The 100,970-nt window shown below is 41.9% G+C and overlaps 3 protein-coding genes and 4 non-coding genes across 17 annotated transcripts; 1 reads left to right on the forward strand and 6 right to left on the reverse strand.

The window, feature by feature from the left end:
- Positions 1–14,244: 14,244 nt before the first annotated feature.
- Positions 14,245–49,585, reverse strand: LOC137347288 (heterogeneous nuclear ribonucleoprotein R). 11 transcript variants are annotated; one of them, XM_068011667.1, is made up of 16 exons: positions 49,429–49,585; positions 43,816–43,987; positions 42,467–42,585; positions 42,023–42,130; positions 40,700–40,813; positions 35,362–35,538; positions 34,992–35,127; positions 32,660–32,865; positions 31,729–31,878; positions 30,088–30,209; positions 29,454–29,998; positions 21,337–21,427; positions 18,193–18,230; positions 16,881–16,936; positions 16,174–16,243; positions 14,245–14,761 (listed from the first exon to the last, which is right to left on the reverse strand). In XM_068011667.1, the coding sequence occupies exons 2-12, from the start codon at positions 43,973–43,975 to the stop codon at positions 21,414–21,416; spliced, it is 1,851 nt and encodes a 616-aa protein (XP_067867768.1). In that variant the 5' UTR covers positions 43,976–43,987; positions 49,429–49,585; the 3' UTR covers positions 14,245–14,761; positions 16,174–16,243; positions 16,881–16,936; positions 18,193–18,230; positions 21,337–21,413. The 11 variants fall into 11 exon arrangements, with proteins under 11 accessions (XP_067867768.1, XP_067867767.1, XP_067867769.1 ...); XM_068011666.1 differs by having other exon boundaries at positions 18,219–18,234; XM_068011668.1 differs by having other exon boundaries at positions 18,193–18,234.
- Positions 49,586–64,416: 14,831 nt separating this feature from the next.
- rpl13a (ribosomal protein L13a) lies at positions 64,417–70,011 on the reverse strand. The gene is made up of 8 exons (XM_068011673.1): positions 69,932–70,011; positions 69,341–69,413; positions 69,068–69,133; positions 68,512–68,613; positions 67,380–67,465; positions 67,140–67,199; positions 65,003–65,125; positions 64,417–64,550 (listed from the first exon to the last, which is right to left on the reverse strand). Exons 1-8 carry the CDS (start codon positions 69,950–69,952, stop codon positions 64,464–64,466), a joined length of 618 nt encoding a protein of 205 aa, XP_067867774.1. The 5' UTR covers positions 69,953–70,011; the 3' UTR covers positions 64,417–64,463.
- On the reverse strand, positions 67,265–67,339 carry LOC137347362 (small nucleolar RNA SNORD34). The gene has a single exon (XR_010968943.1). It is a non-coding gene; the product is annotated as a small nucleolar RNA SNORD34 (small nucleolar RNA).
- LOC137347360 (small nucleolar RNA Z195/SNORD33/SNORD32 family) lies at positions 68,865–68,939 on the reverse strand. The gene has a single exon (XR_010968941.1). It is a non-coding gene; the product is annotated as a small nucleolar RNA Z195/SNORD33/SNORD32 family (small nucleolar RNA).
- LOC137347361 (small nucleolar RNA Z195/SNORD33/SNORD32 family) lies at positions 69,203–69,275 on the reverse strand. Its single transcript, XR_010968942.1, has one exon. It is a non-coding gene; the product is annotated as a small nucleolar RNA Z195/SNORD33/SNORD32 family (small nucleolar RNA).
- Positions 70,012–70,152: 141 nt separating the features above from the next.
- trnaw-cca (transfer RNA tryptophan (anticodon CCA)) lies at positions 70,153–70,224 on the forward strand. The gene has a single exon. It is a non-coding gene; the product is annotated as a tRNA-Trp (tRNA).
- A 9,923-nt stretch (positions 70,225–80,147) lies between these two features.
- atp5if1b (ATP synthase inhibitory factor subunit 1b) lies at positions 80,148–87,255 on the reverse strand. Its single transcript, XM_068011675.1, has 3 exons — positions 87,093–87,255; positions 84,742–84,854; positions 80,148–80,426 (listed from the first exon to the last, which is right to left on the reverse strand). Exons 1-3 carry the CDS (start codon positions 87,162–87,164, stop codon positions 80,267–80,269), a joined length of 345 nt encoding a protein of 114 aa, XP_067867776.1. The 5' UTR covers positions 87,165–87,255; the 3' UTR covers positions 80,148–80,266.
- Between the last annotated feature and the right edge of the window lie 13,715 nt (positions 87,256–100,970).

The raw sequence follows: 100,970 nt of genomic DNA on the forward strand, positions 1-100,970 counted from the left end.
TTCACTCTCTCTGCATCTCTTGAAAAGGAATCCTGCATTTGAAAGGTGGCAGATTCCTGATGTCTCCAGAATTTCTGTATCCATTGAGATTCCTGCTGCCTCCTGTGTTCTAAGAAATACTGAAATCTGAAGAATTTTTCTACTGCTAGACTGCTGCTTCAAAACCCAAGCAGACCTGTTGCGACACTCCTGTTGGAAGACCTATATGATGCCTGCTGCAGTTAAATTGCTGTGAACCCCGACCCATCACAGACTGTTCATCAACCTCCCCTGGAGAGACTTTGCCTGGCATCTGACTATTCAACTCGGGGACACCTCACCGTACCAAACACATCCTACCAGAACGTGAACCTCAATTATTTTTTATTATTCCTTCTATTCCTAAGAAACAGTTATAATCCAAAAACCCCTTTTGAAACCGGTTAACTGTTACTTTTTGAATGTATGTGTGTGTGCATGAGGGTTAAGGGAATAATGGTTTTTTCATATATATATATATAGATTTATCTCATTAGAAAAGAAATAATCGGTCTTAACTACTAATAATGAATTAATGTTGTTGTTTAAAGAACCCTGGTTTGGTGTGCTTTATTTTGGGGGAAAATACAGTGTTTAATTTGGCTAGTCTTCGGTAGGTGGGAAACTTTGTTTGATATGCTATGACCTGTGGAGTAGTGGGACTGAATTAACAGTGCATTACTCCCACCTTGGTCGTAACAGTGTGCAGAACACTTTTTGACATTGGAAAAATGATGAGCAGTGTGAGAGGGGCATTGTCCACAAACAGAATGACTATGCGTTTTTTTTTTGGTGGGGCATTGACTGTTGAAGTCCTTAGCCTAGAAAGTGAAGATCACCCTGGCTATCCAGCCTTTCTTGTGCTCCTGTGCTTAGTAGCACAGCTGATGGCAAGATCCTTGGTGAACTCCCAACAACATTGCAACAGGTGGCAAGGACTTTTTCTCATCTTTTGACTGCTTACCCAGCTGCATTGGTACCAGAAATAAAAATAGAAAGTGCTGGAAATACTCAGCAGATCTGACAGCATCTGTGGAGACAGAAACAGAGATAATGTTTCAGGTCGATGACCTTTCATCAGAACTGGCAAAGGTTAGAAATGTAATAGGCTTTGAGCAAGTAAAAGCGGGGAGAGGGGGGAGAAGAACAAAAGGGAAGGTCTGTAATAGGGTAGAGGGCTGGAGAGATTAAATGACAAAGATGTCATGGAACAAAAGGCAAAGAGAGTGGTAATAGTTGTAGTAAAAGACAAAGCATTTGTCCAGACAGAGTGTTAATGATGAACAGCTCTGTTGAAAGCAAAAACATGAAAAACAGGTTTAAGACTAGGTCATGGTCTGAAATTGTTGAACTCAATGCTGAGTTCAGAAGGCTGTAGAGTGCCTAATTGAAAGATGAGGTGTTGTTCCTCGAGCTTGCATTGAGCTTCACTGGAACATTGTAGCAGGCCGAGGACAGAAATGTGGGCGTGAGAACAAGATGTTGAATTAAAATGGTAAGCAACCGGAAGCTCGGAGTCAGCTTGCGGGCTGAGCGGAGACGTTGCGCAAAGCGGTCACCCAACCTGCGTTTGGTCTTCCCGAAGTAGAGGAGACTACATTGCTTGACCTGAAAGGAGTGTTTGGGGCCTTGGATGGAGAGGAGAGAGGAGGTAAAAAGGCAGGTATTATACCTCCTGCGATTGCATGGGAAGGGGACAAGGTGTCTTGATGATGGAAATGTGGGCCAGGGTCATAAAGTCATATCTGGCACAGAAGGAGGCCATTCAGCCCATCGAGTCCATGCAAGCCCTTCTCAGAGCTATGCTGTCAGTCCTACTCCCTGGTTCAATCTCCATATCCCTGCAAGTCTATTTCTCTCAGGTGGCAATGCACTTTCCTCTTGAAGTCATTGATCATCTCCACTTCCACCACTCTTGTGGGCAGCAAGCTCCAGGTCATTACCACCCACTGCATAAAAAAGGTTCTTCCTCATATTTCCCCCTGCATCTTTTGCCCAAAACTTGCAATTTATGTCCCTTAGTCCTTGTACCATTTGTTAATGGGAACAATTTTTCCTTGTCTAACTACTCTAGGCCTGTGATAATCATGTGTGCTTCTATTAAATCTCCCCTCAATTTCTTTTGTTCAAAGGAGAACAAACCCAGCTTTTCCAACCTATCCTTGTAACTAAAATTCTCCATCCCTGGAATCATTGTGGTAAATTAACATTCACGCCACACAAGTGCCAGGCAATGACCATCTCCAACAAGAGAGAATCTAACCATCTCCCCTTGACATTCAATGGCATTACCATCGCTGAATCCCCCACTATCAACATCCTAGGGGCTACCATTGATCAGAAACTGAACTGGAGTAGTCATATAAATACATGGCTACAAGAGCAGGTCAGAGGCTAGGAATCCTAGGCGAGGCGAGTAACTCACCTCCTGACTCCCCAAAGCCTATCCACCATCTACAAGGCACACGTCAGGAGTGTAATAGAATATTCTACACTTGCCTGGATGGGTGCAGCTCCAACAACACTCAAGAAGCCCGACACCATCCAGGACAAAGCAGCATGCTTGATTGGCACCCCATCTACAAACATTCACTTCCTCCACCATTGACGCACAGTGGCAGCAGTGTGTACCATCTACAAGATGCACTGCAGCAACGCACCAAGGCTCCTTAGACAGCACCTTCCAAATCCATGACCTCTACCAACTAGAAGGACAAGGGCAGCAAATGCATGGGAACACCACCACCTGCAAGTTCCCCTCCAAGTCACACATCATCCTGACTTGGAACTATATCGCCGTTCCTTCACTGTCGCTGGGTCAAAATCCTGGAACTCCCTTCCTAACAGCACTGTGGGTGTACCTACCCCACATGGACTGCAGCGGTTCAAGAAGGCAGCTCACCACCACCTTCTCAAGGGCAATTAGGGATGGGCAATAAATGCTGGCCTGGCCAGCGACGCCCACATCCCATGAATGAATTTTTAAAAAATCTCCTCTGCACCTTCTCAATGATCCTCACATCCATCCTGAAATGTGGTGACCAGAACTGCACACAATACTCCAGTTGGGGCCTAACCAGAGCTTTATAAAGGTTCAGCATAACGTCCCTGCTTTTGTACGCAATGCCTATATTTATGAAGCCTAAGATCCCATAAAGTTTACTAACCACTCTCTCAATATGTCCTGCCACCTTCAAAGATCTATGCAGATGCATCCCCAGGTCCCTCTGTTCCTGCACACTATTTGGAACTGTGCCATTAAGTATATATTTCCTCTCCCTATTCCTTCTGCCAAAATGCATCACCTCACACTTGTCAGTATTAAATTCCATTTTCCACCTACCTGCCCATTCTGCTAGCCTATCTATGTCCTGTTCCAGGTGGTTCATATCCTCACTCTTTGCCAAACCTCTAGGTTTGGTGTCGTCAGCAAATTTTGAAATTCTACTCTGTATTCCAAGATCAAAGCCATTTATATATAATAAAAAAGCAGTGGTCCCAGCATTGACCCATGGGGAACACCACTGTCTACCATCCTCCAGTCTGAAAAGCAACCATTTACTACGACTCGCTGTTTTCTGTCATTAAGCCAATTTTTTAATCCAATTGGACACTGACCCTCCTATTCCACGAGCCTCAATTTTGTTAACCCGCCTTTTATGTGGTACCTTATCAAATGCTTTTTAAAATCCATGTAAACAACATCCACCGCATTCCCTTTATCAACCTTCTCTGTTACTTCATCAAAAAATTCAATTAGATTAGTCAGACATGATCTGCCTGTTACAAATCCATGCTGGCTATCCTTATTAAACCTCACTAAATGTCTGTTGATATTTTCCCTGATTATTGTTTCTAAGGCCTTACCCATCACTGATGTTAAACTAACTGGCCTGTAGTTGCTAGGACTGTCCTTACACCCTTTCTTGAATAATGATGTCACATTTGCCAGTCTCCATCCTCTGGGAACCCCCCCCCCCCCCATCCCCCCAACCCCCCATATCCAGGGAAGATTATGACAAGCCCTTCCGCTATCTCCATCCCCACTTCCTTTAGCAACCTGGGATGCAAGCCATCTGGACCAGGTGACTTATCTAGCCTAAGCATAGCCAGCCTTTTTAGTACCTTCCCCCCTCAATTTTTATCTGATCCATTGCCTCTACTCTCTCTGCTTCTACTGATATTTTGTCAGCCTCCATTATCTTAATGAGTACTTTGTATCAGTGTTCACTAAGTATATTCGCCTTCCCCTGCACCTCTAAGCATCTATTACCCTCTTTGATCCTTATAGGCCCCACTCCACCTCTTACTACCCGCTTACTATTTACATGCCGGTGGAAGATTTTTGGGTTCCCTTTTATGTTAACTGCCATTCCATTTTCATATTCTCTCTTTGTCAGTCTTATTTTCCTCTTCATCTCCCCTCTCAAATTATTGTACAGGGCCTGGTTCTCACCTGACATGCATCATACACCCTCTTTTTTTGTTTCATCATAATCTCTATCTCCCTCATCCAAGGAGCCCTGTTTTTGGTTCCCTTAACTTTCACCCTTGTTGGTAAGTTCTTAGCCTGTACCTGAAGCATCTCTTCCTTAAAGATAACCCATTGTTCTAATACAGCTCTTCCTGCCAGTCTTTGGTTCTATTCTCCTTTGCTCCATGACCTTCTGTTCAGTTATTCTCTGTGACCCTGTCCTATCAACACCTTCCCTTTTGTTATCTTTTGCCCCACCCCCATTTTATTTGCTTAAAACCTATTACATTTCTAACCTTTTCCAGTTCTGATGAAAGGTCACTGACCTGAAACATTAACTCTGCTTCTCTCTCCACACCTGCTGAGCATTTGTCTTTATTTCAGATTTCCAGCAACTGCAGTATTTTGCTTTTATTTGGTTCCATTCTATCCTGGCTAGATTCCTTCTCATCGCATTGAAATTAGCCCTCTTCCAATCTAGACATTCTACCTTATTTTGTTCGTTACTTTTCTGCATTATTAGTCTAAACCTTATGATACGATGATCACTCTTACCCACTTGCTCTCCTACAGACACCTGGTCCACTTGGCCCACCTCATTTCCCAGCACCAGATCCAGCAATGCCTCTTTTTGAATACAAAAGCAGGGAGGTTATGCTTCAGCTGTACAGGGCATTGGGGAGACCACATCTGGAGTACTGTGTACAGTACAGTTCCTTATTTAAGGAAGGATGTAAATCTGTTGGAGGCAGTACAGTTTACTAGACTAATACCTGAAATGGGCCGGTTGTTTTACGAGGAAGGATTGGACAGGCTAGGCTTGTATCCACTGGAATTTAGAAGAGTAAGGGGTGACTTGATTGAAACATACAAGATCCTGAGGGGTCTTGACAGGGTGGATGTGGAAAGGATATTTCCCTTCGTGGGAGAATCTAGAACTAGGGGTCACTGTTTAAAAATAAGGGGTCATTTATTTAAGACAGAGATGAGGAGAATTTTTTTTTTCTGAGGGTCGTGAGTCTTTGGAACTCTCTTCCTCAAAAAGCAGTGGAAGCAGAGTCTTTGAATATTTTTAAGGCAGAGGTAGATAGATTCTTGATAAACAAGGGGATGGAAGGTTATCGGGGGTAGGTGGAAATGTGGAGTAATCAGTTCAGCCATGAACTTATTGAATGGCAGAGCAGGCTCGAAGGGCCGGGTGACCTACTCCTGCTCCTAATTCGTATGTTCTTTTCTAGTTGGGCTGAGAACATACTGATCATGGAAATTCTCCTGAACATATATTAGAAATTCCTCCCCCTCCTTACCCTTTACTCTAAAATTATCCTAATCGATATTTGGGTAATTAAAGTCTGCCAAAATTGCTACTCGATACTTTTTACATATCTCTGCGATTTCCCTGCAGATGTGCTCCTACATCTCACTATTTGGAGGCCTATAGAATATCCCTAATAGGGTGATCAGACCCTTTTTCCTTCTCAACTCTAACCAAATGGATTCTGTCCTTACCCCTTCAAGGACATTCTCCCTTTCCAGCACTCCAATGCCTTCCTTAATCAGGACTGCCACCCCATCTCTTTTTTTTTCTCTATCATTTATGAACACTTTATATCCTTATATATTAAGCGCCCAGTCCTTGCCATTTAAAAGCCATGTTTCTGTTATTGCCACTATATCATATTCCTGGAGGGAACCATCCCTTCAGAATGCTGACAGGGGAGGGGAGGGGAAGAGGTGTTTGGTGGTGGCATCACGCTGGAGGTGGCTGAATTGGTGGAGGATGATCCTTTGGGATGTGAAGGTTGGTGGGGTGGAAAATGAGGACAAAGGGAACCCTATTGCGGTACTGGGAGGGAGGGGAAGGGGTGAGGGCAGATGTGCAGCAAATGGGTTAGAAACAGTTGAGGCCCTGTCAGGCCGTAGTGGGGAGTTGGGTTGGGGGGTGGGATTCTTCGGTTGAGGAAAAAGGCAGATATATCACAAGTGCTGTTGTTGGTACCAGATACTGTCAGCCTTTTGTTACTCAGCCCTGTGCTCTTCTCCAGTGTCTCTTGCTTTTGCCACCCTCCTTGGGATGGTTCTTGCAATCTCCATCTGGTTCTCATGTCCAGCTCCAATCTCCTGCTCTTTGTTTTTCCACCATTACTCCAGCTGCTCCGCTCCTCTGGCTGCACCACTCAGTCTTCCTGCTCCTTTTCCTGAATCCTCAACCCTCCAGGAGTTTCTCTCTTCAATACACATAGTGGGCTGTGCTTCTCCTGGACCCACATTGGCTCTCTGCCCTGCAACATTATCTGATCTGTTCAGACTCTGCAGTTAAAACAGTGCAGGTCGGGAAAGCTTTACTTTAAAAAGTGGATCACGTCCAAGACAATAGTAGCAGCCCTTAACCTACTTATGGTGCAATATCCAGAAATATTGAACTGCTTCATTGTCTCAAACTTCAAACTGCAAGGCAGCAACCGCCACCACCCTCCCCAATCTGGAAACAACACCTTCACATAACAGGTTCCATCTGCTACTTTGCATTCCTGGGTGTATTCTCCTCCTTATTGCTGAACAGATTTGAAGGACCCACACCTCCAGTTTTTTTTTAATGTGTGCTTTATCCTCAATTATAAACCAGTAGGCTTAAAAATTACATCGGCATCTCCTTGGGATGCAGCAGCAACACCTCCAGAATCTGATCTTGAACTTTTAAACCCAATGGCAATCATTCCACCTCCTCTCGGCCACTGACCGTCACCTCAAACCTGATGATCAACTTCAGAAAGCCGGCAAAGCAGTTTCCTTTCCCGCAGTCTGACAGAGCCTGGGTTATATACCAGGCTTTTACATCCCTATCAGCACAGCATAATACCAGTGTCCCTCTGCTCAGGATCAGCTAAAATGCTGAGATGATGGAACTGTAACTATATCAACAACTGATCTGTGATTAATTATATTGACAATGAATGACCAAAACTAATATTGGGAGGATCCATATATGGCAAGATACACATCAACCTACTGGAGAGTATAAGAGGAAACTGCAAGAAGAGAAGGAAAGGGCATTGCAGTGCAGTAGCTGAACAGCCAGTGCTGAGAACTACTGACTGACAATACAATAGGCATAGATGCAAAATGGTCACTCTGGTCCTTTCAGATTGGTTTGATCACCCTGCATTCTGGACTGCACTCTGCTGTTGTAAACATCACTTTTAACTGTTTTAATTATCAAATGACTGTCAATAAACTGGCTTAATTAATATGTGTTTAATTGCCATCAGCCTCTTATTGTCTCATCCCCAGTGTTCAACATTACCTTAGGGGTCGCCCATTTAAGACGGAGATGAGGAGAAATTTTATCGCTGAGGGTCATGAGTCTTTGGCACGTGCTTCCCCAGAGCGGTGGAGGCAGGGCTATTGAATATTTTTAAGGCAAATTCTTGACTAACAAGAGAGTCACAGGGTATCTAGGGTAGGCACGAAAGTAGAGTTGAGGCCACAATCAGATCATCCATGATCTTATTAAATGGTAGAGCAGGCTTGAAGGGGCCGAATGGCCTACTCCTGCTCTTAATAGGTATGTTTGTACATGGAGAGCAGCCTTTTCTCCTCTCCTGCGCCCTGCTGCTTATTTAAAAACTCAATACCACTCCCGCATTCAAATCACAATGTCTGCCTTTCCGCACATCTATAAAAGCAGACCACAGCCACGATTTGACCAGCAGGACAGCCCTGCCTGGCAGGAGAATATTCTACAAGGAAATGAGCTGAGGAAAGCCGGCCAGCCAGCAGGCGAGACAGAGTATGTGAATGCAGGAACAAGCAGCAAAAAGGCTGTTGGTTGATTGGCAGTGTGAATGCACGGACCCAAGAGCAGCCTCTGCTGGCAAAAAAATTTGACTACACCTGCTATTCTCAGGTGGTCTTCCATCCATGTACTAACCAGGCCCGTCTCTGCTTAGTTTCCAAGATCAGACGAGAACAGGCACGCTTTTTTAAAATTGTATTTATTCAACATTAGCCAGTTATAACATTATGATCATTCCTTTGCACCATACAATCATTCTTTTACCAGTTTTTAGCTTTAGGAATTAAAGTTGATATTAAAAAACATTATTGTTATGCTGTAGTCTGTGTAGCACCTGTGGAAGAGCCTGTTACTCCAGAATTGGCCTTTATAGCCACTCCAGGCGCTGCTTCACAAACCACTGACCACCTCCAGGCGCGTATCCATTGTCTCTCGAGATAAGGAGGCCCAAAAGAAAGTCTTTCATTTGCCATTTATTAGTTTTGTTACCCATAACATTAATCTATTGAACTTCAAAAATTGGTCAATAATACCATCCCCATTCTCGGGTGCTCAGAATACTGCGGCCTTGGGCATCAGTTGACTCTCTTTCCATTTTACTTAAAGGCTTACAGTTCTATCGTGTTTCCTCGACTGCTTTGCATTTCTTTTCTGCCATCTTGCCCACACTCACTTCCTCTCCCAAGTGCTCAACCTCCCACACTCAAACTACAAGCTCTGCTCTTCATTACCTCCCCCTTGCCTCAACCTTCAAGACTTCATTAGTTTCACCCTTCCTAATCTCACTCACACACTGCTCCACAAACCATGTTCCCTCATATCTCAAAAATAGTCACCAAACAGCATTCTCTCCTCTTGCACTGCTAATTCTGTTACACTGTTACGAAGTTAATAAATGGCAAAGTTCAATTTGTCACCCATGATGTATCAATCTATTCAACTTCAAAAACTGGTCAGAAAATGCCATTTAATAACCCAGCTGCTTATTACAAGCTCTAGCCCACATCCTAATTCAAGCTCCCTTTGCCCAATTCATAGCACAAGATGTTAGCCTTCCCACGCATAAAAGCCAAGAGTTGGCTGACAGGCTAGCCCTAACTGGCAAGAGAACGTGCTGCAAGGAATTGAGTGAGTGAGCAGCACGAGACGGGGAGCGCGCACAGGAGCAAGCAGCAAAAAGGTAGTTTTGTTAGCTGATCAATGGTAGTATGACAGAGCTGAGAGCAGCCTCTGCTGGCAAGAAAAACCTAGAGCACCAGGCATTCTCACATCCACGTACTAGTCCTCTTCACCAACCAGCCAGCAAGGAAGAAAGCAAGTAATGACTGGTGTCACTACTCCCAAAAGCTAGCTGGTGTAAAAGGTAGAAACTGTCAGCAATCTTAATTTCTCTCACACACACACAGGTTGCCCCGCACAGCACCACCCCCCACCCCCCTCAACCTTTCTTCAGGAGTAGAGTTGTGCACAGTGCAATTAAATGTACACCTCGCAACCCAACAACCAGTTTCAGTCTGCTCCAATATACCTCTTTTGAACAACCAATCAAAATAAAGGGGACTAGATAACCCTAATGAAGGGGCACTAGTAGTATACAGTAACAAAAAACGTACTATAATGGAAACTTAACTAAATCGAACTAAAATATAACTCCCAATGGCGATGATGCACTCCAGTCCCTCTGGTGCCCACCGGTCGCAGAAGGTCTCAAACGTACCAGTGAACACCGTGTGCTCCCTCTCCAGGGACATCCAGGTGCGGATGTAGCTGCGGAAGAGGCAGACAATCAGGTTAGACGACCCCCTCGGCTGCCCACTTGCCTAGGTTTCCAATTGGTTGTGTGGCAGAGTGAGTGTGAAGAGCTGGAATGTGAGCAGCCTCTGCTGGCAGCACCTGGTATTCCCAGGCATTTTCACATCCAAGTACTGAGCAGATGAGATCGGGTGCAATTTAATTGGATTTATTCAATGTTCAACACAGTTACAAATATCATGATTATTCATTTGTACCATACAATCACTCCTTTACCAGTTTTTAGCTGCAGTTATGAAAATCATTAAAGGACATTACTGTTATATGGTGGGGTCCTTTCTTTACCATTAGCTTCAGAAATTAAGACCAAGTGTGCTCAGAGTAAATGGATTCTGATGAAAGGTCAGACCTGAAACATTAACTCTAATTCTCTCTCTACAGATGCTGCCAGACCTGATTATTTCCAGCACTTTTTGTTTTTATTTGCTCAGAGTGATGTGGCCATAGGCAATGGTCAACTGGCTTTCACTTCACTTGAAGGCGTACAGTGCTACCATGTACATTCTCCCTCACTCTCTTTCATTTCTTCCCTTTTCCCACCACACACACACACTCTCTCTCCATGTGCTCAACCTCCCATACACACGAACTACAAGCCCTCCCCTTCACAGTCTTCTATTTGACTGAACCTTCAAAACCCCATTAGCTTTACCCTTCATAAACCTACTGCTACAAAATGCCTCAAAATAGTCATCCAGCAGTCTTCTCTACTCTCCCACATCCAGCTGCTTATTAAAAGCTCAAGCCCACACTCCAATGCAAGCCCCCTTTGCCCAAATCTGCCTTTCCGCAATACCCGTTAAAGCAGACGAGTCTTGCCTGGGAAGATAAAGTGATACAAGGAAATGAGCCTGGGATAGGAATGAGAGGGAGTATGTCAGTGCAGAAATGATCAAAAAGGTTGTTAGTTAACAGCAGTGGACATGTAGAGCTAACAGCAGCATCTCCTAGCAAACTAAGCCTATTACACCTGGTATTCCAGCTCCTATTTCACTGCTTAGCTTCTGAGATCAGGCACATTGAGTCATTTGACCACAGGCATCAGCCAACTTACTTTCCCTTCACTTTAAAGGCTTACAGTTCTATCCTTACTCGCTGCTCATATTTAAAAAGGATTTAAGACTCCAGAGAAACTGATTACAAAATTGGAAGTTGATAAGGTGGTGAAATAGGAAAAACTTAGGAGGCTGCAAGGGATTATCAGGACTTATTTAAAGACTTTAAGTTCAGTAATGGAGGTGGTGTGTTGTATTTGGGAGGGATTAAGCCAGGAAGACAAATATTTTGAGAATGTAGAAGAGCATGAAACAACGGCAATAAGAATGATTGTTTCCTTGAAAATACTCTTGCTATGCTATCCTTATTAGATCCTCACCTCCCACCTCTTACTTCAGCGAAACCTATACACACTGACACCCCCAAAAAACAGACACTTGATAGTACCAAATAACTTGTATTGTAGCATGTATAGCTTCACCTTGAAACCAGACTCGCAAATTACAAACAACCGACACACTGGAGAGAAATGGGTAATAGGGGCTCATGATTAAGTGTCATGTGGTTAGACCATCATGTGATCAAACTTCCAGGAAAGCCTCCAGCCAGAATTGACAACACCAGCCATCTCAATACAGCAGTACATTAGGTACTCAAGAGCTGCAAACAGCCTTCTACCAACCCGCAGCACAAACATTAGCAGCTGCAGCACATGAACAGAGGGAGTCCGGGACATTAATTCCACCTCCCCCTAATTTGGTTGGGATCTTCCACGCACTCCAGCCCAGTGCATGCTGGCAGTGTAACAGAACCCAAAATCAGGACCTCCCTCCATCAATGAAGGACTCTAGGATAGCTATGAACTGGGAAATACTGGCAGGGCTCCAGAATTGGGCATGATCCCAGATGAGGGCAAGAGAAAGAAAAACACTACACATGATGCAGCCAATCCCAGGATATTTGGCTCATTCGGTTTACTGTACAGGCAATGATCATTTAGAAAAATAAGGACACATCCAAATAAAGGACACTATGCAAATCCCTAACTTTCAGGTTTCATTGTGCTACAACCAGCAGGCAGGCCACTTTTTTTTTAAGCTAGTCTTCTTCCACTCGCGGTCCTCACTGCCTCAATACTTCTCTCCACTCCACCAATGTTGCTAAATTATCAGACCGATTATCTGACATCCAGTACTGGATGAGCAGAAATTTCCTCTAATTAAATGCATCCATTATTTTCGATCCCCCCCTCCGAACTCCATTCCCTAGCTACCAACTCCATCCCACTCCCTGACAACAGCCTGAGATTGTCAGTCTGTTTGCAACCTTGGTGTCACATTTGACCCCAAGAGGAGCTTCTGACCTCTTACTGGGGCAATTACTAAGACCGCCTATTTCCACCTCCGTAACATCGTCCAACTGTTCCTCTCAGATCATGTATTCCTTACCTCTAAACTTGATTATTCCAATGCACTTTTAGCTGGTCTCCCACATTCTACTGTAGACTTGAGGTCAATCAAAACTCTGCTGCCCATATACTTGTGTGCTTGCTAACCTACAATGGCTTGAGTTACACATCTTTAAAATTCTCAGTTTTCAAATCCCTCCATGGCCTCGCTGTAATCTCCTCCAGCCCAACCCTCCAAGGTTTCTGCACTCTAATTCTGGCCTTTTAATTATCTCCAATTTTAATTGCTCCACCATTGGTGGCACTGCCTTCAACTGCCACACCCTAAATTCAACCCCCCCCCCCCCCTTTTAAAACTCCTTAAAACCAACCTACCTCTCTAACCAAGCTTTTGGTCATCTGACCCAAGATGTTCTCTTTCGGCTGTCATACTTTGTTTTATAATGCGCCTGTGAAGCATCTTGGGACATTTTATGTTAATGACACTATATAAATGTTGTGTATTGTCCTTTGCCACCACATTAAAACTTCCTCAGAATGGCATTCCCCAACCTTCTGCACATCATCCAGACCCCCTTCCCCCTCTTTATATGGTGCTAAGTGCACCATCCTCCACCGCAATCTTGATCCGAGGCTCCATCTGCTGCTGGAACTTGGCACCAGTTCCACTCTTTGGGGTGTCCCAAGCCTCCTCTTCAACCCCAAGCTCCATGGGCTTGACTGCATTCTCTGCCACCTTCCCCCTTGCTCCTGAATCCTAACTCCCAGTTCCCACTACCCTTACGCTCACTAAACTGCAAGGGTGCCTGGGAATACCAGGTGCAATAAGCATTTTTCTGCTACCTTTGAGCACAAATCTATGGTATAAATTGGTGTGGGGGAGGGTGAAGTTTTCCATATGGTTACACACCAAACAGCTCATGTAACATACTGTTGAAATGGTTTTAAGTCTGGTTTTGATAAAGGAACTAGTTTGGTGCTTAACAGCATCTTTTCAGTTGGGCAGTTGCCAATTAACATGATTCCTTTTTTATTAAAAAGTGCAATATTTCAATTTTCTGTTCTGTTCTGCTTGCAGCAAATCTACAACCTTTCAGGAAACATTCTCACTGATGGGAAAATTAAATGTGTTGCTGCAATGATTATGGTCATTTGCCATCAGCAGAGAAAACATTGCCAATTATGAGATGCAAAAAATAGTGCAAATCTGAAAAAAGACAGGTGAATGTTAACGTCTTTTGAGATGCTGGCAATCTACTGTTATTCCTTTATTTCTTCAATAGTAATTCAACCTGTTTTCCCCTCCATCTTTATAAAGTTGCCTTTGAGTGTAACTTGAAGATCAAGTTCTCCTTGGCTTCCTTCACTTCGAATAACCCCATCACATGGAAACAAGCTGCTACTACCATCAAGATTTCTCATTTCCCCAGCCAGTAATAATCTTGAGTATTAATGCCAGAAGGAGAAAAATCACTGGCACAAAGATCCAAAAATTGCAGTGGTACAGGAAAAGCAAGGACAGACTAAATCGTTCTTGCAGAGTACCAGCATGAACTTAATGGGCCAAATGGCCTCCTTCTGTGTTGTAACCTATGATTCTATGATCCACTGCTCCTGTCTAGGTGTCACAGAAATATATAACCAATAGCAGAACTCAAAGCCAGAGCCAACAGAAAAAAAAACACTCACCCATAATGTTACTGATCACATTGTACAAAATGAAACACAGTAAAACTGTAGCAGCATATTAAAATTTTATTGAGAACAGTACAAAGAGTAAGTGCTTAAAGGCACTGGCACTAAACATTAGGCACTGGCAAATATTCTGATTCATTCTCACACATATGCTGTGAATTTTCTACAAGTAATTTTCTGTATCCAGCAAGACTGATCTCAGCTGTCTAACCCTGAAAATGAGTATGCTCTTTTGCCTACACCAAGACAAAAAAGGAGAAATTCTTCAATTAATCAGATGATTGTCAACTTGGATTGTAGTAAACATCTCAACAATAAAGTATACCTAACATATATAAAAGGGAACTTCTGTTGGAATGAGATTGCATCTTCAGAGCTACCCACCAAGCTCTTAAATTTTAAAAGCCACTCACATAAACCCCTATCTAAACAGAACATTTATAATGGTCCACTTCTTTTAAGACGACAGAGCTGATGAATGCAGACTGCCATCCTGTGGTGAAAATGGTTTACTTCTTGGGTCAGATTTCCACTCAGCAAGATGGGAGCAGTACAGCAGAGCCTAGTTTAGATGCAACAGATCAGGCATGAGAATAATTTTATATATAACTTTCCAGTGCTGCAAAAACAACAGGATATGGGAAATACTTGCATTAAAGTTGGTTGTACATATGATAGATCAGCAAAATTCATCAAGTCCTCAAGAAAAACATTGAAACTTTTTAAATGAAGGGTCACTGGCAGTCGATCTTCATTCCTCGACTTAACAGCATATCTGTCCACCATCCTTGGCCTTTTCCAACTATGTGGAACTCTATTCTTTGCTTGGATCTCATCTTTCTCACAGAAAAGGCTGCCGCATAATTCCAGTCATTTGACACCACTGACCTCTGGGACTACAGCTAAGTAATGCTGAATTTAAGTTTTCAATCAGAAAATATGCTGCTCAACACATTAGAAATAACTGAACGGAATCATGAGCTGCAAACCATTCATTATTATGGGTCAGTTGATGTGAAAGCCACTCAAACCCTACAGTGATAATTTAAGAAGTTAATCACCTTCATTGTGTTACAGCTCTGCAACAGTCCAAGCCAGCTATTTTTCATTAGAAAATGGTATTTGAGAATCATAACCAAGGGGATTGACATTGGATTATTCAGATATATCAATATGGTATAAGGAGCCATATGGCTGTCAAATAAGGCTATCCTATTGGACTATCAAATCATGTTGTACAAGCCTAGAGGCTAAAAAAAGGAGAAATATTTTTATGCAGAAAATTATGATGATCTGGAATGCAGAGTTTGAAAAGACTGTGGAAGCAGATTCAATGGTAACTTTCAAAAAGGAACTGGATATATACTTGAAAAGGGCTTTGAAGAAACAAGCGAGTAGGACTAACTGAATAGCTCAATGGGCCAAATGATCACCTTCTGTGCTATAAGATTCTATAATTCTAGTGGGTACAGCACTATACACTGTAAGCCAAAACAGTTCCATGTTCAATTCCTAGTTTATAGCCGATCTCAACCGAGGAAGCAGCTGGGTGACAGAAACTGGTGTCAACATCCTTGGGGTAGGCTGTGCTGCCAGTTTCAGGATTACGGACATTCGTTTAGAAAAGGTAGGATAGGATGGTGCAAACAGATTCAATAGTAGCCTTCAAAAGGGAACTGGATAAATAGTTGAAGGAGAAAAAAAATTGCAGGGATACAGGGAGGGAAAGAGCAGGACAATGTTAATTGGATTGCTCTTCGAAAGACTTGATGAGCTGAGTGGTCTCCTTCTGTGATATACTGTTCTATGATTCCACCTGACTTTTCAAGCCCAGTGACTGCAATCTTAAGCTGAGCATACCAAATCTAACCAGAAACAGGAGGAAAGAAAATGACTTTTAGAAATCTACAGCTAAAAGTACCATCAAGGTGGATGAGAATTTCCAGCCAAACAACAAGTACACTATGTACTTACACAGGTATCTACTGCAGTGGTAAACAATGCTCATGTATGTATCTAGTCACCTTGTTCACACTGTTTGGTGCTGTGAGAGAGAAACAGTACATTTTTGTCAATATAAACGCACACAATCCAGTTCATCTGCAATGCAAACGACCAACCATTTAAACTTAATTTCAAATGAGTACAATTATCAAAAAGTGACCTGTAGGTTCCCTGATGTAGGTAAATGTAGTGCATAGTGCATGCAGAAAGGTAATTCACAGGTCTGAATGCCAATCGGTGCAGAGTTTGCTGATGTTAGTCAGAGTAATGATGGGAATGCCATCACTGACTTCAGCATTTTCAGCTACTAGAGAAAGAAAATAAATTGACTGGATAACTATCTGGAAACCTTTGTTGGATACCACAGGAGAGAGAAGAACAAACTTGGCCTGGATATCCTGCCTCAATCCTGCAGCCTGCCAATATTGTCTACGCTCACATATTAAGAATGATCACGTAGATGAGGTAGCAACAGGGGTGCCAGCAATTTTCCCCAAAATAAATCACCATCTTTAGCAGAGTGAACAAATACGGAATTAAAATTTGTCAGGGGGAGGAAAATTAAATTTGTTTATTGGTCCCAACAGCAACATGTCCTCGAAGAGTCCATAATTTATGTAATTAATTACCAGTGACCAATACATTCACAAAAGGTAACCAGAGGGTGTAAAACTTACCCATTAAGCTCCAAAGAACTGCATCCACTCTATGGCAACAGGAGGCAATGCAGAATCTGCTTAAACATGCCAGATATAACCAGTTTATTGAAACAAAATCTGATCAATTGCTACAGTAATAGAGCTTTATAAGCATAGTAGAGCATGGTTTTATGTATGCAATTACAACACTGGCTGGGAAGTTTTGCTACAAATAAAGCAGCTAGCTCTGTGGATTTCACACATTTTTCAGAGTAGCACAAAAAATGGAACACAAAGATCCCTCAGATTTTCAGTTTTTACTCTAAACCCTAATTAGAAAAGGAAAAGTTTATTTTTAAAACCAAGGATTCAACATTATGTTTTTTTGAACGTGAGCATTTTGAGCCAGCCACGAGATGAATGATTTTTCGTATGGAGGAGAGGTATTCTTCAGTAAGTGATTCTAGACAGAGAATTCAACTACTTGACTGATTTTTAACATTAAAATTTTAAGTAGAGTATTTGGAGAAAATGTTTTGATCACAAGGCATTTTCATGAACACTGCGTCTATTACGATCAAAACAAATACACCTGAATAGTAAAAAAAAATCAATGTCAAAGTATAGCTGGTCAATGACTGATTTCATCCATTTCATTCCACTTTTAGCAATATTTTGTTTCTTAGAAGTCTTTCCACTGAACTTTACAAAACTGCACAAAATATATATCCCCAACTCAAAAAACAATGTTCTGTTGAAGCTTCTTTGTTCCATATAAACTCCAAATTAATATTTGTTCCACAATTAAGTTTTCACTTTTGTCTTCCTTCAATTTCAGGAGATTATTCTGCAATGAACAGAACTAATTCATTTGTTAATCTTGGCCATAATGCCTAACATAATGACACCAAAACAGCGAGGCTCCAAAGTATGGCCTGATCTTACTCGTAATGCAGATTGAGAAAGAAAATGAAAATTTGACTCGGCATGCTGTTAATTCTCTCTGGTCCTTGACCAAAAAAAATTGAACTGTTAGAAGCACTTGCGGGCACACACCACTTTTCATTTCGAATCAATGCTATTATCATTTGATGATCCCCTCATGAAGTTACAGGAACTGAATGTGTCATATGGTAGGAAGTAGAAAAAATTGAATTTCTTTACTTTAGCAGATACGTAGCTCCACAGCTTTACAAAAAAATGTCAGCAAAATATACAGACCAACTCTGTATATGACATGCATAGTCTGCTGTGTATCTTGTCATGTAATTGTTTGCTTGTGAACTGCAAATGGTAAAAACAAAGGGGCATTCATTGCAGCCTGACTGTAGCTTCCAAGTGCAGCAATTACCTTAATATTACACAAATAATCCTCACCTGAGTGGCCTTCTATCTTCCACATTTGTGCATGTTAAACAAAACAAAAATATTAATTATAATCCACAAATATACCCCCTGCAGTCACTGCCATTTACCCAGAAACACCACAGCCACTATTTACAACCAATTGTTCATCTTTGTTTTTGGCAAACCAGGAAATTCAGTTCAGAAGGACTTTCACCTTCATTGTATTACTGCTGTGGTTACATTTTGAATCAAATGCAATTTATCTCTGGAGGATTGGCTGTCAGGGATGCAGAATACATATAATTTCACAAGTCAAATGTAGGCAGATCATTTGTCACTTGGTCTATGACCTCCATAAAACTGTTTAATGGAAGGTTTGTGATTCTTACACTTCTCATTTTCAACACAATCATGAAATTGTAAAACTTGAATGCGAAAGGCAGGAAAGTTCTCACAATCAATTGTTTGTAGCGATGTTACTTCTGGGAAGGACATGCCTGTTCAAGTTTGAGTGTTTTATTTCGGGGAAACGGCATGGAACTGATTATGCAACACAGCAATTGTACTTTATTTTTAAAAAAACAAATCAAATCATAGCTACAAACTATGGTTTTGTATGCTGATCATTTCCTTAGCACAATCTCTATATACAGTGCAAGATTATGGATTAGGCTTAACAAAATACACATGCCTTATTTTACATTAAACTGGAATGGGAATATTCACTTAATTGGGAGCTAGCTTTAAGAATTCAAATTACAAGTCAAATTAAAGACAATTACATGGTGCACAATGAGTATAGTAGATATCCACTGAATAGACTTTATAATGCAAGTTTTGTTTTTGAAAACTCCATTTTAAAACAAATATTCTGTAGTGGCTGGTCATGTGATCTAACTTTGAACATTCGCACCAACTTTGAAGTTCCCTACATGGTGATTTAGGTGTATATATACTTTCTTTTTAAAAAGTCAAAACTATTAAGGAAATTTTTTTATGCAAGTACAAAAAATGAGCTCTCAAGCATGGTTCAGAAAATTTCTTGTGTGTATTTCCCCTCCCAATCCCTTTCTCATTAAATAATTGAGTATTGCTGAAAATAGAGACATGCCGAAGCGTTTTGTCTTGCACTCATCAGGACAATCCGCAAGAATACGAATGTAAGGGAAAACAACAACTTTACATTATATGAGAAGAGAATGCTGATTGGTTGGCAAGTGAACTCTGGTAGAGGCATTGCCATGGAGAATGCAACAGTTTACGGTGATTGACAGTTAACTACCAAGCTTTGATGGAAATTTAAACCAGGCAGCTTGAGTCTCGTCAAAGCACTGCCCTGAGAAATGAAGCAGCGAATGGCTGTCACTTATTTTATTGAGCTGAAACAAGCGCGATGTGTGTACTTGTTCTGTCTGCAAAAAACCTGTGTATTAATATATGTAACTTCAGATTGCCAGTAGGGTACATTTGCGTGTACTGGAAGCTACATATATTAATACATAGAGCCCTGTTCTTTGCAAACAGAAAGAACATGAACAAACATTGCGCCTTTTTTGAGCTAAAAAAAAATAAGTGACAGCCATTTGCTGGCTCATTCCTCAGGAAAGTGCCTGGACCAGTCAAGCTGCCTGGTTTAAATTTCAAACAAAGCTTGGCAGTTAACTGTCATTCACCGTAAACTGGTGCATTCTCCATGGTAACACCTTTACCACAGTTCACTTGCCAACCAATCAGCACTCTCTTCTCATACAGTATAAAGTTGTTGTTTCCCCTTACATTGGTATTCTTGCGGATTGTCCTGATGAGTGCAAGCCGAAAAATTTCAACATGTCTCTATTTTCAGCAATATTCAAGTTCTGTACCACCAAAATAATTTTGTTGCAGATTATGCACAGGATAAAGCCATAATTTAACAGTTATTGAACAATGCACTGTAATTGTACAAATGGAATGCTGTTGTCCAACTTTTAGGGAAAGTGAAACTCAATATTGCGATATATATGGAACCTTCCCACTTCAAATATCTGGTTTATCTAGTTTGTTGGATATATATTTTAAGGAAAATTCAAAAACTGCTCATCAACCTGGCAAATCTTTGTACTTTTAAAATGTTAAATCAACAGATCTGTTTAAATTTAATCTTTTTCTCCAGGTTAATATATTGTCCACATTTTATTTTAATGTGGTTACACAAATGAGCTAAAAATAGTCTGCATAAACGGACTAAATATAGCCTGCAGAAATAAGCTTTAAGATTCTCAGCATGTTAGGTGGTAGAGATTGGCAAGTCTGTGCATTTTTTGTAGTTGAGAATTGCTTAAGAATCATTTTAAAACATTGGAATTTATCAGCAAAACTTGGTAAAAACCAAACAAGAGAACCTTCAGTCAAAACATGCTACATTTGGGCAAAGATATACATAAAAAAACATTAACTTCAGGCGACTGATCTGTAAAACTCCAGCAATTAGATCAAATCTTCCAATATGAATGAACTACACCATGTGTTACTGATTTCCACTGAAATCTGCACAGTACATCAACCAGATATATGATTACTTAATGATAAACAGGAATGCCTAGGATATATGATAGAAAAGAATGATTTCAAAGTTCTAATCCCAAGTCAAAACTCCAGGTACATGGATAATATTCAGCCCCTAAATGATATTTTAGTCTTTTAATCACTCACATGGTCCATAACTATGTGAAGGCTGTGTTCAGTTTTTGGAATTAAGGTTCTGGATTTCGCCAATCCTTATCTTGGACCACAAATATTTGTCTTGAGGAACAGATGCACAAAATCCATCCATAATCGAAAGTACTCCACAAACAGAAATACAGTTCACATGTAGTTCCAATCTTGTTTCAAAAGACCATTTAAAAAGGGTCCAAATCAAAATTCAATCTTTAGAATAATTTTCCATATTATTCAGTGAAGTAAGCTTCCTTAATTAAATAGTGTAGTGTTCCAGGAAACTACAGAAAATGAGGGCCACGTTATTTTTAAAATAGTTATGACTTTTTAAAAAAAATTTGAAATGCTCACTATGTTAATTCAGACTCTAATTCCCAGGTCTATTTCCAGATGAGATGCCAAAACATACTACTATGTAGGTTGGGAAAACTTGGCACAGAAATTGTCTTACCATATAACTCCAACAGCAGCTTCCTGTATAGCCCCCACCTAGGATGTTGGTGTCATGACAACAGGTCAGGGCCAGCCTCAACCACGCTTCCCTGATAGTCAGGTGACAAAAGGATATTTGTTAAAACAAAAGAGACTAGAACAGAAATACTAAATATTCTGGTAAATAGCCACAAATTGTAACAGCAATACAAAGAAATTTCTCATCGTCTACACCCTATTGATTACCTTGCAAACAACTCTCCAACTTAAATTTTTTCTGGGTTTTTTTTTAAGCTAAAAAGGGAAAAATAAGTGGTTAGAACTAATCAGTAGCCAATGACAATGTGCTAGTGTCACATTGGACAAGTGACAGCACAGGTGTGCCATATGCTGCATTTATTAATAAATATTAGTTGAGGTAGATAGATCGGCATCAGGTATATTTTATCTTTTTTTTGGCTTATTTTCAATTTTTTTTTAAATTCGAGAAGAAAACTGCCAGTCATGCCATTTTGTTCCAATCGATGAATGTACAGAAATTATACTGTAGTAGCCAACCTTTTAATAGGGATGTCACAGATATAACCGCATCACAGAATCTTTGTTTATAGCACAATTTACCACAAAAAATAACTGTTATTAATTCTGCATACCAGGTTATACAATGAGGAATTGTTTTCAATAATCAGCATTCAGCGCTTATCCCAGATATGTAAATTTTAAAACGGATGACAGTGAAATAACCAATTATTACCATCACAAAGGCTTTTGTTTGTAATGCCCTGTTTAGGAATGCAACCTGGACCATTACAGCAAAATGTATCTAGCAAAAGATTTTTATTTGCATTAGGAAGTTGTCAAAAAATTTGCCATCCCTATTTGGCCATTTTATTATCGCCAGTATATTTTCAGTAAGACAGTGTTTGAGACTGGTAGATTCAGAAATGGCACGAATCAGGACAAAAAGACCTTCAAACTTATGCAGTTAAGAGATTTAAATTCTCTTTGCATGCTGTTATTCTCAAAAGTACATATTTCAGTTGATCAAAATCAAATAGTATTTGGTAAACTTAGCACATGTATGAGATCTGAAAACAAAGTCAGAGGATTGAAGGTATCAGATTTGTTATCTTGACATGTTTGATTCAACTAATGTTATTTTTGGACCAAGATTAGATGTAGCTAATGAAACCAAATGAGAGGTTTCTTCCAATTACATGTATTCTAAAAAAAAAATTAGTCAATTCAAGGATAGCCTTCATTCCCATTACCAACAAGCTGGACAAAGAAGTAAAACTGCTGCAAGTGAGTGATCAAACAAGGCATCTAACTGTTCTAAATCTGAAGTTGCAGAAAAAAATGTAACAAAGGTTCTAATGCCAGTTAGGAGCCAGCAATGAATACATTTTGCCCATTCTTCCTTATGCACACTAACATTTTGGGGAATAATCTGTCTTTTTTAGACTGAATTGAAAATAACTCTACTAATGTAATTAACTGGATTAACTTTTGGCTTCATGAGGCTGCAAGTGCAACCAGCATTGGGAAAACTTGCTACACTACTCAAAACACACTCAGTAGGTCACCCAGAGCAGCAAGCAAACAGTCAGAATCAAGACAATCCCACAACCTCAGGACAAAAAGAGTAGAAGTAAAGCTAGATATACAAATCACCAATGCATGCGGTAAACAGTCACAAAAGGCAAATGTATAGTCAACCTTATCAAAATAGTCACTAGTGCATGTAACTAGATAGCTAATGCATGAAACTTTGCTATCTAAATAAAGGTTTAAAATTCCTTTTAACAAGTTTACTTGAATCATAAGTGGCATCCCTTTTGTTACAGTTCCTACATTGGGCAACAGAACAATAAAACCAGTTTTGGATATTGATATTGTATGCCATTTCCCCAAGAATTAAGTCATCTCATACAGGTCTGCTCACAACACTGCCAACGCGGTGGGGGAGAAAACAAATGAACTAAAAAAATGGCACAAGTCCACAGAAACATCTGTCTCTCAGGCCAGGCAGTTCTCTAAGTATTTGGCTAATCCCTGAAGTCATCACACAAGATAAATTTGTTCTAATTTTTTTCCTCAACTTAGCTTGCTTACCATGAAATATTAGATAATGTAAGACTGTTCAGCTTCAAAGTAATTAAGCAGAAAGAACAAACTTTCTCTACAATCAGACTAACAATTAAACAGTCCGAGCTTGGCTTACTTTGTAAATCAACTGACTCGTCAGAATAATATTGGAAGCTGATTATTTTTTTAAACTCTCAAATCATATCAATGCCAGCTTCCAAATATTTTTAGTTGAAAAATTTTGGATGCGAAATGCCAAACTGTTCTTTTTGGGGGATGGAAGAACAGATAATGAAAGAGGAGTCATTCCAGTATATTAGTTTCACAGATTTATGACATGTAAATTCAGTAAAAATTTTAAATGATTCATTAAGTCTAAATAATTAATTCCACTCTTGTATTTCATGTACAGCTACATTGACAACTGCTTGTTTGTACCTTATTTATAGCCACCTATATTTAACATACCAAACATACGTAGTGAGATGAGCACATGAAGCACAGTTCAAAAATCCAATTAAGTTATTCCGAATAGAAGATCAAGTAAAGAACAGACAGTATGCCAACACTACTCCCCCTGCCTCACTTCTCTCCTGAAGATGGTGACTAATGCTGGGATATGACTCCACAGGTGCTCCAAACCCTGCAGCATTTTACCAAGTGGTCATTCTTTACGAGTTAGCTTGCTATACTCAATGCCAGGCTATTATGGAGCACAGCGAAGTTCCTCTCCTTAACCTACTCCTTGAGTTTTCCAGCAGGGGTTACTGGGTAGCAATTAGAAATGTAGATCAAACCTCTTATCCCTCAGTAAGAAATGTTGAGACAGTTTTCAATTTTAGATTCCGCAGCAGCCTTCTTGGTAGTGATTGTTAATTTAGCACAGATCTCTAACAAATCCATCGGCCACGGAATGTTAACAGCCCTCTACAGAACTCACTCCGGAACCAGGCAATAGGTGTATTTCAGGACTATTGGCACTTTGACTGTCCCTCTTTCTTGTGAGGAACCATTCTGTACCTCTCAAGTGCACGACAAGGATAAATAAATCATGGTGAACTCTTGGGTCTGCGCGTACAGAGTCAATGGGAAAGGGAAAGTCCATTTGTGACAAACCTAGAGAGAAACGATGGTTCCTTCTCAGAGCTGAGCAACAGCAACAATACCCTAACGGCACTGTTGGTATACCTACACCCCGAAGACTGCAGCAGTTCAAGAAGGGATCTCACGACCACCTTCTCAAGGACTATTAGAGATGGGCAATAAATGCAGGCCTAGCCAGTGACGCCCACATCCCACAAACAAATAAAAAAATTATTCCTGTTGTTTGCTGCAAGGGTGGCAGAGTTTAATGTTTAATACTAAATGTATGACCTATAGAAAGGTTATACTTTCACTTATAGCATTGTTCCAGAGGTAAAAAAAATAAAGACTGCTTAAAGAGTTGCCATCTGCTAAATTGTAGATAGGTACCAACACCCCAACATCCAATTTATAGCAAACAAAAAGCAACATACTGTCTCACTTTATTGCCTAATGTTCATTTAACTTGAATTACATAATTGTAATTTTGCATCCGAGACAAAATGCCCTTCAATCAAGCCTTATAATTCTGCACAGGAATTTTAAGTTTGAAAGAAAGTCACTGTTCAATTTCTGACCAAGGCATCTGCAGATGTCATGGGGCTCCGGTGACACAAAAAATGACAACTTTTGCACTTGCTTGGTGGTATCATGTGTACCAATTATTATCCTGTGCATTTATTCATTACTGCGTTATTATAGTCAACAGGCGACCAGACAGTAGATGTTCAACAGGGGAACCGAAACTGTTCTCCAAATAGAAACAATATTTTTACTTATCTTTCATTAAAATCTAAAGCACAAAAATTAGGCAAATATCAAAAGATTTCATGTTAGTGCTGTAAATTATTTATAGGGATTAGAAAATTAAAATCAATGCCACTGACATTATTTTTAGTAGTTTGCTCTTGCAGAAAAGCAGCAAAATCACTGATACTCAATGGCTTTCTTGGGAGGTATTAAAGGCTAACTAAATGGAAAATTTTTCTGAAATGTTAAGTGTCAACATATTTTAGTGAAGGAACGATCCTGTGGCAAATGCATCACACAAAGCAGGAGTTTATTCAGCTCCTAGCTTGGTAACCTTGTTGCAAATATTTGCCACAGGCACCTTTTTAGTGGTGCCAATTTTCAGCTTTATATTCATCACGGACACTTTTGAAAAAAAAAATTAATCTGTGGTAATTCCTCTTAAGGAACACCAATTACCTTGTTTATACTGTAGTTAAGATTTTAGGAAGCAATGTCACCAAAACAGGTGCAAAAACCTAAGTTCGCCTAGTTTTGAGGGCAAGTGTTTGTCAGTGTTTAAGTACATAGGAAAACCAGAAAAAAGTTATAGGATTTACCACTTTTTGATAGAACAACCTCAGCCACCAACTACTTCATATACAGATTTATAAACTTCAATACTGGTTCCCTGGTAACTTATTCCATATCCAAATAAGGTTCTGTCCAACTTTCCACCTTAAATTTTCAATTCTGAACTTGTATCTGTTGGTAATTAAACCCTTCGATTCAACAAATAATTTAATTTTTCATGAATCTTGAGGTTATTATAAGCATCAAATGCCCTTAATATCCACAATGAATGTAAGTTGACTGTTTCTCTGTTGAGACTTGACCAACATCTTGAAAACTGATTAAATAGAAATGGATTATATTATTCATGTGGTCATCTGTGCCTCAAACATATGAAACAGTGACGATGTCGCTTGGATAATCTAGCTCAAAATGTGATCAAACCTAATTCCTGGTTTCTAACAAATTCAGTTTGAAACAGCCACAAATTCTGGTCAAAGTCAAATCTAGAACTTGGAAAGCCAAGATTTTAGCATCAGAAATACATAGGTTTACTTCTGTAAACAGTAACACCACTGAAGCAAGATCTTCAGGACAGGCCAACAACAACCACAAGGTGAGCTATTTAGAAATAGTCCAATGTATTATACCAATTTATAAGTTACAACCTCGACAACGAGTCAAAATCCCTGGGTAAATATGAAGCTGGTGTTAAATAGTGTACTACTTCTACACACAATGCAAACAATAGCAATGCTGGAATGAGACTTGATTATAGCATGCAGGCTGAGCTTTAATCAGGGCTCCTGGGATTCTACACCAAAGGGGACAAAATCATAGCATTTGAAACCTAGATTTAATAAACTTCAACCGAATAGATTCTTCACAAATCTACACTTTATTAATGAAAGAAACTATAATTCCACTGTGACAATTGAATCATTATCAGCTTCACTGTATCCTTTTAAAAAGAACTGTGTTGAAGGATGACCCCGAAAGGCTCAGTGTGTTTATCAAACATGTGGTCAAACCATACAGACCATGATCCAGATTTGGTTGTGGGCCGTGCTGCATTTAGTTGATCTCAGCCAGGGCATTTCTGCCAGCACAAGCAAAACCAGGATAATTTTCCTGTGTTTTTAAAATTAACTCCCAACAAAATGGCTTCAGTCTGAAACAAACAACACTGAATTCATTTAACCATTGCCTTCAACAAACAGCCATGAACTTAAAAAAAAAACTTGTTACTGGAAGGTATTGGGTTAGATTTTAAAATCAATAGCTATACTAATCCTTTCTCAAGTGTTAGCTCTCAGATAAAACTGGCAACCCGCAAAAATATCGACTAGACCACAAACTGTATAATTTTGCTCAGAATCGGAGTGGTAATTAAAATTATTAACCCTCCCCCCACTGAAAATAAACTACTATATATAGTCACATACATGGTGACCAATACAGAGGACCCCCACCACCCCCACTTCCTTCTGCCACTCCCCAACCAAAAGCTAACAATACAGCTTCCAGCTACACAGAATCTCTTGGATGTCAGTGATATCCATAAATAATTTTTTTTTGTTTTCTCTTTGACTCACTACTTAAAATTTCTAGCCTCAGAGGAATATATGCATCAATAACCTTTCTTTTGCAATCAAAATGGTTGTCTAGTTAATGACTAAAATCAGAAATGGTTGTATGATTTTATGCCGTGGATTTGTACTTTGGAAGAGTGATTAAATCAAATCAGTTTAGATTGTTCTCAAGGAACAATTCCTTTTATCTCAGAAAAAACGATGATTTGAAGACCTTGGATTAATTTTTTGGATATTTGATTAAGTCAAAATAGGTGGAAAATTAGCATACTAAGCAAAATTGTATAACTGTGTTGAAATGACCACCATGGGCGGTCACTTTAGGTTGGTGACTTTTCTTTTACCCTGCCAGTTTCCACTCCACTCCTACTAGCATTCCCCCTCCCCCACTACTCCCTCCTCTTCTGAAAGCATCAACTTTTTCCTGGGATACAGCATTTGGATGCCTTACAGTCCTTCACCAAAGCAGCCATTCTTCTTGTGGGAGCCTAGCTGGAGAGTTTTGGGAAGCAATTCAATAGCAAGGGATATAATGGCCAAATCTGATCCTGTCTGTTCTGGACTGGCTTGCAGAAATATGCTCCATAACAGTCAAGAGCAGGATCTCTGACCAATCTCCCTAACCCAGGGGCGCAGAGGCCAACTGTAGGACCTCTACTGCCTCAGTGGCCACACTCAGCTACCACCAAACTGGATGGCGAAGCTTGTGGTTCAACTATTCACTCTTAAGTTAACCAGCGGGGAAGGCAGTAATCATTATTCCACCTCCATGTTAATTAAACTCAGCTAGTATAGTCAGGTACAGCAATTTTAGGGGTATCCCCATTGATGTCATCAGCTCTTAACAGGTTTTTTAAAATACACTTTTTTGTTTGCTATCAGAGAAAAATATGTTCATCACAATGAAGAGTACCAGAGATGGTGATCCACCCATCCATGAGACACACCCCCACCATGAGATCATTAACATGCATCAAGTGACTAAGTACATCGTAAATTCTGCAATTGTAAAGTGTGGCAACAATAGTTTACATCACTATTTTCAAACTAAGTGCACCAAACTTTAAAAACATGCTTTATAATCGTGTTGAAAACCATTAAGAAAACTTATTCCAAGCTGCACAACTAACGGATAGATTTCATCTTCCACAAACTCTACACTTTCAATCCCTCTTTCTGTTTAACCTTGTTTTTCACTGAAGAAAGTCAAACTATTAATTTGATCACTCACATAAGCAGTTTTTTTGGGGAAAGCTGTTGGTTTGAAGGTAACCACATTTCTAATCAAATTTTCAGGACACAATTGAATTTGAATCATGAATTTTTGGATAATATAGTTTTAAGTTTTATTGAAATTTGACATGAACAATAAATTGTAAATACAATCACAATGAACAAAACGCCACGTGTTTACGATTAAGCCAAACCAAATTTTGTAGGGCAGATTCTTAAAGGTGTGAAGCTAACATTTTTTTTAAAACACAATTTACCTACTCTACAAATGCAAAACACACAGTTAAATGTTACTTTCAGTACAAGAAAACTTAAAAATGGTTTTAAACTGCAAGCTCATCTTAAAACTACTAAGACAAAACACTAGCATTTACTTATATACAGCGTACTCCAATGGCAGTCTAATCCCAAAGCCACAAACCAGTGAAACTGTCCAATACCAGTCAATTCTGCAAAACCATGATTGAAAATTGTGCCCAACATCTGAAAGCAAAGTCCAAAGTTTCCTTTCAAACTGCTAAAAAGTAGCTTAAAAACAAAATAAAAAGCATCTTTCCCCCAAATAATTGTTAAGGGAAAATGTAAGCCAGAAATGTCCAAGTGCATTTATGAAAAAAAAATCTCGTATATACAATAGTGATTCTTGATGTCAGCAAAATGCATGTGGCAGCCAATCTGTACTGAAGGATGTAGAGTTAAGCCAATCAGATTTGAAGGTTGCAGAGTTTAGCCAATCGGGTCTCAACAATCTCACTGAAACACCCATTTGTTTACTTCCATTGCTGCCCATAAGTATCCTGATAAAACTCCTGGTTGTCATTATTGTAACCATAGTTACCAGAATAATCACCACCTTGCTGCAGAGGTTGCTGAGCGATGGGTTGGGAGCCCCAATTCTGTTGGTTGTTGGTCTGGCGTCGCTTGGAATCTGGTTGGTTGTACCCATCGGCTTTTCGCTTTCCTCCAACGTTGCCACCACGGTTACCCCTGCCACCACGGGCTCCACGTCCTCTTTGCGGTGGCTGTGGCCCTCCTCTGCCACCCCGAGCACCTCTTGGAGGTCCCATTGGTGCTCCACGTTGAGGATATCCTGCCCTTCCTCGGGGTGGGGGTACACCACGACCTCTGGGAGGGGGAACTGCACCTCTACCGCCCCTTCCACCTCTTCCTCTTTGGACTGGATATCCATCATCATAACCATAGTATGGATCTTCATATCCACCACGATAATCATGATAATCATAACCATAGTAATCATCATAGTAATCTTCATAGCCATAATAATCTGGGGGATAGCCATAACTACCACCTCTACTTCCACGGACTCTGCCTCTCATTGGAGGTGGCATACGGGGTGGGGGGTAATAATAATAGTCTTCATATCTATAACAGAAAGTATTGTTAGATATATTTAAAAAAATTAAAAAGAACCATAGAGTAGTTGCATAGTTTCTCAATATGAAGCAACTTACACTTGGGTTCTTGTTGCCTGCCTTTGAGCCTGACGTTCCTTCTTTTTCTTGTCTGGTGGTTTTGCAAGAACTATTTCAATGTCTTCACCTTCAATTTCTCTTCCATTCATTTGATCCATCGCCTATACAAGACAAAAAAAAGCCATAATTACACGATACACAAGATGAACACCATTTAGCCCATCTGAGTGCATCTACTCAGACACTACATATCTCTCCAGCTTCAGTCACCAATATCCTTTGATTCTAAATGGGTCTAAAGAATCAATTGAAAATATTTATTTTAAAAAAGTAATGTAAAAATCCCAAAGATTAGGAAAAAAAGTTAGAGTGTGGAGAAAGGAAGAAAGGCTAATGTTAATTTTATGTAACAAATGCATGTTTTTCCTTAAACAGACTTTACATGGGTTTAGAGCAAGCAGGGAGAAATTGTCCCTTCTGGCAAGGGGGTTGGTAGTCACAGCTCAGATTTAAAATAATTGACAAAATGGAGAAGGGGGGAAATCAGGAGAAATATTTTCTCAAAGAGTTAAGATCTGGAACACACTATAAGAAAAAGAGTATAGGAATCTGATTCCATGGTCATTGAAGAGGACAGATTTATTAAACATTTCTTTCCAAGAGCCAGGACTGCCATGATCTTATTGAATGGCAGGGCTGGCTCGAGAGGCCGAATGGCCTACTCCTGCTCCTATTTCTTATGTTATGTTCTTATAAAAGCCTGAATGGCCTTTTGTGCTGTAACAGTCTATGACATTACTATCTCCACCACCATAAGAGGGCAATATACCCATGCAATGATTAAGCCATCTTCCTGAATTCAAGTTGAAATCGTTACATGATGTTTCAATCACTAAATGTACATTAGAAACTGCAAAAATAATCCTATAGAGCAGGGCTTTCCAACATACAGCCCACGGGCAAGGATCCAGCCTGCCAAAGGTTTCCATCTGACCCATGGTTGTAAACTGTACCAAGGGCCGTTCCTCATCCTCACCGGCGGTCCGTGACTGGAGGTGAGAAATTCCGCATCATCAGACTGGCTTTTGAAAAAGATTGCAAGTCATTTTCACAGCTGACAGATCCCGACATCAGGAACAGTTGTTTCTGAACATAGGACAGATTCAGAGCTTTTCTTTTTTAAAAAAAAAAAGGCCACCAGAAAACTCTAATCTGTTCGAAGTTCAGATACTGCTGGTCCAGACGTCGGGATCTGTCAGCTGTGAAAATGACTTACGATTTATTTTAAAAACTGATCAACCATCTGCTGAGCTCTCCCACTCTCCGCAACGGGGCGGGTGGGGAGGAGAGAGAGAGGGATCAAGATCACTCTTGACAGAATGACATCTATCCAGAATACTCCACATTACTACAAGTGTGCAGGCAAACTGTGTCGACTACTTGTGGAAGCAAATAAAAAGTCCAGGCATCTCACTAAATCAGTGTCCAGCATAGTGACCATAAAGTCAATAAATTAGTCTTCCTTTAAAACTTCTTCATAAAAAATACAGTTTTGTTATTTTGATTAAGATAAAATTTTAATGTTTTTAATCTTTCCAAAATTGTGGTGGTACTTTGTTATATGAAGTATGTAGTTATGCTGTCAACCAAAATAGATTATACAGCTCAGCTTGCACAAACCTTCACTGCTGCATCTCTGTCCTCAAAATGAACAAAAGCATAGTCTTTCAGCTTTTTCACCCGTTCCAGTTTTCCAAACTGACTAAAAGTCTTTTCTAGTATTTCTTCTGTTACAGAGCTGGCCAGGTTTCTTACAAACAGCACTTTGACCTGAGAGGGAGAGGAAACAAACAAACATTCAACACCAAATGCTAGAACATAATACTGCACTAGTAACATATTGGTAAATCCCGAGGACTCAATAGAAAATCACAGGTAAATATAGTTAAATAAATCAATGCATCATTAACAACAATGCTGGGACATTAGCAATGGCGAAGAATAAGACATTGGAAAAAAGTTGATAAGTGATAGAACTACAACTTCAATCCAATCTCAAGCTTTGTAAAGCTTTAGTGCCGTCCGCAAGATGAAAAACTAAGTATGACATTTGCAACTTACTTTGCACAGTAGTAGGAAGTTTGACTTGTTTAAAAAGACTTAAATTGATAAACCATGCAAGCAAGCATCTTAATAGATTTCAGTGCAACTGTTACAATGCTGAATGGTTATGGACTGCAAATCGCACATAACCTCCATTGGTTTTATAGACTTTATATCCAAATTAAACAGCATACAGGGCCAAATTGAACCATATCAAACCAAGCCATCTTCATTGTCATTTTATGTAGTTTTTTAAAAAAAACACAAGCTATGTTATTTCCAGATTTTATCTGCAACAAAACAAAATCCTGGGGCATTTGGCAAAGTGGAGTTGAGACCACACCCAGATCAGCCATGATCTTATTGAATGGTGGAGAAGACTCGAAGGGCTGAATGGCCTACTCCTACATCCTATGTTCCTGTGTTTATAAAAATAGGCAAAGATGTCTAATGCAGCATAATTCTGTTGCATCTAGTATCAGAAAGAAAATTAATTTTTCAGCATTACCTTTGCCATCACCTCCGGATCTGGTTCTTCTACAGGGTCTGCCCATTCCACAGTGACTACATTTCCCCAGACTTTGACTTTGCCACTCATTAATCTTCGTCTGGCCTGAGCAGCAGATTTGTGATCCTCAAATTCTAGAAAGCAGAAGCCTCTGTTTTTCTTCTTATCATCAGGCTGATGATAGAGGATAACATCAGTGAGACCCTCTGCACAAGAGGAAAAGCAGAATGAATGACAGAACAAATTTGTGCTAACCAACAGAAGGACATGTAGAATCCATCATCCAAACAGTTAATTAAACTTCATTTGCAATGCATCTCAACGTACCATGAAGTTCAAGTGGGCACAACACATAAAACAAATCATAAAAGTAAAGATTATAAGGCAATTAACACCATTTATCATAATAAACAAAGATAAATAATAACTCTGAAAGTCTTACTTTGGTAAAAATATTTTGTTCATCCAACCAGTAATGCAGAACGTGACTGCATAAAAAAGCTGACACTGATCTTTCAACAGTACTTAGAATATACAGGAGGCAATTTTTTGTGGGTCCTAAAGGCAGCAGAGCAGAAAACATATATCTTATCCTTTTATTCTGCCTCTGATCTCAACAAGGAAGGAGAGCACATGGAAAGCAACATTTGGAGGTCTCTACATCAGAATGCTCTTCAAATTCAATGATGAACTGGTCTGGCTGGATGATACGAAATGGAGGAAGTAACCCAAATCATTCATTAATTCAAACATTACAAGCTATTAAAAAAGGTATAAGCAGAGTTTGTCAGAGATGCAACTAGAAAACTACGTGTGTATATATATATTATGTGATGTAATTACAGTCTTACTAAATTGTTAAACTGTGTACATCCTCAGTCTGATAAGTTTTCACACGTTTATACACTTGGCATAATACTGACATTTGAATTTTATTTCCTTAAGGTCAAAAGTGAAATAAAAAAAAAAGGTACAGCAGCCTCCAAACCAGTTTTTTTTTTAAAGAGATACAGCACTGAAACAGGCCCTTCGGCCCACCGAGTCTATGCCGACCATCAACCACCCATTTATACTAATCCTACATTCCTACCACATCCCCACCTGTCCCGATATTTCCCTACCACCTATCTATACTAGGGGCAATTGCTAATGGCCAATTTACCTATCAACCTGCAAGTCTTTGGCATGTGGGAGGAAACCGGAGCACCCGGAGGAAACCCACGCAGACACAGGGAGAACTTGCAAACTCCACACAGGCAGTACCCAGAATTGAACCCAGGTCGCTGGAGCTGTGAGGCTGCGGTGCTAACCACTGCGCCGCCCAGTTATTTTATATTTGTGGGGATTGGGCAGTGCAGATTAGAGAAAGACCTTTCACCTCCGGACCCAGTGATGTTCGTCTTTGTTAGTCACAGGAACCTTGTAGTGAAATCAATTTGGCCAGTCGCAATCCAGAACACAAAAGTGAACTAAATTTACCTGGCACAGGATAGCTGGGATAGAAAATTTTAATAGTTACATGATTCAGCATGGTTTAGTTGCCCAGGATTTTTGGCCGATACGCTTTGTGGGAGAGAAGCAGCAACTATACTTGACCAGCTGGCCATGTTTCATGTTCACATTAGGTGTCCAAAATGCTTAATCTTTCATCCCCCACTACAAACATCCCTCGACTTGATGTGTACAAAACAAAACTTTTTTTTAATTCCATTCAAAACCAATTTGTTCAAAATAAGCACACACCCCACTCTCAATTCCTCAAACAATGATGTTGTCCTCTAATTAGAGGCACAATGGTTAAGGAATATATTAAGAAATGAAATCTGTAAAAAAAAAACTCGCATTTATATAGCACCTTTTGCAATCTTAGAACATCCGAAAACACTTTGCAGCCAATGTAAGTGCAGTCATTGTTGTAAAGTAGGAAGTGCGGCATCAAATATAATGATCAGATTATCTGTTTTGGTGATGTTGGTCAAGACACAAGAGAAACTCCTCTACTGCTCTTTGAAATACTGCTACAGGATGTTTTACGTCCACCTGAGGCTTAACTTATCCGAAAGGCAGCAACTCCAGGAGTGCAGCACTGAAGTGAATAATGGGGGTTGCGTGGGTAGTGGCGGGTCCATGATTATTGTTTTGTGAAAAAGAAAGTGTACAGCCATTACTGAATTCAAAACAAGAAACAGAAGTGGTGGATCACACTGCAAAGAACGCAAGGTCCGCCCAGCCCCAAGATGCACATTCGCCAGAAGTAAAACTTTTTTTTAAAAAACAAGGGTAGTTTAAAAACAGGTTTATGTCATGTCATCTGGGTGTCCTCTGTCCTAACCTGTGACTTTGCTGAATTCTTCCATTATGTTTTCCTTGGTCTTGTTCTTTGGAATTGAACCAACAAACAGCCTGTTGTTGGCCACAGAAATGCAAACTCCAATGTGTTTACCAGGACGGATTTCATAGTTATCGCACTACAAAAGAAAAGATGGAGATTCACTTTGTGTTAACGTTTGTGAAGTGGTCTTTTCCAACCCAGATATATCAAACACTGTGGTTTTTCAATGGAAACCTCACAGCTTTATTGCACCACTGAGTAGAAAAGATTTCTTGGAAGGAAACCGACATTCAAAAAGAATAGACCAAATTTTAAAAGTTTTTATGCGTGGGTTTAGGAATGGTAGCATTAAAATAGAAATGATTCTTACCAGTTTGACAGCCTCTTGTGCTGCATCCTTGTTGCAGAAAGTCACAAAAGCATAGCCACGGTTCTGACCAGACAGAGGGTCCATCATTAGTCGCAGATCCCAGATAGAACCAGCTTTTTCAAACAAAGGAACAAGCTCATTTTCATACAAATCCCTGGGTATCTTCCCAACGAATACCTAAAGTACCAAAGTAATCAAATTGTAAACATAACGGAAAATGTTGCCATGCCGCACCCTAGTGTATTTCAGGAATAACAAACATGCTGAAAGATACATTAATAAGTAAACACTGGATTTATAAAACCTTTGGTATCAGTGTAAATTAGAAATAATTGCATAGGTACATCTAAAGGGAAACTAGATCAGTACTCAAGGTGAGAAAGGAATAGAAGGTTATGCTGATAATTAGATGAAATAGCATGGAAAGAGACATGTGTGGGCCATAAATACTGTCAGACCAGTTGGGTTAAATGGCCTATTTCGGTGTTATAAAATTCCATGTAATTCTTTGGAAAATCAAGTTTGTGAATCCTCAACATTGTGCTTTTCAGCCAAATACAGGAAAGGTATGTTTTGGTGCAAAACCACCACAAGAGAGGAGTTAATCACCTTCAGGGGTGGATCGATCCTGTATGGAAGACAGCTAACAAGTTAACAATTGTTTTGCATTTAACAGTGATTCCACATTCAAGATACAGTGAAAGCTTTAAATAGCAGAGTTACTAACAATTATACTATTACACAGAGTATGACATAAGCAGACAAATCTAATATGTGCATGTAGAAGTAGTCAACTCTCCCTCCATCTGTTGTCAGGAATACTGGCTTTGATTTATGCAAGGTCACTTAGATGACAAACCCAGTTTTACATGCCGACGTGGATTGGGATTGAAGTTTTTTCAATTCTTTCATGGGATGTGGGTGTCACTGACAAGGTAGCGTTTGTTGCCCATCCCTAATTGCCCTTGAACTGAGTGGCTTGCTAGGCCATTTCAGAGGGCAGTTAAGAGTCAACCACATTGCTGTAGGTCTGGAGTCACATGTAGTTCAGGTCAGGAAAGGATAGCAAATTTCCTTCCCTTAAGGCCAGTGATACAGATGGGTTTTTACAACAAATCGCTGATAGTAATGGTGCCATTACATTGCAGCACTTCAGGAGACTCGCCTCCCCGCGAGTGGCTCTCTAGCAGAGCAAGACTACACCTTCTTCTGGCAGGGCAGGGATCCTGAAGAACCAAGACAGCATGGAGTGGGCTTCGCCATCAGAATTCCTTGCTCAGCATGATAGAGCCTCCCTCAAATGGCTCGGAACGCATACTGTCCATCCGACTGCTCACCACCTCTGGTCCAGTACACCTACTCAGCATCTATGCTCCAACACTCTGCTCCCAACCTGAAGCTAAAGACCAGTTCTATGAACAACTCCATATCATTAGCAGCATCCCCAACACCGAACACCTATTCCTGCTGGGGGACTTTAATGCCAGGGTTGGGGCCGACCATGACTCATGGCCCTCCTGCCTTGGGCGCTATGGCGTTGGAAGGATGAATGAGAACGGGCAGAGACTGCTTGAGTTGTGTACCTATCATAACCTCTGCATCACCAACTCGTTCTTTCACACTAAACCCTGTCACCAGGTTTCATGGAGGCACCCAAGATCATGTCGTTGGCACCAGCTAGACCTCATTGTCACAAGGCAAGCCGCCTTAAACAGTGTTCAAATCACACGCAGCTTCCACAGTGCGGACTGCGACACCGACCACTCCCTGGTGTGCAGTAAGGTTAGACTCAGACCAAAGAAGTTGCATCATTCCAAGCAGAAGGGCCACCCGCGCATCAACACGAGCAGAATTTCTCACCCACAGCTGTTACAAAAATTTCTAAATTCACTTGTAACAGCCCTTCAAAACACTCCCACAGGGGATGCTAAGACCAAGTGGGCCCACATCAGAGACACCATCTATGAGTCAGCTTTGACTACCTACGGCAAAAGTGCGAAGAGAAATGCAGACTGGTTTCAATCTCATAATGAAGAGCTGGAACCTGTCATAGCCGCTAAGCGCATTGCACTGTTGAACTACAAGAAAGCCCCCAGCGATTTAACATCCGCAGCACTTAAAGCAGCCAGAAGTACTGCACAAAGAACAGCTAGGCGTTGCGCAAACGACTACTGGCAACACCTATGCAGTCATATTCAGCTGGCCTCAGACACCGGAATCATCAGAAGAATGTATGATGGCATGAAGAGAGCTCTTGGGCCAACCGTCAAGAAGATCGCCCCCCTCAAATCTAAATCGGGGGACATAATCACTGACCAACGCAAACAGATGGACCGCTGGGTTGAGCACTACCTAGAACTGTACTCCAGGGAGAATGCTGTCACTGAGACTGCCCTCAATGCAGCCCAGCCTCTACCAGTCATGGATGAGCTGGACATACAGCCAACCAAATCGGAACTCAGTGATGCCAGTGATTCTCTAGCCAGCAGAAAAGCCCCTGGGAAGGACAGCATTACCCCTGAAATAATCAAGAGTGCCAAGCCTGCTATACTCTCAGCACTACATGAACTGCTATGCCTGTGCTGGGACGAGGGAGCAGTACCACAGGACATGCGCGATGCCAATATCGTCACCCTCTATAAAAACAAAGGTGACCGCGGTGACTGCAACAACTACCGTGGAATCTCCCTGCTCAGCATAGTGGGGAAAGTCTTTGCTCGAGTCGCTCTGAACAGGCTCCAGAAGCTGGCCGAGCGCGTCTACCCTGAGGCACAGTGTGGCTTTCGTGCAGAGAGATCGACCATTGACATGCTGTTCTCCCTTCGTCAGATACAGGAGAAATGCCGTGAACAACAGATGCCCCTCTACATTGCTTTCATTGATCTCACCAAAGCCTTTGACCTCGTCAGCAGACGTGGTCTCTTCAGACTACTAGAAAAGATCGGATGTCCACCAAAGCTACTAAGTATCATCACCTCATTCCATGACAATATGAAAGGCACAATTCAACATGGTGGCTCCTCATCAGAGCCCTTTCCTATCCTGAGTGGTGTGAAACAGGGCTGTGTTCTCGCACCCACACTTTTTGGGATTTTCTTCTCCCTGCTGCTTTCACATGCGTTCAAATCCTCTGAAGAAGGAATTTTCCTCCACACAAGATCAGGGGGCAGGTTGTTCAACCTTGCCCGTCTAAGAGCGAAGTTCAAAGTACGGAAAGTCCTCATCAGAGAACTCCTCTTTGCTGACGATGCTGCTTTAACATCTCACACTGAAGAGTGCCTGCAGAGTCTCATCGACAGCTTTGCGGCTGCCTGCAATGAATTTGGCCTAACCATCAGCCTCAAGAAAACGAACATCATGGGGCAGGACGTCAGAAATGCTCCATCCTTCAATATTGGCGACCACGCTCTGGAAGTGGTTCAAGAGTTCACCGACCTAGGCTCAACTATCACCAGTAACCTGTCTCTAGATGCAGAAATCAACAAGCGCATGGGTAAGGCTTCCACTGCTATGTCCAGACTGGCCAAGAGAGTGTGGGAAAATGGCGCACTGACACGGAACACAAAAGTCCGAGTGTATCAGGCCTGTGTCCTCAGTACCTTGCTCTACGGCAGCAAGGCCTGGACAACGTATGCCGGCCAAGAGCGACGTCTCAATTCATTCCATCTTCGCTGCCTTCGGAGAATACTTGGCATCAGGTGGCAGGACTATATCTCCAACACAGAAGTCCTTGAAGCGGCCAACACCCCCAGCTTGTACACACTACTGAGTCAGCGGCGCTTGAGATGGCTTGGCCATGTGAGCCGCATGGAAGATGGCAGGATCCCCAAAGACACATTGTACAGCGAGCTCACCACTGGTATCAGACCCACCGGCCGTCCATGTCTCCGCTATAAAGACGTCTGCAAACGCGACATGAAATCGTGTGACATTGATCACAAGTCGTGGGAGTCAGTTGCCAGCATTCGCCAGAGCTGGCGGGCAGCCATAAAGACAGGGCTAAATTGTGGCGAGTCGAAGAGACTTAGCAGTTGGCAGGAAAAAAGACAGAGGTGCAAGGCGAGAGCCAACTGTGCAACAGCCCCGACAAACAAATTTCTCTGCAGCACCTGTGCAAGAGCCTGTCACTCCAGAATTGGCCTTTATAGCCATTCCAGGCGCTGCTTCACAAACCACTGACCACCTCCAGGCACGTATCCATTGTCTCTCGAAATAAGGAGGCCCAAAAGAAAAAAAAAAGAAATGGTGCCATGAAACTGAGATTGGCATTCAATACCAGATTTCTATTAAGTAATGGAATTTAAATAATTCCACCATCTGCCATGTTGGGATTTGAACCTATGCCCCCAGGACATTTGCCTGGGCCTCTGGATTACCAGTCATGATATTACCACTATGCCACTGTGTTTGAATACATATTCAGATAATCAAGGCTATGGGAAATTGGCTGTATGGTAATATACAATGGTATGTTTTTAGAAGGTGGTGAAGTCTTCCAATTCAGTTTTCTGCCCTTTCCTCTAAAAGTTGGCTTCTGCTGATGTGCAATACCATAGGTGGAAACAACCCTCAGATATGTCTTTCACGTAGTCACTGTTCATGGCCACACTGAGATAGCCATGTGCACATTACAACTGAGACTATTCCTGCCCTCACCAGACAGCCACACAAGGACACATCATCTGACTTGATCAGTTAACAGCACTCTCGCCCAAGTCACGAATGAGTGTTAAATCCTCACTGCCAGACGACACTGAACAAGTGCTATGTTCAAAAGCATCATCCTTCGCATGAGACGTTAAATTGAAGGTCCCTCTGCCAGCATCCGGATCAATATGCTTCCCTCATCAACGTCCCAAAAAATACAAACTGGACATTCACCACAAAGTTTACTCCTGTTAACTCAATTGTCCTTTTCACTCAAAGATTCAAATTATCCAGCAGCTCAAAGTAAGTAATTTTAACAGAACAGCAAATGAGTTGTTTTATGATCTCGATTCATACTAATATAATTCAAACAATTTTGGAAGTAAACTAACTGCTGGCATAAAAATTGTGCCACAGTAAAGTACAGGAGGAATTGAGACAATGAAGTTACTGTCAGATGCACTGATTCTAATCCTTCAAAACATTACATTTCACATTCATGAATTCTTTGCACACCTATTCCTTTTAAACTTAACTACTGATATCATGAATAACCACTTTCCATCAGCAGTAGGTCAAGTATTAGCTGGAAACGCTCATGTGAGCATATTCTAAATTGCAACACATCCTGAATATCACTGAACAAGTTCAAGTTTAAAGGGCTGATAACTCATCATTGTACATTACTGACCTCTGTTCCGATTCCAGGCTGTGGACCTGAATGCACACTGTCAGGAGGAGGACCACCATACTTCCGTTGCCCTGTAGTTACATCCAAAGTGTACCCTGTCCGTTCTAGCAGTGCCTAAATAATGCATTAACAATTCATGGTGAATTCAATATCAGTATACATTAAATAAAAGTAGCATGATTAGTATTAAGATTCTTTTCCTAGAAGGAATACAGAACAGGTAAAATTGTGCACACAACTGAGTCAACATACAGTCAAACCAATAGAGCAATTTAACTGACTGTTTCTGATAAAAGAAATACATATAATAGTGACGTGTATGCCGTCCTCCAAAACGCCCACACTGTTGTGTCTCAGTTGTCTCTTTGAATCCAGATGGGTTTACAGTACCCCAAAGAGGACTTTAAACATCTCATCAACTTTTCAAGGACATTGTAGCAACATCAGGAATGTCCTACTCAATGGACACTGATCTTTCATCTGTACTTCTCAAATTGACAAAACTCCTCTACTCAAATTATCTTCCTAAACTTCCCCTGCCTTGCTTTATCTCTACACACCTTCAAAATATCACTGTAACTGACTCCCTCCCCAACTCCTACCCCGATCTAACCCCTTTCCGCCGGTAAATCGCATTGGCGCATTCTTGCTACGTGAAAGCCATTATATAAATGCAAGCTGTTTTTAACAAAGAGAAACTGATCATGACATTTTATAATGCAATTACATGACAGAAGAACTGGTATCCATCATGAAAAGCCAAGCACACATTCAAAGCAAGATCTTGCTAGTGGCATTTCAGTCAGCATACTCTCCAAAGAATTGGGGAGACTATACATACACGCTATACATCTTGGATCATGTACACTGAAGAAGTGCCTATGTACAATGTGAGAAATGTGTTTTTATTTAACAGGAACTTCAAGACTGTAGACAAAATCTTCTATGGAGAGTCACTTCATACAAAGACGCAGCAGCTTTAAAAAGTATCTTCCATGTTCTTAGCAGACTGCAGCAAAACAACAAAAACAGGTAATCTAATAAGCCCCTGATGCTCATGCCAGTCAGCTGCCAGGCTGGGAGCAAAGAGTCAGCCCCCTCGCCAGAGCTCCATTTCCATGTTAAATATATGGAATCCAAAACTACAAACATTATTATAATGCTTGATGGTATAATTCAAATATAGATTTTTTTTGTAGACTATGTGGGGAATTCCACCACACTTTATCCAATGATCCCCTGCTATACCTAATAGAATCAAATATCTAACACGTCACCCCAGTTTCCACTGAATTTGACATACATTTCCCAAAACACTTTTACCTTAATTTTTGACTCATCAGGACCCTTCGTAGCATCCTGTACTTTGTTACCCTGCTTCTCCCGCTGTCTGTAGGTCTTCATTACTCCACACAGAAAGGCACTTTTATTCTGAAAGCAAGATTGATACCAATAATACGAAACTGTAACACTGGATGAAAACATTACCTGAAATTAAAAGTCAAATACAGAAGATTTTGTTTCATATCAAATGTTATAAACTATGCCCCTTTGTCTAGATTCCTGTCTTTTCTCCTCTATAGTCACTATTCTTTAGCATCTTTTGATGAATTTTTCTTTTAGACCTTTTGCATCTTCCCTCTAACTGCATGAAACTGAAGGAAAACCAATATTAATTCCCCTTTTAATTTCTCAAATGTCACAACGTACAAACTGTTCCCTGACTTCTACAACATACCAGCAGTGCAAATTTGTAGTATATATTACCTGCACGTGAGAAAGGTCACTTTCCTTAAACTGTTGCAGTACGGACAGTGCTCCTTCTTCATTGAACTCTCTGAGGGCATCAATGGCTCTCTCATCAAGATCAGCATAAGATACTAACCCTGCAAACAAAATTTGAAGCATAACTGTTATCTAACAGTCAAATTAAATACCGCACTTTGAATGAAGATGAATTCATAGATGAAGGTGTACCAATTTCATGACCCACTTCCAAAATTTACATAACTGTTTTCAAGTTAACATTAGGAACCAGAAAAGAAAAACATACAATGACAGTAATTGTGTTTCTGCCTTATCCAAATCTTCAGACCCATGCAAAAATTGTTTGGGTGTTTTAAATTACTGCCCACATCATTTTCAACTTCTGACTAAGTTTCCATAAAGTGCCTATTTCTAAGATTACTGTGTTCTGTGTGTTAACACGAGATTCTGATGCCTACTTCAGACATTTGTATATTTTGACATACTATGAAAAATACAGGAATAACCTGCACCACACATACAATGAAACCAGATGTCTATGTAAGCAACATTCCATAGCCAACACCTACCTTTGAAAAGTATTTAAATTTTTGTTTCTACACATGTATCATTGTGCACTTAATATCAAATTAATAATACAGATGCGATTCAACTGACTTAGCTCCATCTCTGGGGAAAATGTGATGCAATTAGGAGTACGACATACAGCAATCACTTACCCCCCCTGGGTATTTGATGCAATGCCACAAGTTTTGAGTTAAGTAAATACTGTACTACTGGAAACAGATTAAAACCATTGATCGCCTCCTCAGTGGGTGTTAAAAGCATGTTGCACAACTTCATTTTATGGTTCAATGTGCAGTATAATAGACATTAGCAGTTTAGGTAGAGATCAAAATTAGGAAAGGTATTAATCTAAGATCATTTAGCAATTAACCTAGAAACATGTGCATATATTGAAACTCTTCACAATAATTGCCTACATATTCACGTTTTGTGCTTGCTTTGTGTGCACAACTTTCAACAAACAGCTGTGAAGATACAGCAACCTTGTTTTAAGCATTTACTTCAGTGGACAGTGGCTGTCAGCTATTGCTTCCATTATCTAGTAGCTCTACTGCTTTAATTTTGAGCTCTACATAAAACAAAATGACATAAAATAGTGCACTACCAATACCGGCAGAAACTATACACAGCAATATCTTTTGAATTCAATAAATACATCATTAAGCTTCAAATCCATCTCTCAAATTTGTCAGCAGCAAGTCAGGAGGTTGCCAGTTACATATCATTTTTAGATTAAAGCAATAGTTTGGACTACTAGAACCACAGGTCAGGGCATATTATACCTGTTTGAAAGATATCATCTAGCCTTTCTGCTACTTTCTGTGGCAAGCCAGCATCTATTAGCACCTGGTAGTGTTCTGAATGGGTGACAGCAGATGAGGTATCCATGGGTTCTTCCTCCTCCTTCACCTGCGCTGCATTTCCATTCACCTCAGTAGCCATTTCTAATTACAGCTGGAATGAAAAAAAATACTATTTAAGACCACTTTTTTTCCTCTGCATATCAGATTGTCACATGGTTTTATTGCAAAATGCTATCTCAAACACAGGGACTTGGGGCGGTACAGTGGGCTAGAACACTGTTCCTTCACCTCTGGGACCAGAGTTTAAATCTAGCCCAGATAAATGAGATGAAAGTTTCTTCTATCCTAAACGTTCCTAAGTGAAATGAGTTTGGGCATTTCCCAATGGACTGAAGTCCACAACACAAAAACTGCCCGCTATTCACCACTCAGCAACAGAGATGGCTAGTGTAGGAAATGGAAATGTCACGCTGGTTCAGTTGGGATCCTCTGAGCTTGGAATTCAGGCACCCTTTCAAATCTCCAGAGAGTGGGATCAATACTACATACCCAACTGGAACTATGCCTGATCCGATGGTGCTTGATGCTGGTACTTGGAACAGAGCAAAATCTTCCAGTACTGAGTTATCTCAGCAAAGATGTATCCAGAGCAGTTATTTAACCCTTTAATAATGTAAATGAATTTGATCAGCCCCTGTGGTCACATTGATGAGCACAAACTACAGAACAAAAATACACAATAAAAGCTAATACACCAGCAATATAAAATAAAACTTCCTGGACAGCAGAATCTTAATTCCTCAGAAAATATAACTCCAAATCAAAGTACAAGCCTATTTCTGAATGAATGCTTCTCTATTTCAAAGAGCTTTTTCCTGAAAGGAAAAGGACTACCCAAACCTTAAAATAAAACTACATTCCTTGCAGCTAGTCAAAGATTTCACACACAAACAGCATTTGTGCAACTTTTATTTCTGAACGGCACATAGAGAACCTAAGACAAGTCAACAAGGATAGTCAAAAGGGTGGAGCCGATTAGGGACCAAAAAGGAAATCATCTCCCACCTTCTACAGGCAGAGGCTGTGACTGAAGTAATGAATACCTAGCAACTTTTTTTTTAAAAAAGGCCAAATTCCTCTTCAAAAAGATGATGATATCAATGTCACATTATTGGAAGATGGGGTAGAGAAATCAAAGGATAAAAACAGGTACTTAAATGTTGGCAGCACTTAAGGTAAAAACGCCACCCAGATGGGATGAACCCTAAGTTGTTGAAAAAAAGTACAGATGAAAACAGCAGAGGTTCTGATCACAATCAATCATTAGATATGGAAATAGTGCCAGAGGATTGAAAGGTTGCAAATGTTACACATGATCAAAAAAGGGGGAGAGATAGAGCATGGCTACTCGACCCGAACCCGACATGTCGGGTTTGGGTCGGGCCGGACGCACACTATCACCACCTCGGGTACGTGGCTCCAATCAATGTACTTTTTAAACAACCTTTCAAGTCCAGTTAGTTTTTGTTGCTTATCTGCACAAGCTTAAAAAGTGAAAAACGGAAGCTAGGTTAACTGAACATTCAGGTGGTCAGGTCTGAAAAAAATGAAAGGACTCGGGCCGGGTCAGACGCAGTTCTGTCGGGCTCGGGTCGGGTTTCATTTGCAAACCCGAGCCGGCCTTTAGGGAGAGATAAACCCAGTAACAGGCCAGTCAACCTATCGGCAGTTATGGGGAAATTAAATTTGGGAAAAACTGGATTAATGAATACACCCAACAGGTTTGTTAAAGGCAACCCCATCTGACAAAACTGATTTTCTTTGATGCAACAATGGAGAGGATTGAGGAAGGTAGTGCAGCTAATATATGCATGGCCTTCCAAAAGGCATTAGATTTAATAGACTTGCTAGCAAAATTAAATCCCTTGGAGTGCAAGAGGTTTTAGCAGAATGGGTATGAATTTGGCGAAGAGACACAAAGCAAAGTTGTGGTAAATGATTTTTTGTTTATGTTGGAGGGAAGTATACAGTGGTGTCCCTTGAGCATCATTATTAAACCAACGCTCTTTTGGATATATTTTAAAGATATGGACATGGGCACAAGGGGAACAATGTCAAAGTTTACAGGTGACGCAAAGCTTGGAAATGCAATGAACAGCAAGAAGGATTGTAGTCACCTTCAGGATGGCATAGGTTGATGAAATGAGCAGACAACTGGCAAATAAAATTTAACGCAGAGGTGTGAAGTTCACCTTCCGGGAGGAAGAATGAGACAACATAAACTAAATGGTACAATATGAAAGGGAACGCAAGAACAGAAAAGCCTGGAATTATACAGCACAGAAACAGGCCCTTCGGCCCATTGCGTGTCCATACACAAATCCTGGAAGGTGCCAGGTCAAGCTGATAAACTGTTCAAGAAGTATTGGGGATCCCTGGTTTTGTAAACAGAGGCACACAGTACAAAAGCAAGGAAGTTATACTAAAGGTTTTTAAATCACTGAGGTTAGCCCTCAGCTAGTCGAATGCTGGGTACTACATTTTAGGAAGGATGCCAAGGCCTTGGAAAGGATGCAGAGATTTATAAGAATATCAGGACAAGGGACTTCAGGTATGGAGAGAGACTAGAGTAATGCCTGGCTCAGGTACAAAATCAAAACCCGACCCTGGCCCAACCCAACCTGGGCCGGGCCCAAGTCCTTCAATTTTTTTTCAGGCCCAACAATATCAAACATGTTATTAGTACAGAAAAAAAAATCGTATCAAAAAGGTAGATTAAAATGAAAACAATACCTAACCACAGACAACCCAAACCCGAATGCTGGACACAGAGCATAGACTCAACCCGAACCAGACATGTAGTCGGGTCTGGTCAGGTTCGGGTAGCCAGACTTTAGACTAGAGAACTTGGGATTGCCTCCTTAAAGCCAAGGAAGTTAAGGGGAGATTTAATAGAAGTGTTCAAAATTAAGAGGGAGTTTATTAAGTAAATAAGAAACTGTTTCCAGATGGTTGGGTCAATAACCAGATGCACGAGTATGCAACTTGCAGGACTATTGGGGGGCATGGAGTGGAGGGAAAGAGGGAAGAAAGATCAAGAGAGGGGACAAATTGGACAGCACTTTCAAAAGAGCTGCCATATGCATAATGGGCCGAGTGGTCTCCTGAGCTGTAATCAATGGAGGAAATACGTAGCCTTCCAGCTAACAAAGGGAACTTTGTAAGTAAATTGTGATTGCCATTTGACTACTGATTACCTGGGAGGGGGAAATGTGGCAATTAGCTATATAAATCAAATATAGCTATATAATTTTATTTGCACAAGTATCTTTTTTCTTTTACATACTTAGAATAATTAATATAGCTGTATCCACACGCACATGGTGTGACACCTGGTTTGAGAAATCGTTTTATGAATTAAATCACCTCCTCTAACCTGATAATGTAAATACATGATAAATTTGCATTTATGTCCTCGTGACCAGTTTTAACAAGCAATTAGAAAAAAATGTTTCTTACTTTTGATGCATGGCTAGGGAGGGGGAAATATATTAAGTGATTTCCTGTGACTTTTCTTACAGAACTTTGATCACTGTTTGAGAAGATCATTTAAAACAAATTTCAAATGGTGCCAATTTGAATGCTGAACTATATATACCTCTACTCAAGCTGCGGTATCAAGTGCACAATTGTCTGCAGTTTAATAAAAGCAAACTGTACCATCATAAATGAAACATGCAACTTTGAATTTACACAATCCAATTCAAAACCATACATCTAATGAAACCTTTAAGTATTGCTTCATATTTCAGATTGAACTCTCAGCGTTGAAATCAAATTTCAAATGATAAACTAGCCACGAACGTCAGCAATGCAACTGAAATTACAAAACTCGCCTCCAAGTGTGTAATAATTTAAGAATAAATTACTGACAATCTGAAGAGTTACCATTCCAAGAAAATGTGCAGTAGACAATATAACCTTCACTGAAGTTTCAAGCTTAGAATACCACAAATGTAGATAGTGTCACATATATATCAACATAAGCACAGGGGAAGATTTATCCAGTGTCTTAGCTAATAAGTACATGGCCCAAAAAAAATTAAAGCGCTAATTAAAAATCTAAACTGTTGTGGAAAAGCTCAAGATCCAATATGCAAGTTATTATATGTCACTTTCAAAACTCCATTATATGATCTATCCTAGCTAAATGGAAACCATGTTCAGACTAAGTAAAAACAGAAAGTGCTGGAAATGCTCAAAGCTGTTCTGATGAAAGGTCAGACCTGAAACGTTAACTCTGCTTCTCTCCACAGACACCATGATACTATGACTCTATACTGCCTGACCTGCTGAGTATTTTCAGCACTGTTTTTATTTCAGATTTCCAGCATCTGCAATATTTTGCTTTTATTTCAGACTAAGTAATTCTTTTTCCCAGCATAAAAAAAGCTGCTTTAATGTCCAAATTACAATAGTGAATTCATAATCTGCAGACTCCAAAATCTGTATGAAACTCCAAAAGCATGTGGATATAAAGTTTCCATGTAGACTACAAACCAGTCTCTCTAAAGCTTCTATGACCAAAAAGCCACTCACGCTCCTATCGCGAATAGAAACTATATGCTATTTAATCCACGTGTACTAAGATGTTCAGCTTGCCCATGCGTCAACTCGGCACAACAATGAGGGCAAGCCACATGTTGCATTAGCAGTCGATCATGCAAAAAAATTATAATAAATTGTTTTTAAAAATTAAAATGCGGATAAATATTCAATCCTTAGCGTGCCTTTGATTTAAAAAGGACGTTTAAGACTCAGAAAAATCTGACTTCCCAACTATTCACCGCTAACGCGGGAAAAATACGCACTTTCCCCATATATTTTTATATATGTTAACGAAAAGTATCAAATAGGCAAATTGATATTCGGGCACTCCTAGATTTGCTACTGAGACAAGGCTAAAAATAACATTGGACAGTGTATCACAATACAGATCCCATGTGCCAGAAAACCGCGCCGTTTCTGGTACCCCCGTTAGTTGGAAACATAAGGCGCCTTGCAGAGAAAATAAATAGGCAAACTGAAAGTAAATAACTCCGTTTAATGGCTGCATTAATTTAATTCTTTTAACAGAACAAAGCCTGGATCGCAAAAAAAATTTGCATTTAGATTTCCAAGGTTTCATTTGTCCAAAAATAATCAATCGGGCGTTAGAAAAATAGAGCGAAAGCTTAACATAAAAGCACGGTTCGAGCAGGAATAGAAGAGCTCAGTGCTGCCGAGGCCTCTCCACACACAATCTACCTTTCGTTTTATGCTTCATCTCCAATGCAGTTGGATATGCATCGAGAATAATTTGCAAATTGTATTTTTTTTTGCATCGCAGGTGGTTTTGATTCTTCCACCCCCACCCAAAAAGCGAGCGCTCTGCAAACCCAAAAAGGACAAAGTGATGGGCTGGGGCCTAGCACCCCTGGGGCAACTGCGAAGCTCCTCAGACTCCACTTCCCCTGCGGAACCGGGTTTAAAATATCTGCTTCCCTCATTCCCGGTCGCCCGGTACCGACTTTGGAAGCACCGTCTCCTTACCGTGTCTCCGGGCTGGAGGTTTGCGATGCGACGCAGCGGCTCTGCCCCGGACCGATTAATTTTAAGGTTCAAGCTGTCCCTAAAATGGCCGCGGCCGCCTCATGGATCCCGCTCCCGGCGCGGCACGGGGCTTCCCACCGCCGGCCGCACGGAGCGCCCCGCCTCTTCCCCCTCGTCACCCGCAGCAACTCGCCGCCGGCCAATGGCAGGCCGCAATAGGAAAGGGCCCGGCTGCGTAACCACACGCCGCCAGCCAATAGCTGGCCGCGATAGGAGAGGGCCGGACTGGGCTGGCGTGCGCTGGCAGGTGGGGGTGGGGCCGCAGGAGAGAGAAAGAGACAAGAGCAAGGGAGGAGATTCTTTTGGAGGGGAAAGTCGTTCAGTGCAGTTAGGAGGAAAAGAATAGAAAGATGAAGGAGGTGGGAGGAGAAGGCTGCTGTGAAGCATGAAGGCCATCATGGACCTGTTGAGCTGAATAGTTTGCTTCTGTGTACATCAATGGAGGGAGAGAGGGAAAAGAAAGGGACAGAGTAAGAGGGGGAAGGAATAGACAGAATGAAGAGATGCAGTGGCAGAAGAGAAAGAAGGATGTGGAGAGAAAGGAAGAGGAGGAGTGGACAAAGGAGAAGGGATGGATGAGGGCCAGATAGAGTGGCCTCTGGATATTGGAATACAGAGTGAAATTTCAAAATTTGCCAGTGATACCAAACTTACATGTGTGGCAATCAGTGAGGATGATAGAAAAACCATCGAAAAATAACAGCGCAGAAGGTCATTCAGCCCATCGTGTCTGTGCTGGCATACCTGATGCATTTTGACAGAAAGAGGGAGGGGGGTGAGATGGTATGGGTTTAATCATGCAATTCTAAAGAATGTACAGTGACAGATGGACCTGGAGGTTCATGTGCATCGATCTTTGTAGGTGGCAGGGTGTATTGAGAGAGTAGTTAGCAAAGCATATGGGACCTTGGGCTTCATAAATAGGGGTGTAGAGTACAGAAACAGGGAAATTATGCTGAACCTTTATAAAGTTCTGGTTAGGCCACAATTAAGAGTATTGCATCCAGTTCTGGTGGCTGCATTTTAGGAAGGCTCTGAGAGTCCTTGAGAAGGTGCAGAGGAGATTTACCAGAATTGTTTTAGGGATATGGAATTTTACCTGCAAGGTTAGGTTGGAGAAGCTGGGGTTGTTCTCCTTGGAGTGAAGGAGGTTGAGGAGAGATTTGAGAGAGGTGTCCAAGGTTATGACAGGTTTTGATAAGGTAAATAAAGAAAAGCTTCCCATTAGCTGATAGTACAAAGATCAGGGGACACAGATTTAAGGTTTTGGGCAAGAGTTGCAAGGAGGATGTGAGGAAGAACTTTTTTACACAGTGGGTGGTAATGACCTGGAACTCGATGTTTACGAGGGTAGTGGAAGTGGAGACAATGAATAATTTCAAAAGGAAATTGGATGGGCATTGAGGAAAATAAACTTGCAGGGCTACAGGGATAAAGCAGGGGAATGGGAGTGACTGGATTGCTCTACAGAGAGTGGCATGTCTTTCCATGTCTGTCTTTCCTTACCCATAATTTCTAATAAGTATTCAGTTAACCATCTCTGTTCCAAGGAAAAAGCATTCCCTGCTCCTCTACTACCTCCACATAAGTGAAGCCCCTCATCGCTGGTCTCGTTCTGGTAAATCACCTCTGCACCCTCTCCAAGGACTTGTTACCTTTCCTCAACACAATATTCCAGCTGAGACCAAACCAGTAATTTGTAAAAGTTTAGCATAACTTCCTTGCTTTTATATTCTTTGTCTCTATTTACAAAGCCAAGGATCCCACGTGAGTTTCTGACAATTTTATCAACTTGTCTTACTAATTTCAACGATGTGTGCATGTGAATCCTCTTTAAAATTGTGCCATTTACTTTATTTTGCCTCTCCTCACTCATTTTCCAAATACATCACTTCGCACCCCTGCATTAAATTTCATAGAATCATTGAAGAGTACAGCACAGAAGGAGGCCATTCAGCCCATTGTGTCTGTGCCAGCTGAAAAAGCTATCCAGCCTAATCCCACTTTCCAGCTCTTTGTCTGTGGTCTTGTGGATTTCGGCAGTTCAAGTGCATGTTCAAGTACTTTTTAAATGCGGTGAGGGTTTCTGCCTGTATCACCCTTTCGGGTAATGTATTTCAGACCGTGACCACTATCGGGTGAAAACAAATTTCCTCCGTTCCCCTCTAAACCTTGTAGCAATTGCTTTAAATCTATGCCCCCTGGTGATTGAGTGCTGCTAAGAGAAATAGGTCCTTCCTATCCACTGTACCCAGGCCCCTTATAATTTTCTACTCAATTATATCTCCCCTCAGCCACTTCTGTTACAAAGAAAACAACCCCAGTCTATCCATTCTTTTCTCATAGTTAAAATGTTCCAGTCCTGACAACATCTTCAAATATCTTCTGTACCCTTGCTAGTGCCATCACAGTCTTCCTGTAATGGGGTGACCAGAACTGTACACAGTACTCTAGCTGTGGCCTAAGTAGCATTTTATACAGTTCTAGCATAACCTTCCTACTCTCATATTCTACGCCTTGGTTAATAAAGGTAAGTATCCCATATGCATTCTTAACCATCTTATCTACTTGCAACCTTCAGGGATCTGTGGACATGCACTCCACGATCCCTTTGCTCCTCTACTCTTTGCGGTCTTTTCTTCTTTGGCCTCCTTGTCTCGAGAGACAATGGGTAAGCGCCTGGAGGTAGTCAGTGGTTTGTGAAGCAGCGCCTGGAGTGGCTATAAAGGCCAATTCTAGAGTGACAGACTCTTCCACTGGCGCTGCAGATAAAATTGGTTGTCGGGGCTGTTACACAGTTGATTCTCTCCTTGCACTTCTGTCTTTTTTCCTGCCAACAACTAACTCTCTTCGACTCGCCACTGTTTAGCCCCGCCTTTATTGCTGTCCGCCAGCTCTGGCGATCACTGGCAACTGACTCCCACGACTTGTGATTAATGTCACAGGACTTCATGTCGCGTTTGCAGACATCTTTAAAGTGGAGACATGGACGGCTGGTGGGTCTGATACCAGTGACAAGCTTGCTGTACAATGTGTCCTTGGGGATCCTGCCATCTTCCATCTCTGCGGTATCCCACTATTTATTGTGTATTCCCTTGCCTTGTTTGCCCTCCCCAAATGCATTACCTCACATTTCACTGGATTGAATATCATTTGCCACTTTACTGCCCACCTGACAAGTCCATTGATAGTTTCCTGCAGTCTACAGCTTTCTTCCTCTATCAACCACACAACCTATTTTTGTTTCATCTGCAATCTTCTATAAACATGCCCCTACATTTACATTTAAATCATAGACATATACCATGAAGAGCAAGGAGCCTAGTTCTAGCCGTACGGAACCCCGCTGGACTGGCCTTGCAGTCAAGAAAACATCAATTGACCTTTTTTAGCTGCAACTTAGCCAATTTTGGATTCAACTTGCCAATTTCCCTTGGGTCCCATGGGCTATTACTTTTCAGTCCAGTCTGCTGTGTGGGTTGTCAAAAACCTTCCTAAAATCCATGTAGACTACATGAAATGCACAACCCTGATCCACCCTCCTTATTACCTCCTCAAAAAATTCAATCAAGTTTGTCAGACACAACTTTCCCTTAACAAATCCATGTTGACTGTCCTTGATTAATCCAAGCTTTACTAAATGACGATTAATTCACTCGCCCAGAATTTATTCCGATAATTTGACCACCACCAAGGTTTGGCTGACTGGCCTGTAATTACTCGTTCTATCCCATCCTCCCTTTTTAAACAACAGTACAACGTTGGCAGTCCTCCGGCCTCTAGCACCACGCCTGGAGCCAGAAAGAATTGGAAAATGCTGGTCCAAGCCGCCACTATTTTCTCCCTTTCTTCTCTTGACGTCTTCTTGTGACTGCCCATTTCAACAGTCTGTCATTGTGCTCCTGAGGCATGCTACTATCCTCACTCTTCTCTGTAAATTTTAATATATGTCCAATGGAGCAGCAGTCCTAATACTGACCCTTGGGAGACATTGCTGTGCACTTCCCTCCAGTCTGAAACAACAATTGTTCATTGCTATTCTATGCTTTCCGTCTTTAGCCAATTTGTATCCACGCAGCCATTGCCCCTTTAATCTCTATCTGGCACGTTATCATACACCTTTTGAAACTCCATCTACATAAGATCAACTGCATGACTTTCAACTCTCTTATAGCATGGAAGGACTCAGTCAAGTTTGTCGGACACAACTTGTCTTTAACAAATCCATGTTGGTTGTCATTAACTAACCCATGTGTTTCCAAGTGAAAATTAATTTATGATCCCTAGAAGTTTCCACCACTGAGGTTAAGCTGACTCCGGGTTTAACCTTCTCTTTTTTGAACAAAGGCTTAACATTTGACACCCTCCAATCCTCTGGCACCACTCCCATATCCAAGGAGAATTGAAAGATTGTGATTAGAGCTGCTACTATTTCCATCCTTGATTCCCTCAGCAACTGAGGATGCATCCCATCCGGACCGGGTAACTAATCGACTTTGAGATATACTAACCTTTTAAGTGGAATCATAGAGCACAGAAAGAGGCTATTTGGCCCATTGTATCTCTGGCGGATATTTGAAAGTTATCCAAATAGTCAAACTTCCCTGCTCTTTCCCAATAGCCAGTACAAATTTGCCCTTTCATGTAGGGTTCCTATTCCCTTTTGAAAGTTACTATTGAATCTGCTTACACCACCCTTTCTGGGAGTGCATTCCAGATCCTAATAACTCTTAAAACGTATTTCTCATTATCTCCATTCTGGTTCTTTTTCCAATTACCTCAAATCTGTATCCCCTAGATGCCAACGCCATGCCAGTGAAAATAGTTTATCCTTATTTTCTCTCTCAAAATCCCTCATAATTTTGAACACCTCTGTTAAATCCCCTCTTAACCTACTCTGCTCCAAACAGACAATGCTAGCTTCCCTAATCTCTCCAGAAATACTTTATTTTTATCCTATCAATTTCCCCACCCCTCCTCCTTTACTGTGATATAAGTTCTCTTCGCCCCTCTTATTTCCTTTTTCATTTCTCCTCTTTTGTATTCTGTTTGATTCACTACTGTATAATGAGCATGACATTTTATCATAACCCTTCTTGCCATTTCATGTTAATCTAAATTTATTTAGTCATCCAGGGAGCTCCGTCTGGCTTTGGATACCCTGCCTTTCCCTCTCATGGGAATGTGTTTTGTCTGTACCTGAATAACTCCCTCTTGAAGGCCTCCCACAGCTCATTAAGTGTTTAACGTGCAAATCTTTGTTTCCAATTCACCTGGGCCAGATCCCTTTACAACTCATATAAATTAGCCCCCTTCCAGCTGAGTACCTTCAACTTTGTCTCTTTCCATATCTATTGTAAATCTAATGACGCTACTCTAAACCTGCTAACATTGTTTCCTAGATGCTCTCCCACTGAAACGTGCTCCACTTGTCACACTTCATTTCCTAGAACTAGATCCTTCTAAGTTGGGCTCAAAACATACTGATCAAGTAAGTACTCTTGTACACATTCTAGGAATTCCACTTGATTCTTGTTCTTTATCGTTTTTTTCCACCTCTGCCTATAACTGGATAATTGAAGTTCCCCATTATCACCACTCTATCATTTTTACATCTTTCTGAAATTTGCTTATATATTTGATCCTTCATCTTCCCACTATTGAGTGTTCTATACAATACAACTAACAGTGTAACAGCTCCTCTTCTGCTTTTAAATCTAACCAAATAGCTTCTGCCTTTGATCCCTCTAGCATGCAATCCCTGTCTAGGGTTGTAATCCCCCGACCACCTTTTTATTCCTTCCCCACCTCTCATGAATGCACTGTAGCCAGGAATATTAAGTTTCTATTCTTGCCTTATTTGAGTCAGGTCTCGAATATTATCGTACTAGTTCTATTACTCAATGTGACAAATATTGCCTATAGCTGACCATCCTTTTTCATGCTCCATCCATTTATCTTTACTAGATTCTGGGGTGAGGGCTGTCCTGAGGAGAGATTGAGTAGAATGGGTCTATATTCTCTGACGTTTAGAAGAGAGGTGATCTCATTGAAATGTATAAAATTCTTAGAGAGCTTGACAGGGTATATGCTGAGACTGTTTCCCTTAGCTGGAGAGAGTCTAGAACTAGGGGTCATAGTCTCAGAACAAGGGGTTGGCCATTTAGGACTGAGATGAGAAATTTCTTCACTCAGAGAGTTGTGAATCTTTGGAAATCTCTACTAAAGAGAGGGCTCTGGATGCTAAGTCATTGAGAATATTCTGAGCCATTTAGATAGAGTAAATTAAAATAGTTTTCAATGGCTGAAGGTCAATAAGCAAAGGGCACAGGTTTAAAGTGATTGGTAAAAGAACTAGAGGCGGTGAGGAATTACTTTTTTAGGCAATGAGTGGATAGGATCTGGAATGTATTGCCTGCCTGATAGGTTGTTGGAAACAGATTAAATAATAGTTTCCAAAAGAGAATTGTATAAGTACTTAAAGGAGAAAGATTTGCAGAGATATGGGGAAAGAGGGGGGCTTGGGACTAACTGGATTACTCTTCTATACAGCCAGTACGGATTCGATGGGCCAAATGGCCTACCTCCTTGCTCTACGATTCTATAATCAAGACTAAGATCAATACATTATTGGACACTAAGGGTGTGGGGATATGGCAGGAAAGTAGAGTTGATGGAGTTCAGCCATTATGCTATTGAATGATGGACCAGGCTGGAGGGGTCATATGGCCTACTCCTGCTCCTCTTTCGTATATTATTACATACATGCACTGTAAACCTGCCTTTGTCCACTTTCCATTTCCCCCTATCTGATCCCTCCTCCTTCTGGACTATTTATTCTAATACTGTTGGTCTCACCTTGTTTCATCCTGGTTCCTCTTCCCTGCCAAATTAAATGCTGCCCTACAGCACTAGTTAACCCTTTCCTGAGGACAGTAATAGTCAATTCGGAAAATCTTATGTGAAGGGGTTTGCCCGTATTTCAACACTATCAACAATGATAGTATAACCCAGGGATGTAATATTCTTTCCCTGTATTGTGTCGTTCACGTGTCCCTCTGCTATCTTTTTGAAGGCAGACCAATAAAACATCTGGTAAGATGAGGTCAGATATGATTGTTAAATTGCTTTATTTCAATTATGGTTGGACTCATTTAATTCAATTGGCACAACTTGTCCTTGCATAATCCAAAGACAATGAATACAGTACTTTAACACTTTCCCACATCAATAGGTTTTTTTTTTAAAGAGATACAGCACTGAAACAGGCCCTTCGGCCCACCGAGTCTGTGCTGACCATCAACCACCCATTTATACTAATCCCATATTCCTACCACATCCCCACCTGTCCCTATATTCCCCTACCACCTACCTATACTAGGGGCAATTTATAATGGCCAATTTACCTATCAACCTGCAAGTCTTTTGGTGGTGGGAGGAAACCGGAGCACCCGGCGAAAACCCACGCAGACACAGGGAGAACTTGCAAACTCCACACAGGCAGTACCTAGAATTGAACCTTGTAGGACTTAAAATAATGGCTTTCCTGCATTATCACCTGAGCCTATCCTATAGTGGAAGACTAAGAATTGAGTCCTTTTACTGGTGGTGTACGGGAGGAAAACAATTGGGTACTGGTGAGAGCACTATAATTAGCCTCATTTTTCCTGAGCTAGGGAGGAGAAAAGACCAAGAATTTCTGCTCCAGATGAAAGTGTGTTTTTTTTAAATTTGTTTTATAGGATGTGGGTGTTGCGGCATTTGTTGCCCGTCTAATTGCTCGAGAAGGTGGTGGTGAGCTGCCTTCATGAACCGCTGCAGTCCATCTGCTGCAGGTGGACAGTGCAGTTAGGGAGGAAGCAAGTAACATTCACGCCACACAAGTGCCAGGCAATGACCACCTCAAAGAAAAGAGAATCTATCTCCCCTTGACGTTTAATGGCATTACCATCACTGAATCCCCCACCATCAACATCCTGGGTGGGTCACCAAAAACTGAACTGGACCAGTCACATAAATGCTGTGGCTACAAGAGCAGGTCAAAGGCAGGCAATTCTGCAGCGAGTAATATACCTCCTGTCTCCCCAATACCTGTCCACCATCTACAAGGCACAATTCAGGAGTGTGATGGAATATTCTCCACTTGCCTGGATGAGGGCAGCTCCAACAACACTTGAGAAGCTCGACACCATCCAGGACAAAGCAGCCCGCTTGATTTCCACCCCATCCACCACCTTCAACATTCACTCCCTCCACCACCAATGCACAGTGGTAGCAGTGTGTACCATCTACAAGACGCACTGCAACAACTCACCAAGGGTCCTTCAACAGCACCTTCCAAACCCACGACCTCTACCACCTAAGACAAGGGCAGCAAATGCAAGGAACACCACCACCTTGAATGTCAAGGAGAGATGGTTAGATTCTCTCTTGTTGGAGATGGTCATTGCCTGGCACTTGTGTGGTGCGAATGTTACTTGCCACATCAGCCACATGTTGTCCAGGTTTTGCTGAATATGGACAGACTGCTTCAGTATCTGAGGAGCTGCAAATGGTACTGAACATTGTACAATCATCAGTGAACATCCCCACTTCTGACCTTATGATGGAAGGTTGTATGCATACCAATCAAAAAAATCATACCTGAACTGTGACAAGTCTTCAGTCATAACCTGTATTCTTACTACAAACATTTCCCAGGGCGAAATGAAAATTACTTAATAGTGATTATCTTTTGCAGAGAATATACTTCAGGGAAATTGAAATTTATCAGTTCTGATATTTGGATGGGATCAATTGTGACTTGATAAAATCTTACGGGAAGGAATGAGTAAAAAAAAATGTCAATTCAAAGAAAATATAATTGATAGTGACTAATGCATATGGTCACAATTGTTTTTTTTACTTCAAACAAATGTCCTGTGATTTGAACTAATATAGTAATATCCCTAATCGTGTATGGACTTTGGGTGAGAGCAAGATGGAACTCAGCTGTGGTACTGTTCATGGTTGAATATGACACTGTCCAGGTTCATGTGGCAAATTGGTACGGGACCAGAGAGTTGCTGAAAATGTGGAACCTTTCCGAACCATAACTTTGCTGGAAGTGAAGTGGGGAAAAAAAATACGGATTAAAAATAAGCGTCTGCATAAATGGTGAAACATCTTTCACTTTTTGACCTTGAATTTAAATTATTATTGGAGTTAAAAAGATAAAAAAATTGAGCTGTGTCAGGTGGGAGCCCCATAAGTGGTAGAAATATAACTATTGACTCCTCCCTTTTATAAGTTATCCTAATCAAGTGAAAGTTAGAGCATTTTACAACATAATCAGTATTAAACAGTTTGATACAGGATAATGGTCACTGAACTCAATACTGCTCCATGCACCAAAGTGACAATCTGTTTCCTATTCCAGGTATTCTTCTGGCCTCTGATCCAGGCTGCCAATTTGTGTCTAGACTTGTGCACAATAGGAACTAGTGTGAGACTGCCAAATTCATTATACTGAGGGACTTTACAGCTGTTCAAGAGATCTGTAATTACATCCTTTTGAGCTAGAATTGAACCCAGGTCCTACTAATGAAAACCAGCATCTCAACTCTCTGCACTAAGCCTTTCAAATATAATAAAATTAGTGGTGTCCCTAATAAAACACATCCACTTTTAGCTCAGCCAACAAACAAATAAAAAGCTGCTGGACGCTCTACCAATCAGCGTCCCAATGCAATGGTTCATCATCATTTGCTTTAGAACTACACTTAACGATACGTCTGATTTTTAAAAATGCTGTGTCTTTGTGATTAATTTACATCTGTGACATCATTTAGAACTGGTAGCATTGAGGCATTATAGTACTAACTTATTTATATATTCTCAAGCAGGAGACTAAAGCAGCTGAGCTCATGTTAAGAAATTCCCAAGAGTAGTTTCCAATCCCATCAGCGAAGGTGTAGAGACAATGAGCTCACATAGAAAATGCAGCAGCACTTGCTGTCACACATAGCACACAATATATTCAGATCCCCAATTTAGTCATTGAACAAAGTTACATTTTGTTTCTATTAGAGTATTGTCAGTGCTATTTAGTTGAGTTCCATGATTTTGTGTGTGTGAAGCAGTAGCTATTATATCTTCATCAGTAGTTAATTTTAATAAGAGCACCTGGGTTCATCTAACTACGGGTACTGCATATAGAAGTACTAAGGAAGACCTGAGGTTAAGCAGCATTGGGAAGACAGTCTTGGGACGTGGGGCTATGGTGGCATCGGCTGGAACATGGCAGGTGGGGATTTGTCAGGTATAGGAGTACCAAGAAGCAGTTCCTGGAGAATTGGCAGGGTGATTATACAGAAAAACATGGGTATTTGGGGTGGCAAAGCAGCAGGAGCAAGGGGGAAAATCTATACATACTTGGAGAGGGGGCAGGTGTAACAAGTAATAGTGAAAAGGGGGAGTGAGAGAAGGTACAGGTATCAGGACAGGCCCCTCAGATTTCAAACAGTAAATGAGCTGCTTCTTCACAAGCGTCACATATTTTCAATATCTTAAGTTGCAGGCCCTTTATCACTGCAGTTTAACAAGCTGCTCCTTAATATCTGATAGCATTTTTCCCCCCCATGGCTTTGATCACCTGGCAATCAGGTAAGAGGGCCTTCCAATACCTTGTCACCAGCAGCAGTATTTGTACCTACCTGCCCACATTCAGAGTTTGTGTACACCCAAGTCAAAATTAACTTCAAGCATGTAGTAGGATGGGCAGAGCAGTGGCAAATGGAATTTAATGCTGAGAAGTGTGAGATGATGCATTTTGGGAGGACTAACAAGGCAAGGGAATATACAATGGGTAGTAGGACCCAAGGAAGTACAGAGGGACCTTGGTGCACTTGTCCATTAATCACTAAAGGCAGCAGCACAGGTAGATAAGGTGGTTAGGAAGGCATATGGGATACTTGCCTTTATTAGCCAAAGTACAGAATATAAGAGCAGGGAGGTTATGATGGAGCTGTCTAAAATTCTAGTTAGGCCACTGCTGGAGTACTGTGTAGTTATGGTTGCTACACTATGGGAAGGATGTGATTGCACTGGAGAGGGTACAGAAGAGATTCACCAGGATGTTGCCTGGGCTGGAGAATTTCAGCTATGAAGAGAGCCTGGATAGGCTACAGTTGTTTTCCTTAGAGAAGGCTGAGGGAAGACCTGATAAGATGTATACAAAATTATGAGGGGGGGTAGAATTAGATAGGAAGAAACTTTTTCATTAACCAGGGGGCATAGATTTAATAAAAGCAAAGTACTGTGGATGCTGGAAATCTGAAATAAAAACAAGAAATGCTGGAACCACTCAGCAGGTCTGGCAGCATCTGTAGAAAGAAGCAGAGTTAACGTTTCGGGTCGGTGACCCTTCTTCGGAACTAGCAAATATTAGAAATGTCAACGGTTATAAGCAAGTGAGGCGGGGGTGGGGCAAGAGATAACAAAAGAGGTGTAGATTGGATAAGGCCACATAGCTGACCAAAAGGTCATTGAGCAAAGGCAAACAATATGTTAATGGTGTGTTGAAAGACAAAGCATTAGTACAGATAGGGTGTTAACAGACTGAAGATTGAACAGCAAGTATAGACATGAAAAAAACAGTGGGTAAGCAAACTGAACAAACTAGGATGAAATGAAATAAACAAAAAAATTGTAAAAATATAAGTAAAATGGGGAGACCCATCATGCTCTGAAATTATTGAACTCAATGTTCAGACTGGCAGGCTGTAGTGTGCCTAATCGGTAAATGAGATGCTGTTCCTCGAGCTTGCGTTGATGTTCACTGGAACACTACAGCAAGCCCAGGATAGAGATGAGAGCAGGGGGGAAGTGTTGAAACTGCAAGCAATGGAAGCTCAGGGTCCTGCTTGCGGACTGAGCGGAGGTGTTCCGCAAAGCGGTCACCCAGTCTGTGTTTGGTCTCCCCAATGGAGAGACCACATTGTGAGCAGCGAATACAGTATACTACATTGAAAGTAGTACAGGTAAATCACTGCTTCACCTGAAAGGAGTGTTTGGGGCCTGGGATAGTGGACAGAAGGTAAATGGGCAGGTATTACACCTTCTGCGATTGCAGGGGAAGGTGCCATGGGATGGGGACGAGGTGGTGGGGGTAATGGAGGAGTGGACCAGGGTGTCGCAGAGGGAACGATCCCTTCGGAATGCTGACAGGGGAAGGGAGGGGGAAGATGCGTTTGGTCGTAGCATCACGCTGCAAGTGGCGGAGGATGATCCTTTGGATATGGAGACTGATGGGGTGGAAAGTGAGGACAAGGGGAACCCTATCACGGTTCTGGGAGGGAGGGGAAGGGGTGAGGGTAGAGATGCGGGAAATGGGCCGGACAGTTGAGGGCCCTGTCAACAACAGTGGGGGGAATCCTCGGTTGAGAAAAAAGGTCATATCAGAAGCACTGTCATGGAAGGTAGAATCATCAGAGCAGATGCATCGGAGACGGAGAAACTGGGAGAATGGAATGGAGTCCTTACAGGAGGTAGGGTGTGAAGAAGTGTAGTCCAGGTAGCTGTGGGAGCCGGTGGGCTTATAATGGATATTAATAGACAACCTATCCCCAGAGATGAAGACAGAGAAGTCGAAGAAGGGAAGGGAAAGTGAAGTGTCAGAGATGGACCATGTAAAGGTGAGAGAAGGGTGGAAATTGGAAACAAGGTTGATAAAGGTTTTCCAGTTCAGGGCGGGAGCAGGAAACGGCACGGAGACAGTCATCAATGTACCGGAAAAATAGTTGGGGGAGGTGGCTTGTGTAGGACTGGAACAAAGAATGCTGACATATCCCACAAAAAAGACAGGCATAACAGGTACCCATAGCAACACCTTTTACTTGAAGGAAGTGAGTGGAGTTGAAGAAGTTGTTCAATGTGAGAACAAGTTCAGCCAGGCGGAGGAGGGTGGTGGTGGATGGGGATGTTCAAGGAAGAAGCAGAGAGCCCTTAAACCATCCTGGTGGGGGATGGAGGTGTAAAGCGATTGGACGTCCATAGTGAAGAGGCGGCGGTTGGGACCAGGAAACTGTCAAAAGGACGTAGGGCGTCAGAAGAGTCACGGATGTAGGTGGGAAGAGACTGGACCAGCGGAGAAAAGATAGAGTCAAGATAGGAAGATAGATTTAGTGTATTTAGAAAGCATAGATTTAATGTAAGGGGCAGGAGGTTTAGAGGGGATGGGAGGAAAATAATTTTCACCCAGAGGGTGATTGGAATCTGGAACACACTGCCTGAAGGGGCGGTAGAGGCAGGAACCCTCACAACATTGAAGTATTTAGATGAGCACTTGAAAGGCCATAGCATGCAAAGCTATGGGCCAAGTGCTAGAGAATGGGATGAGGATAGGTGCTTGACGGGCAGCATGGACACGATGGGCCTGTTTCTGTGCTGTATGACTCTATAACACTATGTGGTTTGTACCAACTCAGCCATTTATAACCCATTGGCAAGGCAAAAGATTTATTGTATCATAGCTCAGAGTAGACAAACAAGGGTGGAACCTAACCATTATGTTTGCATTTTATTTGAACAGTGGAATCCTCTGACTGGTGATAGTCATCATGATACCCTACAGGCCTATTTAAAATGGAACTAAGCTGGAAAAGGCCACAGTATTAAAGAAACATTTGTTAAGTTTTTAAATCAATAGGAAGCCCCCACCTAGCACAAAGAACTCCTTTAGGAAAAAATCTAGCCCGCAACTGAAAGAAAAATATCACATTCCCAGCAGTATTATTTGGGATGAGCAATAAATGCTGGCCTGGCCAGCGTCGCCCACATCCCATGAATGAATAAGAAAAGTAACTCCAGTAACTTTCTTTAACTGAACAGTTTCCAATGCGAGCCTGTGAATCCCCCATTATTTCTTAGGAGGTGCTGGCTGGGCCACAAAAGGACAGAGCTGGGAGAGGTTAAAGTAATTTCTAAACTTTCCTTGAGTTGTCACTGCAGTCTACTTTAAAATGCACACAGTGCATCTTACATGCAAGATGGAACACAGACCTGATGAAGAATTGCTTTTTATCATAGGAGCTGGGAGAATAAGAGGTAAGTAGATAGATACAGTTTAGGCATGATGCAAAAGACTTGACTGGAAATTGTTGGAAGGATGGAAGGACAACACTTGCAGAAGGTGCCTGCATCCGTAAGACAGACAGGGAAATAGACCACCATTGCTTCAAATATTCAGACAAGTGACAACCGATTATAAAACTGCTCCACTCACTTGCTGAGAAAAGATATGAATCAGAAACCAGACAATTTCCCCCCTTCAAAGCTGCAATTCATAAATTGCAAAATTCTGAAATGTGGTCCATAAAGCCAGCCAAAGTACATTAGAAATGCTTTCAAATAATTTCCTCTGAACAGCACCTCCCCTCTATTTGGGGACTGGAACTACATTTCTTTGATTTTTAAACTCAGGCAGTGGAGGTCCTGTTGCCAAATTCTCTGAATTGCAGATTTTGGTGTTCTTGTGGAACAACAAAACCCAGAATATATTGTGACAACTCTGATGACACTTGAGATGCTGAATGAAGATTTAGCTTTCATATTGTGAAAGTACCTTGGGATTGCACATATACACACCAGAACAAAAATTTTAGAAACATCCAAAGATACATGAACAATGGGAAAAATAAGGTTGAGATAATTTGATGTTGACCTCAAACATTGCTTTTCAGTCCTCCTTGCAAAAGATGTTGAATGGCACAGTATCTATCCCCTTGAACCTAGCTACACAGTAGGTCCAGGGAAGATTATATACACAATTTTTTTTTTAAGCATCAGGCATTAACTTATAATCAATTAGCACAACTGGTTCAGTAAAGAGAATTCCTTCATCTTAAGAAAACAAAATTTAATGGAGAAAAAAATCCTCAAAGGCACATGTAAATCTTTTTGTTAGTTTTTATTGCCAATGTCTCTGAATGAATATATTAAACAAGAACACCATATTGTTTCAGCACTGCTGTGTACTTGGCAATTTTGTCTTCAACATTCTTCTCAGCTATTTTCTTCAGTTTCTGTGAACAGAATTTATAAAAACTATGATAAAACAGACAATTACATTTCACAGATAAGCACCATTTTAACTTCTGCTTTAATCCAAATACAGGTGCACAATTATTACAAAAATCTGCATTGACACCACAAATTTAAAATCCACTTTTTTGGAAACAAATCATCAGCCCAAAACAGGACCTACCACTCTAGAGCAAATTAGGGGCCCACATACTACATTGGGCACCAATCAAAACCCAGCACAGGATTTCCAATTTCAGCTCAGAGAGGGCAGAGATCATGGCCAGCTGGTTGGGAGACGAGTTGTGGGAAGTTAGCAGTGCTCATGGATCTTATGGCTGAGACAACTGCAGAAAGCAGCAGCATTGTTTCAGGGAACAGCACTTGGCATCAGACTTTTTAAAATTGGATAAAATTGCAGTCTCAAGGAGGCAACAATGTAATCATTACTTACCAAAACTTTCTTCTTTTTCTCATAGTGAAGCTTGGCTTTTTCTTTACGCTTCTCTTCAAGAGTGGCTGTAACTGCCTGGTATTTCCAGCCAACTTCATGAGCAAGACGACCCAGGAGAGCAAACTGCAAGGAAACAATTAGTCTAGAGTCAAGCTCGTGATTCAGCTTTTGGAGGGAGTAGCAATATGTTTTCCATGGTTCTCAATGGCTCTGCAAATAAATAAAATAAATAAGCCTTATAGACCTGGAAGGTCCCACGTTTGATCACTAGTCTTCCTTTGGCATAGTGCTAGGGCATTACAATTGGTCTCTCAGCTCTTGGCTAGAGGATGGAACAGACATTGCGTTACATCAGCCTATGGTAGGGTCAGGCCTGCCTGTAATGTAATGTTAAATAATGTAATACCCATGTCAGGATCACTATGAATGGTTAGCACTGTCCCAGAGACCACAGAGTATCCATGGATCTATACTCTATGGATATGCAAGTAACACTAGTTATATTACCTTTCAAAAATCATTTTATTCCGTTAACAGGCAAATTACATTACATAAACTCATTACATAAATGAGCTTCATGTAACTCATTACAATGAAAACCAGACTTAGTAACTTCATTAGTCCAACAAATCTCCAACATTCTCATGTAGTCAATTTCAGCTCTCAGTAAGTGACTTCAAACAACTGCAAAATAGGCTCCCTCAGTAATAGCTACATGTACGCGAGAAATATATTGTACAAGCAGTCGATCAAGACAGCCCATCAGCACCTCATGATAATTAGGGATGAGCAATAAATGCCAGTATTGCTAGTGACACCTATAACCCAAGAATGAATAGATTTAAGTATGAATTCAGGCCAAAACATGAAACACCCACTGCAGCTGCACAGTATATAAAAATCAATGTCAGACCCCTCTCCTAAAAAAGATTGATGGTAACTACAGAATACATTCTAGTATTACAGAAAATCAGAGGTTCTATTACTGCTGTGAACCAATAAATGGTACAGCCCGTTTCCTGTGTGCTATCTGCCTCTGTAGTTTGTCAGATAGCCAATTAAATGTGTAATGACTTGTTCTTAGCAAAGACATGTTGCCTACTTATGATAAAGTTTTCATTAAGCAAAACAAAAACTCTTGTTTGCCAAATACCAGAAACTACTTTCTTTTTAATAGGGGAACATAAGGTTTGTTTTCCCCCTCCTGGAAGCAATAATTCTTTGTGGGGCCCAATCCCCACTGATATAGGGTGCCCATCTGCCCACAATTCACCCAAGTGGCCATTATTCATCAGCAACTTGATGACAGTGCAACTTCCTAAACCATGAGGACTCATACCGCATTCTACTTATTGTAAACTTGAGGTCATCCAAAACTCTGCTGCACATGTCCTTACTCACGCTAAATGCTGCTCATCTACCACCCCTGTATTCGTTGATTACACTGGCTCCCAGTTGACAACATTGCAATTTTAAAATTCATTGTTTTCAAATCCCTCCATGACCTTTTCCCTCCTCCTTTCCAATCTCCTCCAGCCTCACAACCCCCTAGATATCAGAGCTCATCTAATTCTGGCCTCGTGAGTATTTGCAATTTTAATTGCTCCACCATTGGTGGCTGAGACTTACGTCACCTAGGTCCTAAGCTCTCCAATTTCCCTCCCTAAATCTATCTAGCCTTCTTTCTTTAAAGAGGCTCCTAAAACTTACCTCTTTGACCAAACTTTTAATATTTTCTTATATGGTTCAGTATTTAGGGGCCTAGACACGAGAGAACCTGTTCCCATTGGCAGAAGGGTTGAGAACCAGAGGACACCAATTTAAAGCGATTGGCAAAAAAATCAAAGGCAACACAAGGAAAAACTTTATGCAGTGGGTGGTTAAGATCTGGAATGCACTGTCAGAACAGTGTGGTGGAGACTTTCACAAGGGAACTGGAGAAGCACCTGAATGGAAAAGTTTGCAGGGTTATTGGGAAATGCCAGGGGAGTGAGACTGACTAAAGTGCTCTTGCAGAGAGCTGTCATGAGCTCAATGAGCCAAATGGTCTTTAGTACTGTAACCATTCTATGATTCTATAAGCTGTTGATTCAAGGTTTAAAAAGGTTTTCACACCAGTTGCAATGCTCAGGATTACCTTACGAGTTGGTTTCAAACGTACAATCTTCAGGGCTGCTGGCACAACCATGCGTTTCCTCTGCAAATGTAAATTGCATAGATTAAAACAGGCCAAGAGAACAAAAACAATTTGAAGAGAACGTATTCTATCTCAGTACTAAGTTTGTTCTCATTTGAAAGATCAAACAATGTAGGTTTAACAAGTCATCAGTGAGAGAACAGGAACATGAATTACTCAGAAAACAGTAATGTTGTGCACCTTGTCATATGGAGGAGGGATCCCATCAAAGACCTTCAGCCTGTCCAAGGCAGCTTGACCTCGTTTTGTCTTGTGTGGCAACATACCTTAAAGTAACCACAGTAGAATAAAATGTTGCCATACAACGTATTGATGCAAAACAATAGTTAACTGTTCCACTAGGTTCCATATCTCTAGAAATGTGCTCAAATGTAGATAGACGTGAAAAAGGTTACAATTGGGTTCAAACAAAACTGCATTCTCACATCAACATTAGAACACTCAGGAATAATTAGAACCGTGCACATAACTGAAATTGTGTTCAAACAGCAAGTTTTCAGTACTGCTATTTTCTGAAAAATCCATCAGCTATCCTATGAAGTAGAATCCCATTCCAACACATCGCATGCAAGTGACTCATGTCCATGGGGCTGTTAGAAAGCACTAACTTCACTCTCTAGGAAAGCGATAACCAACTGGGTTTGAGAGATCAAAACATTGTCCAACTCCACTCCTGCTGCTGAAATCCTCATCCATGCTGTTGTTTCCTCTAGACAACTATTCAAAGGTCTCCAGCCCAGCCTTCCACCCCCCCCCATAAACTTGAGTTCATACAGAACTTTACTGCCCATAATCTAACTACACAGAGTCCCATCACTCCTGTACTCGCTGACATGTATTGGCGTTGCCTGACTGGAAGCAACGATTTTTAAAATTCTCCTCCAAAAAAAAAAATCAATCCATGGCCTTACCCATCTCTGCAACATTCTCCAGCCCAACATCTGCACTCCTCTGATGCTGACCTTCTATTCATTCCAGTGGCGTCCATGCCTTTAGCTACCTAGGCCCCATGCTCTGGAATTCTCTCCCCATACCTCTCTCTTCTCCAGCAAGACTCTGCTTAAAACCTTTGAAGCAGCTTTTGGTCATCTGTCCCAATATATCCTTACATGGCCTGGTATCAGCAATGGGCTTGGAGAGGTTTACTATCTTAAAAATACAACATGAATACAAACTGTTGACGATGCATCCCATTCTTTAGTGTCTGCAAACAATGCAACTATCTCAATCTTTGCCTCATTTAGAATACAATTTTCCACAGATATTTAAGCATATACTTTCACTGAAGTTATATATTAAAAGCAAAAATTACCTCTTACAGTCCTCCAGAAGATCCGGCTTGGTGCTCTGAAGTGATATGGGCCACGAGATGGGTTAGTATTCATCCTCTTGCGCAAAAAAGCAAGATACTTAACTATATAAAGAGAGAGCTAACTGAGTATCTGTACAGAATAAATCCAACACCATTTAACTACATGTGACAAAAATCTAATGCTGAAAACTGTCAATGTAATTTTGTTTATCCAAGTTACAAAATGTACAAACATAAAAAGTGTAGGCGAATCCAATTTGACACATCACCATAAACATATTCAGTGTCTCCAGTTTTTATTTTGATGTAGAAAATCCATTTGAATTAATGAGTATGGAAATCACGCTTAACTTGGTGTCTCAGATGGTAGTGCATGTGAGTTATTCTCATTGTCGAGAACTCAATCACAGTAATTCATCACAGACAGAAACACTTCAAAATTCAGCTGGATCTACAAATATGACCTAATCTGACAATAAATGAGCTTTTAAATTAGTTCCACAATAAAATATTTTGCATATAGTACAGTTCATGCGAGGTATAAAAAGACACTTACGTTTGTTTCGGTAAAAGTTGCCAGAGATGTTAATCCCTTCACACCTCACCACCACTACTTTATGGCCTTTTAAAAACAGAGAGCCCAGTAAGTATTTTACATTATCAAAAAAAACAAATTGGATCACGACATAATTGTGCTTCAGATGGTAGTGCATGAAAGTATTCTCATTGAAACCTTCAAAACTAAATCAATCATCACCAGCATCATAAAATGAAATACCTCACAAAGCGATTAGAGCACCATTAAAAGCACTGCGTAAAGGAAGAGTACCTAGCAAGATCTGTTTAGCCACAATAGCAGCCAGACGGCCCAGGAGATGGCCTCGGCCATCGAGGAGCAGGACCTACAAGAAACACAAGGGAAACGTATTAGATACATGCGCCTAACTACAATACAAACCATCTCCAAAGCAAAGTCCATCGTGTAACACAAGCTGCCACAGGCATCAACAACTGCATCTTTACTAAAGCACAAGTTAGGCCGCAGCCACCACATGCAGCTTCTGGTTAATCAGTGGGGCAATGAGGCCTCTCCGCCCGCCCATCACACGAGGCCGAGGCCTCAAGGAACCCGCGGCGCCGCGAGAGCTGCTCCCCGGGATTGCTCCAGTGGAGGACAAGGCCCCTCAAACCCCGACTCCAAACCCTGAACGGCGGCGCCGAGGAGCTCAATCCTCCCGGGGCCTCCTGCCGGCCCGCGCCCAGGCCTCACCCCCGCATTCCCACCAAATAACAACTGAGCCGCTGGCTTTCCCCTCCCTCCCCAACCCTGATTAAAGAGGGGTGGGGTAGGCGATGGAAGGATCCGCCGAACCCCTGTGGGTAGCCGCAGCCCCTGTAAAACCGAGCGCAGCAGCAGCACCTTGTTGAAGCCGTCCGCCATGGCGAGGAAAAGGAAGATGCGCGGGGTTTCCCTCCCTAAAGAGCAGGGCCCCGTGGTCCGCGAAGTGCTGGGCAGCCCGGGCCCGCCTTGTATGACGTCACCGGCCGGATGATTGACAGCCTCTTCCCGGACCACCGCAGCTCCGCAATGACACATTGTAGCAGCTGATTAGTAGCAGGGATTCGAACTGCTGATACCAAGACCTCGTGGCGCAACGGTAGCGCGTCTGACTCCAGATCAGAAGGCTGCGTGTTCAAATCACGTCGGGGTCATAAATTTTTTTTTGTTACTCTGCTAATCACACAAAATACTTAGCAATGTGTTAACTTTCCTCGTTGTTCCTCCAGTTTGCATCTGGAAGCATTTTGCAATCCAGATAACAGCAGATTTCCAGCATTCACACTGCTTTGCTTTTTTTTCAAATGAGCAACTCCTGCTTTTTAGGATGTGAAGGTTTTAGAGAGGGTGCAGAAAAGATTAATGAGAGTGATTCCAGGGATGAGGGTCTTCAATTACATGGATTGGAAAAGCTGGGGCTGTTCTCCTTAGCGAAGGTTGGAGAGGTGTTCAAAATGATGAGGGGTCTGGACAGAATAGATCGAAGCTGTTCCCATTGGCGGAAGGGTCGAGAACCAGAGGACAAAAGAAGCAACATGAAAAACATTTTTACGCAGCGAGTGGTTAGGATCTGGAATGCACTGCCTGAGAGTGTGGTGGAGGCAGATTCAATCGTGGCTTTCAAACGGGAATCGGATAATTATCTGAAGAGAAAAACATTTTGCCGGACAATGAGAAAAGGCGGGGGAGTGGGACTAGCTGAGTTGCTCTTGCAGAGAGCTGGCATGGGCACGATAGGCCGAATGGCCTCCTTCTGTGTTGTAATCATTCTATGAATCAGTTATTCAATAATCAGCACATTCACCTGTTTTTTTGGTACTAAGTTCCTATCTTGTAACGCGGATCTAAACGTGGGATCACAGAATGGCACAACAGAGAAACAGGTCTTTCAGCCTGTTGCTCCTGTACTGGTTTTTGGCTGGAGAAATTCCAAGCTATTTGCATTGCTCCTCTTTCCCTAAACCCTTCAAATGTTTGTCCATTTTTCCATTGAAAGATGTAAGTCTCTGCCTCAACCATTCCCTCTGGAAAAGCATATCCAGCTCAGCGGGCCCCTGCATAAAGAAGTTTCTCCAAGTCTCTCTCCTCAACTCTATGCTACTGTTTTACTCCGCATGGGCCACCTAACTCTCTGGCTCATTCCCTATACTATTTAATATTCCCCATTGTCCCTGAGGGAAAGAAATCTGCCATCCTTATCCGGTCTGGTCTATGCGTGACTCCAGTCCCACAGCAATGTGGTTGACTGTTAAGTGGCGTCAGAAATGGCCTCACAAGCCACTCAATTGTACCAAAACTACTATGATTACTATTACTTCAAGGGCAATATGTGCTGTTGTTGCCAGTGACACCCATATCCAGTGAATGAATCAAAAATTATTCTTTCTCAAGCAACTGTTTGATTTCCTTTATCATCCTCCTCCAACGCCTCTCCACTGGCATCCAGCTGGGTGTGACTGCTCTCACCTGGTTCCATTCTTATCTATTTAATCGTAGCCAAATTATCACTTGCAATGGCTTCTCTTCCTGCTCCAGTACTGTTACCTTTGGTGCCCCCAAGGATCTATCCTTGGCCCCCTTCTATTTCTCATCTATATGCTGCCCCTCAGGGGCATTATCCAAAAGCACAGCATTAGTTTTCACATGTATACTGACGACACCCAGCTCGACCTCACCACCACCTCTCTCGACCTCTAAATTATCAGATTGCTTGTCCGACATCCAGTACTGGATAAGCGAAATTTCCTCCAATTAAATATTGGGAAGACTGAAGATATTGTTTTCGGTCCCCACTCCAAACTCCGTTCCCTAGCTACCAACTCCATCCCTCTCCCTGGCAAAAGTCTGAAATTAAACCAGTCTGTTCGTAACCTTGGTGTCACATTTGACCCCGAGGTGACTTTCTGACCTGATATTCGCGCCATCACTAAGACTGCTTATTTCCATCTCCGTAACATCGTCTGACTTTGCCCCTGTCTCAGCTCATCTGCTTCTGAAACCCTTATTCCTGCCTTTGTTACCAATATGCTTGACTATTCCAACATACTCCTGGCTGGACTCCCACATTCTACCCTCCATAAACTTGAGGTCATCCAAAGCTCTGCAGCCCGTGTCTTAACTCGCAACAAGTCCATTCCCCTATCACCCCTGTGCTCGCTGACCTACATTGGCTCCCAGTCAAGCAATGTCTTGATTTTTAAATTCTCATCCTTGTTTTCAAACCCCTCCATGGCCTCACCCCTCCCTAGCTCTGTAATCTCCCCCAGCCCCACAACCTGCCAAGATATCTGTGCTCCTCTAATTCTGGCCTTTTAAGCACCCCAATTTTAATCGCTCCACCATTGGTGGCCATACCTTCAGTTGCCTAGGCCCCAAGTTCTGGAGTGCCCACACTACACCTCTCTGTCTCACTTTCATCCTTTGAGACGCTCCTTAAAACCTACCTGTTTGACCAAGCATTTGGTCATCTGACCTAATGTCTCCTATTGGGACTCAGTGGTATACTTTGTTTTACAATGCTGCTGTGAAGCAACTTGGAATGTTTTATTATGTAAATGGCACTTGTTACGGGCAGGTGAGGAGGGGGTCACAGGCGCTCCTCTTGTCCTTCTTCTTATTTGACTGCAACAAGCTTTATTCCTTTTCAAACAGTGGTTGTACTTACCACCTCAGTGAGTGTTTTACATTTTACCTTTAATGTGATCGTGAAAGAACCAATCGGACAGGTTTTCTTGAATTTAAACAAGAAAGAGGTGAGTTTATTATACTTAACAATCTAAAAACCGATCTAAAAAAAATAAATTTACGTGGACACATTCACGCACACATTCACACGAGACTCTCACACACACAAACAGATTGCAGAGGGAAAAGTAGATTTTGTGGTTGGATTAGAGTCCAGAATAAATGGAAAGTCTGTGAAATTGGATGATTTTGTGGTCTTCGGGCTAAAGTTGTATTCTTGAAGTATTTGGCTGGTCAAAGTGCACTTTGTGACTTGGCTCAAGGCTTTCTTGGGGGCAGACTTGTAGGTGGCTCTCTTCCCCTGGTCTCCATCTGGAGCAGTCTGTAGGTTTGGAGGGTCCATAGATGCAGATGGGGTTCAAACCTGCGTTATCTGGAGAGAGAGAGAGGTACACAGCCTTTCTCCTGCTGCACAGTCTGAGTTACTGCCCATCTGTCTTTTTTCAAGGAAACTTTTAGCTTTCACAGAGATGACAGACAGTCACATGACAGTCTCATTGTATTCACTGGAACCTTCTAATGATTTTCAAGATTCGGAATTAGCTCCCCAGGATGCCAATATTTACACTTGGAGGGGGTTTGCTCTTTCAAAGTCAAAGTGTTAGGATTGCTTTGAATGCCATACTAATGAAGCAATCTTAGGTAATTCAATCACGTTGAGCAAGCCATTGTTCTGGTTCCATGCTGCTCAGACCTCTGGAATGTGGAAATGTGTTTCAGATGCAAATTGTGGTGACCATCTTGGCTGCTAGTTTTTAAAAAATTAACTGCAGGATTTTTTCAATTAAAAGTTTAATGTAAGTTTCCAACTAATGAATTAATAATCCCTCATTTGGCATATTGTGTTTTCTTGACACACTGTATAAATATAAGTTGTTCCTTTACACTCTATTGTAGTTACTGCATGTTGCAAGAAACATTCTCACTGCTTGCTGTAATTCAGATTGATGCAGCCTGAAACAGAACTTCCTGATTGTAACTGTAATTTGACCAAATTTATAAAAAATTTAGGTTGCACAATTTAATTGGCCATTAGGCATCCCCTGTTCCGTCATCCTCATGAAAATATTTGAGTTTTTTCTGTCTCATTGGCTGGTGGTGTGTGAACATTCACTTTGTACTTTTCACAACTATTAACTATTCTCTACAGTTTACAAATTTATATATAATGCACATATCATGGCAACATGCAGAGCTAATTCAAGGGGTTTGGGAATCTGGTACAACAGTGTTGGTCCAAAGGAAATTGCTGACTAGTCACAGGTATGACTACGATAGCGCCATATTAGCATCATGCAACAATTTTAGTAGAGAACACCTTGCATGCACTCACACAATGCAGGTATAAAAATCCAATGTACACCTGGTCAGCCTGCCATCTTTCACCCTTCATAAACTTAAGTTCGTCCAAAACTCTACTGTTTGTATCCTAACTCACACCAAGTCCCATTTGCCCATCTCACCTATGCTCACTGACATACATTGGGTCCGGGTTAAATAACAACTCAATTTTAAAATTTTCATCTCTGCAACCTCCACCAGCCCTACAACCTGTCGAGATCTCTGCATTCCTCCAATTTCGGCTTTTTGAGTACAAAGTGATTCTTGATAACGCAGCAGGCGGGATGTCATCCGACAGCGCCAACCTGCGCACATGTGCAAACGGGCTGCTTCTCTCTGCGCGTACGCTGCGTTCCGCATTGCCAGGTCCGGTTGGCGCATGCGCAGAAGACGTCATCGCATAAGCGGGGAGGGAGCGGGGTGCGGGGTGAAGCGCGGGGGTGGGGGGGTTAAGAGCGGGGTGAGAGCGTTGTGTGGTCAGGGGAAGCGGGTGGGGTGTGGGAGGAAGAGAGGGGAGAGCGGGGTGTGGGGGGGGTGAAGCGGGGAGAGAGCGGCCGAAGACCTTGGTGACGACGGATGCGTTGTCCTCCCGCTTGCCTGCCCGCTCTCTCTGGCAATTCCCTCTCTCCGCCCCCTGCCCGCTCTCTCCGGTCATTCCCCCCTTCCCGCCCGCTCTCCTGCCCTTCCCACCGCCCCGCCCCCTCTCTCCAGCCATTCCTCGGCCAGCCGATCGCTCCGGCCATTGTGTGTTGCCATGTGTTTACGTTGTATTTGTGTGATTAGTTGAGCAGCGCCATCTTTAGTCCTGGCAACTGCCTGAACGTCGCTGAATCTGACGTTTTAATTGAACAGGCTGCATTTGCACATGTGCCAGTGCAGCGCCACCAGGTGGCTGCGTTGTCAGCAAACGTAGCCTTTTGAGTATCCCCAATTTTAATCGCTCCACCATTGGCTTCCATGCTTCCAACTGCTTAGGCCCTAACCACTGGAATTCCCTCCCTAAACCTCTCTGCCTCTTTTTCCTCCTTTAAAGCTACCTCTTTGACCAAGCTTTTGGTCATCTGCCCTAATCATGTGGTTGAGTGTCAAATTGTATTTGATAACACTCCTGTGAAGCATCTTGGGATGTTTCATTACATTAAAGGTGCTATATTAATGCCAGTTGTTGTTGTAAATGTACTTCACATGTATATTTACTTAACAATACTTGTGCCATTCAGTAGCCAAGGAAGTAAAGAATTCACAATGATCTAAAAATAATTAAACATTGCTTTTTGTTGCCATTTTATCAACAAATGCACAAAAAAGTTAAAGTATACATGAATATTAAGATCATATGCCCAACATCTGTGTCTATTACTTTTTTATCAATTGTAAATGCAATTAGCTACATCTGGATTTCATGGTACATAGTACAGTGATCATATGATATTGAAATTTGCTGTTGCATTTTATTGTTAAAACTTCTAGTTCCCTCCCTGCTTGGTTCCCTCTCTCTGGTACTGGGTCCCTCACTTTAAAAAAAAAGTGCAATCTGGCATCAGCCTTTCACAGAGATGTATATCACAAGTTTGGAAAGTATAAGAAATAAGAACAGGAGTAGACCATACGGTCCCTTGAGCCTGCTCTGCCATTCAATACAATCATGGCTGATCTTCTGTCTTAACTCCACTATCCCACCCACTCCTCATATCCCTTGATTCCCTGAGACACCAAAAATGCGTCCATCTCAGCCTTGAATACACTCAATGATGGAGCATCCACAATCCTCTGTGGGAGAGAATTCCAAAGATTCACAATCCATCGAGTGAAGAAATTTCTCATCTCAGTCTGAAATTATCGACCCCTTATCCGGAGTCTGTGCACCTCCATCTGCGTTCTAGCTTCCCCAGACAGGGGAAACAACCCTTTAAAGCCCCTTCAAAATCTTGTATGTTTCAATGAGATCACCTCTCAATCTTCTAAACCCCAGAGTATAGGCCCAATTTATTCAGCCTCTCATCACAGAGACCAATCTAGTGAACCTTCATTGTAGGGCCTCCAGTGCAAGTATATCCTTCCTTAAATATGGAGACCAAAACTGCGCACAGTACTTCAGGTGTAGGCTCACCAAAGCCCTATGCAATTGCAGCAAGACATCCTTATTCTTGTACTCCAATCCCTTTGCAATAAAGGCCAACAAGCTTTTTGCCTTCTGAATGACTTGCTGTACCTGCATGCTGACTTTGTGTTCCTTGTATGAGTACTCCCATGTCCCTCTGAACATCAGTTAGAAATGTCATCATGCCTTTTAAAAAACATTCTGCTTGGCTATTCTTACTACCAAAGTGAACTTCACACTTTCCCACATTATGCTCCATCCGCCACCTTGTTGCCCACTCAGCCTGCCTATATTTCTTTGTAGCCTCTGTATCCACAAACTTACTTTCCCACCTAGCTTTACTTCAAGAGAGACAGCTTGTGTGCACCCTTTGGTACTTTCACAGTTCTCGGCAGACACTGTAGATTGTATTCCAATGGTGAATAATCTACATGTAATGGATTGGGTTGAAAATTCAGCATCACCAATAGACAAGGATGCATCTTATCACTAACAGCAGGATATGGTCAGTGATCCTCTCAGCAGTATTGCACATCACAGTTACACCATTTTTAGCAGCAACTCAGCAAGACATGATCAATTTGAATGGCCTGAACTCATTGTATTTAGAGACAGTCCATACCATTTAACCAAGATTCCCAGCTCTGGAAGAATTTCAGCTCTGCAACAGGTCCCAACAAGGCAGATAACTGGCTAATCACCAATAGTCACTTGAGTGCTGCAGACATACAAGTATCAAATTACTGAGTCTGCCAAAAAAGATTGACTGGGTTTCACTTGTTGCAGCTACTTGACACCAAAACGCACCCCACCCTCCCCTCATTCACCTTCAGCCCCAAAATGTTTGAATTCTTGCTCAGATAGAAAATACCAGAAACTCTTCAAGTGACATCACCACTACCCTGCCCACTACTGCTGATGTATATATTATGACGGTGCTTCTATATTTTTTGTTAAGTATTTTTTTGAGGACTCGTATTTTAGAGTTATGGACATTGTTTTATTTTGGAAAACTGAAAAGGATGCCATGGATGTTTTTTTCACTGGGGTTATTGAAAGAATACTAAGAGGACTTGGTTTGTAAACAACTCTTACTGGAAGTCACCTGTCTTCAGATAAATACCCAGCATGGGCTTTTTGACTTGGAGAAGATGTTTACAGAGAAGCGACAGATCAAGATTTATAGGGGTCAGGAGGCTTGACTGGAGATGGTTTTTGGTTTCGCTTTGGACAGTTAGTTGGGGTTTGGAGTTTTAAAAATCAGCCATGAAAGCAGTCACTCCAGATCAGCCTTTTCCATCTCTTTGAAAATGTCCTAGAAGCGAGTGTAAGAAATTAAGAAATTGATGCTGCATTCCTCCTGAAAAGCCTGCCAGAAACCAGTTACCATATTTCTTCTGGAAAGCCTGCCAAACCGATCTTCAATAGCGCCAGAAATGAACTGTTCCAGGAAGAGCCCAGTGACAGCCTTCTACACACATTTCGGGATGCCAAACCAAAAAAAAGGACAACTGACATCTTTCCGTATCTTCTCTTATTTCCTTCAAGAATTAAGAAGTATTTGGCCATAGCGTTCTTTTCTGTCTTTTTTTGTAAGAGCGCTAAAGAAAAAAAAAAAATCTTTCTTTTTCAGTTAACCGATGTGTGTGCATCTGTGTGAGGGGATAAGATAAAAAGGGAACTTTCATATTTCACTGTTTATTAATGCTTTGCTTTGTGACTGATTAAGTCTTGTTTTATAATAAATTGATAATTGATCTGGTTGGTGTATTTTATTCTGCGATAAAGAGTAGACCGTATTGGTAACTGGGTAAACATTTAAATATATGTTGTGACCTGTGGAGAAGTGGAACTAGAAAAGACAGTGTACTCCTCCCACCTCAGTCGTAACATATACTATATCATAGTCACAACTGCTCAGATACCGAAGCAGCCGGTGTTCAGATGCAGCAAGACCTGGACAATATCCAGGCTTGGGAATGATAAGTGGCAAGTAACATCTGTGTCACACAAGTGCCAGGCAATCACCATCACCAACAAGAGAGAATCCAACCATCTCCCCTTGACACGTAATGGCATTACCATCACTGAATCACCCACTAACATCCTGGGGGTTACCTTTGACCAGAAACTGAACTGGACCAGCCACATAAATACTGTGGCTACAAGAATAGGTTAGAGGCTGGGAATTCTGCTGCGAGTAACTCACCTCCTGACTCCCCAATGCCTGACCACTATGTACAAGGCACAAGTCAGAAATATGATGGAGTACTCTCCACTTGCCTGGATGGGCGCAGCTCCAACACTCAGGACGCTCAACACCATCCAGGAAAAAGTAGCCCACTTGATTGGCATCCCATCCACCACCTTCAGTGTTCACTCCCTTAACCACCGATGCACAGTGACAGCAGTGTGTACCATCTACAAGATGCACTGCAGCAACTCAAGGCTCCATTGACAACACCTTCCAAACCCACGATCTCTACCAGCTAGGACGAGGGCAGCAGATGCAAGAACACCATCACCTGCAAGTTCCCTCCAAACCACACACCAGGTCAAAATCCTGGAACTCCCTTCCTACAGCACTGTGGGCATACATACACCCCAAGGACTGCAGTGGTTCCAGAAGGCAGCTCACCACCATTTTCTCAAGGGCAATTAGTGATGGGCAATAAATGTTGGCCTAGCCAGCAATGCCTACATGCCATGAACAAATTAAAAACAAACATGAATCCATAAATTGGACATGTAGAACTTCAGAAACCATTGCTCGTCTCTCTATAGCTCAGTGGTGGTAGGCACAAATTCTGGGCAAAAGGAGTCTAGGCTGGAGACCAAGCAAATTCCGACTGAAACTGTTGTCCAAAGACTGAGTGTTTTCATCTATAAGACAGGCATCTACATTCAGACTAGAAGGTACGTGCAACATACCGGCCACCTTGGTGTTCTAGACATTCAAGTCTGATGTGACTATTTAACTGAAAGCTTAAATACCAGTTTTTTCAGCCGGCGCAGACCTCCTTCTGTGCCTTAACTTTTCTATGGTTCTACAAGTCCAATTCGTTTCTCGCCAGGCATCTACTCTCACTTCCCGGCAAGGCGAGATCAGAACTATGAACTTGAATTTCCCACCCTGTCCCCATCCCAAGCTAAATCAGTAGTCTGGACTGGAGCAACCTTATTGATGCCACATACTGGGGTTTGAACCTACAGCTTGCTTGGTTTGTGCAGCTCGGTACTATGTTGGGTAGGGTATTTAACCATTAACTTACTAGAGAAGCTCCGCTGCACTTAATACATCAAGATTTTTTTTTTTAAGATATAGAAAATTAATCAGGTGGAATATTCTACAAGGATAGTTTATGAAGCTAAAATAACAGTTTGGAAGTACATTTTTTTTTTCTTTTTTAAACTATAGGTTAGTCAATGTGCAACATCGAGTGAATCTCCTTTGCATACAACTGGCAATTAACCCAACAAGACATACTATCTTTTTTAGATCCAGCATAGTAAAAGATCAATACTGTAAAGAAAACTGACTGGAGCTCTAAATCTTTCAGCATTAAATAAGAAAGTCATTCTTTTAAAAAAAAAAGTGCCATATGGGAACAACATTTGTTCCTGCATCTTAGCAGCATTTTAAGAATAATTTCATTTATAATTACTATAAGCAAACGCTGGTCAATTCACAGGTCATTTAAAAACCACTGGCATCTAATGATCAAAATCTCAAATGCATGTGTACATAACCAATATAGACAGTACATATTTTGTAGAGATTAAGACTCAATTGGTTATACACAAAGTTAAGAATGCATAAACATATTCACACCCTTAGTACATTGCATGGGCTGGCTTCAAAGCATTAAATAAGACAAGGTATTAAGATAGTGAACTTAAAATGAATTTTTATTCGATAATGCACAATTTACATCCAAGCACAATTACACAGTGCATTTATTAACTCCATGATTGAGATATGCAAAGACACGTTAGGAGCATTACAAATCCTAGTCGTCGTCGTCATCATCATCGTGATGTTTCAGCTTCTTGATCTGATGCTTGCGACGTTTAATCTCACCCTGTAAACGCTGTATTTCCTGTTCATGGTGATGTATCTCCTCTTGGTGATGCTTCCTGAGATTTTCAATCTGCTCCCTTTCCTTGTCCCTGCAAAACAGAATTGCCTTGAATTGCCTGGTAGGGTGTTGTAGGAATATCGATGTATTGCTACATTACTTTTCACTTCCAAACAAAGACAAAACAGTAACAGACAGAATTAGTTCAAATCGTGATATTGAAAAGCCTTTTCCCCTCAATGATGCAGATAACATACATAGGCTCGTCATCACAGCAGGTGGTAGTGCAAGAGGAGCTTGCTGCAGTACAAAAAGGCAATATGTTGTTATAGAGATTGCATCAAATATTGTTTATAACAAAGCTATAGCTCAGGAAAAGTAATGATAGAAAGTAACAATATGTTGTGAAAAGGCACACGTATTCATCTGTTTGGCAATAGGTTTGAACAGGGTGGTCATAAAACATCAGATAGTGTTACATCCAGCATAAAGAAAATGATATAAAAGAAGAAATCGCATTATTACTTAGTTAGAAACAAAGAAACCTCTCGAGACCCAGTGTGTGAACAAACTTGGAGAAGCCTTCTTCACTTCATTAGATCCATAAATGCATAATTTAGACTAAGCTAATGTGCACTACTCTGTATGGGTGTTTGGGATTAATATTTTGTCAGTAAGTGAATTATGACATTACTGTCTCTAGCTTTATGAACCAGCTGGGTAAAGAAATTATCTAACAGGTGTTTTGAAACTCTAGGATTTGGACTATTTCTGCTCGTTTCAAGTCCCCTGCATGGAGTGTTTGAGCAATCTCAGTGGAATAGCAGCACCCCAAATTTGGCACTGTATTGGCAATCTCATTACTGGAATGGATTAGACAGAACTTCTTGCTCCATCTCAACTGACCTTTGGTGTGCTTGCTGACATTTATTTTTGCTTCTATTTTTTGGCAAAGAAGCTGTTTTGTGTAGAGTTTGGTACAAAGGGGAAAGCAGTTTAAACATCCCAGAGCATAACAGTAACTGTCTATAGCAATGACCAATTTCTATAAAGCATGCATCTTTATCAGGACACTAACATGCACAGTGGCGCAGTGGTTAGCACCGCAGCCTCACAGCTCCAGCGACCCGGGTTCAATTCCGGGTACTGCCTGTGTGGAGTTTGCAAGTTCTCCCTGTGTCTGCGTGGGTTTCCTCCGGGTGCTCCGGTTTCCTCCCACAAGCCAAAAGACTTGCAGGTTGATAGGTAAATTGGCCATTATAAATTGCCCCTAGTGTAGGTAGGTGGTAGGGAAATATAGGGACAGGTGGGGATGTGGTAGGAATATGGGATTAGTGTAGGATTAGTATAAATGGGTGGTTGATGGTCGGCACAGACTCAGTGGGCCGAAGGGCCTGTTTCAGTGCTGTATCTCTAAACTAAACTCTCTACCGGAATTGAAGTGCCAGATTAGAGCCATAACACAGAAGGAGGCTATTCAGCCCATCGAGTCCATGCCGGCTCTTGGTTGAGCAATCTAATCAGTCCCAGTCTCCCGCTCGATCCCTGTAGCCCTGTAAGTTTATTTCCCTCAAGTGCCAGATTTAATCAAGGATAGTTTAAAAAAAAAGACACCGCTTTTAACGAATTAAGATATGGTTTAAATTTTTAGGCTCTGTGGAAATTAGAAATAGTTGACAGTATTAATAAAGAGACAACAGGAATGCACTCTGCAGTCCAGGTACTTGCATGTCAAATGTAGAACTTATGATCCTGCAATTACTTATAAGGCTCAGGTTTGCCGCCATAAATGTTCAGGCACCCCACACCATGATATAGAGAAACAGAAATTGAAGATCTACTATGTTCTAGAACTATGAATGTGTGGCTTCAGGGACTTTACTTCGAAGAAATACTGCTTGGACCCAGATTCAAGTAATTTATTTTAAACAAGCCTATTTCATATGGGGCATGCCTTCAGCACTTGCATCACACGTTGCCCATTCTCCTTGGGCATATTAAACACATTTGAGCTCATCATATAACGAATATGCTCAACAGACTATGATTACACATTTTAGAGTGGTGTGGCTGTTGACTGGAAACTGCCAGTGTCTTTGGCGCTTACATCAGAACTTCAGGGGGAATTACTGCCTGCTGTCTATAGGTTAACCTACACAGTATCGCACAACCTGGCTGCACTTCATTCATATGCACTACTCAAGTGTAAATGTACTCTATTAGGAAAAAACTTATAGTAAGATAGCAAGTGATCATGCCCGGTTTAGGGCAGAAAGAATAACTGGTAAAGAGATGGAGAAATATTTCTACACGAGGTGAAAGGGCATGAATCAGATAAATTCCAGTAAAAGGAACAAGATTTACATAACATTTGAAGCTTACAGGGCAGACAATAAAAATGAAATACAAGATAAAAATTTGGAAACCTAAAACAAATTAAAATGAACAGCAAGTTCAGAAAAGTAGCAAAAAACAGTACAGAGGCTGACTATAAGTTTACATTAAACAAGAAATAAAGCTAAGGGAGTGGGTGGATATATAACAGCAAAGGAATGGCAAATATTAAATTAAGTCCTCGGTTTCAGATTGGGGGGGGGGGGGCGGCAATTGGACTGGGATGCTCAACAACTAATGCACGCAAGAGTAGTAGGTTAGATTAGATTAGATTAGAGATACAGCACTGAAACAGGCCCTTCGGCCCACCGAGTCTGTGCCGAACATCAACCACCCATTTATACTAATCCTACACTAATCCCGTATTCCTACCAAACATCCCCACCTGTCCCTATATTTCCCTACCACCTACCTATACTAGTGACAATTTATAATGGCCAATTTACCTATCAACCTGCAAGTCTTTTGGCTTGTGGGAGGAAACCGGAGCACCCGGAGAAAACCCACGCAGACACAGGGAGAACTTGCAAACTCCACACAGGCAGTACCCGGAATTGAACCCGGGTCCCTGGAGCTGTGAGGCTGCAGTGCTAACCACTGCGCCACTGTGCCGCCCTAGTTAAACCTTAAATCGATAAATCTCTTGGAGACCTGACTTTTTTTAATCTGAGGAAAGCTCAGGAAGAAATAGCAAAGGTTTGACCAGAAATTGCCAACATTGCCAAAAAAAATTGCCCTAAAGGATAACAAATACAACAGCCTTTTCAGAAAAGGAAGCAAGGATAAATTGGGGAATTACATCAATTGAGAGTAAATTACTGAGTTTACAATATGGAAATGAACCAAGTAGCTTGGCAAACAAGTCGATCAACGAGTCAGCACGGATTTCCAAAAATGTAGATGTTTTAGAAGAATATGACAAAAGAAAATGCAGTGAATGTGGATTATATGGACTTTCAAAAAACATTTCATGATGTAAATAAAGGACTTGCAAAGACGTGACAGATTGGATCTTCAATTTGCTGACATCAGAGAAGCAGTAGACAGAAACATGTAAAGCAAGAAATTTAAGAATATATACCATAAATTACATTATAAAATTTGTAGCAGCAAAGGAACTTCAGCAAGAAGCTACACAAGTCATGAAAATAGCAATAATGACTATAAAAGACAAAATGAAAAGCAACAGCATAGCGCTGAGGTTATACAAGATCTTAGTTGTGGCACAGTTGGAGTATTGCGCAGTTTTAAGCAAACCATCATAGAAGGATTTACAAGCAATAGAAAATGTGCAACATAAGATCGAGTGAAAGGATACCAGGGAAGAGAGGTTATAGTTGTGGAGAGACTTCAGAAGCTAGACCTTTATTAGTGTCCAAGTTAAGGGTGGTCTACTGGGGGTGTTGAAGGGTTACATTAAATCAAACAGTGATATCCATCATTGAAATGTGGAATTCTATGCTTCAAGCTGTTGAGATAAAGTCCATAAATTCTGTTAGGGGGGAGAAAAAGGAACACAAGTGGCGAAAAGCAAGATCACAGTCTTGATGAGCCAAACAGCCTATTTCTGTGCTCTCACTTCCCATGATATATATGTTCCTTTAATTCCTGTCTGTATAAAATATTTGGAAGGTACACTACACCAAGCAGACTCCAATAGCTGCAACTAGGAAATCATTCGCTATAAGAAAGCACAGCCCAGTCATTTGCTTTTGCCTTAGATGTCAGTGAAAGCCCACATCTAGCTTGTGCCAAGGCATCAGCATCATAAATGCAAGAACAAGAATGCAACTACAATGCAAACATTCACTTTGGGTCATCAAGTTGGAATTTTAATATATAGCCAAACAATTATTGTCTTATCGACAAGCATCAGCAAATGTTAAACCATCTACCGACAGCTGAATTAGCCACTGCAAAGGTTGTTAGTTCCAGAGAGCCGACTACTCTCAATTCCAGGAATTCCTTCAATCAAATAATTAGAACAAAATTCAGATTGTAGAAATAGTTACCTGAAGTATTTCTCTTCCATTGCTGCTTGCCTCATACCAAAAGCACCTCCAGCTTCTCTTATGGTTCCTCCACCACCACCTCCCTTCCCAGCTCCCTTGCCCAATTCTCCCAGCTGAAACAGAATAATGTATAGCCTTTAGTGTTAAAACACATATACAGCATTATTCTAGTTACTTTGAAAAACTTTTACCTCCTTTTGAAGGAAATTACACAGCTCTTGCATGCAAATTGGAACAGCATGACATCTCAACAGCATTGTCACTGCATTCAAAGCAAACTGCAGACACCCAGATTTTGCTGAGTTTAAATGAACACCATGAGGAAGTTTGATGCCAGGTTACTAAAGCTAGTTATCCTCTATTCCATCAACTCAAATGATGTACCAAATGAGTCAGTAACTACCTAACTTGAACCCTGCATTTGTAATTTGATTTGAAAACCAGAAATTGTAATATCTCACTTCAATTTTCACTGCAGAACAACAAATCTAAAAGTCACAAGCCACTTAGGAAAGTACCTCTCTTGCCAAATCAAAAAAAGTATCATTGATACCCATGCCAGGTAATGACCATTACCAAGAGAGCCAAACCATCTTCCCTTGCCATTCAATGGAATTACCACTGAATCCTACATTATCCTTGGAATCACCACTAACCAGAAACTGAACTGGAGCAACCACATAAATACCATGGCTACAAGAACGCATCTCCTGATTCCCCAAAACCTGTCCACCATCTACGAGGCACAAGTCAGGAGTGTGATGGAATACTCTCCACTTGCCTGGATGGGTGCAACTCCAACAACACTCAAGAAGCTCGACACCATCCAGGACAAAGCAGCATGCTTGATTGGCACCCAATCCACAAACATTCACTCCCTCCACCACCAACGCACAGTGGCAGCAGTGTGTACCATCTACAAGATACACTGCAGCAACTCACCAAGACTCCTTCAACAGCCTGGCTGAATGCAGCTCCAAGAAGCTTGACACCATCCAAGACAAAGCAGCCCACTTAATCAGCACTCCATCCACCACCTTAAACAATCATTCCCTTCACCACTGGTGCACAGTGGGTGCCATGTGTACCATCTACAAGATGCAATGTGGTAACTCACCAATGCTCCTTCAATTGCATCTTCCAACCTCACAACTTATCACCTAGAAGGACAAGGACAGCAAATGCATGTGGTGGTGCTCCCATGCAAGTTGCCCTCCTAGCTACACACCATCCTGACTTAGAAATATATCATTGTTCCTTCACTATCACTGGGCCAAAATCCTGAAACTCTCTCCCTAATAGCACTGTGGGTGTACCTGCACCACATGGACTGCAGCAGTAAAGCCTGGCTACCTGACCCGAAGCCGACTATATGTGGCAGGGTCGGGTCTATCTATATTGCATGTCCAGCATTGGGGCTCGGGTTGGCTGTGGTCAGGTTTTGTTTTGTATAGTTTTCTTTTTAATCTACATTTTGATGCTTTTTTTCTGTACTAATAACATGTTTGATATTTTCAGGTCGGACATGAAAAAAAAATTGAAGGACTCAGGCCAGGGACTAGTTTTAATTTTGTACTCAAGCCAGGATTTATGCAGCGGTTCAAGGCAGCAGCTCACCACCATCTTCTCAAGGACAATAAGGGATGGGCAATTAATGGTTGACCTTGCCAGCAACACCCACATCCTATAAGCCAATAAAAAAGTTAAAGAAATATTAACATGAAAGGACAGACTGAGTTTTCTCACCTTTCCCCAATCATCACTTTTCATTCAACTACCCTAACAGTGATCAAGTCTCTTTACCCTAAAAAAGCTGGGCAGGGTTTTAAAAGATAAACAGTTATAGAGAATGAACTAGGCAATATTCCAGCTAACAGCTGCAGTTATTGTTGAGACAGAGGCTGGAATTCCAGGCAGCAAAACTTTCAGCTCCCAAAGCCAGCACCCAGCTCTGGAATTCCCTCCATCTCCCCCCTCAGTTCATTGACCCAGAGTCTGGTCTCTCCTCTGGCAGCCACTTCCCCCTCACTCCTCCACCAGGGGCCTACTGAATTACCCATATGAAGCGCTGAGGCCCACACCCCAGCACTCCCTACAACTGGCGGCCGGTTAGTTGCACGGTCACCTTGAACTCAAAGCTGGGCCGGGACACTCGCGGCTGGGGTAGGGTGGGACACAAGCCCAGGCCCCAGTAAAAAGCCTCAACAACCCCGGGAAAGTCTAACTGCCCCATCACTCACTCACCGGGCCCGACATCATCCGCAGGCCCCGTCACTCGAACCCTGACGGGTATCACTCCGCCCCCTCCCCGTGCAGCCCGTACCCAACCCCCCTCTCCTCTGGGCCCGTACCTGGCTGTTGTCGCCGTAGCTCCGCAGCTGCCGAGCAGCAATAAATTGACTTCTGAGCAGCAGCCGCGCCATCGCCTCCGTCCTTGCAGTAACCGAATGGCAGCTGAGCAACGCCTCCCTTGGCGTGAAAAACCGACCACACCACGTGACCCACAAACCTGTCAATCAGGGAAATAAAGGCAAAATATTGCAGCTGCTGGAAATCTGAAATAAAGTGCTGGCATCAAGCACCGCTCACAACACGTGACCAACAGCTGCTGTCAATCAAGAGCGATCGGCATCAAGCACCGCCCACAACACGTGACCAACAGCCCCTGTCAATCAGGAGCGATCGGCATCATGCCCCGCCCACAGCAGTGACCCTCAGCTCCTGTCAATCAGGGGGAGGTCAGCACCAAGCCCCGCCCATGATCAGCTCTTGGTCACTGGAGCTAATGTTTGAGAGTATTGATGGAAACAATGTTTTGATTTGATAAGTTTCCTTTTGTTTTATTTATAATTTGGAGTTTCTGGATTGTGCCCCTTTAAAAAAGGGGTCTCTTTTCTTAATATAATTGCTGATTGATACTAATTGCTACAAAAGCAAAATACTGCGGATGCTGGAAATCTGAAACAAAAACAAGAAATGCTGGAATCACTCAGCAGGTCTGGCAGCATCTGTGGAAAGAGAAGCAGAGTTAACGTTTCGGGTCAGTGACCCTTCTTCGGAACTGACAAATATTAGAAAAGTCACAGATTATAAGCAAGTGAGGTGGGGGTGGGGCAAGAGATAACAAAGGAGAAGGTGCAGATTGGACCAGGCCACATAGCTGACCAAAAGGTCACGGAGCAAAGGCAAACAATATGTTAATGGTGTGTTGAAAGACAAAGCATTAGTACAGATTAGGTGTAAATACACTGATTATTGAACAGCAGCAAGTGCAAACCTGAAAAAAACAGGGGGTAAGCAAACTGAACAAACTAAGATGAAATGAAATAAATGCAAAAAAAAGATTGTAAAAAATGTAAAAAAGAATGTAAAAAAAGAAAAAAGGAAGAAAAACTAACTAAAAATGAAAGTAAAATGGGGGGCTGTCATGCTCTGAAATTATTGAACTCAATGTTCAGTCCGGCAGGCTGAAGTGTGCCTAATCGGTAGATGAGATGCTGTTCCTCGAGCTTGCGTTGATGTTCACTGGAACACTGCAGCAATCCCAGGACAGAGATGTGAGCATGAGAGCAGGGGGGAGTGTTGAAATGGCAAGCAACCGGAAGCTCAGGGTCCTGCTTGCGGACTGAGCGGAGATGTTCCGCAAAGCGGTCACCCAGTCTGCGCTTGGTCTCCCCAATGTAGAGGAGACCACACTGTGAGCAGCGAATACAGTATACTACATTGAAAGAAGCACAAGTAAATCGCTGCTTCACCTGAAAGGAGTGTTTGGGGCCTGGGATAGTGAGGAGAGAGGAGGTAAATGGGCAGGTATTACACCTCCTGCGATTTCAGGGGAAGGTGCCCTGGGACGGGGACGAGGTGGTGGGGGTAATGGAGGAGTGGACCAGGGTGTCGCGGAGGGAACGATCCCTTCGGAATGCTGACAGGGGAAGGGAGGGGAAGATGCGACTGGTAGTGGCATCACGCTGGAGGTGGCGAAAATGGCGGAGGATGATCCTTTGGATATGGAGGCTGGTGGGATGAAAAGTGAGGACAAGGGGAACTCTGTCACGGTTCTGGGAGGGAAGGGAAGGGGTGAGGGTAGAGGTGCGGGGAATGGGTCAGACACGGTTGAGGGCCCTGTCAACCACAGTGGGGGGAAATCCTCGGTTGAGGAAAAAGGAGGTCATATCAGAAGCACCGTCATGGAAGGTAGCATCATCAGAGCAGGTGCGTCGGAGACGGAGAAACTGGGAGAATGGAATAGAGTCCTTACAGGAGGTAGGGTGTGAAGAAGTGTAGTCCAGGTAGCTGTGGGAGCCGGTGGGCTTATAATGGATATTAGTAGACAACCTATCCCCAGAGATGAAGACAGAGAAGTCGAAGAAGGGAAGGGAAAGTGAAGTGTCAGAGATGGACCATGTAAAGGTGAGAGAAGGGTGGAAATTGGAAGCAAAGTTGATAAAGTTTTCTAGTTCGGGGCGGGAGCAGGAAACGGCACCGATACAGTCATCAATGTACCGGAAAAAGAGTTGGGGGAGGGGGCCTGAGTAGGACTGGAACAAAGAATGCTCGACATATCCCACAAAAAGACAGGCATAACTAGGACCCATGCGGGTACCCATAGCAACACCTTTTACTTGAAGGAAGTGCGTGGAGTTGAAGGAGAAGTTGTTCAATGTGAGAACAAGTTCAGCCAGGCGGAGGAGGGTGGTGGTGGATGGGGACTGGTTGGGCCTCTGTTCCAGGAAGAAGCGGAGAGCCCTCAAACCATCCTGGTGGGGGATGGCAGTGTAGAGCGATTGGACGTCCATAGTGAAGAGGAGGCGGTTGGGACCAGGAAACTGGAAATTGTCAAAATGACGTAGGGCGTCAGAAGAGTCACGGATGTAGGTGGGAAGAGACTGGACCAGCGGAGAAAAGATAGAGTCTAGATAGGAAGAAATAAGTTCAGTGGGGCAGGAGCAGGCTGACACAATGGGTCTGCCGGGACAGTCCCGTTTGTGGATTTTGGGAAGGAGGTAGAAGCAGGCTGTCCGGGGTTGTGGGACTATGAGGTTGGAAGCCGTAGAGGGAAGATCTCCAGAGGAGATGAGGTCAGTGACAGTCCTTTGGACGGTGGCTTGATGTTCGGTGGTGGGGTCATGGTCCAGAGGGAGGTAGGAAGAAGTGTCCGTGAGTTGGCGTTGAGCTTCTGTAAGGTAGAGGTCGGTACGCCATACAACAACAGCACCACCCTTGTCTGCAGGTTTGATGACCATGTTGGAGTTAGACCTGAGAGAACGGAGTGCCTCAAGTTCAGAGGGGGACAGGTTAGAGTGAGTGAGGGGGGCAGAGAAATTGAGACGACCAATGTCTCGCCGACAGTTTTCAAAGAAGAGATCAAGAGCGGGTAAGAGGCCAGGGGGAGGGGTCCAGGTAGAGGGAGAATGCTGGAGGCGGGTGAACGGGTCTGCTGGTCGGGGGGAGGACTCCTGGTCGAAGAAGTGAGCCCGGAGGCGGAGGCGACGGAAGAAGAGCTCAACGTCATGCCGAGCGCGAAATTCATTGAGGTGGGGGCGTAAGGGGATAAAACTGAGACCTTTGCTGAGTACAGAATGCTCAGCATCAGAGAGGGGGAGGTCAGAGGGTATAGTGAATACACGGCAAGGGGTCAGATCAGAAGGGGTGGGGTCAGAGGGAGGTGAAGCGGAAGGAGGATCTGGAGGGGCATTAGTCCCCATCAGCTGCTGGAGCTTGCGTTCCTTAACACCTGAAAGGAAGAAAAAAAGTTTTTTGTTAATGCGTCGGATGAGACGTAAGATGAGATGAAACTGCGGAGTAGAACAGCTTTGAGATAAGGTGAGACGGTGCTGCTGGAGAGAGAGGTCCAGTGTGTGCATGTGGCGGCGCATAGCACTGAGTGTGGATCTCAGGATGCGGCGAGAGTAGCAGTCCGAGGAATGTTGTATTTCTCGGAGATACCTGTGATCCTGGGTGGTTTCAAAGCATGATGGGTGAAACTGCAGTTGGAATCCACGTGGAATAAGTCGGAGCCGGAGACAGTCACTGAGGAAGGAGATGTGGCTGTGAAAACGAGTTTTGGTAGATACCTTATCGAACACCAGGAGGGAAATAGAAAGCAATGAAGGTGAACAAGGTAAAAGAGACAAACTAAAATCCCGTCGGAGAAAAGAGCAGAACTTCTTCAAGGTAGGCATTCCTGGAAGAGAAGTGGCAGTGAATTAAACACTAAAATAAAAGCAAAATACTGCGGATGCTGGAAATCTGAAACAAAAACAAGAAATGCTGGAATCATTCAGCAGGTCTGGCAGCATCTGTGGAAAGAGAAGCAGAGTTAACGTTTCGGGTCAGTGACCCTTCTTTGGAACTGACAAATATTAGAAAAGTCACAGATTATAAGCAAGTGAGGTGGGGATGGTGCAAGAGATAACAAAGGAGAAGGTGCAGATTGGACCAGGCCACATAGCTGACCAAAGGGTCACGGAGCAAACCTTTTTTCTATTGGATGTGGGAATAGCGATAAGGACAAATTTTACTGCTCATCCCTAATTGCCCCCTTCTTGAATACAACTGAGTGGCTTGCTAGGTCCCTTCAGAGGGCAGGGAAGAGTCAATCACATTGCTGTTGGTCTGAACTCACGCGTAGGCCAGTCTGGGTAAGGATGCAGATTTTCTTTCCTAAAGGACATTAGTGAACCAGATGAGTTTTTACAACAATCCAGTAATTATCTGGTTACTACTACTGACAGTATATTTTTATTCTTGATTTATTTATTTACTGAATTTAAATTCCCCAGCTGTTATTGTGAGATTTGAACTCATATGTCTGGATTTTTAATTCAGGTAACATAAACCATTATGCTACCGTTCCCTATGAACCTTTTTGATTCCTTGATGGACCTTTATGCCCCAGTGCCACCAGACGCAAAGAAAAAAAATAAAGCAAATGCCTTTCCAGGTCACCGGATACAATGAACAAATAAGAATTAAAGAAAGAAGAACCACATTGCTATGGGTCTGGAGTCACTTATAGACCACATTTTGTGTCAGCCATGGCTCAGTTGGTAGAACTGATACCTCTGAGTCACAAGATTCCATGTTCAAGTTGCACTCCAGTACTGAAGGAATGCTGCACTGTCAGAGATGCCGTCTTTAGGGTGAGATGTTAAACCAAGGCCCTTCTACCCTCACATCTGGATGTAAAATATCCCATGGTGCTATTTTGAAGAAGAGCAGGGGACTTATGCCTAGTTCTGGCCAATATTTATCCCTCAATGAACATCGCCAAAAACATATTATCTGGTCACTATCACATTGCTGTTTGTGGGAGCTTGCTGAGTGCAAATTGGCTGCTGTGTTTCCTACATTACAACAGTGACTAAACTTCAAAAGTACATAATTGGTTGTAAAGCACTTTGAGACGTCCAGTGGTCATGAAAAGCACTGTGTAAATGCAAGACTTCTTCTTTAAACAATAATTAAATGATAATATTATTGTCAACATCCAGGATGTAACCACACCCTGCGACACTTACCAGTCAAGGAAGGTCTCAAGCGTACCAGTGGATCATGGACTCTTCAGGATCACTCAGGTATGGACAATGTCGCACGGCAGAGGCAGGCAGTCAGAGTGACCACCCACACGGGCCATGTCCAACTTGGACCTGTAGGTAGCTAAGGTAGTTGTAGATATACTGTTGTGATTGAGTTTTCTCCATATCCATGAATAACTGTATCTGTACAACGCATTCCTGGAGACTTTGTGTTTTAACTTCTGAAAGACCATGTTAGTTAGCTAAAGGGAGGCTGTGTAATCATTTGAAGAATTTCTTTTTGCTAGTGTGTGATAATAGAACTAACGTTAGTATATCAAAAAACACAAAAATCTGATGGCAGACTGATGATCCCAGAGAGCTGGTGATGCTCAGTTATTGAGTATAAGTCAGAGATAGATTTTTGGATACTAAGGGAATCAAGGGTTATGGAGATAGTGTGGGAAGATGGAGTTGAGCCATGATCTTGTTGAATGGCAGAGCAGGCTCGAAGGGCCAAATGGCCTACCTCAGTTTTTATTTCTTATGTTCTTAGATGGCTAGGAATACGTTAATCTCATGGATGCCCTTGCCAAGCCACTAGAATCCAGTCACCCCTATTTGAAAACCAATGCTTTAGAGGGGGAAGAATATTAAAATTTTAGGGTAAGAAAGAGGGTCTACCTGAATGAAAATTTACAGAATTCCTAAGACCAGTAATATCTTCTGGAGAGGGATTATACCTAAATGTTAATCTCACCTTGGTTCTCAGATACTGACTGACACACTGTGTACTTGCTACATGTTCTGTTATTTTTGCCCCTGGATTTCTGGAATTGGTTTATTTTTGACTATTTCATTATTGACCTCAGGATCCTGATCTGTCAACGCAAAAACATTAACCAGAGTCCACATACCTGATTGGAACTGAAACCAGCATGAATCAGCACCTTCAGGGGAGGAGAAAGGAAATTGCCCCCAAAAATTAGCTAGTTTGCAATTTCATTTAGCTGTTAGCAAGACGACCATAACAAAGAAATAATTGTACAGAACGTGTAATCATAATGAAATTCCTTCATTATGGTTTGCCTGCACTTGGGGAGTGATTCTTTTTTAATTCTATCAAAATTGAAAAATGCATTGTAAATCTGTGTAGGCTATATTCAAATACCAAATGTGCTTCTTTTCCAAACAATGAAATGCATATTATTATCCAAAATGAGTTAGTCTAAAATTGTTGTTGATCAGTTTGAGAGATGACATGTTTGCATGATGACTAATTTTATGTTATTCTTCTCCTGTACAAGCTTCCTACTCCGAGCTCCGTCATGACAAGAGGATACCAGGAGGGCAGAGGAAACACTACAAGGATGTCCTTAAAGCCTCCCTGAAAAAATGTGACACCTGCACTGATTTGTGGAAATCTCTTGCCCGAGATCACCCAAAATGGAGAAGAAACATCCCCGAAGGTGCCAGCCAGTTCGAACAACGTCGACATACCCAGGCAGAGACCAAGTGCAAACAGCGGAAGGAGCGCTTGGAAATTTGAGCATCCCATCCATCCACCAAAGACCACCTACCCCACCTGTGGCAGAGTGTGCGGATCCAGAATTGGACAATTCAGTCACCTAAGGACTCACAACCCTGGAGTGGAAGAAAGACATCCTCGTTCCCGAGGGACTGCCTCAGAAGAAGAGAGCACCATTAAGAGGTCAAACCAAGAAGTGAGTGAAGACCAAGTATGGCTTGAACTGGAACACTGAGTGCCACTACCATTAATGGCATTAGGTATTGAATATATTGGTGTTCCTGGTTTATCTCCAGCATGGCATTGCTTACAGTTAGTTTAAGTTCTCAAGTGTGATTTGGATGTATAACTGTTTAACCTTTAAGACCATTGCTTGTGCACACCTTATGGGAATCTAGGTAATTATAGTGTAGCCACACCGCAGTGAATATGCATACACAAAGCCCCACAAACAGTACAAGAAATAAGTGAACAGTTAAGCTTGTTGCTGGTGGTGTTGGTTGAGGGAGGAATGTTGGCCAGGTCACTGAGAGAACTCTCTGCTCCTTTGGATAGTGCCATGATCTGTTTTTTACTCCACCTTGGCAGAGACAGAGCCTTAGGTAAATATTTCATTCATAAGGCATTAAATCCACTGTCCAATTGTTTCGGGAGCGTCATCATCTCCAAGTCAGACATTATCCTGATGATGACCCAGCTATTCCCTCAATGTTGCTGGCTCAGTATCTGAGAGTTCCCTACATAACGCCCTTGTGGGAGAACCGTCACTATCAGGACTATGGTGGTTCAAGGAGAAGGGCCATCGCCACTTCAGGGCACCTAGGGATGAACAATAAATGAGCCTTCCCATAGTCGCCAATATTCATAGAACCAATTCTTAAGTAATGTCGGAGTTTCATTATTTGGTTTGTAGAAAACTGACAAGTTCTCGACATTTTTTAATATATCCATCTATATAGTAAAAGTCTTGACTATAATTGTGGACCAATCCACACCTTTATCTCATTTACTTCCTGTCACACCTTCCCCATCACACTTTATTAATAACCCTCTATTGTTATAAAACAATATTTAATCTAATTCCCTGCCAGTGTATAGTCCTCAGACCCTTTAAGTGTAACTTCTACTTCTATGACACTTTCCTGACACTTTTTCCAACATACTATTTCTGTCACATCTGCCCATATACCATTTTTCTATCATGTTTACATATGTGAACTGTGAATTTGGACAGATGACAACAGAGACATTGGAAAGGATGCCTGCCACTCACCCTAACCTTGTACATAATTGTCATACAAACATACGAATCAGGAGCAGGAGTAGGCCATTCAACAAGATTATCTGATTGTCACCTCAACTCCACATTCCCGCCTACCCCGATAAATTTTCACCCCCTTGCTTATTAAGAATCTATCTACCTCTGCCTTAAAAATATTCAAAGATTCTGCTTCCACTGCCTTTTGAGGAAGAGTTCCAAAGACTCACAACCCTCTGAGAGAAAAAAATTCTCCTCATCTCTGCGCAAATAACTTAACAAAACATTCCTTGTGAGAAATAGAAACAGAGAATGCTGAAGTCAGCAGGTCAAGCAGCATCTGTGGAGAGAGAAACGAAGTTATCTTTCAGGTTGACAAACTTTCATTAGATTCCTCATGAAGAAATTGCAAAATACTTCCCAATGCAAGGGAAACACTCCAGCATTCTGGATCCTGATTGCTGTGCAGAATGGGTTTGGCTTTTGTGTACTGTGTTTGGATGCCCTGAAAACATTCACTGTCAAGATTCACTTGAAAAAATGGCCACTCTTTGAGGTATGGTTGGGTGACCAGCACTCTTGGAATTATAGCTCAGTAAGAGAGTTAATGCCTTCAGGAGAGGAAAAACAATATTCGTCTGAATGATATCTGACTTTGCATATTTTTCCTTGCCACATGTTCTTGCAATATGCAAAAATGTAAACAAATTATCTCCAGGACAAGGTCACAAGCATCTTATATTCCTCTTGGCCTGGCTTTATTGATAACATTTCTTGGATTGTTTCTGGAATTGGCTCAATGTCTGGAACCCACTGAATTGCAGACTTTCTTCCTAAGAACATAGGTCTTGAAACTGGGATCCATAGTCCACTCAGAGGGATCCGAGAAGGGATCCCAGGAATCTGACAAGGTTATTAGACCTGTGCGGGGCTGGGCATACTTTGATCAATGAGCAGTATCTCAAATACTCCATGGGCTGAATTTTCATCCCAATATGGGGGCGAGAACAGAGGCGGGCAGGCACGTAATTGCACGCTGCCAGATGGCATGCTGTTTTGCTGGCACCATCCTGCCCCTGTCTTGCCTAACTTAATTAAATATGCATAGATGCAATCCATCTGGAGTAGGGGATTTATCCTCTCTAGGTTTGATTAGTTTGTCAATAATCTCCCTCCTTTCTATCTTAAATTTATTTTTTTATCATTTTTGATCTCTTCTTCTAATGTCACGTCCACCACATTAGTTTCCCTGGTAAATACAAAGGAACATAATAATTATTTAATACTTCTGACATTTCTGTCATTACCTGAGAGTTTATCAAGTGTTAGTGGCCCAATCCCTATCCTAATTTTTCTTTTCTTATTTATAAGTCAGTAGAATACCTTACTATTTCTTTTTATATTCCTTGATAGTTTAAACTTATAGCTTCTCATTGCCCTCTTAATTTTTTTTTACTTCTTTCCTAGCAGTTTTGTGTTCCCCTTTGCCATCCTCTCCTTTGTTGTCATTGGACTTAATGTATGCTTTTTTCTTTAGTTCCATGTTTTCCCATATCTCTATATTCATTCATAGTGTATTATTATTGACTAGTTTGTACTTGCTTTTTCATGGGATATATTTCTCCTGGACTCTATTGATCATTTTGTTCTCTAGAAAAGAGAAAACTGAGGGGTAAACTGTTAGAGGTCTTCAAGCTGTATGAACATTCTGGGTACAACAGTGTAAGACATACGGGAGGTCAGGTCAGAGTCCTTAAAGAAGGTTCCTGTACTGAGCACAGGTAGCAAGACAACTTTAGCAGATGATAGAGCTACACAGTATCCAGAAGGTATATTTTTCCCCTTGGAAACCATGAGGAGACTCATAGATGAAAAAGTGGATATATGGAAACATTCAAAAAAGATTATAGTTGCCCATTATTGGAGAAGCACCTGAAAACATTAATCAATTGCCATATAGTGTTTCACAAGAACATAGGAAAATGCAGAGTGAAGAAATGCCATTCATTCATTCATCGATCCCACTCCATGCAGAACCCATGTATAATTATTCTATCATAGACTTCCCTAGCACCCTACCGGTTGATCCTCTAATTTAGGGAACACTGATTTCCTTCCCCGACTTCTACTGAATGAAAAAACCCAATGTTCTCCACATCTTCATAACTCTAAGCCCTGCGACTCAGCAATGCAGCTCCTTTTTTAAAGGTACCATTTTACCATGAATCAAATCCCTTCCCTTAGAGTTTGTTCTACATATCCAGTGGAATTTTTTTTCAAATCTTATGAACACTAAATATAACATAGACATTGTATTCAGTTGTACTCAGTTATAATGCCAAGAAATATCTTTTTCTGATGGTGTAGTTCTCTCCAGATATGGTCATGTCAATACAAGTAAAACTTATTATTGAACTGTATTTTTTGAAATAGTTACTTATGAACCTTGAAGTATATGAGAAAGGAATCTTCACTCGATGTCTTTTTTTCTAACATTTTATGTTCATTGTAATGAGGGATGATACTGCTGTAGAATTAAACTTCTACCATTCCAGGCACCCATTATCAGCATAAAGCATTTATAGGTAAAGTATAGCATAGCTAGATACCAAGTAAACTTTACTCTACCACAAAGATGTGCTTCAGCACTACCCTCCAAGTCACGCATCATCCTGACTTGAAAATATATCACCGTTCCTTCACTGTCACTGGCTGAAAATCCTGGAACTCCTCCCTAACAACATTGTGGGAACACAGACACCATAAGGACTGCAGCGGTTCAAGAAGGCAGCTCACCTCCACCTTCTCTAGGGCAATTTTGGATGGGCAACAAATGCTGGCCTTGCCCACGGCACCCATATCCCACGAGCAAACAAAAGAACAGGAGTACCCTGAAATATACCCGTTTGACACGGATCCATTTTCCAGACCAACCATCCTGCGATTTCCTTGTGTGATATTATCTGTTTTCATTTTGGATCCATGTGCAGTAAGACTTGGACCAAGACTGTCAAACTCATTTCATATGGGATGCATATGAGACTTACAGTTCATCAGTCTGGAGTGGATTTGAATCCGGATCGCTGAGGCACAAATCCCATGTTTAACCGAGTGCCCAACCCCCACCCCCAGTGGTTAAATATATAGAACGGATTTATTTTCACAAATTGGAATTTTGCATTTAGGTCGGAGGGAAATTGCGCCGTTTTCTACATTACAACAGTGATTACACTTCAAAAGTACTTTATTGGCTGTAAAACGTTTTTGGTTGTCATGAGGTTGTGAAAGGGTCTTTAGAAATGCAAATCTTTCTTTATTGGATTTTCCAGTTTGCCTTTGTTTCCCTTTCTGTGCTGAAATTGTTGAATCTAGTTGGGGTATGGGACCATGAGCATACCAGTACCTTTTCCAAGTGTGTGTGTGGCAAGCAGGCTATTCAACCATGAAGGCTACCAAACCAAAGCATAAGCCTATTCTATCAGCCCTTGGTGACATCATCGGAAAATGTGGGTTGTATATGTACACCTGACAGCATCCAACTCTGCTGCTTCATCTCACTCAACCCTTCCACTGCTTGTTTAGTATCCAGTCCTAAATATCACCTCCAATAAAACCATAGTTTTTAATCCCTGCCACAAACTCCATATCCTTGGTACGCTTGTTAACTGCTTCCCTGGCCACTGTCTCAGGGTGAACTAATGTTTCTTATGTTTGCACTCTTGGCATCCTTTTTGACCTTAAGCTGACCTTCTGACCCCACATTGGCTTCATTGCAAAGATTACCCACTTCCATTTCTGTAACATCCCCTGTCTCTGTCTCAGCTCCTCCACTGCCAAAACCCCCATCCATGCCTTTGTCAACTCCAGACTTGACAATTCCAGGGCTGTCCTGGCTGGTCTCTCATCCTCCACCCTCCATAAATGTCAGCTCATCTAAGACTGAGTTGCCCATCTCCTATCCTGTTCACCCACCACCACAGTGCTTGCTGACCTACATTAACTCCTGGACCTCCTACACCTCAAGCTTAAAATTCTGATCCTCATGTTTAAATCCCTTCCTAACCTTACTCCTCCTTATCTTTGTAATCTTCTGTAGCCCTACAATCCTTCACGAACTCGTGTTTCTCCAACTAGCCTCTAGAGCAACCACTATCCTCCCCACCCCCCTCCCCCTCCCCCTCCCCCCCTCACTTTGCCCCACCTTGGGCAACCAAGTTCTCAGCCATCTAGTTCTACAGTCTGGAATTACTTTCCTATACCTCCCCACCCTCCCACATCCTCCTCTTTGTTATTTTGGACCCATGGTTGGAGTATAACCTGGACTAATATGTTTTCTCACACCTGTACTGTCAGCTCTGAGTCCCTCAAAGATTCTTGCTCAGCTCCCCTCACCTTCATCCTCAAAAGCCACCTCTTGAAATATCACCTGCAGACACAGAATCAGCTTACACATATATGCCAATGACGCGCATCTCTACCTTTTCAACATTCCTCTTCTGTCTGTCAGATAAGCTGTCAGAGTTTCATGGGTGAGCTTTAGCATTCTGCGGCTAAACTTTGGACTGATTGAAGGCATCATCTTTAATCCCTGCTACAAACTCTATACCCTTAGCAACAACATCCTCCTCTCTGGTGACATCAAGCTGAGTTTCATAACTCCATCACAAAGACCACCTACCTCCAACTCCTTACAATTATTCATTTCAACTTTATTTGCGTCCGCCCCATCTGCAGCCCTTTCACTGCTGAAAGCCCCATTGATGCTCTCATGTCTAACCTCACATCTTCCACAAACTTCAGCTCAGCCTAAATTCTACAGCCTGACTCCTAAATAAATCCTGCTCAATTGTCATTCCTGTCCTTGTCAGGGTACATTGGCTCCTTATTCTCAATGCCTCAAAATTAAAATCATCTTTATGTTTAAATCCTTCTGTGGACTCACTGCTCCCTAAATCTGTGCTTTCCTCCAGCCCCACAACATCTCCCGTACACTCCTTCCTTTAACTCTATTGTGCATCACTCCACATTTTGCCCCTACCATTGGTAACTGTGGCTAGACCCCATGATCTGTAATAGCCACTACACAATCCTCTACCTCACCACCTTCCCCAACCTCTTTTTAAGACTCTTCCTAAAATCTGCTTCCTTGACCAAGCTTTCAGCCACCTCTGCCTCTGCTAACCGCTCCCTCTTTGGCTCAGTGCCCATGCACCTTGAGATATGTCACACCAAGTGTTCAGCACAGAAACAGGCTATTTAGACCGACAGGTCTATGCTGGCACCTATGGTCCACATAAGTCTCCTCCCACCCCTCTTCATCTCATCCTATCAGCACATCCTTCTATTCTTTTCTCCCTCATGTACTTATCTGTCTTCCCCTTAAATGCAACTATACTATTTGCCCCAATATAATAGCCAGTAGTTCTTGCAGTTCGAAGGCAAGGTACCAAATAAATGCAAGTTTGTGTTTAATAGGAGAGTAATAAGAATGTAAAAACATAGAAGCAGGAGGGGACCATTTGGCCCCTCGAGCGTAAGACTTCAACCCCACTTTCCTACCTGCTCTCCATATCCCTTGACTCCCTCAGAGACCAAAAATTTATCGATCTCGGTCTTGAATACACTCAATGATGGAACATACACAACTCTCTGGGGTAGAGAATTCCAAAGATTCACAACCGTCTGAGTAAAGAAATTTCTGCTCATCTCAGTCTGAAATGATCAGCCCCTTATACTGAGGCTGTGCCCCTGTGTTCTAGATTCCCCAGGCAGGGGAAACAACTTCTCTGGGCTGAATCTTTGCTTTGGGGGCAGGAAACAGGAACCAGGACTGTTTCTGGGTCCCGAACTAGCCCCCGGTTGGGGGGGGGGGGGTGGGGGAGAACAGTCACTCATTGGGATTTTTACGGAGGTGCCCCCTTGACTG

Source organism: Heterodontus francisci, chromosome 31, assembly GCF_036365525.1.
Source record: "Heterodontus francisci isolate sHetFra1 chromosome 31, sHetFra1.hap1, whole genome shotgun sequence".
Taxonomy (NCBI): Eukaryota; Metazoa; Chordata; class Chondrichthyes; order Heterodontiformes; family Heterodontidae; genus Heterodontus; species Heterodontus francisci.

Excerpts from the sequence above, each read along its gene's own strand:
- atp5if1b (XM_068011675.1), bottom strand. The coding sequence starts at position 87,164 with ATGGCGCGGCTGCTGCTCAGAAGTCAATTTATTGCTGCTCGGCAGCTG. Across the intron at positions 84,855-87,092 it reads GCTACGGCGACAACAGCCAG|CTGGGAGAATTGGGCAAGGG; the intron begins GTACGGGCCCAG and ends ATTCTGTTTCAG. Across the intron at positions 80,427-84,741 it reads ATGGAAGAGAAATACTTCAG|GGACAAGGAAAGGGAGCAGA; the intron begins GTAACTATTTCT and ends TCTGTTTTGCAG.
- rpl13a (XM_068011673.1), bottom strand. The coding sequence starts at position 69,952 with ATGGCGGACGGCTTCAACAAG. Across the intron at positions 67,466-68,511 it reads CTTCTGGAGGACTGTAAGAG|GTATGTTGCCACACAAGACA; the intron begins GTAATTTTTGCT and ends GGTTACTTTAAG. Across the intron at positions 67,200-67,379 it reads TCCCTCCTCCATATGACAAG|AGGAAACGCATGGTTGTGCC; the intron begins GTGCACAACATT and ends TTACATTTGCAG.
- LOC137347288 (XM_068011662.1), bottom strand. The coding sequence starts at position 43,975 with ATGGCTACTGAGGTGAATGGAAATGCAGCGCAGGTGAAGGAGGAGGAA. Across the intron at positions 42,131-42,466 it reads GTGACCTTTCTCACGTGCAG|AATAAAAGTGCCTTTCTGTG; the intron begins GTAATATATACT and ends TCTTGCTTTCAG. Across the intron at positions 30,210-31,728 it reads ACAGAGATGCAGCAGTGAAG|GCGATGGATCAAATGAATGG; the intron begins GTTTGTGCAAGC and ends TGTCTTGTATAG.